The 110,147-nt window shown below is 42.0% G+C and overlaps 2 protein-coding genes and 1 pseudogene across 2 annotated transcripts; all 3 read left to right on the top strand.

The window, feature by feature from the left end:
- Positions 1-8,138: 8,138 nt before the first annotated feature.
- Positions 8,139-9,141, top strand: LOC117531065 (serine/threonine-protein kinase PLK1-like). Its single transcript, XM_034194090.1, has one exon. The coding sequence runs from the start codon at positions 8,276-8,278 to the stop codon at positions 9,128-9,130; it is 855 nt and encodes a 284-aa protein (XP_034049981.1). The 5' UTR covers positions 8,139-8,275; the 3' UTR covers positions 9,131-9,141.
- A 28,550-nt stretch (positions 9,142-37,691) lies between these two features.
- Positions 37,692-71,332, top strand: LOC117531359 (annotated as a pseudogene).
- Positions 71,141-109,367, top strand: LOC117530560 (cadherin-related family member 1-like). Its single transcript, XM_034193453.1, has 16 exons — positions 71,141-71,156; positions 78,075-78,220; positions 78,325-78,375; positions 78,996-79,085; positions 87,223-87,301; positions 89,192-89,316; positions 92,251-92,394; positions 92,493-92,571; positions 92,672-92,772; positions 92,880-93,083; positions 95,045-95,197; positions 95,281-95,445; positions 95,910-95,977; positions 101,881-102,109; positions 104,094-104,348; positions 107,752-109,367. The coding sequence occupies exons 1-16, from the start codon at positions 71,141-71,143 to the stop codon at positions 108,295-108,297; spliced, it is 2,451 nt and encodes an 816-aa protein (XP_034049344.1). The 3' UTR covers positions 108,298-109,367.
- Positions 109,368-110,147: the final 780 nt, after the last annotated feature.

Genomic DNA, 110,147 nt, shown 5'->3' with positions numbered 1-110,147 from the left:
TATCTTGCACATTTTTCTCTTGAGTTTTTATCTGAAAAGGGACAACAAACCCCACCAAAATTTGTAACACACAGCACCTAAGTATTTGGTAAAAATAGACAGAAATCACTAATTTATCTGAATTTACTTCTGATTTGATGAGCACAAAGTTAAATTAATTTCCCCCCATAGACCAGTGTCAATCACTTGGTGCGGCTGCAGAGAGCATGCCAAAAATGTGGTGTCGAAAGTAACCCATAGTGTCCTGGTCTTACATTTAAAACCCATGTTCCTAAACTGCTAATTTATTCAATAAATAAAACTCCAGTTGTGTTGTTTGAAAGCACCACTCTTTAGGGCATTAAACTCATGGGGAGATTGAATTTAGTTCAACAATAAAATAAGTCATCAATTATTTGCTTTGTTTGTTTCGCACTCGTGTCCTAATATAGCCACCAAAAATAGCACTCTGGGGCTTTCCTGCGAGCCCGCTCAAAAAAAAAAAGTATAACATGACTTATTTCAATAGTGGATTTTATATATTCCCCATTGCCCATATATTCATATCTCACAGTCTATAGCACCTTGCTAGGAAATTTAAAAATTGACACTCATGTCACATATTGGTGACCCCTTTTAATGAAATGACCCTAGTTCAAGTTTTTAATGTGTAAGATTATGTACAAATGAGCAATCTGAGATTTCTGACATCCACCAATCCGGATCTGATCACCTCCAAAATTTAATGGAGTCTTCCATGGCCTAAAATCTGTGGTGCAAAATTGGTGTGAACTGTTAAGTAGTTCTGAAATAATCCTTCAAGTCCTATATAAAGGGAACTCTGGATCCAGATCTGGATTACCTTCAAAATTCAGTGAAGTCCTCCGTGCCCTAATGTCTCTCTGTGGGGCAAATTTGGTGAGAATGTGTTAAGTAGTTTTGAAGTAATCATTCAAAGCCTATATAAAGTGAAATCGTGATCAGAATACGGATCTGAACACCTCTAAAATTCAGTGGAGTCTTCCATGCCCTAATAAGTATCTCTTGTGCAAATTAGGTGAGAATCCCTGAAGTAGTTTTGACGTAATCCTTCAAAGTTCATATGAAGTGAAAACTTGAACCAGAATCCGGATTCGGAAATGGATCACCTCCAAAATTTATTGGAGTCTTCCGTGGGCTAATATCTATCTGTGGGGAGAATCTGTGAAGTACTTTTGACGTAATCCTTCAAAGACTATATAAAGTGAATCTTGATCCAGAATCCAGATTTGGACCTGGATCAGCTCAAAATTGCAGTGGAGTCTTCCATGGCCTAATATGTATCTTTGGTGCAAATTTGGTGAGAATCCGTGAAGCAGTTTTGATGTAATCCTTTAATGGGAATCTTGATCCAGAATCCGGATTGGGATCCCGATCACCTCCAAAGTTTAGTGGAGTCTTACATGGCCTAATATCTGTCTGTGTTGAAAATTTTGTCAAAATCCATGCAGTAGTTTTGATGTAATTCTGCTAAAACTAACCTTTCAAAGCCTATATAAAGTGAAACTTGATCCAGATATGGATCACCACCAAAATTTAATGGGTTCTTCCATTGCCTAATATCCATCTGTGGCGAAAATTTTGTAATCCTGCTAACAGACAGACAAATAAATAAATGCCAATGATTTTATTACATCCTTGGCGAACGTAATTAGGAGAGTCATCGGTGCAGGCCCCTGTGAACATCAAAATACAGTAGTGTTCAGAATAATAGTAGTGCTATGTGACTAAAAAGATTAATCCAAGTTTTGAGTATATTTCTTATTGTTACATGGGAAACAAGGTACCAGTAGATTCAGTAGATTCTCACAAATCCAACAAGACCAAACATTCATGATATGCACACTCTTAAGGCTATGAAATTGGGCTATTAGTAAAAAAAAAACAAACAAAAAAAAAACAAAAGTAGAAAAGGGGGTGTTCACAATAATAGTAGTGTGGCATTCAGTCAGTGAGTTAGTCAGTTTTGTGGAACAAACAGGTGTGAATCGGGTGTCCCCTATGTAAGGATGAAGCCAGCACCTGTTGAACATGCTTTTCTCTTTGAATGCCTGAGGAAAATGGGACGTTCAAGACATTGTTCAGAAGAACAGCGTAGTTTGATTAAAAAGTTGATTGGAGAGGGGAAAACTTATACGCAGGTGCAAAAAATTATAGGCTGTTCATCTCCAATGCATTAAAATGGACAAAAAAAGCCAGAGAAGCGTGGAAGAAAACGGAAAACAACCATCAAAATGGATCAAAGAATAACCAGAATGGCGAAGGCTCACCCACTGATCAGCTCCAGGATGATCAAAGACATTCTGGAGTTACCTGTAAGTGCTGTGACAGAAGACGCCTGTGTGAAGCTAATTTATTTGCAAGAATCCCCCGCAAAGTCTCTCTGTTAAATAAAAGACGTGCAGAAGAGGTTACAGTTAGCCAAAGAACACATCAACTGGCCTAAAGAGAAATGGAGGAATATTTTGTGGACTGATGAGAGTAAAATTGCTCTTTTTGGGTCCAAGGGCCGCAGATAGGGTGTGTGAGATGACCCCCAAACTCTGAATTCAAGCCACAGTTCACAGTGAAAACAGTGAAGCATGGTGGTGCAAGCATCATGATATGGGCTTGTTTCTCCTACTATGGTGTTGGGCCTATATATTGCATACCAGGTATCATGGATCAGTTGGGATATGTCAAAATACTTGAAGAGGTCACGTTGCCTTATGCTGAAGAGGACATGCCCTTGAAATGGGTGTTTCAACAAGACAATGACCCCAAGCACACTAGTAAACCAGCAAAATCTTGGTTCCAAACCAACAAAATTAATGCCTCGCAGATGTGAAGAAATCATGAAAAACTGTGGTTATACAACTAAATACTAGTTTAATGATTTACAGGATTGCTAAAAAAGCAGTTTGAACATAATAGTTTTGAGTTTGTAGCGTCAACAGCAGATGCTACTATTATTGTGAACACCTCTTTTCTACTTTTTTTTTTTTTTTTTTTTTTTTACTAATAGCCCAATTTCATAGCCTTAAGAGTGTGCATATCATGAATGGTTGGTCTTGTTGGATTTGTGAGAATCTACTGAATCTACTGGTACCTTGTTTCCCATGTAACAATAAGAAATATACTCAAAACCTGGATTAATCTTTTTAGTCACATAGCACTATTATTCTGAACACTACTGTATAGTCAAGCCTGCATTATTTATGGATTCCTACATTTCTTAGACTTCAATTTCTAAAATAGTGTTATGGATATCTTCTGTTGTCAAAATGATTTGAGGGAACGAGAATGAAGCAGAAGAAATTTTAAGTCACAGGAAAAACATGTCGAGTTCAAAAGCCAGGGTCTGTCATGGTATGCATATGGAGTTAAGTCAATGCCTTTGGCAAAGCTAATTTGCACTTACGTGATGGCAGCATTAACGCACAAAATTACTGAGATGTGAGAGCAACAAAGACTGCCTTCAAGATTCCAGGGATGTCCATGCATCTTTCAACAGCACAACATAAAAACCACATTCTGCACACATAACAAAGGCAAAGCTGCAGATGCAGAGTGTACAGATACTGGACCAGCCTGCCCGCAGTCCTGACCGGTCCCCATTAAAGAGTGTGGAGAATTTTGTAAGTCAAAAATGCAGTGATGATATTCCCATACTGTTGCACACATTAAGATGTGGTTTCTGGATGAATTACACAAAATAACATAGGAACCACTTCATCACTTTGTATCTTCGATCCATGACAAAAAGTCTGATATGTTATAAAGGGTCGAGGGAGAGCTGGAGCCGATCCCAGCGGCCGTGTGCGAGGTGGAGTACACTCTGGACAGCACGCCATTATATCACAGGGCCAGAAATGAACTTCATCTGACAAAATGTGAACTATCTTTAGTTCATATATACTGTCTGCAAAGAAAAGCTGAAGTAAATGAGAGAATCACTGTTTATAACTATTAGTTTGCATTTTCCATACTGTCCCAACTTTTCTTATTTTGGCTTGTGTATATAATATATATGAAGGGTTCAGATGTAAAACCCGGTACCTCCAAACACATCTTTTATTGGAGGCGACCATGTATTTGGTTACTTGTATCGAATAAAGTAAAACAGCGATATCTAGTGGATGCCAGAAATTATAGCCATAAATTCCAGTCCGAGACGCACACAGTCATGATATATACAACCCCTGGCAAAAATTATGGAATCACCGGCCTCGGAGGATGTTCATTCAGTTGTTTAATTTTGTAGAAGAAAAGCAGATCACAGAAAACTAAAGTCATTTCAAATGGCAGCTTTCTGGCTTTAAGAAACACTATAAGAAATAAAAAAAAAAAAATTGTGGCAGTCAGTAACGGTTGCTTTTTTAGACCAAGCAGAGGGAAAAAAAAAAATATGAAATCATGAAAAACAAAAGAACGCTCCAACACATCACTAGTATTTTGTTGCACCACCTCTGGCTTTTATAACAGCTTGCAGTCTCTGAGGCATGGGCTTAATGAGTGACAAACAGTACTCTTCATCAATCTGGCTCCAACTTTCTCTGATTGCTGTTGCCAGATCAGCTTTGCAGGTTGGAGCCTTGTCATGGACCATTTTCTTCAAATTCCACCAAAGATTTTCAATTGGATTAAGATCCGGACTATTTGCAGGCCATGACATTGACCCTATGTGTCTTTTTGCAAGGAATGTTTTCACAGTTTTTGCTCTATGGCAAGATGCATTATCATCTTGAAAAATGATTTCATCATCCCCAAACATCCTTTCAATTGATGGGATAAGAAAAGTGTCCAAAATATCAACGTAAACTTGTGCATTTATTGATGATGTAATGACAGCCATCTCCCCAGTGCCTTTACCTGACATGCAGCCCCATATCGTCAATGACTGTGGAAATGTACATGTTTTCTTCAGGCAGTCATCTTTATAAATCTCATTGGAACGGCACCAAACAAAAGTTCCAGCATCATCACCTTGCACAATGCAGATTTGAGATTCATCACTGAATATGACTTTCATCCAGTCATCCACAGTCCACGGCTACTTTTCTTTAGTCCATTGTAACCTTGTTTTTTTCTGTTTAGGTGTTAATGATGGCTTTCGTTTAGCTTTTCTGTATGTAAATCCCATTTCCTTTAGGCGGTTTCTTACAGTTTGGTCACAGAGGTTGACTCCAGTTTCCTCCCATTTGTTCCTCATTTGTTTTGTTGTGCATTTTCGATTTTTGAGACATATTGCTTTAAGTTTTCTGTCTTGACGCTTAGATGTCTTCCTTGGTCTACCAGTATGTTTGCCTTTAACAACCTTCCCATGTTTGTATTTGGTCCAGAGTTTAGACACAGCTGACTGTGAACAACCAACACCTTTTGCAACATTGCGTGATGATTTACCCTCTTTTAAGAGTTTGATAATCCTCTCCTTTGTTTCAATTGACATCTCGTGTTGGAGCCATGATTCATGTCAGTCCACTTGGTGCAACAGCTCTCCAAGGTGTGATCACTCCTTTTTAGATGCAGACTAACGAGCAGATCTGATTTAATGCAGGTGTTAGTTTTGGGGATGAAAATTTACAGGGTGATTCCATAATTTATTCCTCAAAATTGAGTGAGTCCATATTTTTTTTCCCTCTGCTTGGTCTAAAAAAGTAACCGTTACTGACTGCCACAATTATTTTTCCTTGATTTCTTATAGTGTTTCTTAAAGCCAGAAAGTTGCCATTTGAAATGACTTTAGTTTTGTGTCATGTCTGTGATCTGCTTTTTTTTTTTCTACAAAATTAAACAACTGAATGAACATCCTCCGAGGCCGGTGAGTCCATACTTTTTGCTAGGGTGTGTGTGTGTGTGTGTGTGTGTGTGTATATATATATATATATATATATATATACACACACACTGAAGTAATGTTTTGTTCTGATCAGTTACTGATTCATGGTGTTGTGGCTTGTGTTCGAGTTTATGATTCTTTGGCTGCTCCTGTTTTTTTAAAATTTTATTTCTATATTAAAAGCGTGCATGCGTGCATGATTTTATTAAGTTCAATTTAAGTCAAAAATAATATAATTGTAAATAGTTTAAAAATATATGGACAACACAAGAAAGTGAAAACATTTATTTCCGTTGTGGTCCATTTAAAAATCAAATGACAAAATAGAAGTCGAAATAAAATAATTTCTGTGTGCCAAACATTTTTCTGGATCTCAGTTCCAGAATATGTTCTTGATCACCTCTAACAATTTAATCGTATTTCTTATTTCCAGAATCATTATCTAGCTGCCCACCAAAGTTCAATGAAATCTTTTCATTACTGTTTGAGTAACATGCAAACACTGGTGAAAACATGACTTTAGATAATTCACAAGTACAGACCTCACGACTTAAATTGTCAGCATAATGAATTATCATAATGAATTAAAATGGAGGCTTTCAACCTGAAAATACTGATTTCTTTCTTCAGTACAATCTCATCTCTTCTACGATCCTCTGATGGTTCTCTGGACTTGGAACCCCTTTGACGCCACCGTTGTATTTTCAGGTCTGGCTGATTTGCTTTATTTATTTAATTAACTCATAGATGAGGACAAACCCAGTCTCTCCAAACCCACAAATTTATAGTTGAGGCCAACATGGACTTGACTGCTTTGGTCGCTTGAAAAATAGTAAAGAATTTTTGCATATCCTTTTCATTTTATATTTTCCTTTAAATCCTCATTTTAAAGTGGATTGTTGTCGATTAAAAAAGGGACTTTTGGATTTTGCATCTTAACCTTTCATATATATTTTTCTGTTTTTGGCGGTGTGCTCATTCATGTACATGAGGTTACTCATGTTCCCAGACTTCGGGTCGAAATGTGCTGATGAAGACAAGAGTTTATTTGATGTCTGGAGTTTGGTAAAACAGCGACATCTAGTGTATATCAAAAATTTATAGCAGGCATATATTCCAGACCCACACGCACACAGCAACACACGCTTAAATATTACGTTTTCTTCTGCTCGATTAATGATTCAAATACATTAAAATACATGTATATATTTTCCTTTATGAAATAAAACGTGGCGTTTGCTGTGGCTGGTGTTCGAGTCCATAATTCTTTTGGCTGCTCCTGTTTTACCCTTTTTCATTTTAATTTTTTAAGCCTAAAATTCGGCGTCATCAGTACTCGTTACAAGCTTCAGGGAGTCGACGCCAAACCCGAAAATTAATAGTTTCAGGGCTGATTTATTTCTCGTCAGTCTTTTCCACCACAAACATTTATTTATTTATTTATGGTAGAGTAAAAAGGTTAATTAGCATACTGTTACTGTATCACGTAATCCACGTCACACTGAATTTCCCTAAGTTGACGTCACAACAAAGATCACTGTTTATTATAATTACTAGTTTGCATTTTCCATACTGTCCCAACTTTTTCTTATTTTTGGGTTGTGTATATATTATATTATACAATATTATACATATTATGGCATATATAAAGGGTTCAGATGCAAAACCCGGTACCTCCAAACACATTTTTTATTGAGCATCCTCCGAGGAATTTTTACCATGTATTTGGTTACTTGTCGTATCGAGTAAAGTAAAACAGCGACATCTAGTGGATGCCATAAATTATAGCCATAAATTCTAGTCCGACACGCACACAGTCATGATATATATATATATACACACACACACTGAAGTAACGTTTTGTTCTGATCAGTTACTGATTCAAATACATGAAAATAAATGTATATATTTTCCTTCATGAAAAAAACCCGCATAACTCATGGTGTTGTGGCTTGTGTTCGAGTTTATGATTCTTTGGCTGCTCCTGTTTATTAATCTATCTATTTATTTATTAAGTACTTGTTATAATCTTCGAGGACTCGACCACAAACGGACCATCAATAGTTTCAGGTCTGTTTGATTTGCTTTATTTTGATAACTCATAGATACTGATTATCGGCAGTCTTTTAACAAGAAACTTTTTTTTTTTTTGGTAGAGTTAAGACGGATAATTAGCATATTACTGTACCACGTGATCCACACGTGATGTCACAACAAAGATTGTAAACCCACGTCCAACAGAACTGCGCTTCGTGACGTCATATCAAATATTGGCGTCTGTCTTTTTTGTTGACGTTCCAGTCTGTCAGTGCACAAAGTTCCACAGCTCAAACGTCATTTTCTCTTTGTCTTCATCACTGAAATATTGACTTAAGAAGAGTTTAGAACAGAACAACTTGATCACAGAGGAGAAATTTTATTGAAGTGACAGCAGGCAAGATGAAGCCATCAAATGTTCATCCCAAACCATCCTCTCCTAAAGACGTCCCAGATCATCTTGTGGACCCACACACCATGAAGAAATACACCAGGGGCAGATCACTTGGACGAGGCAGCTTTGGAAAAGTCTATGAGATCACAGATGTGGACTCAAAGCAGGTTTTTGCGTGCAAGATGATTTCCAAGTCTCACATCCAGAAGAGGTACCAGAAGGAGAACCTGAAGACAGAAATTTCTATCTTGCAGAGCCTCAGCCATCATCACATCATCAGCTGCCACAGTGTCTTTGAAGATGAGGACTTTGTCTTTGTGGTCTTGGAGCTCTGCAGCAGTGGGTCCTTGTCAGAGGTCCTCAGGTTTCGTCAGACTGTGATGGAGCCTGAAGCTCATTATTTGATGATGCAGCTGTTAAAAGGTGTCGAGTTCCTGCACAAGAACAAAGTCGGCCACAGAGACCTCAAACCAGACAACATATTTTTCAATGATCGCATGGAGGTCAAGATAGGAGACTTTGGATTGTCCACCACCATCAAGTTTGAAGGTGAGCTGAAAAAGGCCAGGTGTGGAACTCTGAACTATGTGGCCCCTGAAGTGCTCAGCGGGAACGGCTACAGCTACCAAGTTGACGTCTGGTCACTTGGCTGTGTGTTGTACACGATGCTGGTGGGTCAGATGCCTTTCCACACGTCATCTTGGACGGAGACCGTGAACCACATCATGGACAACGAGTACACCATCCCTGACCACATCAGCCCAGCGGCGTCCTCCCTCATCAGACAGATGCTGTGTGCTGACCCTGCCAAGAGGCCCACAGTCACTGAACTACAGACACACAAGTTCTTCACAGGTGGATAAATGTCTGCCCTGCCCCCTCCCACCCCAACTGTCCACATGAATGAAGTTCATCCAGAGGCCCAGTGACTGTTCGTAACACACACACGACCTGACAACTGCTCAATAAGATTGTCTAAAAATAAAATATAAAATCAAACACAACACATTTTATGTTGTGTGTCTGTGCTGATATTATTTTCCTTATATATTTCCCCTCCCCCTTTATTTATATGTCAACACAAAATCAGATCCAACAACAACAAATATGTGAGCGACATTTTTATTTAATAATAATAATAATAACTTCTTTGGAAGTGTACTGGAGCAGGGGTGGTGGCCAAGTGGTTAGTGTGCTTGGTTTCAGTGCAGAAGGTTCCGGGTTCAAAACTCACTCCTGCCACATTTCTCCATGTAATGTGGAGTTGCGTCACGAAGGGAATCCGGTGTAAAACCTGTATCTGCTGTGTTGACCCCAACTGAAAACGAAAGTAGCTGAAGAGACTTGCTTACTTAATTTATCAGTGTCCTGGCCAGTAGAATACCACACAAACACAGTTGCAAATGATAATGCAATGTTAAAATGATTGGAAAAACACGGTTAGTTTAAGTCACATTTTTCTTTCTGTGATCTACACCCCAAAATCATATGTAAATACACTCAACAAAAATATAAACGCAACACTTTTGGTTTTGCTCCCATTTTGTATGAGATGAACTCAAAGATCTAAAACTTTTTCCACATACACAATATCACCATTTCCCTCAAATATTGTTCACAAACCAGTCTAAATCTGTGATAGTGAGCACTTCTCCTTTGCTGATATAATCCATCCCACCTCACAGGTGTGCCATATCAAGATGCTGATTAGACACCATGATTAGTGCACAGGTGTGCCTTAGACTGCCCACAATAAAAGGCCACTCTGAAAGGTGCAGTTTTATCACACAGCACAATGCCACAGATGTCGCAAGATTTGAGGGAGCGTGCAATTGGCATGCTGACAGCAGGAATGTCAACCAGAACTGTTGCTCGTGTATTGAATGTTCATTTCTCTACCATAAGCCGTCTCCAAAGGCGTTTCTGAGAATTTGGCAGTGCATCCAACCAGCCTCACAACCGCAGACCACGTGTAACCACACCAGCCCAGGACCTCCACATCCAGCATGTTCACCTCCAAGATCGTCTGAGACCAGCCACTCGGACAGCTGCTGAAACAATCGGTTTGCATAACCAAAGAATTTCTGCACAAACTGTCAGAAACCGTCTCAGGGAAGCTCATCTGCATGCTCGTCATCCTCATCGGGGTCTCGACCTGACTCCAGTTTGTTGTCGTAACCAACGTGAGTGGGCAAATGCTCACATTCACTGGCATTTGGCACGTTGGAGAGGTGTTCTCTTCACGGATGAATCCCGGTTCACACTGTGGAGTCGTGTGGGTGAGCGGTTTTCTGATGTCAATGTGGATCGAGTGGCCCATGGTGGCGGTGGGGTTATGGTATGGGCAGGCGTCTGTTATGGACGAAGAACACAGGTGCATTTTATTGATGGCATTTTGAATGCACAGAGATACCGTGACGAGATCCTGAGGCCCATTGTTGTGCCAACATCCAAGAACATCACCTCATGTTGCAGCAGGATAATGCACGGCCCCATGTTGCAAGGATCTGTACACAATTCTTGGAAGCTGAAAATGTCCCAGTTCTTGCATGGCCGGCATACTCACCGGACATGTCACCCATTGAGCATGTTTTGGATGCTCTGGACCGGCGTATACGACAGCGTGTACCAGTTCCTGCCAATATCCAGCAACTTCGCACAGCCATTGAAGAGGAGTGGACCAACATTCCACAGGCCACAATTGACAACCTGATCAACTCTATGCGAAGGAGATGTGTTGCACTGCATGAGGCAAATGGTGGTCACACCAGATACTGACTGGTATCCCCCCCCAATAAAACAAAACTGCACCTTTCAGAGTGGCCTTTTATTGTGGGCAGTCTAAGGCACACCTGTGCACTAATCATGGTGTCTAATCAGCATCTTGATATGGCACACCTGTGAGGTGGGATGGATTATCTCAGCAAAGGAGAAGTGCTCACTATCACAGATTTAGACTGGTTTGTGAACAATATTTGAGAGAAATGGTGATATTGTGTATGTGGAAAAAGTTTTAGATCTTTGAGTTCATCTCATACAAAATGGGAGCAAAACCAAAAGTGTTGCGTTTATATTTTTGTTGACTGTAGAACCCAATTGTCATATCATTTTTTTTTCATATCAGCTATAATTAAAGTTGAAATTCATCACAGATTAAATTTTGTTCTGAATATTTATCAGGTTTTCATAATTTTTAATGCTTTTATGATGCATTAAATGTGCCTAAAAATTTGCACAGTACTATATACATGTATGTATGTATATTATAATTGCCAAGTGGCCTCTGTGTGCGGGTATATGGCTTTGATCACAGAGAAACTGGGGAGAGGTGACATTTGTCGTTTGGTATCCTTATGTATTTTGAGTCACGGATGAATGCCACAAAAATGAATAGTTAATGGGACTAATATTTTTGGAGAAATTAGCGATATGAGCTAACTAGTGTAAATATATTGTCTTTGTCATATATTATGTAAAAGTGCGAGGAGAAATAAACACTTCTAAAACTGAAAATGCTGTTTTTAGAACCTACAAGTACTAATACCCCTGAAGTGATTTAAAAGACATTTAGCAGATGTTAGCATTGTTTAGTTTTTGAGTGGTGGGGGTGACAGCCAATCGGAGTCAAGCTGCACTGTGATGTCACAGCCTGGTTGCTAGCTGCAAACTCTGTTTTTGGAACCTAATAATTACTTAAACAACTGCAAATTATACACAACACAATGCTCTTATGGCCGAGGGTATTGTAGCATTGTGTTATTTTTAATTATACCTTTAGCTATGTTTATGTAGATTTTCCTCAAATTTCAGAGGGGGCAGCACCCCAGCACCCCCTATTGACAAATGGCCACTGGAATGTTGGATTATTATTAAGGCTATATATTTTTGAAATTTTCAGCAGCCAACCAAGTCAACCCCCCTCTCCACCTAGACCACATTTCACCTGAATCTAGATGCTCCCTCGCTCCCCTAAAAAAAAAAAAAAAAATCATGCGTAGCCCATAACATGACTGAGATGTTGAAGACAAAATTTGGAACAGCTCTTGCTTATTTGTGTGTTGTTAATTTCTGATATCTGCTCTCATAATTTTAGCCAATATCAGACGGATACAGATCCAATCAAAATGGGATCGGCACTCCCCTAGTTGTAACCCCCAAATTAATGCACTAACTTTGTTAAAGTCTCATCTGCTCCAGTCTCTCGGGGACTCTGGCCAAACAGTGAGTGACCAGCGTAGGTCTGCCTTGTATTTCCAAACACACTGTCAGCGCTTAGCAACAGATGACAAAGGCTTAGCATGGTAATCCTCTTGTCTGCCATCTGGCTGTTCCACTAAAATTAAACCTCCAAACCAGGGCACTTGCAACAGATGCCAACATCTGTAAATGTTCAGGTGATTTGTTAAAGCACATACACGTGGATTGCACAGCTGCCATGCAGTGTTTTAATCCGTGGCTTTGTGTTACACGTTGTGGGCACGTAACTCATGCAGTCTATACTGCCCAGTGAAATGTTCAGCAGATGGAGGGATGAAGAGGGAATAATGGATCATACCATCGGAGATAAATATTGCTTTATTTTCAAACTGGTCAGATGTTGGATCAGTCACTGTCATCTGCTGAAGTGGAATATGTAACCAACAGATGTCAATTGTCGACTGGACAATCTGAGGTGGGAGTCTGTAGGCTCTGAGGATCTTCATGAGCTTTCCCCTGTGCACTGAGTCAAAAGCCTTCTTCAAATCTGTAAATTTCTAACTGTTGGTCATCCTTTCTTATGTAGTAGAAGACCAGCCTCTAGACCCTGTGACCAAACTCGGGGAACAAAAGTTTGAAAGTGGCTTTGAGTTCCCTGATGGATTCTGAACATGTGTGACTTGGGCTGCCCTCTTCAAACGTATGGGCATTTTCGAGAGGGGGCGACAAAGATCAAACAAGGGTCAAAATTTAAAATTGTCTCAACTGTGTCAATACGCATATAATGATTCCAAAAATATGTAACTTGTTATGCATCCGACCTCAAATGAGGGGCTATGGCCCGAAATATCAAAAGGTCAACAAACTTTTGATCATATGAAAAAGTGGTAAAAACCTTTAACCATTCATCTAAGCACTTAAAAAAAAAAAAAATTGAAGTTTTGGGCTTGAAATTTCAAAATGAGTCCACTAATTAAGCAGAGTAGGTCCAAGCAAAAATAAAAGTTTTAGTCTCTAAATTTATTCATGGACTGGCACCTCCCTACCTAGTTCACCTAATTAAACCTTACGTACCGGCCCTGGCTTTGCGTTCTCAGGGTGCAGGACTACTTTGTGTCCCTAAGGTGAATAAGAAGTCTGCGGATCACAGAGCTTTCTCTTATTGTGCCCCTGTTCTGTGGAATGATCTCCCTGCATCAATAAAACAGTCAGATTCTGTGGAGACTTTCAAGTCCAGACTTAATACACTTATTTTCCCTTTCATATGGCATACTGGCATAGTATAGTTCTATACTTTTTACTCTTTTAATTCATTTTATTAGGAACCAGACCGTACCGCGGCCTCAACTTTACCTAAATTCTGGGTCTTTTAGTGAAGTTTAGGGCTAGTGGCTGTCAATCACCTTAGTATTTCCTGTTTTTCTTGTTGTTTAATGCTGACAAATTATACTGTATTTCTTGTCTTTCTGATGTCTGATTCTGTTTTTTCTCTAAGGTGCAGCTCCATCCAGAGATCGGTGTGGTATTTGTGCTGGAGACCCTCCTGTTCTGTGCACCAACAGCATTTCCTGTATATTTGTTTTGTGAATTGTTCTGTAATTTATGTCTGTAGCATGGCCCAAGCAGAGGATCACCACTTTGAGTCTGGTCTGCTTGAGGTTTCTTCCTCAGAGGGAGTTTTTCCTTACCACTGTTGCTCTGGGGGTTAGTAAGGTTAGACCTTACTTGTGTGAAGACCTTACTTGAGGCAACTCTGTTGTGATTTGGCGCTATATAAATGAAAATAAATTGAAAATTGAAATTGAAATTTGTGAAGATCACTGTACAGGTGAGGCATTATTAGTTTATTCAGTGTTTTTTATTTGTTCATTGTTATATAAGAACCATGTATAGTTCTAAAGACTGAGATCTGTTTTTCATTTTTTCTTATTTTTTCTTTGATTTGTCTGGAGCATGTTAAGATCTTCACAATGTCAGCAACAGGATCAACACCAGTTTTGAAACAAAAAGCAAAAAGAAAAAGGAAATTGGATGAAGCCTATAAAAGTAGTGGAATGTGTATTCTGTGTAATGTGATGAAGACAAAAGCAACCTTTCTCCAGAAGCATGACCATTTTGAAATGACCAGGTCAAGCTTATCATTTATGTTTTTCAGAAGTACTTAAATGAATTCGTCATGCAGGAAAACATATGATAACACACCAATACCATCAATATTGAGCAAGGTTAACTGTTTTTACCAGATTTTCATATTATCAAAAGTTCGCTGACCTTTTGATATTTCAGGCCATAGCGCCCTCATTTAAGGTCGGATGCATAACAAACTATATATTTTTGGAATTGTTATGAGTAGATGAGTAATTTGATATGCATATTAACACAACTGGGACAATTTTAAATTTTGACCCTTGTTGCTCCCTCCCAAAAATGCCCGGACGTTTAAAGAGGGCAGCCTAAGTAAAAACGTTCAAAATCCATCAGAGAACCCAAAACCACTTTGAAACCTTTGTTCCCAGAGTTTGGTCACAGGGTCTACAGGCTGGTCTTATACTAATGCCTTCTTTAATCCTTCCATAGGGCCAAGTATTTGCATGGTAGTTGTCTTTTTTGTCCATTTTGATTGACAACAGCTGGTTTCATCTTGTTCAGGATCATGCTGTTCTTCACCTTTGCATTTCCTGGACTGAGACTGATACCTCTGTTGTTGTCTGTGGACGTGAGCTCTCTGCTCTTTGGGATGGGCACAATGTTCATGACTGTCCACTGGTCTGGGATACTCAGTGTATATGTGCTCTGTTGAAAATATCTAAGATTACATCTTTGACGGGGACATACTTTAGCAGATTAGGCTTTGTGTCATCATCCCAGAACTCCTTCCAGGTTTAGGTGACTTGAATGCTACATAGAATTCCTCTTGTGCGAATAGCCTATTGTCGAAATGTAGGTTTTCAAAGACTGACTGGATGTTTTTAGATTTGATAGAACTTTATTGATCCCTTGGGAAGACTCCCTCAGGGAAATTGAGGCTCCAGCAGCATTGTCTAACAGCCCAGAGGGTAAGAAGCACACAGAGCATCAAAAGTGAAACTAAAAACAATTTTAAAATATAAATATAAATACACAAATATAAATACCAGAAATACTGCTCACTTCTGGTTTACTGACTACTACTGTTCTTCTCCTTCCCGTCCTCTGTCTTCCTGTTACTCCTCCCAAGTGAAGAGTTGTACTGTCTTCTTCAACGGCACTTGGTGGGTTTCCCAGAAGATCTTTGAAATGCCTGTATCACACATTAAGCAGATTCGCCCTTGATTTGGTTTGACTGTGATCCCTTCTTTTCTATAATTTCATTTCTGAAGTTCCAGATTTGTGTGTACTGCCGACCGGTGTGGCATCTTTCTATTTCAGAGATCTTCCTTTCTCAAGTGGTTCTCTTTTGGTTAAATTCTACGCTCCATGCAGTATTTTCATTAGTTCATTTATCTCCCATGGCCCTCACAATGTTGGGCTTTTTGTTTTTGTTGGTCCTCTTTTGGTACTTCCGCACCTGCCTTCCTTGTCGGTTTTTTGTTGGTCTGTTTTTTGTGGTCTCTGGCGTGAGTTGTGTTTTGTGTCCTTATATTCTGGTTGCTTCTGGTGCATATTCACAATATGATTTGTCAGTTTTACCTGGTCTCTGCTTCCTGGGTTTTTTGGGGTGTTTTGGTCTGTGACAGGCTCAGTCTGCTCACAGTCCCCTTCATTAATTTTCTCGTCCTACCGACAGCCACTGATCTTGTAAAACTGTCACCCGTCAGATCTCAGTTACCTGTTCTGAGCTTAGTCCCTCTCCTCCCCCTGACCCTACCATGATTCCTGACTGCTCTTATGGCAGACCCTCTGCTGCCTCCTCGCACTCTACTAGGCCTAGTAGCCGCCCTCTGGACTTCCTCGTGATCTGGCATAGGCCTCCGGATCGAACCCCTGGTGATTTTTCGTCCTTCGGACTGCCACACGGTTTTCTGCCTGGTATTCCTGTTTATTTAGGCAGGTCCCTTCCCATCTTCCTGGGTGCTAAGGCTCTCCAGCCATTCCCCCTCCCTCCGCCCGTGGTCATCTGGTGCTGCAGTCTCGTCCTTGTGGTGTTTGTGGGAGGGTTTCTGTGGTCTGTCGGTGTTGGCATGTGGGGAGGGGATGATGTCAAGATTTGGCCCATTCTGGGCCTTGGTCAGGGTCTGTTTATCTTGCTGGGTTTTTGTCTTGCTCATCCATTGTAGTTAATGCTTATTTTTTGCTTCTGAGTTTGATCATCTTGGTTATGCTCTGTTTATGATTAGTTTTGTTTCATTTATTTTTTGTGTATCACTTGGTTGCCATATATTTAGTTTTGTCTTAGTTCCTGTCCGGCCTGTAGTTTGTTTTTCTCTATTGCTCGTTGTGTTGCATTTATATTCTTTCACTCGTGGTCACTTTAGTTACTTCAGTCTTAGTTTAGTTTTTGTTTATCACATTTATTGTATTATGCTTTAGTCAATGGTTTTGGTTAGTATTTATCTTCAGTGTTTTCATCTGGTTATGCTCCTTTAGTTATTTATTGCTTTCTCTGTTTATCATTTATTCTGTGTTGTCCTTCGTTGTATTTTTTTTGTCACTGGTAGTTTTAATGTCATTTATACTCAACAAAAATATAAACGCAACACTTTTGGTTTTGCTCCCATTTTGTATGAGATGAACTCAAAGATCTAAAACTTTTTCCACATACACAATATCACCATTTCCCTCAAATATTGTTCACAAACCAGTCTAAATCTGTGATAGTGAGCACTTCTCCTTTGCTGAGATAATCCATCCCACCTCACAGGTGTGCCATATCAAGATGCTGATTAGACACCATGATTAGTGCACAGGTGTGCCTTAGACTGTCCACAATAAAAGGCCACTCTGAAAGGTGCAGTTTTGTTTTATTGGGGGGGGGATACCAGTCAGTATCTGGTGTGACCACCATTTGCCTCATGCAGTGCAACACATCTCCTTCGCATAGAGTTGATCAGGTTGTCAATTGTGGCCTGTGGAATGTTGGTCCACTCCTCTTCAATAGCTGTGCAAAGTTTCTGGATATTGGCAGGAACTGGTACACGCTGTCGTATACGCCGGTCCAGAGCATCCCAAACATGCTCAATGAGTGACATGTCCGGTGAGTATGCCGGCCATGCAAGAACTGGGACATTTTCAGCTTCCAAGAATTGTGTACAGATCCTTGCAACATGGGGCCGTGCATTATCCTGCTGCAACATGAGGTGATGTTCTTGGATGTGGCACAACAATGGGCCTCAGGATCTCGTCACGGTATCTCTGTGCATTCAAAATGCCATCAATAAAATGCACCTGTGTTCTTCATCCATAACAGAGGCCTGCCCATACCATAACCCCACCGCCACCATGGGCCACTCGATCCACAACATTGACATCAGAAACCCGCTCACCCACACGACGCCACACACACTGTCTGCCATCTGCCCTGAACAGTGTGAAACGGGATTCATCCGTGAAGAGAACACCTCTCCAACGTGCCAAACGCCAGCGAATGTGAGCATTTGCCCACTCAAGTTGGTTACGACAACGAACTGGAGTCAGGTCGAGACCCCAGTGAGGACGACGAGCATGCAGATGAACTTCCCTGAGACGGTTTCTGACAGTTTGTGCAGAAATTCTTTGGTTTTGCAAACCGACTGTTTCAGCAGCTGTCCGAGTGGCTGGTCTCAGACGATCTTGGAGGTGAACATGCTGGATGTGGAGGTGCTGGGCTGGTGTGGTTACACGTGGTCTGCGGTTGTGAGGCTGGTTGGATGTACTGCCAGATTCTCTGAAACGCCTTTGGAGACGGCTTCTGGTAGAGAAATTAACATTTAATACACGAGCAACAGCTCTGGTTGACATTCCTGCTGTCAGCATGCCAATTGCACACTCCCTCAAATCTTGCGACATCTGTGGCATTGTGCTGTGTGATAAAACTGCACCTTTCAGAGTGGCCTTTTATTGTGGGCAGTCTAAGGCACACCTGTGCACTAATCATGGTGTCTAATCAGCATCTTGATATGGCACACCTGTGAGGTGGGATGGATTATCTCAGCAAAGGAGAAGTGCTCACTATCACAGATTTAGACTGGTTTGTGAACAATATTTGAGGGAAATGGTGATATTGTGTATGTGGAAAAAGTTTTAGATCTTTGAGTTCATCTTATACAAAATTGGAGCAAAACCAAAAGTGTTGCGTTTATATTTTTGTTGAGTGTATTTTCTGGTCATCTTGTATCGGTTATGGCATTTACTTTTATACTTTAATCAGTATCAGTTCTGTTCTAGTTTAGTCTTTGCTTTTTGTTTTATCTTTGTGTTTGCACTCTGCCTTTCACTGTAGCCATTAGTAGTTTTTCCCTTTACACTTTAGCCACGTAGTGAGTTCTGTCTTAGTTACGTTCTGCCTTTTATTTTCTGTGGTATTGAGTTTTTTTTGTCTCTGTTGGTTGTGGAAGGGGTCACTTGCACTTAGTGGTTTTGTCTTTCACCCCCACCTGTCTTCCCTGTCTTGTCTGGCCACTCCCTTTCTAGAACCTTCCTCGCACCTGCTTCACATCACGCCCTGATTACTCCCCTGGTATTTAAGCCCTAACTTTCTCTCTGTCCTCTGCCAGTTTGTCAATCTTGTATCTCATCCTCATGCCCAGTTTCTGTCTTGTTTGACTTGTGATTTTGACCTTGCTTGTTTTTTCCGATCTCCGCCATGCCATGAGTACTGATCTACGAATCTGCCTCTTGTCTGCCTGTACCGCCACCCCGCTGACTGTCTTATTGTGTACCTTTGCCTGTCTTTGATAAAGCCTTTTATTACCTCTACATCTCAGCCTGTGAGTCTGCATCGTGTGTCCTACCCCTTTCTGTGCCTCGACACACCCAGTCATGACAGTTCTCTTTTCTTCTTTTTAGGTATTGGCCTGAAGACCTCTTGGGTGTTTTTTTTTTTTTTCTCTTGAGCATGAATAAATCTGTTGTAATATGCTGTTGCTGTCTCTTCTGAGTTTACCTCCAAAATGTCAAGCCTACTTCTGTCCTTGACAACACAGAAGTCCTACATCTCTGGGCTGCTCTCTAGTCCTTTCCAACTGTACTTTACGTGTCTGTCCAGTGACTCTTTAGGAGCTCTATGGCTTAACTCAGTCTTGACTGAGACAATCCAGTGGTTTGAACCAATGCTTGTGAAGGAGTTGTTAGCCAAACATCCATGAGGCTGGTTTGCCATTTCCTCCTGACCATAATATAGTTTAATTGGGTTCTGTGGGTATTTTGGTGATGGCCACGTTCATAGTTTGTTGGTTGGGTTTTGGAACTGTATGTTGATTGCAATCAGGGTGTGGTTTTCCTTAAGGTCTCTGAGGTGTTCACCATTCTTATTTGGGTTCTGGTGATATGGGTATAGGACTTCATCCTTTCCAAGCTGTGCATTGAAGTCCCCTGAGATGATCAATAAATTCTGTGCAGGTATGGACTCAACTGCTGCTGTAACTGCCTCAGTAACAGGTGCACCATCAGATATAACCTAATGTCACCAAGCTAATGATTATTGCTAACTGTGCTGAAAGTACTAACATGCAAATTAAATAATGCTAAAATTTCATTCTACGGAAATACTGGAGCACAGACTTTTTAGATGGGTTGTTAGTGCAATTAAACACACAATGAGCCATATTATCAAAGATATTTGAAATAAAATTCCCAGAAAGGACAGATACGGTCAAGGTCACAGCAACTACCAGCCGCTGCTATTGGGGGCCCGGAATCTGGATTTTGCTTGCTGGTGCACAGCTGTCACTAAAAGCAACCATGCTCCCAATTATTCATAACTTTATGCTTTAAAATATCTTAAACTGATGAGTTTTAAAACAATACACAGTTGTCATAAACAAGGAAGCTAACTACGTGCTTGATACCAGGATATAATGTGTGTTTCTGCTGTAAAGTTGGGAGTGACTTGCTTTTGGAGCCAGCCTCCAGTGGCCATTCATGGAACTGCAAGTTTTGACACTTCCACATTGGCTTAATTTTCTGCCACTTTGTGCCAACTGCTGGACATGTCTAGGAATTTTACAGGGAATAATCATCATCACAGTTATGATGGAATTAGGAGCAGGTATGGTTGATGTTAAATGTTGCTTGAAATGCGCTTGTTTGTTAGTTTCTTTCATTTCAAAAGCCTAGGTGTGGTGGCCACCAAGGCTGCAGCAATTTAACAAATAACAAAAAGATGGGGTGAAAACACTACCTTTATAAAAAAAAAAAAAAAAAGTCATGCGATTGACCTCCTCAGATTGAGAGTTGTGGTTTGGAGAACAGAGCAGATGAATCACTGCTCACCAGTGACATGTCTATCGCTGAACATCAGGAATTATTTTTGTACCTGTGAACACAGGAAGTTCGTGTTGACACCTCTGAGTAAGCCGGAGTAGTTGGCAATGTGAACTCCCACGATACCTGCTTCAGATACATGATGCTCTCTCATCACCAAAGTGAAAAAAGTGTTCAGAAATAAAGTGTGATATTTCCATTTCGCAGCCTTTATCAGACAAACAGTGATTTATATTTTTAATAAAGTTACTATTTTGGCCATGAGTGTCCCAAGTGTCATTTTAATCAGATCAGATGTTTCTTTTTAGGTTTTCACTTATGCCATTCAGGGCCGTATATAGGCATATGAAGGGGGGGTTCAAATCTTTGAGTTGGGGGTCCAGTGGGCCGCAGGGCCCCCCGGTGAGGTCGCGGGGCAATGCCCTTGTGGGGGCTCAGGGGGGCGAAGCTACATAAATTTCATTTGAAACCCAAAATGTATCATTTTAGGAAATACATTTTTATATACAAATAGTCCTTGCTTGGGATTGCATCAGTTGCCATAAGAACCACCCAGGAAGAACCAAGATAACATTAATGCACACTTTATACCTGCCTGTCGGTTGCGAATGACGCAACCAACAGGCGTGAAAAAACTCATGCATGCACACGAAGGTTCAAGCTTGGCTGATGCAAGCGCACGATTCAAATCCATATAGTTTTTGCAAAAAATAAAAAAAGGTCGGATAGTTTTCTAACAGACTTCGTATTTAGCGGTATTAATATTCGCGTTTACATTATGAATATGTACATATATGTACGTTATGTATTAAAATAGCGGTATTTAATTTGGCGACCTTGTTTAACTTGCGAAATTCGCATAATAAATCCCATGCGAATATTTGCACCTTTACAGTATTTGCAGTAGGAAGGAGAAGCTCCCTTTATTTCTCAGCTTATACATACAAACATGTTTTTACAAACCAGACAAGTGTAATTGTGTGTCTACATGGGTATTTACAAGCCTACTAATCTGTTTGATATCAGAGGAGGATAGGGACCAGGGAGCAAAAATTCTCAACCCCCATGGGAAACGTTTATCTAGCAGTTTCCCCTTTCATCACTTAAGGGATTACTCTGGCAGAGGAAATTGAAATGTGAGGGTGTGTGATAATAGCTGTGTAACAGTTAGTGCTTGTTGGTTATTATCAATGAAAAGAAAATACATAATGTTGATATCCAGATCATAAAAAAATCAGCAGAAAAAAATCAGCAGAAATCTCGGGGGGTGGTGGGGGGGGGGGTTCAGTTGAACCCCCTGAACCCTCTCTATATACGGGCATGCCATTTGTTGAATAAGAGCTTTTTCATTCAAGAAAATGCAGCAGTTGTGATATTCCTGTAAATTAAAGTTTCAGAACGGTGTGTCAGTTGTGTTTGAAGACCTATAAAGGCAGATCTGTCTCATTTCAATTACTCAGGAGATATTTTTATTTCAATCGTATCATCACATGCATGATGGAAGTTAGGAGGAGGTGTGGTTGAAAAGACATGCAACTTGTCTGCCACCTGCAGGACAAGTCTGGGCTTGCTGGTGGGAATAGTTTTATTGTAACATGCAAAGTGGAAATCACAAGTAGGTGCATGCAGCTTGAAATGAACTTTTTTCATTTTCTTTCATTTATAGACAGTAGGTCTGGTAGCCACCAAGACTGAAGTGCCCAGCAGGCCCTTGTTCAGCAGGTGGCACACAGGTACATCGTATTTTAAATTAGCAAAACAATGCTGGTTTAATAGTTTCTCTGATGTTGTCACAGATTTCATCATCATTAGCTGCTGTTTTAACATCAACATCAAAATCAGTAATCAATTAATCAATGTTCAAAGAAGAAGGAGCAAGGAACCTAGAAAAGGGCTTTACTTACTGTTTCATAGGAAATTCTTAAGTTCATATGAATACACATTCATGAACTATCCAGTAGGTGTCAGTGTTTACCACATCATCACGAATTGGCAGTTTGACAAAATGTTTTGTTATCATCCACAATCACACTACCTTTCCATTCTATAATTCTGGTTTTACTTTTCTGTTCTGTTGGAGATTTTATCCTGAATTTGACCAAGTAGTCAGCATTATGTTTCTCCACAGGGTTGCTATCTTAACTTGTTAAATAGCAGACTTATTGATGAGATTTATACTGCTTTCAGAACTAGTGGAAGCTCAGAAAGAAACGACAAAAAAATCCCTAATTCCAGAAAAAGAGCATTCAGAAGATTATGTCTAAGACAAATATGGATCAATTACTTAGCCTATCACAGAAGAGCTAAGCTTACATTATCTTTTGGGCTAAATGAAATGGTCAGACATTTTTGCCGCTGTCTGGTGCTGCTAACTTAACTAGTTGTACATACAAAGTGAATATATTACGTATAACATAAATGTCAGCCACATGGGGTGTGCAGTCAGTACATTTTGAGTGCCAATCCCAAGCCTGGAAAAATTGGGAGGGTAGAAGGAGGCAGGGCGTTAACCTTAAAATTTGTCAAATCTTAGCCACATGGGGTGTACAGCCACTGTGAATGTGTGAGTAAAGCCCCGGTCACAACCCACTGTGCGTTTTTTTTCGCCGTACGTTTTCTGCGGATGCCACGGCCACTACGTTTTTGTAAAAACGTACGGAGGCAGTAGCAAGAGGAGGGAGGGAGTACATTCAACGCACGTCTCTAGGAGCATAACAATAAAGAGAGATGACAATAAAGCAGTGTGTGTGTGTGTTTGGGGGGGTCGCTTTTCTTTTTTTATGAGCGGGACCGGAGCGGCAGGTGTTTTTCGGCGTCGATGCATGAGCATGTCCAGCCTGCAGCGGTCAGTTGTACAAGTGTTTACTTGCCTTGAAAAGTTAAAGCTAGTTATCAGACTGAAGCTGTGGAGTGTCTGTGTTGCTGACGTTTGGAAATAAAGTCCAAGTTCATGTGAGAAGCTGCGTTGTGCATGCAAGTCTGTCGGCCTCCCAGATTTGGTTAATTCAATAGTAATTGAATGAAAATGTGCAGCTTTGAATCCGTACTGAGGCAATACTCACAACGTGCGTCATCTGCACTGCTGGTGAATCCGCAGCCTGACCGCAGCGAACGTTCTGCATGCACTAAAACCTCTACGGCGTGTCTGCGTGTGTCTGCGTGCTCCTAAATTCGTACTGAGGCAGTATTTATGACGTACGGATCTCCAAATTTAGCCCACGTTTTTGCAAGTAGACTGCACGCACGTGCAAGTACGGCGGGTTGTGACCACGGCTTAAATGAATAATGCAACTTGTGAAGCACTTTGGGTGTCTTGAGAAGCACTCTCTAAATCCAAGTCATTATTATTATTATTATTATTATTATTACACTCTGATTGACGGTCCCAAGCCCAGAAAAATGTGAGGATAGGAAGAGAAATGGTGTTGGGGTCATTTTAAAGGAAGAGCATGATAAGAGTGTGTTGGAAGCAAATCCAGTGTCTGACAGGGTGATGAGTATGAAGTTGAAAATGAAAGAGGTGATGATGAATATAATCAGTGCATATGCCTTACAGGTAGGTTGTGAGATGATGGAGAAAGAAGATTTTTGGAGTGAATTAGATGAGGTGGTGGAGAGTGTGCCCAAGCATGAAAGAGTGGTGATAGGAGACTTCAACGAGAATGTTGGCAAAGGGAACTGAGGTGATGATGAAGTATTGGGTAGATATGGTATGAATGACAGGAAATAGGAGGACACAGAACAGGACATAGGAGAAGCAAGCTAAAAGAAATTGGAGACAGTAAGGTGGTGGCAGGAGAGAGTGTAGCTAGACAGCATAGAATGGTAGTTTGTAGGATGTTTTTAGAGATGAAGAAGAAGAGGAGAGTGAGAGCTCAACAAAGGATTAGATGGTGGAAGCTGAAGGAGGAAGACGTGTTAAAATTCAATGAGGGGGTGAAAGAGGCACTGGATGGAGGGGAAGCAATTTTGGACAACTAGAAAGGTACTGCAGATGTGGTGAGGGAGACAACTATGAAGGTAATGGGTGTGACACCTGGAGAGTGGAAGGAAGACAAGGAGACTTGGTTGTGTAAAAAAAAAAAAGGTCCACAAAAGCATAAGGAGAAAGAAGTTGGTGAAAACATTTTGGAATAGTCAGAGAGATGAAGAAAGTAAACAGGAGTACAAAGAGATGCAGTGTAAGGTGAAAGAGAAGTGGCAAAAGCTAAGGAAAAAGCATTTAGCACGCTGTACAAGAAGCTGAATAGTAAGGAAGGAGAAAAGGACTTGTACTGATTGGCCAGACAAAAGGACAGAGCTGGATAGGATGTGCAGCAGGTTAGGGTGGTAAAAGATGCACATGGTAATGTGCTGACAAGTGACGAGAGTGTGTTGAGATGAATGAAGAAAATGAGAGTGAGAAAAGGCTGGATGATGTGGTGAGAGTAAATCAGGAAGTACAAGAAATTAGTAAGGATGAATTGAGGGCAGCTATGAAGAGGATGAAGAGTGGAAAGACAGATGGTCCAGATGACATTCCAGTGGAGGCATGGAAATGTCTAGGAATAATGACAATAGAGTTTCTAACCAGATTACTTAATAAAATCTTAGAAAGTGAGAGAATGCCTGAGGAGTGGAGACGAAGTGTGCTGGTTCCTATTTTTTAAGAACAAGGGTGATGTGCAGAGCTGCAGTAACTCCATAGGCATAAAGTTGATCAACCACAGCATGAAATTAAGGGAAATAGTAGTAGAAGCTTGGCTTAGAAAACTGGTGAAGATCTATGAGCAGCAATATGGTTTCATGTTGAGAAAGCACGACTGATGCAATGTTTGTTCTGAGAATACTGATGAAGAAGTATAGAGAGAGCCAGAAGGAGTTACATTGTGTGTTTGTGGATTTAGAGAAAGCCTATGACATGGTGCCAAGAGAAGAGTTGTGGTATTGTATGAGAAAGTCTGGAGTGGCAGAGAGGCATGTGAGGGTGGTGCAGGACATGTACAAGGATAGTGTGACAGCAGTGAGATGCGCAGTAGGAATGACAGACTCATTCAAGCTGGAGGTGGGATTACACCAAGGATCAGCTCTGAGTCCTTTCTTGTTCACAACGGTAATGGACAGGTTGACAAATGAGATCAGACAGGAGTCTCTGTGGACTATGATGTATGCAGATGACATTGTGATCTGTAGAGAGCAGGTTAAGTCTAGCCTGGAGAGGTGGAGATATGCTGTGGGAGGAGAATGAAAGTTAGTAGGAGCACGACTGAGTACATGTGTGTGAATGAGAGGGGGCCCAGTGGAATAGTAGAAGTGGTGAAAGTAGATGAGTTTAAATACTTGGGGTCAACTAGCCGAAGTAATGGAGAGTGTGGTAGACAGTGTAAGACAGGAGGCAGAGCTGGAGGTGGCAGAGCTGAAGTGACATGAATGGACAGGATTAGGAATGAACTTGTCAGAGGGACAGCTCAGGTGGGACGGTTTGGAGACAAAGTCAGAGAGGTGAGATTGAGATGGTTTGGACATGTGCAGAGGAGGGACCCAGGGTGTCAGTATTAGGTTCACAGGTAGTCAGAGACAAACCCCAGAATGCAGGCAGTCGAAAAACAAGAATAAAGTGTAAATCCAAGGTGATTTATTTACAGGTGAATCCCAGGTGACTGATTTACATGTGAATCCAAGGTGATAAAAATCCACATCATGAGTAAGCAGGGTAATGTCAACAGAGTACAAAAATAAACAACAGAGTAATAAGGCCAGAAAAAAAGCAAAGACAAGAAAAATGCGGGAAGCGGGAAATGCAATCAAAGACGAAATACCTACAAGATTGCAAACTTGAAATCAACAGACCACAGAGAACCAACTGGCAACAGAGCGTAGACCAGTGAGGGTTTAAATATACAATGAACTGATCAGCAGCAAGCGCAACAACTCAGGATAAAGTGGAAGGAAGAATGCACGTGTAATTAACTGATTCAAAGTGACTGCAAAAAACCCCCAAACTCCAGAGTAAAAGAAAAATACAATAAAACAATCAACACTCCAATAGCAATATAACAATTAAGGAAGTAACAAAATAAACCTAAAAATTCAAATGCATAATTACAGAGACTAATGAGGAACTAAACCCGTGAATAAGTGGAACCGAACAAGAACTAATACCAGAAGAATACTTTCAGAAAAATAATACGATAAAATGATTGAAATATACTTACGGAAAGAAGTAAATAATCACATAAAACAAAAATGAACATCATGCAACTACACTTCTAACTACACTTAGAGTTTGGGAACTGAGGACACTAATTGTTGAATCTTTGTAGGTGGAATTCTTTCCCATTCTTGCTTGATGAACAACTTCAGTTGTTCAACAGTCCGGGGTCTCCGTTGTCATATTTTGCACTTCATAATGCGCCACACATTTTCAATGGGCGACAGGTCTGGACTGCAGGCAAGCCAGTCTAGTACCCGCAGTCTTTCACTACGAAGCCACGCTGTTGTAACACATACAGAATGTAGCTTGGCATTGTCTTGCTGAAATAAGCAGAGCCGTCCCTGAAAAAGTCGTTGCTTGGATGGCAGCACGTGTTTCTCCAAAACCTGGATGTACCTTTCAGCATCAATGGTGCCATCACAGATGTGTAAGTTGTCCATGCCATGGGCACTAACACACCCCCATACCATCACAGATGCTGGCTTTTGAACTTTGCGCTGATAACAATCTGGATGGTGTTTTTCCTCTTTTGTCCGGAGGACACAACGTCCATGATTTAAGATAGGATAAGATAAGATAAGACTTTATTGCTCTCACAGTGGAGAAATTCACGTTACGTCAGCTCTTAAAAAACACACAAGATGGGTACGAGTAGAGGAAAATGTGCATCAAACAGCATGTGCAAGGATAAGCGATAATAACAATACTTGTAACAATACAATAAAATAAGAAAATGAGGTAGAAATAGAATATATATACATATGCATATATAAACATGATTGGAATTGAAAAAAAAATAGGAGCATCTTATTTACAATATGTGAAGTGGAATTTAGATGTGACAAGGTGACATTAGTGCAGGGATTTGTAAATGAGTTGTTATTACACGTGATTTGTGGACATATTATTGCATGTGGTTATTTCACAGTGTTATTGTACAGTCTGACAGCAGCAGGGAGGAACGACCTACGGTATCGTTCCTTCTTGCACTGAGGGTGCCTCAATCTGTCACTGAAGGAGCTGCTCAGCTCCACTACAGTCCGGTGCAGAGGGTGAGAGGAGTTGTCCATGATGGATTTGAACTTGGCTAACACCCTCCTCTCAGCCACCTCCTCCAGGGACTCCAGAGGACAGCCCAGGACAGAGCTGGACTTCCTGACCAGCTTATTCAGTCTCTTTCTCTCCGGCTCTGTGCTGCCTGGGGCCCAACAGACGACAGCATAGAGGAGAGCAGAGGCTAAAACAGAGTCATAGAAGGTCTTAAACAGAGGCTTGCTCACTCCAAAGGATCTCAGTCTCCTCAGGAGGTGGAGGCGACTCTGGCCTTTCTTGTACATGGTGTCGGTGTTGTGAGTCCAGTCCAGTTTGTTATTGAGATGAACACACAGGTATTTGAAACTGTCCACAGTCTTTATGTCCTCCCCCTGGATGTTCACCGGTGGGTGAGGTGGTGGTTTCCTCCTGAAGTCGATCACCATCTCCTTCGTCTTACTGGTGTTGAGACACAAGTGGTTGCACTCACACCAGTCCACAAAGTCTGAGATGACAGACCGGTACTCCAGCTCGTTTCCCTCAGACACATGACCCACAATGGCGGAGTCATCAGAGAACGTCTGGAGGTGGCAGCTGTCCGTGTTGTAGGTGAAGTCCGAGGTGTAAAGGGTGAAGTGGAAAGGTGAGAGGACGGTGTCGTGGGGGGCCCTGGTGCTGCACCTTACCACCTCAGTCTGACAGCCACGCAGCCGCACGTACTGTGGGCGGTCAGTGAGGTAGTCGATGATCCAGGCGGCAAGATGTCCATCCACACCTGCGTCCTCCAGCTTCCCCCGCAGCACCACCGGTCTGATGGTGTTGAAAGCGCTGGAGAAATGAAAGAACATGACTCTCATAGCACTCCCACCGGTCTCCAGGTGGGTGAGCACTCGCTGACAGCGTCATCTACCCCGATGTTGGGCCTGTAGGTGAACTGCAGTGGGTCCAGGATGTCGGTCACCACGGTGCGGAGGTGAGACAGGACGAGCCGCTCCATGGTCTTCATGAGGTGGGAGGTCAGGGCAACTGGTCTGTAGTGGGCTGGTTCCTTGGCGTGCAGTGTTTTGGGAACCGGGACCACACAGAAGGTCTTCCACAGGGTGGGGACCACCCCCAGGCTGAGGCTCTTGTTGAAGATGTGGCTGAGGACCTCACAGAGCTCATCTGCACAAGTCCTCAGCAGGATTAATAAAGGGAGTAGTTTTGTCAGTGTTGAATGCTTGGTTTCCAAAGTAAAGGTCAAACAAGGTCAAACGAGGTCCATTGGATTCTGTGACATATGACATATGTTACCCCGTAACGTGATAACTAAGCATGATACATGGTCTAAACTATTCCTTTTTAAAACCCTGTTAAATCAACTAATAATTTGCATCACTTTTTTGCCAAAATTGGAGCAACTTTACCTTTTGAGCCCTGACACTGACCTTTGTCACCATTCTTGCTGTTTTTATCCCATAACTCCATAGAATTCAGTCACTGATAGTCCAAACTATACCTTTTTGGAATCTTTATGATCAGGTAAATAATCAATCAATCAATCAATTTTTTTATATAGCGCCAAATCACAACAAACAGTTGCCCCAAGGCGCTTTATATTGTAAGGCAAGGCCATACAATAATTATGTAAAACCCCAACGGTCAAAACGACCCCCTGTGAGCAAGCACTTGGCTACAGTGGGAAGGAAAAACTCCCTTTTAACAGGAAGAAACCTCCAGCAGAACCAGGCTCAGGGAGGGGCAGTCTTCTGCTGGGACTGGTTGGGGCTGAGGGAGAGAACCAGGAAAAAGACATGCTGTGGAGGGGAGCAGAGATCGATCACTAATGATTAAATGCAGAGTGGTGCATACAGAGCAAAAAGAGAAAGAAACAATGCATCATGGGAACCCCCCAGCAGTCTACGTCTATAGCAGCATAACTAAGGGATGGTTCAGGGTCACCTGATCCAGCCCTAACTATAAGCTTTAGCAAAAAGGAAAGTTTTAAGCCTAATCTTAAAAGTAGAGAGGGTGTCTGTCTCCCTGATCTGAATTGGGAGCTGGTTCCACAGGAGAGGAGCCTGAAAGCTGAAGGCTCTGCCTCCCATTCTACTCTTACAAACCCTAGGAACTACAAGTAAGCCTGCAGTCTGAGAGCGAAGCGCTCTATTGGGGTGATATGGTACTACGAGGTCCCTAAGATAAGATGGGACCTGATTATTCAAAACCTTATAAGTAAGAAGAAGAATTTTAAATTCTATTCTAGAATTAACAGGAAGCCAATGAAGAGAGGCCAATATGGGTGAGATATGCTCTCTCCTTCTAGTCCCCGTCAGTACTCTAGCTGCAGCATTTTGAATTAACTGAAGGCTTTTTAGGGAACTTTTAGGACAACCTGATAATAATGAATTACAATAGTCCAGCCTAGAGGAAATAAATGCATGAATTAGTTTTTCAGCATCACTCTGAGACAAGACGTTTCTGATTTTAGAGATATTGCGTAAATGCAAAAAAGCAGTCCTACATATTTGTTTAATATGCGCTTTGAATGACATATCCTGATCAAAAATGACTCCAAGATTTCTCACAGTATTACTAGAGGTCAGGGTAATGCCATCCACAGTAAGGATCTGGTTAGACACCATGTTTCTAAGATTTGTGGGGCCAAGTACAATAACTTCAGTTTTATCTGAGTTTAAAAGCAGGAAATTAGAGGTCATCCATGTCTTTATGTCTGTAAGACAATCCTGCAGTTTAGCTAATTGGTGTGTGTCCTCTGGCTTCATGGATAGATAAAGCTGGGTATCATCTGCGTAACAATGAAAATTTAAGCAATACCGTCTAATAATACTGCCTAAGGGAAGCATGTATAAAGTGAATAAAATTGGTCCTAGCACAGAACCTTGTGGAACTCCATAATTAACTTTAGTCTGTGAAGAAGATTCCCCATTTACATGAACAAATTGTAATCTATTAGACAAATATGATTCGAACCACCGCAGCGCAGTGCCTTTAATACCTATGGCATGCTCTAATCTCTGTAATAAAATTTTATGGTCAACAGTATCAAAAGCAGCACTGAGGTCTAACAGAACAAGCACAGAGATGAGTCCACTGTCCGAGGCCATAAGAAGATCATTTGTAACCTTCACTAATTGTTGTGTGGGCCGCCAGAAGAGGAGGTACTGCTGGCCCACCACCAGAGGGCGCCCTGTCTGGAGTGCGGGCTCCAGGCACCAGAGGGCGCAGCCGCCACACAGGAGCAGCCAGCGTGACAGCTGTCACGCATCACCTGCAACAGCTGTTACCAATCATCTGATCAGCAGGACAACGTCTCCACCTCTTTGCCGAGATATCGTTTCTACCGAGAAGGTAACGTACTCAGCTAACTGTTTGACAGTGATCTTTGTGACTTTGTGCATTACTCTGAGAGAACTTTCCAACGAGAGGTGGCGGTAGCTTACCTGCCGTTCGGATTCCTGGGTGCGAACACGCCCTCCTTTAATTGTTCTTTATTCCTCGCCAGCAGTACCAGGTCCGACACGCGGAGGCAGTGGCCACCTGGGAATTCGGGACTTGGCGGCTCCAGTATTCCCGGGGTCTGGTGGCGGAGGAAACCGTGTGGTTCCGGTTCTACTTTGGAGAGGCGTCTCCTATCTTCGAGCCTGCCCACACGACACCTGTGTGAATTTGACTTTGTCCATTATTGTAATCTGTTGTACTTGTTGTGCATATTCACAACAGTAAAGTGTGTTATTTGACCTATTCCATTGTCCGTTCATTTGCGCCCCCTGTTGTGGGTCCGTGTACTTACACTTTCCCAACACTAATGCTGTTTCTGTACTATGATGAATTCTAAAACCTGACTGAAACTCTTCAAATAGACCATTCCTCTGCAGATGATCAGTTAGCTGTTTTACAACTACCCTTTCAAGAATTTTTGAGAGAAAAGGAAGGTTGGAGATTGGCCTATAATTAGCTAAGATAGCTGGGTCAAGTGATGGCTTTTTAAGTAATGGTTTAATTACTGCCACCTTAAAAGCCTGTGGTAGGTACATAGCCAACTAACAAAGATAGATTGATCATATTTAAGATCGAAGCATTAAATAATGGTAGGGCTTCCTTGAGCAGCCTGGTAGGAATGGGGTCTAATAAACATGTTGATGGTTTGGATGAAGTAACTAATGAAAATAACTCAGACAGAACAATCGGAGAGAAAGAGTCTAACCAAATACCGGCATCACTGAAAGCAACCAAAGATAACGATATGTCTTTGGGATGGTTATGAGTAATTTTTTCTCTAATAGTTAAAATTATGTTAGCAAAGAAAGTCATGAAGTCATTACTAGTTAAAGTTAATGGAATACTCAGCTCAATAGAGCTCTGACTCTTTGTCAGCCTGGCTACAGTGCTGAAAAGAAACCTGGGGTTGTTCTTATTTTCTTCAATTAGTGATGAGTAGAAAGATGTCCTAGCTTTACGGAGGGCTTTTTTATAGAGCAACAGACTCTTTTTCCAGGCTAAGTGAAGATCTTCTAAATTAGTGAGACGCCATTTCCTCTCCAACTTACGGGTTATCTGCTTTAAGCTACGAGTTTGTGAGTTATACCACGGAGTCAGGCACTTCTGATTTAAAGCTCTCTTTTTTAGAGGAGCTACAGCATCCAAAGTTGTCTTCAATGAGGATGTAAAACTATTGACGAGATACTCTATCTCACTTACAGAGTTTAGGTAGCTACTCTGCTGTTATGTGTCGGACGCAGCTCGGAGAACCGACCAGCGTTTGAAGGACCCAGTATGAAATAAGCAGAGCACGGTACAAAGGCTAACTGAATTTAATACATAACAGTGATCATAATAATAATAAAAGGTGCGGTCTGGCGTGGTGCGCTCCCAGCAGCGCTAACGGTCCGGAGCCAGAAGCTGTTTCGGACCCAAGGACCCCGCCGACACCCCCCAGGTGGCCGCAACAACTGAGTCTGTGAAAGAAGGAACCATTATGTGAGTCCACACTCTACACACAGAACACTTAAAGGTGTACAAACAGCAAACACTTCCTGGCTTGATTACTGATCAGCTTCCAACCTGCAGGCATGGAACATCCCGTTCACAAATCACCACCGCAGTGGAAGCTGATACATGACTAACATACAGCTCAATACAATAAGGTGTGAGGGACACCACATTTACTGACTGTATAACTGTTAGTCACAAAATCCAACGTACCTCAGGAAGTGTGCTGACGAGCGTGAGACCTCACCCTCTCCTCTTTCACAGACCGTGCATCAAACCTGGACATTCTCAGCGTCCGCTGCTGATGAGATGGCTCCCAAGACGACGATCTCACCCGTCTGGTCACAAGGTCGAGTCTCTGGCAAATGCACACTGTGCACTTCAGTCTTAAATGCCAACATACTCCAATCCCTCCAGATGCACCTCAGCTGTGAGTCCTGACGAGTCGCAGGTGATCAGGGTGAAGTCCTCCTAACAGCCTCAGCAACACAGCCACTCAGTCCCAAATGCACGCCACCTGGGAGGAAACACAAAAGGCAAACAAACCAGCAGCCAGGCCCCCCCAGCCATACAACATCTGCACTGTGTTGGTATATGGCATTAGAGAACATAAAGAAGGAATCATATCCTTAAACCTAGTTACAGCGCTTTCTGAAAGACTTCTAGTGTAATGAAACTTATTCCCCACTGCTGGGTAGTCCATCAGAGTAAATGTAAATGTTATTAAGAAATGATCAGACAGAAGGGAGTTTTCAGGGAATACTGTTAAGTCTTCTATTTCCATACCATAAGTCAGAACAAGATCTAAGATATGATTAAAGTGGTGGGTGGACTCATTTACTTTTTGAGCAAAGCCAATAGAGTCTAATAATAGATTAAATGCAGTGTTGAGGCTGTCATTCTCAGCATCTGTGTGGATGTTAAAATCGCCCACTATAATTATCTTATCTGAGCTAAGCACTAAGTCAGACAAAAGGTCTGAAAATTCACAGAGAAACTCACAGTAACGACCAGGTGGACGATAGATAATAACAAATAAAACTGGTTTTTGGGACTTCCAATTTGGATGGACAAGACTAAGAGTCAAGCTTTCAAATGAATTAAAGCTCTGTCTGGGTTTTTGATTAATTAATAAGCTGGAATGGAAGATTGCTGCTAATCCTCCGCCTCGGCCCGTGCTACGAGCATTCTGACAGTTAGTGTGACTCGGGGGTGTTGACTCATTTAAACTAACATATTCATCCTGCTGTAACCAGGTTTCTGTAAGGCAGAATAAATCAATATGTTGATCAATTATTATATCATTTACCAACAGGGACTTAGAAGAGAGAGACCTAATGTTTAATAGACCACATTTAACTGTTTTAGTCTGTGGTGCAGTTGAAGGTGCTATATTATTTTTTCTTTTTGAATTTTTATGCTTAAATAGATTTTTGCTGGTTATTGGTAGTCTGGGAGCAGGCACCGTCTCTACGGGGATGGGGTAATGAGGGGATGGCATTTCAATATGATTGGCACATCTTTTAATTTTGACCCCTGTGTAATTCTTCAATTGACCTCTACCTGAACGCTGACAGAAAATTCAAGTGACCAATCATTTTTTTCAAAAGAGGAATGTCTAAGGAGTATTTCTGCTGAATTTGATACTTTTATCACCATTTGCAGGATTCTGCTCTAAATATTCTCTTATCTGCTGCACTACATGGTGGTTTTTAATGCAGTGCCGCCTGAGGGATCGAAGGTCATGGGCATTCAGTTTTGGTTTTCGTCCTTGCCGCTTACATGTAGAAAGTTCTCCAGATTCTCTGATTATATTGTGGACTGTAGATGATGGAATCCCTAAATTCTTTGCAATTGAACATTGAGAAACATTGTTCTTAAACTGTTGGACTGTTTTTTCATGCAGTTCACAAAGTGGTGATCTTCACCCCATCTTTGCTTGTGAATGGTGGAGCCTTTTGGGGATGCATCTTTTATGCCCAATCATGACACTCACCTGTTTTCAATTAGGTGTTCTTTGAACATTCATCAACTTTCCCACTCTTTTGTTGCCCACCCCAACTTTTTTGAAATGTGTTGCAGGTATCCATTTCAAAATGTGAAAATATTTGCACAAAAACAATAAATTTAATCTGTTTGAACATTAAATAGCTTGTCTTTGTGGTGTATTCAATTGAATATAGGTTGAAGAGGATTTGCAAATCATTGTATTCTGTTTTTATTTACATTTCACACAATGTCCCAACTTCATTGGAATTGGGGTTGTAAGTGTCTTTTCAATTGAAAAAAGTAAAGATTTGCATGTACACACTACCTGTAATGCAGAATATTGTTGTTAGATGACAGGGAGCTCAACTCGATGGGGACATGCGCATGTGCAGTTGCGCGGTAAAGAGAGGTAACTCAGTGTGATGGGTGAGGTGTGAAAGGCTGGGGTAGAGAGAGATGCGCGTGCATGCACATGCACAGTTAAGTTTTGAAGGTGCATTTTCAACATTCGTAACATTGTTGTCGCAAACACGGTTGCCATGGCTGTGACATCAACTTAGAATCCTCAGGTTGCTCCATTTTCTCATGAGTTTCCGAGTCAAAATTCCAGTCAGACTGAGTATTCATGGCATTTTCTCCCGAGCTTGAGTTGGAATCTCCGTCCTTTTTTTAATGCAGCATAGAGCTTTGAAGTGATGACATCACAGCCCCTTGAAAACTGATTGGCTGGCTCTACATGAATGGTTGCTAGGAGAAAAAAAAATTAATGCTTTCACAATAGCCTCATTAGCTTCCTACTTTTCTGAGGAAAATCACCATAAAGCTGATCATGGGGAAAGTTGTAAATACTTTTCAGGTGACTGTTAGTAATTCTGTGAGCCAGCATGAAAGAAAGAAGATATAGTTTTGTGGTGAGTGTTCTGTTCCTCCACTGTGGGTGCTGGAGGCCTCAGGCTATGCCTGTGCTGCTAAATGCTAAAAGCTAAATTATGCAGAGACAGACTAGACTAGAACTTCATGAATATCATTGGCCTGCTTCTGGTCGCAGCACTTCATCTCTTTTTCACAGTGTCATTAGTTCTTTATTTGTATTTTTGATCTATAATAAGCAAGTAGACTCATCAAAAGCAGCTGCTCTCTTATAGAAAACTGGCATCCATCCAATGCAGGAAGCTTTGTGAATAGTGGTGATATCCATAAGTAATCTAGACATGAAATAAGTTAATATTCTGTCACCAAACTGATGATTTATCCATTACCATATTTCCTCAATTAAAAGCTCAGGCATTTATTTATTTATTTTTTGTCAAACCGTGCTTAGACCTGGCGCCTAAATGAGGCAGCGATTATTAACAAAATGTTGTTTGCTGCCTGCAATGTAACATGGTGTTTCACACATATCCCCGGGTGTGGTGAATCAAACACTGTCGCATTAGATCAGATTGCTCTGCATGACTGCAAACCCTCTCTGTACCTTGACGTTCACTTGCTTTAATGACAGAGACTGCAAAGGCTGTGATTGGTCACTTTTCTGGTTTAATTCATTCATCTCCTGTCATATTTTAATAGTTTTTGTAGTGTGTCCTCCAATTCCATTTCGATCATGGATAAAATATGTTTGGCAGAAAAGTCCTCAAATATGACCACTTTACAACACGGAGTCAGAAGAAGACGCTCAAATGACCCACAATTCATGGAGGTTTGGCTTGGAGGTTGATGATTGTATCAAGAAGTGGAGCTTGTTGAGGGACAAATTGATCCAGAAAAAGCCACTGTTCTGGCAGAAAACTGCATTAAGCTGCGACGGAGAACTTTAAAAGCATCACGAGCACATCAACTTCATTGCATGGACACAGAGCTACGGAGCTGTGTAAGCATAAATCAGGCTTTAGGATTTTAAGGTACCACTCCACGGCAGACTTAGAAAAAAGACTGAAATGTAATCTTTTTAATGCACATAATGCCCGGTGCTTATTTGAAGTTTTGACCCACCCGGCCATTAATTGAGGCAGATCTCTATTCAAGATCAGGCTTTTAAGCAAGGAAATACGATATATATATATGTGTGGCCTTGCAACCTTGCAAAGCCAAAGTAATTTTGATTGCCTCTTTCAAGGAATTGGTTAAAGGTATAGCTGTGGGTACTTTGAAACTCTAATATTAGCTGGATCTATTTCAGAACACTTCAGGTTCGAACCTTGACATAAAAAAATCTGTTCTGCTTTTTATCAGAAACCTGTGACATCAAAGGTTTTTGCAGAGTGTTCTCAACTCTGACATGACACTCCAGCTGTGCCACTTAGTCGCCTATCATGTGGGGAACAGTCAGTGCGTTTTCCAGTTGCAGGCTGTTGAGACCTCAGGCCTTCATGGTTCTGTCTCCCCCTCATAAATCCAGTTGACTTCTTTTTCACTTTGGACACAGCTGAGCCATCATCTCCTCATGTGGCAGCCACATCTGCATAAATATTATTAGGAGTCTGCAGGAGTTTCTTGTGAAAGCAATGCCAATTTTGCTTTAAAAAAAATCCTCTTTCATTGCTCGTTTGCATTCGCTACCTGCTGAAACTGATGGAAAGGAAGGAAGTGCATCATGTCAGAAAAATCTCGAATTAACTAATTTTGGATCAATCGCCTCACATGCGGCGTTCATGCAGAGGTGTGATGGTGAAAACGTTCATTAAAAACACAGCGAGAGCAGTGTGGCGCGAACGATGCGTCACTAGATTAGTGGCTGAGAATCTGTTCCAGCCTCTTCCTCTGAGCTGCTGAGACTCCTCCAGAAGGACGCACTGCTCGCTTTCCCTCCGCCAAGCCTTCCACATGAGCCAGCCAAGCCTTCCCTCCTCACCAGGATGAAGAAAGAGAAGAAAACACGTGCTCTCCTCTTTCTTGTCTTGCTTCCTTTCAGCTTGGGTAGGTTCCACTTTCTTTGTTTGATCTTTTTTTCTGTGTGGTTGAGCGTCTTGCCAGTGTCCTGCCTTCCTATTATCTGGTTAATCCTCTCACACATACAGGACATGGTTGTCTTAGACTGCTCATCCTGCAGTTGCTTCACACTTACAAAGCTTAATTTTTTTTTTACAACTTGTTTTCCAATCTCTTTGACACCTGTTTTGGTCGCTGCCCTTTTCAGCAAGTGAGCGCAGCAGATTTCAGTTCATTGCAGGAACATTTCCCATTAAATTGGCTCAAATAATTTGCTGCATGTGTGTTTCTTTGTTTGTTTCCCTTCTAAAGTTCAATCAGACTATGCTCCATATTTTTATGACAATGGTCCCAGCAGCACTCACGGGAACATGGCTTTGTTCAGCATCTCTGAAGACACACCGGTTGGTGAGTTTAACAGAAAATGTCAGTGATGATTTTGTGTTGATGTGATGGAATGTGATGTTTACATGGGCATTGACACGTCCGCTAATTACCGCGATGCCCTTTTGGATTGTGACGTACACCTTGAGACTTACGGGAAACAAAATAATATGGATGATGGCTCATTATAAAATGTGGTGGTTCAAGTAAAAAAAAAAAAAAAAAAAAAAAGGTTACACAGCCAGGTCCATAAGTATTTGGACAACAACACAATTTTTCCCATGTAATATTGACTTTGTGAACAATGGAGTTGAAATGATCAATCAGCAGTGGAGACTTCTAACTAACTAATTAACTAACTAACTAACTAACTAACTAACTAACTAACTAACTAACTAACTAACTAACTAACTAACTAACTAACTATATATATATATATATATATGTGTGTGTGTGTGTGTGTGTGTGTATATTCATAATCTTTTGTGAATTGCAGCCATTTTTCTCCACATTCACTCCACTTTTGAAAGGGCATAAATAATTGCACAAAGTTTTTGAGAACTGCCTACGCCATACAGATTTACCATAGAGTGCCATACTGTTTGTATTTCTTCATAAATGATGTAAATAAAACTGGCAATAAAACTGATTATTACAGGTATTATACCCAAGGGGCTGATTACTTATGCAACCCATTACCTTGCCTTTATATTTTTAATTAATTTATATCAAGTTGTAGAGCTTTACTGTCAGTTTGAGTCTAAGGAAGATAATTTTAGAAATTTTTATACTGAGAAGCCAGATTTACTTTTTGTCTTTGAAATGCTATTTTGTCTTTGAAATGCTATAAAGAAATTAAAATGCATGAAATACCAAGGGGCTGAATACTTTTGCAAGCTACTGTATTCATTGACTTGGAAATCTAAGGGCCCTGTCCCACTGGGGAGAGGATTAATTGCGCATGAATTGAGTATGCAAATTGCGGGCGTTCGTTGTCGTCCGCAACAAAAATGGCCAAAAATGACAAATGTCCCAGTATGAATTATGGATATATTAATAATATATAGCGAATATATGATGAACAATCACGGTTATATAATGCATGTAGTGAGGAAACTGATCCGACACATTGAGATTATCACGGCAGTATTACGGGTGTATTATGAATGCATCACACACGTGTTGCGTGTGCACGGCATCTGTATTGCGGTCATAAAATAAGCGCACTCGGGCCGTCAGCATCACTATTCACACCAACAGTACAGGCTCTGGAGCAAGTACTGGACTTTGACAAGTTGATCACAGAGTTTGTTCATGTTGTCATGCGAGGGTTAACTGTTCATGAGTTTGGGGAGCGGGAGGGGGGACGCCACTTGGGTGAGATGGTGTTCTTTTGGTTTTTTTTTTGAGAATGTCACAGAAAACAGATTTCAGCGTGGCCTGTGGCTAAACAGCAACTCTTCCTTTTGTTGGTGTTAAATAAAAGTCCTGGAGGAGACCCGATTGCAGCAGCTATTACGTCTTTGTGGATCTACACAGCCGGACTGGCACTGACTGGCAGGTATGTCGCTTTCTGCCACATATAGTACTTTGGGTTTACGTGACGTGTTTGTTATGCATTCACAGATTGTCCCCAAATCAGCTGCAAAGCAGATGTAATAAAAACGCTTTACTCGTGGCCAGTTTGTATGCATTTGCTACAACATATTTTAGTTTGTGATGTGGACGTGTTAGGCACGATATATATCTGTTTTACACACTGTCCCGGTCCGCTGTCAAGCCGCAAATCCCCATGAGTTGCAGATATCAGTGGTTAACGGCAGATATACAGCGCATAGAGTGAGTATGTATTGTGTATGAATTGAGTATATATGGAGTATGTAAGGCGGATGTCATCCACATCCAGATTTTTGAGCTACTCAAAAATCCTGGCTGCGGACATGCGTGCCTCTGCGGATGATCACGGACGTGTTCAGATGACAGCCGACTCATACAGGCATGTTACACGGATATTGCGGATGTTTGGCGAATATGGGCCAATTCTGTGCGCAATCCATACGCAAATCCTCCTAAACACCAGTGGGACAGGGCCCTAAAGAAAGCTGTTTGCAAAAATTATGATTTTTTTTTTATTAAAACTGACCCTAATATTTTGTTTGTCCAATTACATGGGGTGTCTTAAATTGGCAAAATGGGGTATAAAAATGTCTTTTATTCATATTCAAAAATTACATTATAAGAACGTCTTGATTGCTTCATTTCAAATATTCAAATATTTCTGGACCTTACTGTATATACCTTCACCACCCCTGATTAGAATTGTTTCTCACTCTCGCAGGAACACAGATATATGTCCTTAATGGCACAGACCCAGAGAATGATCCCGTACGATATGGTCTGATATTTGAAAAGGGCTCCAAAGAATATTTTAAAGTGGATCCCAAGTCAGGGAACGTGACACTTGTGCTGGAGCTCGACAGAGAGGTGAGCCTGTTACACGGACTACTGTTTTGAAGAGTCTTGTCAAGCTGTTACCTCTGTTCCTCAAAGTGACAATATTTACAATACAGTATGTATATTTTTTGTAGAAACAAGATGAAATCACCGTGCTTGTTAGCATAACGGATGGTCGGAGTAAAGTGAGTTTAATTTATGTTTTTTTTTTTTTTTTATCATTTTATTGTCCTATCACATGAGTAATAGTAGAATGATTTGCAAAAGCAGTCATTAGAGCATGCATTTCTGCCCAATGTTATCATGTTCATTTTTTAGTTCCAGACTTATATATATATATATATATATATATATATATATATATATATATATATATATATATATATATATATATAGTGCTAAAAGCAGGAGGAGGTATGTTGGGTTGTTTGTTTGTTGTCCGGGGGTAGGGGGTGGTTATGGGAGTAGGTCTGTGGGTAATTTTTGATTGTTGGGTGGATACAATAAGTAATTTGTTAATGTCATCTTGGGATGTAACAAACTGTACTGGCCAAAAACTATAGTAACATTTTGCATGCTAAATCAATTAATCAAAAAGAGTATGAACAGAATAACTTATAATTGAAAATACTCATACTCAGTTGCATCTGTATAACAAACTAACCAACAAACAACACATAACCTCTATGGCAGAACTGAAATGACAGTTTCCACTGTGGGCCTTGGTATTCTGTTAATTCTGTTAATTCCTTGTGTTGGTGAAGTTAAATTGTTTTTTTTAATTATTTCTAATTTATTCCTTCTTTATTTCTTTCCAGGTTGTTGAGACAGTAAGAGTGTTCATCACCGACGTCAATGATGAGTCCCCTAAATTTCAAAATTTGCCTTTCACCATTGATGTCCCAGAGGTATATCAAAGGCATAGCTGTGGTCAGAAGTTTATATCCATCCTTTATTGACAAGAATGTCAGGGCAATATTGGGCAAGTTATTTGAACTTTTGTTATTCTGAGGCAGCATCACTGAACAATATTTAGCTTTAATAGTCTCTTTGGACATCTTGCTAGCATCCACGTTTTACAACCCCAGTTCCAATGAAGTTGGGACGTTGTGTGAAATGTAAATAAAAACAGAGTACAATGATTTGCAAATCCTCTTCAACCTATATTCAATTGAATACATCACAAAGACAAGATATTTAATGTTCAAACTGTTGGGAAAGTGTAAGTACACGGACCCACAACAGGGGGCGCAAATGAACGGACAATGGAATAGGTCAAATAACAACACTTTACTGTTGTGAATGTGCACAACAAATACAACAGATTACAGAAATGGACAAAAGTCAATTCACAAAGGTGTCGTGTGGGCAGGCTCGAAGATAGGAGACGCCTCTCCAAAGTAGAACCGGAACCACACGGTTTCCGCCGCCACAGGACCCCGGGAATACTGGAGCCGCCAAGTCCCGAACTCCCAGGTGGCCACTGCCTCCGCGTGTCGGACCTGGTACTGCTGGCGAGGAACAAAGAACAATTAAATGGGGGCGCGTTTGCACCCAGGAATCCAAACGGCAGGAAAGTTACCTCCACCTCTCGTTGGAAAAGTACTCCACAAAACCACGCACAGAATCCAAAAGGATACAATCCGTCAGCTGAGATACGTTACCTTTCAGGTAGAAATGATATCTCGGCAAAGAGGTGGAGACGTCGTCCTGCTGATATACTCCTGCCGATCAGATGATTGGTAACAGCTGTTGCAGGTGATGCGTGACAGCTGTCACCCTGGCTGCTCCTGTGAGGCGGCTGCGCCCTCTGGTGCCTGGAGCCCGCACTCCAGACAGGGCGCCCTCTGGTGGTGGGCGAGCAGTACCTCCTCTTCTGGCGGCCCACACAACAGGACCCCCCCCTCAACGCCCGACCAGGCTTGTCCGGGTGGCGGCGGTAGAAATCGGCCAGGAGGGCCGGGTCCAGGATGAAGCTCCTCTTCACCCAGGAGCGTTCTTCAGGCCCGTACCCCTCCCAGTCCACCAAATACTGGAAGCCCCGGCCCTTCCGACGGACATCCAAAAGGCGGCGTACAGTCCAAGCCGGCTCGCCATCGATGATCCGGGCAGGAGGCGGTGCCGGGCCCGGAGTACAGAGGGGTGAGGTGTGATGAGGTTTAATCCGGGACACGTGAAATACAGGATGGATCCGCAGTGAGGCCAGCAGCTGAAGCCTCACTGCGGCTGGACTGATGACCTTCAGGATCTTGAATGGGCCGATGTAACGGTCCTGTAACTTGGGGGAGTCCACTTTGAGGGGGATGTCTCTTGTGGATAACCACACCTCCTGCCCTGGCCGATACGCAGGGGCCGGGGTCCGCCGACGGTCTGCATGGGCCTTTGTCCTCATCCGGGCCCTCAGCAAGGCAGAACGGGCGGCAGGCCACACCTGACGGCACTTCCGTAGGTGGGCCTGGACCGAGGGCACACCGACCTCTCCCTCAACCACCGGAAACAAAGGAGGTTGGTACCCCAGACATACCTCGAAAGGGGAGAGGCCGGTGGCTGACGACACCTGGCTGTTATGGGCATACTCGATCCAGGCCAGATGGGTACTCCAGGCCGCCGGGTGCACGGCTGTCACGCAACGCAGGGCCTGCTCCATCTCCTGATTGGCCCGTTCTGCTTGCCCGTTGGTCTGGGGATGATACCCGGATGAGAGACTCACCGTGGCCCCCAGTTCCCGGCAGAAGCTCCTCCAGACGTGCGAGGAGAACTGGGGACCGCGATCGGAGACGATGTCTGTTGGGATCCCATGCAGCCGGACGACGTGGTGAACCAGGAGGTCCGCTGTCTCCTGGGCCGTCGGGAGCTTCGGGAGGGCCACGAAGTGGGCCGCCTTGGAGAATCGGTCCACTATCGTGAGGATGGTGGTGTTGCCCTGGGACGGCGGGAGACCCGTGACAAAATCCAGGCCGATGTGGGACCAGGGACGATGGGGCACGGGCAGCGGCTGGAGCAGACCCCAAGCCCTGCGATGGTCAGCCTTGCCCCTGGCGCAGGTGGTGCAGGCCTGGATATAATCCCGGATGTCGACCTCTAGGGACGCCCACCAGAAGCGCTGCCGGACAACTGCCACGGTTCTTCGCACCCCTGGATGACAGGAGAGCTTAGAGCCATGACAGAAGTCCAGGACTGCAGCCCTAGCTTCTGGTGGGACGTAAAGTCTGTTCTTTGGCCCAGTTCCGGGGTCCGGGCTTCGTGCCAGGGCCTCCCGGACGGTTCTCTCTACGTCCCAGGTGAGGGTGGCCACGATAGTGGACTCCGGGATGATGGGTTCCGGTGGATCCGACAACTCCGTTTTGACTTCATCTTCATGTACCCGGGACAAGGCATCCGATTTCTGGTTCTTGGTCCCGGGACGGTAGGTGATCCGGAAGTCAAAACGGCCGAAGAACAGTGACCAGCGGGCTTGCCTGGGGTTCAGCCGCTTGGCGGTCCTGATATACTCCAGGTTCCGGTGGTCAGTGAAAACCGTGAATGGCACGGACGTTCCCTCCAACAGATGTCTCCACTCTTCAAGAGCCTCTTTCACCGCAAGGAGTTCTCGATTGCCGACGTCATAATTCCGTTTGGCCGGGGTCAACCTGCGGGAAAAATAGGCACACGGGTGAAGGACCTTATCGGTCCTCCCGCTCTGGGAAAGCACAGCTCCTATCCCTGAGTCCGAGGCGTCCACTTCAACCACTAACTGGCGACTAGGATCGGGCTGCACCAGAACGGGTGCAGACGAGAAGCGCCATTTCAACTCCTTGAACGCGGCATCGCAACGATCCGACCAGGTGAAGGGGACTTTTGGTGAGGTCAGGGCTGTCAGGGGGCTAACTACCTGACTGTAGCCCTTAATGAACCTCCTGTAGAAATTTGCAAAGCCGAGGAACTGTTGCAGCTTCCTACGGCTAGTGGGTTGGGGCCAGTCTTTCACCGCCGCAACCTTGGCCGGATCAGGAGCGACGGAGTTGGGGGAGATGATAAACCCCAGGAAGGACAAAGATGTGCAGTGGAACTCACACTTCTCGCCCTTCACAAACAGCCGGTTCTCCAACAACCGCTGCAGGACCTGACGTACATGCCGGACATGAGTCTCAGGATCCGGAGAAAAGATGAGTATATCGTCTAGATATACGAAGACGAATCGGTGCAGGAAATCCCGCAAGACATCATTAACCAAAGCTTGGAACGTCGCGGGGGCGTTTGTGAGGCCGAACGGCATGACCAGGTACTCAAAGTGACCTAAGGGGGTGTTAAATGCCGTCTTCCATTCGTCTCCCTTCCGGATCGAACCAGGTGATACGCATTTCTAAGATCCAGCTTAGTAAAGATTTTGGCTCCATGCAGGGGGGTGAACACGGAATCTAATAATGGCAACGGGTATAGGTTGCGAACCGTAATCTCATTCAGCCCCCTGTAGTCAATACATGGACGAAGTCCGCCATCTTTCTTGCCCACAAAAAAGAAACCTGCCCCCATCGGGGAGGTGGAGTTCCGGATCAGCCCGGCAGCTAATGAGTCCCGGATGTAGGTCTCCATTGATTCGCGCTCAGGTCGTGAGAGGTTGTACAGCCTGCTGGACGGGAACTCAGCGCCTGGAACCAAATCAATGGCACAATCGTACGGACGGTGCGGGGGAAGGGTGAGTGCCAGATCCTTGCTGAAGACGTCAGCAAGATCGTGGTACTCAACCGGCACTGCCGTCAGATTGGGAGGGACTTTGACCTCCTCCTTAGCCTGGGAACCGGGAGGAACCGAGGATCCTAAACACACCCGATGGCAGGTTTCGCTCCACTGAACCACCACCACAGACGGCCAATCGATCCGGGGATTGTGCTTTAACATCCATGGGATGCCCAAAATCACGCGGGAGGTAGAAGGAGTTACAAAAAACTCAATCTCCTCCCGCTGGTTTCCAGACACCACCAGAGTTACTGGTTGTGTCTTGTGTGTGAGTAAAGGGAGGAGGGTGCCATCTAGTGCCCGCACCTGCAATGGCGAAGGAAGCGCCACCAGAGGGAGCCCTACCTCCTTTGCCCATCCGCTGTCTAGCAGATTCCCTTCTGACCCCGTGTCCACCAGTGCTCGGGCTTGAAGGGTTAAATCCCCGCTCAGGATTGTGACTGGGAGTCGTGTGGCAATTTGTGTGTGTCTCACTTGAATGTCTTGACCCCCCCTTAGCCCAGTCTCTAAGGGCGAGTGTTGACGTTTTGGCTGTTTGGGGCAGTCTCTCTGTGTGTGCTCTGTTGAGCTGCAGAGAAAACACTCTCCACGGATCAACCTCCCCATTTTGGCCCTGTGCGTCTCCCTAACAACGTCAACAGGGGGAGCTGTTGCCCCACAAAGCGCTGCGGCTGTGGAGCGTGGGGAGGGCGGCCCCTTTTCGAACCCGGAAGGGAGAGGGGCGGCTCGTATCCGGTCACGTCCTTCGCCTCGCTCCCGACGGCGTTCCTCTAACAGATTGTCTAATCGTATAACGAGATCAACAAGCCCGTCCAAATCCCGCGGTTCGTCCTTAGCCACCAGGTGCTCCTTCAGAACTAACGACAGTCCGTTTACGAAGGCGGCGCGGAGGGCAGCGTTATTCCAGCCGGACCTCGCAGCCGCGATGCGGAAGTCGACTGCATAAGCAGCTGCGCTCCGGCGCCCCTGTCTCATTGACAGCAGCACGGTTGAAGCGGTCTCTCCTCTATTTGGGTGATCGAACACTGTTCTGAACTCCCTCACAAACCCATCATATATCAGAAGGAGCCGCGAATTTTGCTCCCAGAGCGCTGTAGCCTAAGCGCGTGCCTTGCCGCGAAGCAGATTAATCACATAAGCTATCTTGCTGGCATCAGTCGCATACATAACGGGATGTTGTGCGAAGACGAGCGAACACTGCATAAGAAAGTCCGCGCATGTCTCCACACAACCCCCGTACGGCTCTGGAGGGCTTATGTATGCTTCAGGGGAAGGTGGGAGGGGTCGTTGAACGACCTGTGGAACGTCACTGTTGCGCACAGGATCGACAGGAGGGGGAGCCGTAGCAGCGCCCTGAGGGCGCGCCTCCACCTGCGCGGCGAGAGCCTCCACCCTGCGGTTAAGGAGGACGTTCTGCTCGGTCATCAGATCCATCCGAGCAGTAAAAGCGGTGAGGATTCGCTGCCACTCACCGACCATTCCTCCTGCAGACGCCTGTGCGCCCTGCTCTTCCATTGGCCGTTCAACAGCCGGTTGACGCCCCTCGGGATCCATGACGTTGGCCGAGATATCCTGTTGGGAAAGTGTAAGTACACGGACCACAACAGGGGGCGCAAATGAACGGACAATGGAATAGGTCAAATAACAACACTTTACTGTTGTGAATGTGCACAACAAATACAACAGATTACAGAAATGGACAAAAGTCAATTCACAAAGGTGTCGTGTGGGCAGGCTCGAAGATAGGAGACGCCTCTCCAAAGTAGAACCGGAACCACACGGTTTCCGCTGCCACAGGACCCCGGGAATACTGGAGCCGCCAAGTCCCGAACTCCCAGGTGGCCACTGCCTCCGCGTGTCGGACCTGGTACTGCTGGCGAGGAACAAAGAACAATTAAATGGGGGCGCGTTTGCACCCAGGAATCCGAACGGCAGGAAAGTTACCTCCACCTCTCGTTGGAAAAGTACTCCACAAAACCACGCACAGAATCCAAAAGGATACAATCCGTCAGCTGAGATACGTTACCTTTCAGGTAGAAATGATATCTCGGCAAAGAGGTGGAGACGTCGTCCTGCTGATATACTCCTGCCGATCAGATGATTGGTAACAGCTGTTGCAGGTGATGCGTGACAGCTGTCACCCTGGCTGCTCCTGTGAGGCGGCTGCGCCCTCTGGTGCCTGGAGCCCGCACTCCAGACAGGGCGCCCTCTGGTGGTGGGCCAGCAGTACCTCCTCTTCTGGCGGCCCACACAACACAAACTGATAAACTTTATTGTTTTTGTGCAAATATTTGCTCATTTTGAAATGGGTGCCTGCAACACGTTTCAAAAAAGTTGGGATGGGGCAACAAAAGACTGGGAAAGTTGATGAATGCTCAAAGAACACCTGTTTGAAACATTCCACAGGTGAACAGGTTAATTGGAAACAGGTGAGTGTCATGATTGAGTATAAAAGGAGCATCCCCAAAAGGCTCAGCCGTTCACAAGCAAAGATGGGGCGAGGATCACCACTTTGTGAACATCTGCGTAAAAAAAACAGTCTGACAGTTTAAGAATAATGTTTCTCAAATTCAATTGCAAGGAATTTAGAGATTCCATCATCTACAGTCCATAATATAATCAGAAGATTCAGAGAATTTGGAGAACTTTCTACACGTAAGCGGCAAAGCCAGAACCAACATTGAATGCCCGTGACCTTCGATCCCTCAGGCGGCACTGCATTAAAAACCGACATCATTGTGTAAAGGATCTTGCCACGTGGCCTCAGGAACACTTCAGAAAACCATTGTCAGTTAACACCAGAGGTGGGACAAAGTCACTGTCAAGTAATTCTCAAGTCATCAATCTGCAAGTCCCAAGTCAAGTCTCAAGTCAGCTTGCAAACAGTTGGTTTTAATTATGACTTGAGACTTGACTTGGGACTTGCTGATTCATGACTTGAGAGTGACTTGATGGTGACTTCGTCTCACCTCTGGTTAACACAGTTTGTTACTACATCTACAAGTGCAAGTTAAAACGCTACCATGCAAAGCGAAAGCCACACATCAACAACATCCAGAAATGCCGCCGCCTTCTCTGGGCCCGGGCTCATTTGAAATGGACAGACGCAAAGTGGAAAAGTGTGACGTGGTCTGATGAGTCCACATTTCAAATTGTTTTGGGAAATCATGGACATCGTGCCCTCTGGACAGCAGAGGAAAAAGACCATCCAGATTGTTACCAGTGCAAAGTTCAAAAGCCAGCATCTGTGATGGTATGGGGATGTGTTAGTGCCCATGGCATGGGTAACGTATATATCTGTGATGGCACCATCAATGCTGAAAGGTACATCCAGGTTTTGGAGCAACACATGCTGCCATCCAAGCAACGTCTTTTTCAGGGACGTCCGTGCTTATTTCAGCAAGACAATGCCAAGCCACATTCTGCACGTTACAACAGCGTGGCTTCATAGACAAAAGAGTGCTGGTACTAGACTGGCCTGCCTGCAGTCCAGACCTGTCGCCCAGTGAAAATGTGTGGCGCGTTATGAAGCACAAAATACAACAACCGAGACCCCAGACTGTTGAACAACTGAAGTTGTACATCAAGCAAGAATGGGAAAGAATTCCACCTACAAAGCTTCAACAATTAGTGTCCTCAGTTCCAAAACGCTTATTGAGTGTTATATTGGGAAAGGTGATGTAACACAATGGTAAACATACCACTGTCCCAGCTTTTTTGAAAGGTGCTGCAGGCATCCATTTCAAAATGAGCAAATATTTGCACAAAAACAATAAACTTGATCAGTTTGAACATTAAATATCTTGTCTTTGTGGTGTATTCAATTGAATATAGGTTGAAGAGGATTTGCAAATCATTGTATTCTGTTTTTATTTACATTTTACACAACGTCCCCACACCACAGGACAATTGCAAACCCAAACATTATGAGTCCTCACTCAGGCTCTCAAGTGCTGCAATCAGGATGTCAAATGATTCCAAATATTTTGGTGATTTTCACCAATGGGATGAATAAAGCCTCTATTTAGCTATTGGTCTAAAATTATACCTACAACACTACGCGTGCATTTAGTTGAATGCCCCTCAGTAAGTTTCCCCTTGACCCAAAGCTTGTAGTGGCCATGGACAAGGTTAATGCAGAATTCTAGATGGATGTTTGACCACTCTTCAAGAAGAGTGGTCAAATTTATGGAAATGGTAGAGGTTAATTCAATGTGTTTGTTTCCTGGCACAGCCCAAACTTTTCAGCACAGTCTATCTATTGTTGAGAAGGTTGGGGCCTGGACTCGTCTGGTTGGCGACTCACCGAAAAACATTCCTCTGATCTTATGGCTATTTATGTTTCATCTTCAGGACACTGCTCCTGGAAGTAGCATCTACAGAGTCCAAGCAGTGGACAAAGATATGGGCTCTGGAGGCAGTGTTTCCTATTTCTTACAGGTAATGCAAAATGCCTTCTTATGCAGATGTTCTACCTACCCTACTTATGAAATTGATTGATCTTCTACACCAAATTATAGTAATGGGGTGGTTCTCTATTCTTCACCAACTCCAACTGCAACTGAAACAGGAATATTTTCAAGCTGATGCTAAATCTGAAACCCGATGCTGCTTTATACTTAGGATCTGCTTTTAATGCTCAGATAAAGTGTTGTCCGTCTGTCTTTTTTTCAATTTGTAGAGCAGGTAGCTCAGTTGGATAAGAAACTGGACCGTCAATATATACACCTGGGTTTGATTCCCGGTCACACAACCTGTCTGTGTCCTTGAATAAGATCTGCATTGTCCCAGTCCACCCAGATGTAATAAGCACAGGCAGCAATGGGCCTCAGGGCTGACACTGGATTTAGTTCTTGTTAGTGTTTTTTAAACTCCCTCTGGAACACCGGTCTTGGCTGCACAGTAAATTTTGCTGAGTAAAATATACTCTGTGGGGATAACATTTTGGTCCCAGTATAAATAGAGTAAAATACACTCTATTATAGAGTAAATCAGCTCTACCGTCTTGTCAAATCAAGTGTTTCTACTCCAATAAGAGTTGATTTTACACTGTGATAGAGTTGTTTTAGCACTGTGATAGAGTATATTTAACTCTATTTGGACTGGGACCAAATGTTATCCCAGCAGAGTAAATTTTACTCTGCAAAATTTACCATGTGGGGAACTAACTTATGATTGATGGACTGGTATCCCATAAACAGGGAGTTGTACTCGTTCATCTGCTACATGCTACAGAATCTGTGGATATCCCCAGATACTATAATGTGAAGTATGCAAATCTGGGTGGGATGCCAAAAAAAAAACACAGTCAAAAAAACACCAAAGATATGTCCAGACGTTATCATGTGAAATGGATGAGAGTTTATGATTGCATCCCATCCAGAGGGAGTCTCATCCACTTCACAATATGGTATTGGTGACAAACACAGGAAGAACCTAGTAGTGATACATGGGGGGAAAAAATCAGTTATTGTGTAAGATTTCACAATTTGGCATCTAAAAATTGTGTAGTTCTGACACATGGAGCTCGGTTCAATGTTGTTTAACAGAGAAGTGAGTGCTGTGCAGTCACTCAGACACATTGGTGCTGAATCCTAATACCACTGTGATATCAATACTGTAGCAAAGCCTGCCAGAGTCTCTGACTCTCTCTGGATGGATCTGCCAATCCATAGCAGGTTAGTTTCCCAGCCAAGGCTGAGCTGAGTGGACTTGGACAATGCAGATTAAGTGTCTTGTCCAAGGGCAAAGACAGGTAGAGTTACCGGAATCAAACCTAGGTCTAGATATTGGTAGCCCAACTCCAAAAACAAACATTGACCTTGTTCCTGTATTTTCAGAGGGAACTGTGTTTTAGGCAGCACAGGTTTGGTTTGCTGGATGGTTTGTTAGAACTGGATGATGCAGCCACTTGTACACCATGTTAGCCTTCAGCATCCATCTTAGTTAACTGGCTTGAGCACTGAGGACAAGAGGGTGTGATGACATCATGAGAACCGTCATGTGGTTTTTAGGAAAAGAGCACTCAACTGGTAGAACGCTGTGTGGAGGGAAAGTTTAATCTCATACCAGAGCACAGTGTGGAAAGGCTATTACTTGAGTAGATTAAATTTCAATTACATTTGAGCAAACCACTGAAGGCTTAATAGGAGCTTAGTGTCACTCCAGGCCAACAGCTGACAGCACAATAGTTGTCACTATGTCAACTGTGAAAAATAACAATATGTGAAAGAATGCCTTTCTTTGAGCCTTTCTAAAGCACTGATGAAATAAGTAGAAATAATACTCTTATCTGAAACATGACTGACATTGTGCCTTTACATTCTCAGACCTCAACTTTCACCAAGTTCACCATTGATGGACACAGCGGGGTCCTCAGGGTCAAACTGGGCCAAATGTTAGACTACGAGACCACGCCCACACATTTTGTAACAGTGGTTGCTAAGGTGAGAAGGTGCTTCCATCCTTTCCATTTGGGTTAGTGCTCACTGCTCACGTAGGATTTTCCACCAATGCAGAGTAGGTTTAATTCTGGTTCATGAATGTAAAAATACTTTTAAATTCATTTACTTTTTAAAAATAATTTAAAATACTTTGAACAAAACATAAATTTGAGCCAAAGACAGCAATCGATTCATTTGGGGTAGATCAGAAGCAAGTCATATAGAGGCTTTGTGTCCACTGGCGCAGGAGCTTATTCCCGCATATTGTATCATGAAGGAGATGAGAGTCTACAAGTCTCTGTGGATGGCATACTGGTCCATTTTCGATTACTTTCCCAGCTTAGGCTGGTACTTATGTACAGCTGGATGGACTGGGCCAATGTAGAATAAGTGTGATGTCTAAGAACACAAACAGGTAGTTCTTTTGGCGTTTTATGTTATTCACCATTGGTTTTTGTGTCACTCATTTCTCTTGCTTTGGTCTGCTTTGCTTTTTGTCTCACTTCACTCTCTTGCACCTGCCTTTGTGTTTCTCAGTCATGCCCCCTTTGCAGAACCTCTTTTCACATTCATGCCCTGATTAACCTGCCCATTATTTAAGCCCTCACTGTCTCTTAGTCCCCTGCCACTTTGTTGAAGTCCTTTCACATCCTTACCTTTTCACAGTCTTGTTTACCTCGCTGTGTTTTGACCCTGCTTATTTTTCTGATCTCCACCACGACATAACACGATTGTCTATTACCTCCGCTCCGTTGACTGCCAAACTGTGTACTGAATCCTTGCCTGTGTTTTGATAAAGCCTTTTTTTTTATCTCAGTTCCTCTGCCTGCAAGTCTGTACTTTTTCTGTCCACCTCCAGTTTAGTGCCTCGCCACCTCGTGTAACTCTGTGTAGAGTTTACATGTTCTCCCTGCGTCTGTGTGGTTTCCTCCCACTGTCAAAAACATGCTCATTAGAGCTTGTTCCTTTCTTGGCCCTTGACCAAAACAGTGTCTCTACATCTGGAGTTGGTCCCTGAGTAACGGACTGTCCACTGCTCCGAGTGGTTGGATTGCATCTAACTGTAATTAGGGTTAAATGCAGAGGAGTGGCTGAAATGGGCTTCCTTAGGAGGGTGGCTGGTGTCTCCCTTAGAGATAGGGTGAGAAGATCGGTCATTCGTGGGGAGCTCGGAGTAGAGCCACTGCTCCTTCGCGTTGAAAGGAGCCAGCTGAGGTGGTTTGGGCATCTGGTAAGGATGTCCCCTGGGCGCCTCTCTAGGGAGGTGTTCCAGGCACATCCATCTGGGAGGAGACTCCAGGGAAGACCCAAGATTAGGTGGAGAAATTATATCTCCACACTAGCCTAGGAATGCCTCGGGATCCCCCGGTCAGAGATGGTCAACGTGGCCTGGAAAGGGAAGTCTGGGGTCCTCTGCTGGAGTTGTTTCCCCTGTGACCCGATACCGGATAGGCGGTTGAAGATGAGATGAGATAAATGCAGAGAACAAATTTTGTTGTATGCATCCATAACATATACGAGGTCTGTCAATAAAGTAACGGTCCTTTTTATTTTTTTCAAAAACTATATAGATTTCATTCATATGTTTTTACGTCAGACATGCTTGAACCCTCTAAGGGGTCCCTTTTAAGGGGTCCTTAAAGCTGTAGTAACAGACCTTATTCTCTGTGAAGCCCGTAAAATTTTCACCGAAAGCCAGATAAATTTTTCAAATTGCTTCCAGGTGCCAGTCTCTAACAGTTTCTGAAAAAATTCTGATGGAAAAAAAGTCCTTTTCATTCCGCCATTTCCAGACAATGAAAATCCGACGAGGGGGCGGGACCACTCCTTCCCAAGGCGTGCTCACAGGCGAATGATGTCACCGACAGGCGGTGGAGAAACTCACGCATGCGCACGAGGGTTCAAGCATGTCTGACGTAAAACTATATGAATTAAATTCATATAGTTTTTGAAAAAAAATAAAAAGGACCGTTACTTTTATTGACAGACCTCGTACAATGACAATAGAGACTCTTCATCTTCTTCATCTTGCACAAATACAAAATTTTAAACATTCATATGAGAAATCTTTTCATTGTATCACAATGTTTTGGTGAGTACATGCAGTCGTATCAATTTTTATGTACAAACCTTTATAAACATAAAAGTAAAACCCCCTAAATGGGATAAAAGCATTTTACAAGAATTTAAGTGGAAAATTTGTTGATCAGGGAATTAGTCAAGCTTTCTGTCATCTAGCATTTATCAGATACACAAACAAGTTTTGAATGCAACGTGACTGATGATCACCCAAAGTGTTCACAAATAGGCTTTCTGAATTTCAGCATTTCCACAGGTTCCAGATTGAGATAAAGTGTGCTCAATCTAAGTAGAATAATGAGAAAATTGGTCCTTTTTTTCAGCTTCAGCACTAAATGGCTGTGTAACAACAGACAGCACCCATGTAAAAATAACTGATGTGTAATATTAGGTTTATTAAAATGTTATGACATGGTAATAACAGGTTAATAGATTATTATGATATTTCAGGCTGAATAAAAAGGTTATCTTAGTGATAACAAGTTGGTGATTAACAGTTTATTATATGTTAATAAAAAGTTCATTAACTGTTATTACCATAGTAATAACAACATAAATGAGAGGTGATTATCAGCTTAATACCACTGTGATATCAGGTTTATTAATAAGCAATTAACAGGTAATGTCCTGGATAATAACAGGTTTATTGATAGGCTATTGCTTTGGTAACGGCATATTAATTGACAGTGTGTTATTATGGTGATAACCCATTGGTAATAACAGATCGTAGCTACGAATGATGTCATTATTTAATCTATTATTGGCTCTAAATAATAATAATAATAATAATAATAATCATAATAATCATAATAATAATAATAAAACGTTCACCCACCTCCCCGCTGCCTGTTTGTTTTCATAGGATGGTGGTGGAAAGTACAATGGGAGGCATCAGGTGTTGACTTCTACAGCCACCATAACCATTAATGTACTTGATGCTCAAGACATGCCTCCATCCTTTGTAGGAACCCCTTATTTTGGCTACATTTATGAGGTGTCACTTCCTGTGAGTTTTGTTCTTGATTCTGTTTCTCAACATCTTACTTCAAATGTAAACAGTTGACAAAGTTATTAACATGATTTTTTATTTTATTTTATTTCTAGGGTTCTGAAATATTCACTGTATATGCAAAAGATGGAGACCAAGGCAACCCTAACCCTATGCATTATTCAATTATCAATGGTAAGAATGAAATACATTTTTTTTGTTCCCATTATTGTATTTTCTGAAAGGTATAAAAGATGTGAAACATCTGTACTGTTTTTATTGACCAACTTTCAGGTAGTGATGGTGTCTTTGATATAAATGGTACAAGTGGATGCATCACGCTGACCGCTAATCCATCGCTACTAAAAAATGAAATATATGAGATTATAGTCAAGGTAAAAATTTTCTTTTGGCTCACTCTAAATTGTTTCTGTGAGATTTCACTTGCATTTCATTTGTTTGTCACCACTAATTCATGGGTCAATTTGATTTCTAAATCTAGGCATCCGAGGTGGGACAAAATGGTCAGTTACTGGACTACGATGTAACCACTGTGATCGTCCGGGTGGTGGATCTGAACAACCATCCCCCGACCTTTTACGGAGAGATTGGTCCTCAGAACAAGTTTGAGGTTACCATGTACGAGCATCCACCTGCAGGAGAGATTCTCCGAGGCTTTAAGATCACTGTAAATGACTCAGATCAGGTACGCTTTGCCCTGCAATGCTAAGGGCCCCTTCACACATAACACAATTGAAGCCGACTCGAGCACGAAGGAGGAATTGCATGCCAGTCGTGAAAAATCGGAGCTGTCTCTAGCGCCTCGTACACCTGTTGCTACACAGAGTGCCCTGTGAGTGCCCATTCGATCCCTCTCGCTGCAGATGTCGGGCAAATTCCAGGTGACACATACGAACATCCAACACTGCTTGCTGGACACTTAGAAAATGTGTGGCCATTCGCGCTGTCAGTATGAAAATAGTGAGCAGATGATCATTTTTGAGCTGGCTGTGGAATTTTTCTACATGCCCCCACAACTGTGGAGTTGTCAAGCAACACACATGGCGTGCCAGAGTGTCGGCTCCCCCTCAACACATGTGCCGTGTGTGTGTATTGCACGTGTTGCGCCCCCCACTTCCCCCCACAACATGTGGGTGTGTGTTTCACGCCCCTCCCCCCCATCCCCCATGATCTTCTGGACTCAAGCCCAACACCTTAACCACTAGACCATCACCTCCCCTAATCTAATTTCTCTTTGTCTTAAATACGTTTATCTCCTTGTTGACTTAAGGCATTTACACTCCTGTTATAGGACAGTGATGGTAGTGCAGTGGTAAAGTTTCTGTCTGTTAATCAGAGCTTTTGTAAATTGCAGGTTCGAATCGCACGGGTGGCATGTATTTTTATTTTTTCATTTCTCCATAGCAGCGCGTGATGTGGTTTCACATGTTCCAGCTGTTTTTTTCTTTTTCTCTACATCAGCGGCGCGATGTGGTTCCACACGTTCCAGCTCATTTTTATTATTTATTTTTTCACAGCAGCTACACGATGTGGTTTCACATGCTCCAGCTGCTCCGACTGTGTTCGTGCATGCTCATGCGCATGCATGAAACCCTCGCCGGTGTGCCGTGCACGCCTGTGCGACCATGCATCCCTCACGGCAACAGGTGGAATGTTTCGTGGTTCCCCATTTTGTGTTTGGTTTGCGGATTTTCTTCCAGTTTCTGTGTCTTTCATGTTATATGTGAAGGGGCCCTAAAGAATGCACCAAAATGTTGATTTGGGCACTAGAGTTTGTGCTATTGTGTTTTTTTATTCTGTCTGCTATTGGCCTTTTTCACTTATATCAACACCTCTTTGGATTTCATGTTGAGAGTTCCATTGAACAGCTACTAAATGCAAATTAAACACTTGAAATTTATTCCAGACTTTAATTTGCCATAGCATAATGAGGGAATAGGTCACATCTGGCCATGATACCACTTGTCAGTCAATTGGTCTATTACTGGTGACCTCTGAAAATGGAGAGACTATGTATAAAAATGCTTATAATCCTGGCAAGTTAGTATTTCACCAGTTATCAAAGTGTGCTGCCAAGGCTCCCTGAGGTGAAGCAGTAAAGTGACATTTTGCATTTTACATTAGTGTTTACTTTTATTTCATTTAGTGGTTGTTTTCAATTGAACTCACTGAAAATTGATGCCTGATTAATAACAGGAAAAACTCTAAATTTAGACTATGCTTTTGGTGACTTACGCCACATGTACTTTCTGACACCACACAACAAGAACACACTGGCACTGTGCACACCTCATTTTTAGATCACAATGCCTATGGGTGCACAGATGATCACAACATGAGCACCAGGTGTGAAAACAGCAACTCTGTCTTTGAAAACTGGCATTAGCACTTGTGTTGTATGCTGCTTTGTGTTTGGTTGGAAGTCAGGTCCCAAAGAGTTTCATATGTATTTGGTACTGTTCTTGTGAATCTTGTTCATTTTTTAGATAAATGTCCTGTTAGTGTCTGTGGCAATCTTGCCTTTGGCATTTTGCCCCTGAAAACCCATTAACTCCATTTTTCTTATGTGCTAGAATTTGTGATTCATCGTAGCTGTCAGCTTTGTTCTTTGTCTGTACTTTTGAATATGATTCTTTGCAGGGAGCAAATGCTAAGTTCAAATTGAGACTAGTTGGGCCTAGTCGGGTGCTACGAGTGGTTCCCCAGACAGTCCTCAATGAAGCCCAGGTGACCATCATCGTGGAAGACACATCTGGCATTGACTACGAAAAGGGACCAACACTTTCTTTCAAGGTAGGAGTTTGCATATTACACCTGGTTCCCATCTGTCATTATGACACTAATGTGTCATTCCATTGTCATGTATTTGTCTCCAGTTTGCTGGCAGTGGAGATTGACACACCTGAAAAGTTCAGTGCCACAGCTGATATCGTGATCAACCTTCTGGACACTAATGACAATGTTCCCATGTTTACATCTGAGTATTACATTGCCCGGATCCCTGAGAACTCACCTGGAGGCTCCAGCGTTGCATTTGTTACAGTAAGTGAATAAATTAAATAAAATAAAATTTTGCTTTAACTGCAACAAACCTATTGTATAAGCCATCAACATTCCAATACATGCATGTTACTCAGTGAGGTCATTAGATGAACGCAGATTACTGCCTGACTGGGTGTTTTGTTGTTCCGTGATGAGGAATTCAGGCATTCTGCTGTACATTTGCCTCTTTCATTTTATTACGTGTCCTGTGGCCAGGCAGTTTGTCAAAGGCAAGTGTCGAGTGGTTCAAATCTTAAAATCTAGAATGGTTATTCATGCTGACCTGTACCTCCATCCTTACCCAATATAGTGGGAGAGTTAGTATCTATGTTAAGCCCTTCACCCAGACCAATAACAGGCTGATGATGAAACTAAAAGAAGCAATTCAGTCAAATAGAAACAATGGCCTTTTACAGTTTGAGATGTGGTGTAAGGATTAGCCTCTTTCAATTTCTTTCTCCAGGCAAATGATCCGATTCGGGGCCTTGGGGTGAAGTCAATATACGATTTATGGATCAGGATCAGATTTGTAAGTATAAGCCTTACCCGCCTGCCAGATGAGGTTCAGACACATCAGATAACACTTGGTCAACCAGAACAGATCAAAACACATCCTAAAATTACAAGTCAAGTGGATATAAGCCAGGAGACTTGGTGGTGTCAGGATAAACTCACCAAGTTCTTTTAACGCACTCAACTCAGACTGCTGCACTCTTTAAAAAAATTGATTCATGGGGTTACCTAGTACAACATGAATTGAAGAGTATTTCAGTATGAAAAAAATATGGTTTTTGCTTGTTTACAAGTTGATAAATTACAAGATGTTGGGACAAATCATTTGCATACCTATTAAGACAAAACCTTTTAATTAAGTTGGTTCCACTAATTAATCTTGCAGATGACCATTGCAAAACTTGAATGAGTCTGAATATAAACGTCCCATCATGGTGTACTGTGTACTAGTAGAGGCTGACTTGGAATTGCTTTTAAAAAATCCATGCAAATTGTTACCTTATTTATGTTTTTAAGTTGATCAATGCTATATCTTTTTTTTTAGAGTGATGGGATTTAAGACCTTTAAAATACAATCTACTGCTCAATGTATGCATAACGTAAGAATATACGTATGCATACATATATAGAAGAAAGAAGTCCTACAAGGTCTGTCAATAAAGTAACGGTCCTTTTTATTTTTTTCCAAAACTATATGGATTTCATTCATGTTTTTACGTCAGACATGCTTGAACCCTCGTGCGCATGCGTGAGTTTTTCCACGCCTGTCGGTGAGGTCATTCGCCTGTGAGCACGCCTTGGGAAGGAGTGGTCCCGCCCCCCTCGTCGGATTTTCATTGTCTGGAAATGGCGGAATGAAAAGGACTTTTTTTCCATCAGAATTTTTTCAGAAGCTGTTAGAGACTGGCACCTGGAAACCATTCGAAAAATTTCTTTGGCTTTCGGTGAAAATTTACAGGCTTCACAGAGAATAAGGTTTGTTACTACAGCTTTAAGGACCCCTTTAAGGACGCTTGGCGCACCGCGCTCCGAGCTGCGACGACGCGGCACAAGCCACCGACCATTTCTAAACGGATGGCTCTGTGGATACGAGACCGGTCGTGTGCTCTTTCTCTGGTTATCACAAGAGCTGGACATCAGCCATTTTGCGGCAGATTTCACTTTTAACAAGAGATTTTGTCATGGAAAGCCGCGCGGAGGCTTCATGCGTAAAGACCGATTCGCTTTGGAAGTGAGACAAAGGAACACCTCCATTTCGGCGTGTCAGAGGACAAGTTTGGACGTGTCTATCTCGGCTTTCAATGCTTACCAGTCTAGTAAGTAGCAGTGAAATTGTGGAGAGCTGGGCATGTCCCAACTTGTCCTTTATCACTCCGAAATGGAGGTGTTCCTTTGTCTTGCTTCATCAGCGAATCGGTCTTTACGCGCGAAGCCTTCGCGTGGCTTTCCATGACAAAATTAATATGAATAATGAATGATTAGGATGTATATTATACTTACTCCTCCTCCTCCTACTACTACTACTATTTACACTACTACTACTACTACTAAACTTAAAAATAGCCAAAATTGAATTAAAAATATCTTGAATAAAAAAAATCTTACTCATCACTTTCTTTTACGTTATCTGCAACAAAATTATGGATATCAGGAAATCACTTTTTACTAACCATAATTTACTGTGGTGAAATATTTTATTGTCATTTTATCAACCAAACTGTACTTGCAGATATCTTGAGTTATTCTGATTTGTCAAAATAGTTTGTTACATCTAAAATATAAGCTTTATCATGCTAACTCTTTGGGTGCTAATTGATCTAAGCCTGCTGAGTCATCATTGTAAGAAGAGAAAATTAATGTGTAAAGATTTCTTCACCACATTTATCTGTGGAAGAAATCTCACATTTATAACTAATCCATTGATTATGAACACTTTTATTTTCATGGTATTTTCTCATTGTTTTGTCAGTAACTTCAACAACAAGCTAACATTTACCACTGTTGCTAGCCCAAACGGAAACAGAACGCAACTCATGATTCAGGAAATGTGCAAGTCATTGGTGGTATTACTAGAAGTATTTAAAAACAAAAACAAAATTAGTTAGTCCAAAATGTATTTAATGACAGCTTAAAAAATTCGGTCAAGTTACATTACCCTAATCAAATCAAATCAATTTTATTTATATAGCGCCAAATCACAACAAACAGTTGCCCCAAGGCGCTCTATATTGTAAGGCAAAAGCCATACAATAATTACAGAAAAAACCCCAACGGTCAAAACGACCCCCTGTGAGCAAGCGCTTGGCGACAGTGGGAAGGAAAACTCCCTTTTAACAGGAAGAAACCTCCAGCAGAACCAGGCTCAGGGGGGGCAGTCTTCTGCTGGGACTGGTTGGGGCTAAGGGGAGAGAATCAGGAAAAGACATGCTGTGGAAGAGAGCAGAGATCAATCACTAATGATTAAATGCAGAGTGGTGCATACAGAGCAAAAAGAGAAAGAAACACTCAGTGCATCATGGGAACCCCCCAGCAGTCTAAGTCTATAGCAGCATAACTAAGGGATGGTTCAGGGTCACCTGATCCAGCCCTAACTATAAGCTTTAGCAAAAAGGAAAGTTTTAAGCCTAATCTTAAAAGTAGAGAGGGTGTCTGTCTCCCTGATCTGAATTGGGAGCTGGTTCCACAGGATAGGAGCCTGAAAGCTGAAGGCTCTGCCTCCCATTCTACTCTTAAAAACCCTAGGAACTACAAGTAAGCCTGCAGTCTGAGAGCGAAGCGCTCTATGGGGTGATATGTACTATGAGGTCTCTAAGATAAGATGGGACCTGATTATTCAAAACCTTATAAGTAAGAAGAATATTTTAAAATTCTATTCTAGAATTAATAGGAAGCCAATGAAGAAGAGGCCAATATGGGTGGAAATATGCTCTCTCCTTCTAGTCCCCGTCAGTACTCTAGCTGCAGCATTTTGAACTAACTGAAGGCTTTTCAGGGAACGTTTAGGACAACCTGATAATAATGATTACAATAGTCCAGCCTAGAGGAAATAAATGCATGAAGTAGTTTTCAGCATCACTCTGAGACAAGACCTTTCTAATTTTAGAGATATTGCACAATGCAAAAAAGCAGTCCTACATATTTGCTTAATATGCGCATTGAAGGACATATCCTGATCAAAAATGACTCCAGATTTCTCACAGTATTACTATAGGTCAGGGTAATGAATCCAGAGTAAGGATCTGGTTAGACACCATGTTTCTAAGATTTGTGGGGCCAAGTACAATAACTTCAGTTTTATCTGAATTTAAAAGCAGGAAATTAGAGGTCATCCATGTCTTTATGTCTGTAAGACATTCCTGCAGTTTAACTAATTGGTGTGCGTCCTCTGGCTTCATGGATAGATAAAGCTGGGTATCATCTGCGTAACAATGAAAATTTAAGCAATGCTTTCTACTAATACTGCCTAAGGGAAGCATGTATAAAGTGAATAATGACAGTATTTTCTATTTAAAATGTAATTATGGTTAGTCAGGTGTAATGATTTGCATTATTCAATTACTGATTGATCTATCTCTTTGATCAGGGTATGATTGGCCCCTCTGATGGATAAATAACTGACTCTAAAATGGCTGCAAGATGCTGGCTAATCTCCTAATTGGATTGGAGAGTTAAAAATAGACAACGTGGCTCATCTTACACAGGGAGAGCCAATTAACAAGCAATGTGACAGCTGGAGCCCCAGAAACGGCAGCTTTAATGAGCAAGGCATGTGTAGCTCTGAAAAAGTGCAAATTTATGTACCAACCTGAGTTAATTCTGTGAAAACTATCAAGTTGAAGGCAACTTGTGAATTTTCACAGTAGAAAACAAAGCTGAAAACAGCTAAATTAAAAGCAGTACGTTCAATGAGCTACTGTACAGTTAAAGTGTATATATCACTCAGTCAGTGATAACTTTTTTAAAAAAATACTGTATATACCAGATTATAAATCATTTCTTCCACGTCTTTAACTTGCGCAGGCACGATAAAGCTGATAAAAATAAACTTAACCAGAGTGCGTCAGAAAAAAGATGGATTAGTAGCCATTTTGTCCATTGTCATTACGTACCCTTGGGGACTGACTTCTAGCTAGCTCAAGGTCACTCTGCTGCGTCAATGGCCACTTAGTTTCATGCTCGGACTTAAGACAGCACATCAACTAATAAAAACCACAACTAGTTATGATGGACCCTCCCGAAACACCCCAGTGATACCGGCATCACTGGGAAGTGGTTAGATTATCCTAGCATTACCCTGGCAAGTGGTTAGATTAGAGTAACGTGTTACTTAGTAAGGCGTTACTCTAATCTAACCACTTTTTTTTAGTAACGAGTAATCTAACGCGTTAATCTTTCCAAATCAGTAATCAGATTAAAGTTACTTCTCCAAGTCACTGCGCGTTACTACTATTTTTGCATTGTGGGTCGATAGCAGCATTAAACTTGGTCCGTGGGCAGGAGGTCGGGGTTTGACTGAACTGCCCACTTTAAGCGAGCTGTGAGCTTTTCATCTACGGTTTTCTGCAGCAGCTACGACTCGTCCTCACCTCTTAAAGCGCTGACAACAGCACACCTGCACTGAGCTTTACAAAGACATTTTTATGCTTTTTTCTCCTTTATTTAGAATTCTGAGCTGAGCCACTCCGTATCTGCTCGCTAAAAACAGCTGATCCTCCATGACGCGTCAACAACTAATAATACTATAACACTATTTTCCACTCAAATGCACCTAAACTCTCTTTTTGAGGACCACATGATGTGAAAACGCAATAAAACTTTCTTACCTGTAAATCTGGTAATGTTTTCTGCATAAATAAATTTAAGTTTTCCATTCTTTGTGCTTTGTGCTCAAATGCCAAAGCAGGGGCGAATCCAGATGGAATGGGGGCGTGGGGCAAGGATGTACCCCCTCACAACACCCCTAGATTAAAGGTCCAGTTTTGAAGCAGTTTTTTACTACAACTACTAATACTACATATAATAATAATAATTTCGACAAGTAAAATGTTTAGAGAGAATTTAAATGTTAGAAAAATGTTAGAAAGAATTTAATAGTTACATTTATAAACAATGTAGGTTAGAAATTGCAAGTTTTACTGTTACAGTGCTGTCAACAGTTAAATATGAGGTCATGAAAGAGGTCTTTATTTTACTTTTTATAAAAAAAAATTTTTTCATTGAAGTCAAGAAAGGGTGACTATAAGTGAGTTTTGGCAAAACAAGTATTGTCATGTTGAGGTGGCAGAGGGTTGTTGTGACAGCTGGGGAAAGTAATTAAAAAAGTAACTAGTAATCTAACTTAGTTACTTTTACAATTGAGTAATCAATAAAGTAACTAAGTTACTTTTTCAAGGAGTAATCAGTAATCAGTAATTGGATTACTGAGTAATCAATAAAGTAATGAAGTTACTTTTTCAAGGAGTAATCAGTAATCAGTAATTGGATTACTGTTTCAAAGTAACTGTGGCAACACTGAACACACCTAGTCACCATTTTCAAGTATTCACTGTCAATACCCACAGAAAATGTTAATTTTGAGCTGCAAAAAAATTCCAGTTTTCCCGTTCGTTTCAGTAATGTCTCTGAGGAGGCGTCTGAAACATGATGTCACCAAAATCAATTTTTCCTGAGCATTTATCAACTGCAGAATAAATTATGCTAATTTCCCAATGTTTATGACACAATACATCAATTTGTCACAATTCCTTATTTATTTCGAATAGTCGGCTCATTTGACATTTCATTTACCAGAGATATGCACTTTAAAAGAAAACTCTAATGAATTGTCTCATGAAATTGTTTTCATTTTACAGTTATATTTGAAATGAACTTGTACACTGTGTCACTCAATCTGCAGGTTTACCATCCAGCCATCCTCTGGCCTCATCTGCACACAACCTGGACCAGCCTGGATGCAGAGGTCAGATGCAAATACAACTTCTACATCAAGGCTGAGGATTCAGAGGGAAAATACAGCCTGGCTGAAGTCTTCGTCACCGTGGTTGATATGAACGACCATTCACCAGAATTTGGTGACAAGCTTCTAGAAAAGACGATGATTATTGGCACACCTGTAAAAGTAGAGGTATTGTGTTTCTATGATACACAAATTCTAATTTACAGTATACTTGTATGGAGGAACAGGACATAAATGTTGTGGTTTAAAAAAATTAGGATTAAAAGTACACATAATTTTGTTATGATGGTAATGTCGCATACTCACAAAAATAGCTGGAGAATGAAAACTCAGACGTGAATTTGAATAGAGCTCTTGGCAAAATTCTATTGTACTTCCACTAATGGTAAATTTACACAAGGTGGAGATATTGATCCATTTCAGGATCGTTGAGTACAGGCTGCTATGGGACACAACAATTGTTGCTTATATTTGTAGAAGCTATAACCAAACCAAAATCAAAAGCAGGCAAGCACCTGGTAGCTGGGTCTGCATCCGTGGGACTCGGTTAGGCTCAGCCATCATCTCCATATGAGCTCAACAACCGCTGGGAGTGTGTAGAGTAGAGGTCTTCAACTTATTCCAGAAAGGGCCGAGAGGGTGCAGGTTTTCTTTGCAACCATACACTCCTGCAGGTGATTTCACTGATTAACATCACTTTGAGCAGATGGAATCAGTTAATCAGTGAAATCACCTGGTGGAGTGGGTGGTTGCAAAGAAAACTTGAACCTTCTCAGCCCTTTCTGGAATGAGTTGAAGACCTCTGCTGAAGAGGACCTGGTGCACTGCTTTTCTGGCATTGAACAAGTTGAAATACCCACACACTGACACTCGGTTATGGAACTTAACTCTTGGAACACAGAATGTCACCTCTCTGGAGGGGAAGGAGCCTGAGCTTGAGGTTGAGCTCACCTACACGCACAGCACAGGCTCTGGAGCCATACTCCTGGAGTGGGGCTGGACTGTCTTTTTCCAGAATTGTCCAAGGTGAGAGGCACTGGGTGGCTGTAGGGATACTCCCAAGTCCCTGGCTGAGTGCGGTTGTTTTAGAGTTTTCCCTGGTGAACGAGATGGCTGCCTCAAGGCAACTTAGTTTCGCGGAGAGGATTTTGACTCTTATTTGTGCATATGCACCAAACAGCAGGTCATCATATCCAGCCTTCTTGGAGACTCTGAGTGGGATGCTGACAAAGGTACTGCTGGAGACTCCTTAGTTCTACTGGTGGACTTCAATGGTCACATGGGCAACAATGGAGAAACTTGAGGGGAGTGACTGGGGAGAATGCCCCCCGATCTGAATCCGAGTGGTGTCTTGTTGTTGGACTTCTGCACTGGTCATGGATTGTCCATAAAGCACACCTTATTGGAGCACAAGGATGTTCATAAGTTCATAAGTACACGTGGTACCAGAACACCCTAAGTCAAAGGTCAATGATCGATTTTGCAATGGTGATATCAGTTGTGCAACCGTGTGTCTTTGCATTCAGGTGAAGAGAGGATGAGCTGTGAACGGATCACCAACTGGTGATGAGTAGGGTCAGATGGCGGGGTTTGATTTGGCACAGGTTTTAGCCTGTGCCAAATCAGTGTGCAGATTCAGGAGGAGAAAGGAAGAAACTGAGAAACTTTTACCACACACAAAACTGCTTAATCAAGCATACAAATTTAATTTAGAAATGGTGTACTTTTTTCCCCATGATGCCTTTTGTTCCTGGCAGGTTGCCTTTGCCCTTTGATTTTGGGGAAGGTGATGGTGTAGTGGTTAAGCGTTGGGTTTGAAACCAGAGGATCCTCGGTTCAAATTCCAACCTGACCGGAAAATCACTAAGGGCCCTTGGGCAAGGTCCTTAATCCCCTAGTTGCTCCCGGTGTGTAGCAGGCGCCTTGCATGGCAGCACCCTGACATCAGGGTGAATGTGAGGCATTGATGTGTAAAGCGCTGTGAGCGTCTGATGCAGATGGAAAAGCGCAATATAAATGCAGTCCATTTGCCATTATTTGATTTTAAGGGTTTGAGTGTATTGGATTTTAATGCCAACATCATATGACTTGGCCATTAAAATCACTGAATATAAAGGTAATCAGTTCTGCATATGTTACTTTTTTAGGCAGTGGATGATGATGCAGAGTCCCCGAACAACATCATAGAATATTCCATCATGCAAGCCGATCCTGATAATGCATTTGACATTAATGCAGAGACTGGAGAGATCATATTAAAGCCTTTCATCAAGTCCATGGCAATTGTGAACAACATCACCAAGCAGAAGGACTGCAAATGGTCTCTTGTGGTCGAGGCCCGGGACAGAGGTTCTCCATCCTTTAGCACAACAGCTGTGGTCAATATCGATATCACTGAGGCGGTAAGACCTGCTCTGACTTGCACTACGCTTGCAATGCTTACCATTCCAGGCCTATAGGCTGCTTTATACAGCATGGCATCAAGCCATCCGAATGTTCTGTTGCCACGCAGATGCCAGTTTAACTTCCTCACATCATTAGCCTCACCTTCTTTAAAATTAAAGATTAGCCAAAGGGCAAGACCAAAACCAATAGTAAATACATTCATTTTTGCAACACATTCATTTTTGTCTTCATCAGCAAATCTGTTACTAGAATGGGCACTCAGAGAATGTGACACCTGTGCTTTACATGTTTGACACATATTCATACAAATTAGTATTTTGTGATCCATAACATAAAATAATTTATTCATTGTAAATCACTTTAAGCATAGGCATCAGATTTCAAAGGCTATACATAGAAATATGGTCCATTCCCCATTTTGTGGCTGATCGTGCAGAGAGGCTGTAGGGATCAGGATGAATTTCTTCAGGCAAGTGGATGCTGTTCTCTGGGCATTACAAGCAATCTTTGCTTCCATATCACAAAGGACTAGAATACCTTGTAAAAGGATGTGATGCTCCTTTCTGGAAAGGAAAGAGTGGTCCTTGAGATTTTAAGAGCTGCAAGGTCCAAATAGGTTGAGTTAGGTCAACTGGACTTGTTGAAGTCCTTGAGGATTTTCGCTCTTTATCCAGAAAAGCTTCATTAGTCAACAAAGCTTAATCTTTTCTGGATGAACAGTGAAATGTCTTCAAGGAACTCAATAAGTCCAGTTGACCTGGGTCAACCTACTTGGATACTATGACCCTGATGCCTGAAAATCTCTACAGGTAGCTGTAGGAGTATTACACAGCTGTTTGGCCTTGGCAAGCTAGTTATAAGGGTCATTCTAGGGAGATTTTAGTGCACGATGTTTGCTGGATATTGACAAGAACAGCCTCATGTCATCTACAAGAAGTCAACCATGAACTGTACTATAGCTCTACAAGTTCTCATTGAATTCAAGCATGATCTCAGCAGGACATTTTGATAGTTTGCGGGATCCCCATTAAGTTGCTGGACACAATATCCATTGTATACCCAGGCATTGTGAAAGCTGTACTTTGTGGAGGCAGAGTCTTTGACTTGTTCCCACTGAAGGGCTTTTAAGAGTTGTATTGTGGTTCTCACTCATGTTGCGTGCTTGCATGTACTGGGCCTTGGGTAGCTGGTGGAGACCAACTATTTGGTTGTCTTTCTTGGTGAAGAAATTACTGATCTTGACTTAGTGGATGATGTTATGATCTTTGTGGAAGCCCCAGATGCCCTGATTATAGCACGAGTCTCTGGGTTTGCGATTGTCTGTCACAGTTTAAAAGTTCTTCAATGTATTTTCTGATTGAAAATCAGAAGCATAAGCTAGCTATACAAATACTTTCTGAAAAAAACTGGCAGCAACAACTCACTGGGTTTTTTCTTTTTAAATATTTGTTAAAAAATCATTCATGAATATTCAATTCATTTGCAGCCACTTTCATTTATCTTCATTTGCTTCTTAACATATTACATTTACATTTTTCATACTCTGTTTTCTGTGTGTCTTGATTTAATTGTTGAACATGATGGAATGATTCGGTTTATTTTTATGGTTTTGTTTCTGTGTTGTGCATTGTGCCTACAGATCAAAGGCCGAATTATTGCATACTTCATGGGCCTCAGCAAGCGTCCCCTGACTGTTTTTGGAATTTGTTTCAGCATTGTCGTTTCCCTCATTTTGTTAACGACCTGCATATCCACCATTCTGTATTGTAACGCTGTGAAAAGTCTCGAATCAACCCAGAGAGGATAACTATATTAAAGTGATCCGCAGAGTCAAGTGAGGAGTATTGGATTCTTGCATGCTATGTATGTCTGTAAAAGAGTACTAGAGCACATCTGAAGGACTAATATTACAAATGAGGTTTACAGTATTTTTGTTCAATATTTTCAATATATTTGTTTTCATATTTTTCTAAAGTTCCTAATATTCTTAATAATTGTTGTATGAAATAAATGTTGTTAGTCATCACCAACTTTCATACATCTTCAAGAGCAGGACTAGGTGTTGACTATTGGGTTGTTGGGTCAAAATGGAGCCTTCTACTTGCGATTTGTACATGAACTTTATGAGTTAATCTCCATTTTTCTCACATAACATCACATACAGGGTGACCCCCCCCCAAAAAAAACCCCAAAACAAAACAAAACAAAATAAAACCCAGAACCCATAAAAATGTAATAATTTCAAGACATGTTGGGGAAGACTAGTGTTCCAGTCGTCTTCCCCAATAGTGCAGCAGATAACTGACACTATACCAGTTTTGGTAAAACATGATGCACATTATTGGTTGAGCTAATAGGATGAATAAATTGTATATTTTTGACAGTGCTGAATACTGGGTCTGCAAAGTAAAGGTCAAACAAGCTCAACATCCATTAGATTATATGACATGTCACATATGTCAACCCATAACATAATAACTAAGCATACAACATGGTCTAAATTGTTCGTTTTTAAAACTCTGTTAATTCAATTAATAATTTGCATTACTTTTACCAAAATTGTGATCAAGTGAATAACGTGATATAGTTTTCAATATGATTAGAGCATCTTTTAATTTTGACCCCTGTGTAATTCTTCAATTGACCTCTACCTGGCTGCCTATTGAAAATTCAGGTTGGCTAATCGGTTATTTCAAAAGAATAATGTCTAAGGAGTATTTGTGCCAAATTTGATGCTTGTATCACGATTTTCAGGATTCCGCTCTGCATATTCTCTTATCTGCTGCACTACAATATGTCTTGATCAAACAAGGAAAATACATTTGTCTGAAGGCCTGTTTCACCAACAAATCATACAATTTGGAGCATAATTTGGAAAGAACATGACTTTTATGCAAAATGACCAAGATAACTGAAACTTTGGGGAATGATTGAAGACAAACTGAAGTTTAAGTTCATAAAAAAAGTAATAAATCCTACAAAGGTCCAACAAATTTCAAGAAATTTTCTGGACCTTTGTAGGATTTCTTACCATTTTTATGGGTTCTGTTTTATTTTAGGTCACCCTGTAACTGCCATGAGTCTTTATCAACCTTCATCAGCAGCATGCCAAAGAGAAATCCTAATGCACTGCACTGCCAGACGCATTCCCAACAACTAGTGTTGTGCATAGTTCTTAGCTTTGAATCAGCACTCCCATAGTGTAGAAAACTCAATGAATGTGAGCGTGAAAGTGTTAAGTTCTTCATAGACATGTTGTTTGGGGCTCCTCTGTCAGTGCCTTGCTCATCCAGCTTTTATATTTGAATGCTTTGAACCAATGCTGAGTTAACACTTAGAGTCAGACCTTTGGTCTTGTTTAAAACTATTTTATTTATGCTCTTTTACAGACTCCTCTCAAGGGGCCTATGGGGGCCTTTTTATTGAAAAGTAGAGACAGTCCTATGAAAGCTCTAGGCATGGTCACTGGTATTATTAGCTTATTGGTAGGAGTAACGGTCTTAATTTCAACGGCTATATACTTGCGCAACACAAAGTCAAACAGGATCATGCCAGCACGCCGCATCATTAAGAGGAGGACCAGGGACCACCAGCCCTGGACTTGGAAGATACCTCGCTTCAACTTCAACAACCCCGCAGACAAATTCCTCATTGGAGATCCAGAGAACAGCCACCGACGGGATTCCAGAAGCTCTCATTCCAAAGCCTTCCCCGCCCATTGCTCCTTGCCTGCCCCCATCACCACCATCTGTCACAACGAACCACTGACTGGCCCCGACCAGTCCAACCATATCTGGTGCACTGGTCAAAAAAGGCTCCAAAAAATCAAAATCTAACCGCCGCAAAGAAGGAAATATTAGCTCTGCTTTAGTCTCAGAGCTTAAAATGAAGCTAGAGCAGAAAATCCATGAGAGCAACCAAGGATATTATTGTTAAAATATTTTGTTGTGGTTGATGGTCATTTGAACAATTCTGTGATGGTTCTTACATTTTTTTAATCATCTGAGAGGTCTTACCTGAATGTCACATAATGCATTGGTTGATTGATTCCAAACCAAATAATTCATGACTAAATGGGGAGGTGTATATACTGTATACTTTAAGAGACAATAAACAAGTCTGCTGCCATACATCCCTCCTTCAAATGTCTTAGGTTAGTGGATGGAGCTTGAAAATGGTACGTAATATAGTAAACCACACTGACACCTTCATGATTCCTTCCATAACATCAGTTTTAGTACCACTACAATTTGCACAAGAAAACAATTATCATGGCTTACAGTTTATGCAAATGTTATATCACCTTCTGGACAGCATAGCATTTGAAACCCTGCAGCATTTTACAAACAGTTCCTGCATTTACTTAAAAGTCTAAAAAAAAAAAATCTTGGTGAATGTAGCACACAGTTCTGACATCATCATTAAAAAAACAATGCTGGTTAATATGAAGTGCTCTACATTATTATATTTTTTAATGTCAAATCAGCTGCTTGAAAGCTGAGAATTTGCTTTTTTGTATGATTACAATGTGCCACTGTAGGTTATTGCTGTAGAATTTCAATAGGTATATAAATTAAGCATTCCTAATATTTATTTCTAAATTTGTGTGTTACTCAGAAATGCTTTTATATAAATAACATTGATGAATAAGTGGACACATTTTTGTGCATTATTTTTGAGCATCCATTTATTATAAACATAGAAGGACATTTCCAGTTTCATTGTTCAACACTACATAGCATATTACAAATGAAATTATATAACTCTGTAAATCTGAATTATTTTAAAATTAGTTGAAAACAACTAGCGGATATTATTAGCAAAAAAATAAAAAATCAACTATGCTTGAAACAGTCAAGCTAAAAACACTATGTATTTAGCCTGCTTGAAGATTATCTATAGATAGAAATATGATGTATAATACTGGTCATTAACTGCACAATGTCTTCCTATGTTACACTTCAATGCCTTCAAATGTAGGCAAATTAAATTAGTACAGTGGCTGATAGAGGCCACAACACAAAAGCGACACTGCACAAAACAGAAAGCACTTATATATATATATATGTGTGTGTGTGTGTGTGTGTGTGTGTGTGTGTATATATATGTATATGTGCATGCTTCAGTTAAACAACAGGAATGTGCTTCAAATAATGTCTTGCACATATAACCTGCAGAATTTCAATTATTTTATCTGATGACATGTCTGCTCCAAAATCACAGAGCACATACAAAAACACAGACATGTTGCAGATAGTCATAACAGAGCAGAACAACTAACAACACAAAAAGAGGTTTCTGCCCAGAGGACGTGTAGTGATGCACCGTTCATTGCATCATGGTGCACTATTGTCTGAATCTCTACATTGTCAGTATAACTGACAAAATGTAGTTTTTAAAAATTATTTTTCTCTAAAGCTTCCTGTATTTTGTTTGTTGATTGTTTTTTATTTCCCAATGCATTGAACACGAGAACACAGTGAATTCTTCTGGGCAGAAACCTCTTTTTGTGTTGTTAGTAGTTTTGGTGGAGCTTTGCACTGTGTCTTTGCTTTTGTTTGCATTGTGTGAATTTGCAGAAGACATATCATATGAAACTGTGCTGCAGGTTATGTTTGTGTTTTCTGTGTTTGGAAGCATTTTTTCAATTTACAAGACATTGTTACTTCCTGTTGTAGAATTGATGTAGGTGTTTTGTGTATTTGTCAGTGCTTTCTGTATTTGTTAGTGAAGTCCACTGTACATTAGAGTCAGTTCATGGCTGTCTTTAACCTAATAAAGTTAAAATAAACTGTATATTTTATAAATGACAATTGCCTGGTTGTTTCAAGTAACACCTTTGTACTGTCTTTGTATTGTCTTGATTTGAATAAATATTTGCAAACAATCTTGTCTTGACTTAATTTTCCAATTACTTTAGTGGTCAACGGAAAAGTTTAAAATAAAGGAAGTGCAACATTTTCTGCAGTGGTGGGTACAGTTAACCAAAAAGTTAGTTTCGATAACCGCTAATCCACTAACTGAAAAATTAACTTTTTAAATGCTAAACTGCTAAAAAAAAAGAATTTAGTGGAAGTTACAGCTAGCTGCTAACTTTTAGTACTGACTCTGTGCACTGTCGCCCATAAAAAAGTGTCATTTACTTTTAACATGCTATAACACAGACAGTGGGCAGGAGACATGAAATGCAAAGCACTTTTTACCCATGGTTTCACTTATAAGCAACTAACCAACAAACCAGACAGTTTATCGACATTAACGGTAACTTTGTCATTTTTGCAAAGTGAAAATATCGTACATATCTTTAAAGTAATGCGCTAGTTCTGAAGGTTTGAGCATTAACAGACATGTACCAAAAGGCATTATGAGAAAAATGAGTCTCCTTCCTGATTGGTTGGTTTATTTATTTGTAACAACCAACAGACAAGTTACTGTAATGTGTGTATTGGTTTTTCAAATTGTGACAGTGGCCATCTCAAATTTATAGGTCACAGGAGACACCTACACCACCATGGTGTGACAAAAGTAATTTAAGTTGAAGTTTTTAAGAAATTGGAAAATCTTTGGAGACATCCCTCATTAATCAATCCTTTATGTCCCATCCTGTTTGTGGGGTTGCACCTCTGCCTCTTGAAGCACATAAGTCCTATATCCTGGGGCTTGTTGTGCTGGTGCTTATTCTGTATTTAGTAGAGTGAAATGGATGAGAGCTTACAACTTAGTGGGGCTGAAGTGGGGCTGAGGAGGGGGCAGTTCAATGCAAGTTACTTCCCCAGCCAATGTCTGTACCCATTTGCAGCTGGGTGGAGTGAGACAATGCAGATAAGTGTCTTTTCCAAGGACACAGTCAGGTAGCATGAGCAGGATTCAAACCCAGGTCTACTGATTGACAGGCCAGCAACTTATCCACTGAGCTTTTGACACAAATTCTCTCCAGTGGTACCCAAGAATATCCTGAAGAGCCTTGGTAATGAAGACAAATAGTTATCACCCAAGTTCACCAAGTTTGAAATCATACCATAAGACAGGAAGCACCAGGTCCCTAAGGACTTGGAGCTTTGTTTTCCTGCAAAGGGATCCCCACATACCTCTGACTTTGTGACTCCATCATCACTTCCCAGGGGTCTCCTGATCTCAAAGGCAGAGGACTCAGGGACATTTCTTTTTTCCACAAATATCCACAAAACCTGATCCATGCGAGCATTCTCCAGTATTTGCTGCAAATCCAAATCAAATCAATTTTATTTATATAGCGCCAAATCACAACAAACAGTTGCCCCAAGGTGATTTATATTGTAAGGCAAAGCCATACAATAATTATGGAAAAACCCCAACGGTCAAAACGACCCCCGTGAGCAAGCACTTGGCGACAGTGGGAAGGAAAAGCTCCCTTTTAACAGGAAGAAACCTCCAGCAGAACCAGGCTCAGGGAGGGGCAGTCTCCTGCTGGGACTGGTTGGGGCTGAGGGAGAGAACCAGGAAAAAGACATGCTGTAGAGGGGAGCAGAGATCAATCACTAATGATTAAATGCAGAGTGGTGCATACAGAGCAAAAGAGAAAGAAACACTCAGTGCAACATGGGAACCCCCCAGCAGTCTAAGTCTATAGCAGCATAACTAAGGGATGGTTCAGGGTCACCTGATCCAGCCCTAACTATAAGCTTTAGCAAAAAGGAAAGTTTTAAGCCTAATCTTAAAAGTAGAGAGGGTGTCTGTCTCCCTGATCCGAATTGGGCTGGTTCCAGAGGAGAGGAGCCTGAAAGCTGAAGGCTCTGCCTTCCATTCTACTCTTACAAACCCTAGGAACTACAAGTAAGCCTGCAGTCTGAGAGCGAAGCGCTCTATTGGGGTGATATGGTACTATGAGGTCCCTAAGATAAGATGGGACCTGATTATTCAAAACCTTATAAGTAAGAAGAAGAATTTTAAATTCTATTCTAGAATTAACAGGAGGCCAATGAAGAGAGGCCAATATGGGTGAGATATGCTCTCTCCTTCTAGTCCCTGTCAGTACTCTAGCTACAGCATTTTGAATTAACTGAAGGCTTTTCAGGGAACTTTTAGGACAACCTGATAATAATGAATTACAATAGTCCAGCCTAGAGGAAATAAATGCATGAATTAGTTTTTCAGCATCACTCTGAGACAAGACCTTTCTAATTTTAGAGATATTGTGCAACTGCAAAAAAGCAGTCCTACATAGTGGTTTAATATGCGCATTGAATGACATATCCTGATCAAAAATGACTCCAAGATTTCTCACAGTATTACTAGAGGTCAGGGTAATGCCATCCAGAGTAAGGATCAGGTTAGACACCATGTTTCTAAGATTTGTGGGGCCAACTACAATAACTTCAGTTTTATCTGAGTTTAAAAGCAGGAAATTAGAGGTCATCCATGTCTTTATGTCTGTAAGACAATCCTGCAGTTTAGCTAAAATAAATGCTGTATAAAAGGCAGGCAGCCAAAGATATTTGTTACACCAAATTTAACATTTGGTCATTTTGGATGTGATCTTTGGTGGCCTCTGCCCGGATCACAGAGGTAAATTGGAAAAAAAAAAAAATCAGAAAAAAGCAGTGTTTATCGCTGATATGAACGAGCGATGCTCCTCACCATCTGACCATGTCATTTAGATCCTTCACATTTTTTTCAGCATGGCTAAAACCCTCTGTGGGGGGTGTTGCTTCCCAGACTACCTGACATTTTAAACGTTTTTCTTTATTTGCTTCTCACATGCCTGGAAGCTCCTCACAATCTATCCATGTCATTCAGTTCCTTCAGACTTCACGGCAGTATTACGGGTGTATTATGATGCATCGCGCACGTGTTTGCGTGTGCACGTCATCTGCATTGCGGTCATAAAAGAAGTGCACTCGCTCCTTTCGGCATCACTATTCACACCAACAATACAGCCTCTGGAGCATTTGCTGGACTCGGACAAGTTGATTGGAGTAAACAATCAGTGAACAGGGCGAGTGGTGATGTCAGTGGATCGCATTAGAGCGCAGCTCGTTTGAACGATTATAACAAGAAGTTAAATCTGTTATAAACATAGGAATAAATACTGTAACAGCTGCAGACAAGAAGGAAAAAACATGCAGCTGTTTTATCAAGCCTGGACAATGTAAACAAGTCAAATAATTACCTTTTCAGACGGCTCAAAATACTTTCTGCAGCTTGTTAGCCGTTCGCGTGCGCGCATGCATGCTGCAGCTTCCTCTGTGATTCAGGAGGCGATTAGAGCCGTTTTTAACAGCCAATTTGCAGAATAAAATGATTAATCCGCCACAAAATAATTATTTTATACACAGGGTTCAGCGCAGAGTGCGTGGCAGCCGGAAGAACAAAGAACGGCGTCCAGCTGTGAACACAACGCATCTGAATTGTATCCGCCACAAATCACATGCAAAGCAGACGTAATAAAATGTTTTATTCGTAGCCAGCCTATATGCAGTCGCTACAACTATTTTAGTCCGTGATGTGGACATGATGGGCACGCAAAATATCCGTTTTACAAACTGCCCCAGTCCGCTGCCAAACCGCAAATATCCCTGTCAGTTCCGAATATCAGCAGATGACGGCGAATATACAGCGCATAGATTATGTATAGAGTATGTAAGGTGGATGTTGGGTATTTTCGCCTCCAAACATTCTTAAAACCTTTAACAAGACAAACAGAGTCAAGAACCACCAGTGAGACAGAAAGTCAAATTTAGCTCGCGAGGAGTGCAAGTCAGGCTGTACACCAAAGCTACACTAAAGTCTGGCCTGCGCTCCTGCTCTTTTATTTAGGACTTCCCTACATACATGGGCGGTACAGCTCCTAAGGGGAGGAGTGATAGCGCGTGAGCTGTTGCCGCAGAACCGCTGATTGCACAATACATTCAGGACTTTCAGAACCTTTTTAATCTTGGGCTCGATTAAGATGTGTTTAAGACATCTAACGATTAATCACACTTCTTCTGACACAAGGACTAATGTATCATAATCACACTGTGGTTGGAACATTCAATTCTCTATTCTTTATCTCACTGCTCCGCTTATGGCTGCATTCTGCCTGGGTCATCTTCACATGTCCTGAAAAAGAGCTTAGCGTGCACACAGAGATACCACAACTTGCAGAAGCACGTCATGTCACATATCTTAAGTAACCTTCACCCATCACATCAGTACAGTACACTTTATCAGAGCAGAGAGAACTACATTCTACCAGAGCAGAGAACACAAAACATGCATGATAAAATAAAACAGTGTATCTACAGAATAACTCCAACATTCCCCTCTGTTTATCATGCATTCCAACGGTATTACATCTTCACCTAAAAGTAAACAATTGTTACTAAGCAACCACTTCTTATTCAGATTTTCAGCTGCAATTTTCAGGCACCACAGACTTTAGGTGCGTCAACAAGTCCTTGGCTAAAATGGGAATGCTTTACTGGGAGGAGTAGGGACACTAAAGCCAGTAGCCTGACAACATTCCTAGGCAATCTGTCAAAAATTCTATTATCTCCCACACACCACCACCACACCTCTTCGGCTGACTGGTATAAATGAACCGTTTATTGTCTATTATTCGACTACACCACTTGTCTTTTATAACATTTTCAGCTAAAGCTTCATAGGCTAAGTGTGTTAAACTCATCACAGTCACAGTTCAAGCTTGACTGGAGTTGTGACTTTTCAATATCATCATAATTCTCAGTTACAGTCATTATAGTTTTCTCCACTAAGGTCTGACTGTTTCAATGCTTGATATTTTTGGCATAGTTTGTTGGAAAGCCAGATTACACTGTACAAATGTATTTGACACCATTTTTGCCAACCATTGTTTTGATATAAGGGATCACACAACACATGCAAAGTCCAATCAGAATAGGACTATAATAACTGGTGTCACCATTTTCAATAGTAACTGCCACCATGGTCCTGAAGTCAACCAGAAAATGGGGTATAAAAATGTCTTTATTCATATTCAAAAATTACATTATAAGAACGTCTTGATTGCTTCATTTCAAATATTCAAATATTTCTGGACCTTACTGTATATACCTTCACCACCCCTGATTAGAATTGTTTCTCACTCTCGCAGGAACACAGATATATGTCCTTAATGGCACAGACCCAGAGAATGATCCCGTACGATATGGTCTGATATTTGAAAAGGGCTCCAAAGAATATTTTAAAGTGGATCCCAAGTCAGGGAACGTGACACTTGTGCTGGAGCTCGACAGAGAGGTGAGCCTGTTACACGGACTACTGTTTTGAAGAGTCTTGTCAAGCTGTTACCTCTGTTCCTCAAAGTGACAATATTTACAATACAGTATGTATATTTTTTGTAGAAACAAGATGAAATCACCGTGCTTGTTAGCATAACGGATGGTCGGAGTAAAGTGAGTTTAATTTATGTTTTTTTTTTTTTTTATCATTTTATTGTCCTACATGAGTAATAGTAGAATGATTTGCAAAAGCAGTCATTAGAGCATGCATTTCTGCCCAATGTTATCATGTTCATTTTTAGTTCCAGACTTATATATATATATATATATATATATTATATATAATATATAATATAGATATATATATATATATAGTGCTAAAAGCAGGAGGAGGTATGTTGGGTTGTTTGTTTTTGTCCGGGGGTAGGGGGTGGTTATGGGAGTAGGTCTGTGGGTAATTTTTGATTGTTGGGTGGATACAATAAGTAATTTGTTAATGTCATCTTGGGATGTAACAAACTGTACTGGCCAAAAACTATAGTAACATTTTGCATGCTAAATCAATTAATCAAAAGAGTATGAACAGAATAACTTATAATTGAAAATACTCATACTCAGTTGCATCTGTATAACAAACTAACCAACAACAACACATAACCTCTATGGCAGAACTGAAATGACAGTTTCCACTGTGGGCCTTGGTATTCTGTTAATTCTGTTAATTCCTTGTGTTGGTGAAGTTAAATTGTTTTTTTTAATTATTTCTAATTTATTCCTTCTTTATTTCTTTCCAGGTTGTTGAGACAGTAAGAGTGTTCATCACCGACGTCAATGATGAGTCCCCTAAATTTCAAAATTTGCCTTTCACCATTGATGTCCCAGAGGTATATCAAAGGCATAGCTGTGGTCAGAAGTTTATATCCATCCTTTATTGACAAGAATGTCAGGGCAATATTGGGCAAGTTATTTGAACTTTTGTTATTCTGAGGCAGCATCACTGAACAATATTTAGCTTTAATAGTCTCTTTGGACATCTTGCTAGCATCCACGTTTTACAACCCCAGTTCCAATGAAGTTGGGACGTTGTGTGAAATGTAAATAAAAACAGAGTACAATGATTTGCAAATCCTCTTCAACCTATATTCAATTGAATACATCACAAAGACAAGATATTTAATGTTCAAACTGTTGGGAAAGTGTAAGTACACGGACCCACAACAGGGGGCGCAAATGAACGGACAATGGAATAGGTCAAATAACAACACTTTACTGTTGTGAATGTGCACAACAAATACAACAGATTACAGAAATGGACAAAAGTCAATTCACAAAGGTGTCGTGTGGGCAGGCTCGAAGATAGGAGACGCCTCTCCAAAGTAGAACCGGAACCACACGGTTTCCGCCGCCACAGGACCCCGGGAATACTGGAGCCGCCAAGTCCCGAACTCCCAGGTGGCCACTGCCTCCGCGTGTCGGACCTGGTACTGCTGGCGAGGAACAAAGAACAATTAAATGGGGGCGCGTTTGCACCCAGGAATCCAAACGGCAGGAAAGTTACCTCCACCTCTCGTTGGAAAAGTACTCCACAAAACCACGCACAGAATCCAAAAGGATACAATCCGTCAGCTGAGATACGTTACCTTTCAGGTAGAAATGATATCTCGGCAAAGAGGTGGAGACGTCGTCCTGCTGATATACTCCTGCCGATCAGATGATTGGTAACAGCTGTTGCAGGTGATGCGTGACAGCTGTCACCCTGGCTGCTCCTGTGAGGCGGCTGCGCCCTCTGGTGCCTGGAGCCCGCACTCCAGACAGGGCGCCCTCTGGTGGTGGGCGAGCAGTACCTCCTCTTCTGGCGGCCCACACAACAGGACCCCCCCCTCAACGCCCGACCAGGCTTGTCCGGGTGGCGGCGGTAGAAATCGGCCAGGAGGGCCGGGTCCAGGATGAAGCTCCTCTTCACCCAGGAGCGTTCTTCAGGCCCGTACCCCTCCCAGTCCACCAAATACTGGAAGCCCCGGCCCTTCCGACGGACATCCAAAAGGCGGCGTACAGTCCAAGCCGGCTCGCCATCGATGATCCGGGCAGGAGGCGGTGCCGGGCCCGGAGTACAGAGGGGTGAGGTGTGATGAGGTTTAATCCGGGACACGTGAAATACAGGATGGATCCGCAGTGAGGCCAGCAGCTGAAGCCTCACTGCGGCTGGACTGATGACCTTCAGGATCTTGAATGGGCCGATGTAACGGTCCTGTAACTTGGGGGAGTCCACTTTGAGGGGGATGTCTCTTGTGGATAACCACACCTCCTGCCCTGGCCGATACGCAGGGGCCGGGGTCCGCCGACGGTCTGCATGGGCCTTTGTCCTCATCCGGGCCCTCAGCAAGGCAGAACGGGCGGCAGGCCACACCTGACGGCACTTCCGTAGGTGGGCCTGGACCGAGGGCACACCGACCTCTCCCTCAACCACCGGAAACAAAGGAGGTTGGTACCCCAGACATACCTCGAAAGGGGAGAGGCCGGTGGCTGACGACACCTGGCTGTTATGGGCATACTCGATCCAGGCCAGATGGGTACTCCAGGCCGCCGGGTGCACGGCTGTCACGCAACGCAGGGCCTGCTCCATCTCCTGATTGGCCCGTTCTGCTTGCCCGTTGGTCTGGGGATGATACCCGGATGAGAGACTCACCGTGGCCCCCAGTTCCCGGCAGAAGCTCCTCCAGACGTGCGAGGAGAACTGGGGACCGCGATCGGAGACGATGTCTGTTGGGATCCCATGCAGCCGGACGACGTGGTGAACCAGGAGGTCCTGTCTCCTGGGCCGTCGGGAGCTTCGGGAGGGCCACGAAGTGGGCCGCCTTGGAGAATCGGTCCACTATCGTGAGGATGGTGGTGTTGCCCTGGGACGGCGGGAGACCCGTGACAAAATCCAGGCCGATGTGGGACCAGGGACGATGGGGCACGGGCAGCGGCTGGAGCAGACCCCAAGCCCTGCGATGGTCAGCCTTGCCCCTGGCGCAGGTGGTGCAGGCCTGGATAATCCCGGATGTCGACCTCTAGGGACGCCCACCAGAAGCGCTGCCGGACAACTGCCACGGTTCTTCGCACCCCTGGATGACAGGAGAGCTTAGAGCCATGACAGAAGTCCAGGACTGCAGCCCTAGCTTCTGGTGGGACGTAAAGTCTGTTCTTTGGCCCAGTTCCGGGGTCCGGGCTTCGTGCCAGGGCCTCCCGGACGGTTCTCTCTACGTCCAGGTGAGGGTGGCCACGATAGTGGACTCCGGGATGATGGGTTCCGGTGGATCCGACAACTCCGTTTTGACTTCATCTTCATGTACCCGGGACAAGGCATCCGATTTCTGGTTCTTGGTCCCGGGACGGTAGGTGATCCGGAAGTCAAAACGGCCGAAGAACAGTGACCAGCGGGCTTGCCTGGGGTTCAGCCGCTTGGCGGTCCTGATATACTCCAGGTTCCGGTGGTCAGTGAAAACCGTGAATGGCACGGACGTTCCCTCCAACAGATGTCTCCACTCTTCAAGAGCCTCTTTCACCGCAAGGAGTTCTCGATTGCCGACGTCATAATTCCGTTTGGCCGGGGTCAACCTGCGGGAAAAATAGGCACACGGGTGAAGGACCTTATCGGTCCTCCCGCTCTGGGAAAGCACAGCTCCTATCCCTGAGTCCGAGGCGTCCACTTCAACCACTAACTGGCGACTAGGATCGGGCTGCACCAGAACGGGTGCAGACGAGAAGCGCCATTTCAACTCCTTGAACGCGGCATCGCAACGATCCGACCAGGTGAAGGGGACTTTTGGTGAGGTCAGGGCTGTCAGGGGGCTAACTACCTGACTGTAGCCCTTAATGAACCTCCTGTAGAAATTTGCAAAGCCGAGGAACTGTTGCAGCTTCCTACGGCTAGTGGGTTGGGGCCAGTCTTTCACCGCCGCAACCTTGGCCGGATCAGGAGCGACGGAGTTGGGGGAGATGATAAACCCCAGGAAGGACAAAGATGCAGTGGAACTCACACTTCTCGCCCTTCACAAACAGCCGGTTCTCCAACAACCGCTGCAGGACCTGACGTACATGCCGGACATGAGTCTCAGGATCCGGAGAAAAGATGAGTATATCGTCTAGATATACGAAGACGAATCGGTGCAGGAAATCCCGCAAGACATCATTAACCAAAGCTTGGAACGTCGCGGGGTTTGTGAGGCCGAACGGCATGACCAGGTACTCAAAGTGACCTAAGGGGTGTTAAATGCCGTCTTCCATTCGTCTCCCTTCCGGATCGAACCAGGTGATACGCATTTCTAAGATCCAGCTTAGTAAAGATTTTGGCTCCATGCAGGGGGTGAACACGGAATCTAATAATGGCAACGGGTATAGGTTGCGAACCGTAATCTCATTCAGCCCCCTGTAGTCAATACATGGACGAAGTCCGCCATCTTTCTTGCCCACAAAAAAGAAACCTGCCCCCATCGGGGAGGTGGAGTTCCGGATCAGCCCGGCAGCTAATGAGTCCCGGATGTAGGTCTCCATTGATTCGCGCTCAGGTCGTGAGAGGTTGTACAGCCTGCTGGACGGGAACTCAGCGCCTGGAACCAAATCAATGGCACAATCGTACGGACGGTGCGGGGGAAGGGTGAGTGCCAGATCCTTGCTGAAGACGTCAGCAAGATCGTGGTACTCAACCGGCACTGCCGTCAGATTGGGAGGGACTTTGACCTCCTCCTTAGCCTGGGAACCGGGAGGAACCGAGGATCCTAAACACACCCGATGGCAGGTTTCGCTCCACTGAACCACCACCACAGACGGCCAATCGATCCGGGGATTGTGCTTTAACATCCATGGGATGCCCAAAATCACGCGGGAGGTAGAAGGAGTTACAAAAAACTCAATCTCCTCCCGCTGGTTTCCAGACACCACCAGAGTTACTGGTTGTGTCTTGTGTGTGAGTAAAGGGAGGAGGGTGCCATCTAGTGCCCGCACCTGCAATGGCGAAGGAAGCGCCACCAGAGGGAGCCCTACCTCCTTTGCCCATCCGCTGTCTAGCAGATTCCCTTCTGACCCCGTGTCCACCAGTGCTCGGGCTTGAAGGGTTAAATCCCCGCTCAGGATTGTGACTGGGAGTCGTGTGGCAATTTGTGTGTGTCTCACTTGAATGTCTTGACCCCCCTTAGCCCAGTCTCTAAGGGCGAGTGTTGACGTTTTGGCTGTTTGGGGCAGTCTCTCTGTGTGTGCTCTGTTGAGCTGCAGAGAAAACACTCTCCACGGATCAACCTCCCCATTTTGGCCCTGTGCGTCTCCCTAACAACGTCAACAGGGGAGCTGTTGCCCCACAAAGCGCTGCGGCTGTGGAGCGTGGGGAGGGCGGCCCCTTTTCGAACCCGGAAGGGAGAGGGGCGGCTCGTATCCGGTCACGTCCTTCGCCTCGCTCCCGACGGCGTTCCTCTAACAGATTGTCTAATCGTATAACGAGATCAACAAGCCCGTCCAAATCCCGCGGTTCGTCCTTAGCCACCAGGTGCTCCTTCAGAACTAACGACAGTCCGTTTACGAAGGCGGCGCGGAGGGCAGCGTTATTCCAGCCGGACCTCGCAGCCGCGATGCGGAAGTCGACTGCATAAGCAGCTGCGCTCGGCGCCCCTGTCTCATTGACAGCAGCACGGTTGAAGCGGTCTCTCCTCTATTTGGGTGATCGAACACTGTTCTGAACTCCCTCACAAACCCATCATATATCAGAAGGAGCCGCGAATTTTGCTCCCAGAGCGCTGTAGCCTAAGCGCGTGCCTTGCCGCGAAGCAGATTAATCACATAAGCTATCTTGCTGGCATCAGTCGCATACATAACGGGATGTTGTGCGAAGACGAGCGAACACTGCATAAGAAAGTCCGCGCATGTCTCCACACAACCCCCGTACGGCTCTGGAGGGCTTATGTATGCTTCAGGGGAAGGTGGGAGGGGTCGTTGAACGACCTGTGGAACGTCACTGTTGCGCACAGGATCGACAGGAGGGGGAGCCGTAGCAGCGCCCTGAGGGCGCGCCTCCACCTGCGCGGCGAGAGCCTCCACCCTGCGGTTAAGGAGGACGTTCTGCTCGGTCATCAGATCCATCCGAGCAGTAAAAGCGGTGAGGATTCGCTGCCACTCACCGACCATTCCTCCTGCAGACGCCTGTGCGCCCTGCTCTTCCATTGGCCGTTCAACAGCCGGTTGACGCCCCTCGGGATCCATGACGTTGGCCGAGATATCCTGTTGGGAAAGTGTAAGTACACGGACCACAACAGGGGGCGCAAATGAACGGACAATGGAATAGGTCAAATAACAACACTTTACTGTTGTGAATGTGCACAACAAATACAACAGATTACAGAAATGGACAAAAGTCAATTCACAAAGGTGTCGTGTGGGCAGGCTCGAAGATAGGAGACGCCTCTCCAAAGTAGAACCGGAACCACACGGTTTCCGCTGCCACAGGACCCCGGAATACTGGAGCCGCCAAGTCCCGAACTCCCAGGTGGCCACTGCCTCCGCGTGTCGGACCTGGTACTGCTGGCGAGGACAAAGAACAATTAAATGGGGGCGCGTTTGCACCCAGGAATCCGAACGGCAGGAAAGTTACCTCCACCTCTCGTTGGAAAAGTACTCCACAAAACCACGCACAGAATCCAAAAGGATACAATCCGTCAGCTGAGATACGTTACCTTTCAGGTAGAAATGATATCTCGGCAAAGAGGTGGAGACGTCGTCCTGCTGATATACTCCTGCCGATCAGATGATTGGTAACAGCTGTTGCAGGTGATGCGTGACAGCTGTCACCCTGGCTGCTCCTGTGAGGCGGCTGCGCCCTCTGGTGCCTGGAGCCCGCACTCCAGACAGGGCGCCCTCTGGTGGTGGGCCAGCAGTACCTCCTCTTCTGGCGGCCCAACACAACACAAACTGATAACATTATTGTTTTTGTGCAAATATTTGCTCATTTTGAAATGGGTGCCTGCAACACGTTTCAAAAAAGTTGGGATGGGGCAACAAAAGACTGGGAAGTTGATGATGCTCAAAGAACACCTGTTTGAAACATTCCACAGGTGAACAGGTTAATTGGAAACAGGTGAGGTGTCAGATTGAGTATAAAAGGAGCATCCCCAAAAGGCTCAGCCGTTCACAAGCAAAGATGGGGCGAGGATCACCACTTTGTGAACAATCTGCGTAAAAAAAACAGTCTGACAGTTTAAGAATAATGTTTCTCAAATTCAATTGCAAGGAATTTAGAGATTCCATCATCTACAGTCCATAATATAATCAGAAGATTCAGAGAATTTGGAGAACTTTCTACACGTAAGCGGCCAAAGCCAGAACCAACATTGAATGCCCGTGACCTTCGATCCTCAGGCGGCACTGCATTAAAAACCGACATCATTGTGTAAAGGATCTTGCCACGTGGCCTCAGGAACACTTCAGAAAACCATTGTCAGTTAACACCAGAGGTGGGACAAAGTCACTGTCAAGTAATTCTCAAGTCATCAATCTGCAAGTCCCAAGTCAAGTCTCAAGTCAGCTTGCAAACAGTTGTTTTAATTATGACTTGAGACTTGACTTGGGACTTGCTGATTCATGACTTGAGAGTGACTTGATGGTGACTTCGTCTCACCTCTGGTTAACACAGTTTGTTACTACATCTACAAGTGCAAGTTAAAACGCTACCATGCAAAGCGAAAGCCACACATCACAACATCCAGAAATGCCGCCGCCTTCTCTGGGCCCGGGCTCATTTGAAATGGACAGACGCAAAGTGGAAAAGTGTGACGTGGTCTGATGAGTCCACATTTCAAATTGTTTTGGGAAATCATGGACATCGTGCCCTCTGGACAGCAGAGGAAAAGACCATCCAGATTGTTACCAGTGCAAAGTTCAAAAGCCAGCATCTGTGATGGTATGGGGATGTGTTAGTGCCCATGGCATGGGTAACGTATATATCTGTGATGGCACCATCAATGCTGAAAGGTACATCCAGGTTTTGGAGCAACACATGCTGCCATCCAAGCAACGTCTTTTTCAGGGACGTCCGTGCTTATTTCAGCAAGACAATGCCAAGCCACATTCTGCACGTTACAACAGCGTGGCTTCATAGACAAAAGAGTGCTGGTACTAGACTGGCCTGCCTGCAGTCCAGACCTGTCGCCCAGTGAAAATGTTGTGGCGCGTTATGAAGCACAAAATACAACAACCGAGACCCCAGACTGTTGAACAACTGAAGTTGTACATCAAGCAAGAATGGAAAGAATTCCACCTACAAAGCTTCAACAATTAGTGTCCTCAGTTCCAAAACGCTTATTGAGTGTTATATTGGGAAAGGTGATGTAACACAATGGTAAACATACCACTGTCCCAGCTTTTTTGAAAGGTGCTGCAGGCATCCATTTCAAAATGAGCAAATATTTGCACAAAAACAATAAACTTGATCAGTTGAACATTAATATCTTGTCTTTGTGGTGTATTCAATTGAATATAGGTTGAAGAGGATTTGCAAATCATTGTATTCTGTTTTTATTACATTTTACACAACGTCCCCACACCACAGGACAATTGCAAACCCAAACATTATGAGTCCTCACTCAGGCTCTCAAGTGCTGCAATCAGGATGTCAAATGATTCCAAATATTTTGGTGATTTTCACCAATGGGATGAATAAAGCCTCTATTTAGCTATTGGTCTAAAATTATACCTACAACACTACGCGTGCATTTAGTTGAATGCCCTCAGTAAGTTTCCCCTTGACCCAAAGCTTGTAGTGGCCATGGACAAGGTTAATGCAGAATTCTAGATGGGATGTTTGACCACTCTTCAAGAAGAGTGGTCAAATTTATGGAAATGGTAGAGGTTAATTCAATGTGTTTGTTTCCTGGCACAGCCCAAACTTTTCAGCACAGTCTATCTATTGTTGAGAAGGTTGGGGCCTGGACTCGTCTGGTTGGCGACTCACCGAAAAACATTCCTCTGATCTTATGGCTATTTATGTTTCATCTTCAGGACACTGCTCCTGGAAGTAGCATCTACAGAGTCCAAGCAGTGGACAAAGATATGGGCTCTGGAGGCAGTGTTTCCTTTTCTTACAGGTAATGCAAAATGCCTTCTTATGCAGATGTTCTACCTACCCTACTTATGAACTTGATTGATCTTCTACACCAAATTATAGTAATGGGGTGGTTCTCTATTCTTCACCAACTCCAACTGCAACTGAAACAGGAATATTTTCAAGCTGATGCTAAATCTGAAACCCGATGCTGCTTTATACTTAGGATCTGCTTTTAATGCTCAGATAAAGTGTTGTCCGTCTGTCTTTTTTTCAATTTGTAGAGCAGGTAGCTCAGTTGGATAAGAAACTGGACCGTCAATATATACACCTGGGTTTGATTCCCGGTCACACAACCTGTCTGTGTCCTTGAATAAGATCTGCATTGTCCCAGTCCACCCAGATGTAATAAGCACAGGCAGCAATGGGCCTCAGGGCTGACACTGGATTAGTTCTTGTTAGTGTTTTTTTAAACTCCCTCTGGAACACCGGTCTTGGCTGCACAGTAAATTTTGCTGAGTAAAATATACTCTGTGGGGATAACATTTTGGTCCCAGTATAAATAGAGTAAAATACACTCTATTATAGAGTAAATCAGCTCTACCGTCTTGTCAAATCAAGTGTTTCTACTCCAATAAGAGTTGATTTTACACTGTGATAGAGTTGTTTTAGCACTGTGATAGAGTATATTTACTCTATTGGACTGGGACCAAATGTTATCCCAGCAGAGTAAATTTTACTCTGCAAAATTTACCATGTGGGGAACTAACTTATGATTGATGGACTGGTATCCCATAAACAGGGAGTTGTACTCGTTCATCTGCTACATGCTACAGAATCTGTGGATATCCCCAGATACTATAATGTGAAGTATGCAAATCTGGGTGGGATGCCAAAAAAAAAAACACAGTCAAAAAAACACCAAAGATATGTCCAGACGTTATCATGTGAAATGGATGAGAGTTTATGATTGCATCCCATCCAGAGGGAGTCTCATCCACTTCACAATATGGTATTGGTGACAAACACAGGAAGAACCTAGTAGTGATACATGGGGGGAAAAAATCAGTTATTGTGTAAGATTTCACAATTTGGCATCTAAAAATTGTGTAGTTTCTGACACATGGAGCTCGGTTCAATGTTGTTTAACAGAGAAGTGAGTGCTGTGCAGTCACTCAGACACATTGGTGCTGAATCCTAATACCACTGTGATATCAATACTGTAGCAAAGCCTGCCAGAGTCTCTGACTCTCTCTGGATGGATCTGCCAATCCATAGCAGGTTAGTTTCCCAGCCAAGGCTGAGCTGAGTGGACTTGGACAATGCAGATTAAGTGTCTTGTCCAAGGGCAAAGACAGGTAGAGTTACCGGAATCAAACCTAGGTCTAGATATTGGTAGCCCAACTCCAAAAACAAATTGATTGACCTTGTTCCTGTATTTTCAGAGGGAACTGTGTTTTAGGCAGCACAGGTTTGGTTTGCTGGATGGTTTGTTAGAACTGGATGATGCAGCCACTTGTACACCATGTTAGCCTTCAGCATCCATCTTAGTTAACTGGCTTGAGCACTGAGGACAAGAGGGTGTGATGACATCATGAGAACCGTCATGTGGTTTTTAGGAAAAGAGCACTCAACTGGTAGAACGCTGTGTGGAGGGAAAGTTTAATCTCATACCAGAGCACAGTGTGGAAAGGCTATTACTTGAGTAGATTAAATTTCAATTACATTTGAGCAAACCACTGAAGGCTTAATAGGAGCTTAGTGTCACTCCAGGCCAACAGCTGACAGCACAATAGTTGTCACTATGTCAACTGTGAAAAATAACAATATGTGAAAGAATGCCTTTCTTTGAGCCTTTCTAAAGCACTGATGAAATAAGTAGAAATAATACTCTTATCTGAAACATGACTGACATTGTGCCTTTACATTCTCAGACCTCAACTTTCACCAAGTTCACCATTGATGGACACAGCGGGGTCCTCAGGGTCAAACTGGGCCAAATGTTAGACTACGAGACCACGCCCACACATTTTGTAACAGTGGTTGCTAAGGTGAGAAGGTGCTTCCATCCTTTCCATTTGGGTTAGTGCTCACTGCTCACGTAGGATTTTCCACCAATGCAGAGTAGGTTTAATTCTGGTTCATGAATGTAAAAATACTTTTAAATTCATTTACTTTTTAAAAATAATTTAAAATACTTTGAACAAAACATAAATTTGAGCCAAAGACAGCAATCGATTCATTTGGGGTAGATCAGAAGCAAGTCATATAGAGGCTTTGTGTCCACTGGCGCAGGAGCTTATTCCCGCATATTGTATCATGAAGGAGATGAGAGTCTACAAGTCTCTGTGGATGGCATACTGGTCCATTTTCGATTACTTTCCCAGCTTAGGCTGGTACTTATGTACAGCTGGATGGACTGGGCCAATGTAGAATAAGTGTGATGTCTAAGAACACAAACAGGTAGTTCTTTTGGCGTTTTATGTTATTCACCATTGGTTTTTGTGTCACTCATTTCTCTTGCTTTGGTCTGCTTTGCTTTTTGTCTCACTTCACTCTCTTGCACCTGCCTTTGTGTTTCTCAGTCATGCCCCCTTTGCAGAACCTCTTTTCACATTCATGCCCTGATTAACCTGCCCATTATTTAAGCCCTCACTGTCTCTTAGTCCCCTGCCACTTTGTTGAAGTCCTTTCACATCCTTACCTTTTTCACAGTCTTGTTTACCTCGCTGTGTTTTGACCCTGCTTATTTTTCTGATCTCCACCACGACATAACACGATTGTCTATTACCTCCGCTCCGTTGACTGCCAAACTGTGTACTGAATCCTTGCCTGTGTTTTGATAAAGCCTTTTTTTTTATCTCAGTTCCTCTGCCTGCAAGTCTGTACTTTTTCTGTCCACCTCCAGTTTAGTGCCTCGCCACCTCGTGTAACTCTGTGTAGAGTTTACATGTTCTCCCTGCGTCTGTGTGGTTTCCTCCCACTGTCAAAACATGCTCATTAGAGCTTGTTCCTTTCTTGCCCTTGACCAAACAGTGTCTCTACATCTGGAGTTGTCCCTGAGTAACGGACTGTCCACTGCTCCGAGTGGTTGGATTGCATCTAACTGTAATTAGGGTTAAATGCAGAGGAGTGGCTGAAATGGGCTTCCTTAGGAGGGTGGCTGGTGTCTCCCTTAGAGATAGGGTGAGAAGATCGGTCATTCGTGGGGAGCTCGGAGTAGAGCCACTGCTCCTTCGCGTTGAAAGGAGCCAGCTGAGGTGGTTTGGGCATCTGGTAAGGATGTCCCCTGGGCGCCTCTCTAGGGAGGTGTTCCAGGCACATCCATCTGGGAGGAGACTCCAGGGAAGACCCAAGATTAGGTGGAGAAATTATATCTCCACACTAGCCTAGGAATGCCTCGGGATCCCCCGGTCAGAGATGGTCAACGTGGCCTGGAAAGGGAAGTCTGGGGTCCTCTGCTGGAGTTGTTTCCCCTGTGACCCGATACCGGATAGGCGGTTGAAGATGAGATGAGATAAATGCAGAGAACAAATTTTGTTGTATGCATCCATAACATATACGAGGTCTGTCAATAAAGTAACGGTCCTTTTTATTTTTTTCAAAAACTATATAGATTTCATTCATATGTTTTACGTCAGACATGCTTGAACCCTCTAAGGGGTCCCTTTTAAGGGGTCCTTAAAGCTGTAGTAACAGACCTTATTCTCTGTGAAGCCCGTAAAATTTTCACCGAAAGCCAGATAAATTTTTCAAATTGCTTCCAGGTGCCAGTCTCTAACAGTTTCTGAAAAAATTCTGATGGAAAAAAAGTCCTTTTCATTCCGCCATTTCCAGACAATGAAAATCCGACGAGGGGGCGGGACCACTCCTTCCCAAGGCGTGCTCACAGGCGAATGATGTCACCGACAGGCGTGGAGAAACTCACGCATGCGCACGAGGGTTCAAGCATGTCTGACGTAAAACTATATGAATTAAATTCATATAGTTTTTGAAAAAAATAAAAAGGACCGTTACTTTTATTGACAGACCTCGTACAATGACAATAGAGACTCTTCATCTTCTTCATCTTGCACAAATACAAAATTTTAAACATTCATATGAGAAATCTTTTCATTGTATCACAATGTTTTGGTGAGTACATGCAGTCGTATCAATTTTTATGTACAAAACCTTTATAAACATAAAAGTAAAACCCCCTAAATGGGATAAAAGCATTTTACAAGAATTTAAGTGGAAAATTTGTTGATCAGGGAATTAGTCAAGCTTTCTGTCATCTAGCATTTATCAGATACACAAAACAAGTTTTGAATGCAACGTGACTGATGATCACCCAAAGTGTTCACAAATAGGCTTTCTGAATTTCAGCATTTCCACAGGTTCCAGATTGAGATAAAGTGTGCTCAATCTAAGTAGAATAATGAGAAAATTGGTCCTTTTTTTCAGCTTCAGCACTAAATGGCTGTGTAACAACAGACAGCACCCATGTAAAAATAACTGATGTGTAATATTAGGTTTATTAAAATGTTATGACATGGTAATAACAGGTTAATAGATTATTATGATATTTCAGGCTGAATAAAAAGGTTATCTTAGTGATAACAAGTTGGTGATTAACAGTTTATTATATGTTAATAAAAAGTTCATTAACTGTTATTACCATAGTAATAACAACATAAATGAGAGGTGATTATCAGCTTAATACCACTGTGATATCAGGTTTATTAATAAGCAATTAACAGGTAATGTCCTGGATAATAACAGGTTTATTGATAGGCTATTGCTTTGGTAACGGCATATTAATTGACAGTGTGTTATTATGGTGATAACCCATTGGTAATAACAGATCGTAGCTACGAATGATGTCATTATTTTAATCTATTATTGGCTCTAAATAATAATAATAATAATAATAATAATCATAATAATCATAATAATAATAATAAAACGTTCACCACCTCCCCGCTGCCTGTTTGTTTTCATAGGATGGTGGTGGAAAGTACAATGGGAGGCATCAGGTGTTGACTTCTACAGCCACCATAACCATTAATGTACTTGATGCTCAAGACATGCCTCCATCCTTTGTAGGAACCCCTTATTTTGGCTACATTTATGAGGTGTCACTTCCTGTGAGTTTTGTTCTTGATTCTGTTTCTCAACATCTTACTTCAAATGTAAACAGTTGACAAAGTTATTAACATGATTTTTTATTTTATTTTATTTCTAGGGTTCTGAAATATTCACTGTATATGCAAAAGATGGAGACCAAGGCAACCCTAACCCTATGCATTATTCAATTATCAATGGTAAGAATGAAATACATTTTTTTTTGTTCCCATTATTGTATTTTCTGAAAGGTATAAAAGATGTGAAACATCTGTACTGTTTTTATTGACCAACTTTCAGGTAGTGATGGTGTCTTTGATATAAATGGTACAAGTGGATGCATCACGCTGACCGCTAATCCATCGCTACTAAAAAATGAAATATATGAGATTATAGTCAAGGTAAAAATTTTCTTTTGGCTCACTCTAAATTGTTTCTGTGAGATTTCACTTGCATTTCATTTGTTTGTCACCACTAATTCATGGGTCAATTTGATTTCTAAATCTAGGCATCCGAGGTGGGACAAAATGGTCAGTTACTGGACTACGATGTAACCACTGTGATCGTCCGGGTGGTGGATCTGAACAACCATCCCCCGACCTTTTACGGAGAGATTGGTCCTCAGAACAAGTTTGAGGTTACCATGTACGAGCATCCACCTGCAGGAGAGATTCTCCGAGGCTTTAAGATCACTGTAAATGACTCAGATCAGGTACGCTTTGCCCTGCAATGCTAAGGGCCCCTTCACACATAACACAATTGAAGCCGACTCGAGCACGAAGGAGGAATTGCATGCCAGTCGTGAAAAATCGGAGCTGTCTCTAGCGCCTCGTACACCTGTTGCTACACAGAGTGCCCTGTGAGTGCCCATTCGATCCCTCTCGCTGCAGATGTCGGGCAAATTCCAGGTGACACATACGAACATCCAACACTGCTTGCTGGACACTTAGAAAATGTGTGGCCATTCGCGCTGTCAGTATGAAAATAGTGAGCAGATGATCATTTTTGAGCTGGCTGTGGAATTTTTCTACATGCCCCCACAACTGTGGAGTTGTCAAGCAACACACATGGCGTGCCAGAGTGTCGGCTCCCCCCTCAACACATGTGCCGTGTGTGTGTATTGCACGTGTTGCGCCCCCCACTTCCCCCCACAACATGTGGGTGTGTGTTTCACGCCCCTCCCCCCCATCCCCCATGATCTTCTGGACTCAAGCCCAACACCTTAACCACTAGACCATCACCTCCCCTAATCTAATTTCTCTTTGTCTTTAAATACGTTTATCTCCTTGTTGACTTAAGGCATTTTACACTCCTGTTATAGGACAGTGATGGTAGTGCAGTGGTAAAGTTTCTGTCTGTTAATCAGAGCTTTTGTAAATTGCAGGTTCGAATCGCACGGGTGGCATGTATTTTTTATTTTTTCATTTCTCCATAGCAGCGCGTGATGTGGTTTCACATGTTCCAGCTGTTTTTTCTTTTTCTCTACATCAGCGGCGCGATGTGGTTCCACACGTTCCAGCTCATTTTTATTATTTATTTTTTTCACAGCAGCTACACGATGTGGTTTCACATGCTCCAGCTGCTCCGACTGTGTTCGTGCATGCTCATGCGCATGCATGAAACCCTCGCCGGTGTGCCGTGCACGCCTGTGCGACCATGCATCCCTCACGGCAACAGGTGGAATGTTTCGTGGTTCCCCATTTTGTGTTTGGTTTGCGGATTTTCTTCCAGTTTCTGTGTCTTTCATGTTATATGTGAAGGGGCCCTAAAGAATGCACCAAAATGTTGATTTGGGCACTAGAGTTTGTGCTATTGTGTTTTTTTATTCTGTCTGCTATTGGCCTTTTTCACTTATATCAACACCTCTTTGGATTTCATGTTGAGAGTTCCATTGAACAGCTACTAAATGCAAATTAAACACTTGAAATTTATTCCAGACTTTAATTTGCCATAGCATAATGAGGGAATAGGTCACATCTGGCCATGATACCACTTGTCAGTCAATTGGTCTATTACTGGTGACCTCTGAAAATGGAGAGACTATGTATAAAAATGCTTATAATCCTGGCAAGTTAGTATTTCACCAGTTATCAAAGTGTGCTGCCAAGGCTCCCTGAGGTGAAGCAGTAAAGTGACATTTTGCATTTTACATTAGTGTTTACTTTTATTTCATTTAGTGGTTGTTTTCAATTGAACTCACTGAAAATTGATGCCTGATTAATAACAGGAAAAACTCTAAATTTAGACTATGCTTTTGGTGACTTACGCCACATGTACTTTCTGACACCACACAACAAGAACACACTGGCACTGTGCACACCTCATTTTTAGATCACAATGCCTATGGGTGCACAGATGATCACAACATGAGCACCAGGTGTGAAAACAGCAACTCTGTCTTTTGAAAACTGGCATTAGCACTTGTGTTGTATGCTGCTTTGTGTTTGGTTGGAAGTCAGGTCCCAAAGAGTTTCATATGTATTTGGTACTGTTCTTGTGAATCTTGTTCATTTTTTAGATAAATGTCCTGTTAGTGTCTGTGGCAATCTTGCCTTTGGCATTTTGCCCCTGAAAACCCATTAACTCCATTTTTCTTTATGTGCTAGAATTTGTGATTCATCGTAGCTGTCAGCTTTGTTCTTTGTCTGTACTTTTGAATATGATTCTTTGCAGGGAGCAAATGCTAAGTTCAAATTGAGACTAGTTGGGCCTAGTCGGGTGCTACGAGTGGTTCCCCAGACAGTCCTCAATGAAGCCCAGGTGACCATCATCGTGGAAGACACATCTGGCATTGACTACGAAAAGGGACCAACACTTTCTTTCAAGGTAGGAGTTTGCATATTACACCTGGTTCCCATCTGTCATTATGACACTAATGTGTCATTCCATTGTCATGTATTTGTCTCCAGTTGCTGGCAGTGGAGATTGACACACCTGAAAAGTTCAGTGCCACAGCTGATATCGTGATCAACCTTCTGGACACTAATGACAATGTTCCCATGTTTACATCTGAGTATTACATTGCCCGGATCCCTGAGAACTCACCTGGAGGCTCCAGCGTTGCATTTGTTACAGTAAGTGAATAAATTAAATAAAATAAAATTTTGCTTTAACTGCAACAAACCTATTGTATAAGCCATCAACATTCCAATACATGCATGTTACTCAGTGAGGTCATTAGATGAACGCAGATTACTGCCTGACTGGGTGTTTTGTTGTTCCGTGATGAGGAATTCAGGCATTCTGCTGTACATTTGCCTCTTTCATTTTATTACGTGTCCTGTGGCCAGGCAGTTTGTCAAAGGCAAGTGTCGAGTGGTTCAAATCTTAAAATCTAGAATGGTTATTCATGCTGACCTGTACCTCCATCCTTACCCAATATAGTGGGAGAGTTAGTATCTATGTTAAGCCCTTCACCCAGACCAATAACAGGCTGATGATGAAACTAAAAGAAGCAAATTCAGTGAAATAGAAACAATGGCCTTTTACAGTTTGAGATGTGGTGTAAGGATTAGCCTCTTTCAATTTCTTTCTCCAGGCAAATGATCCAGATTCGGGGCCTTGGGGTGAAGTCAAATATACGATTTATGGATCAGGATCAGATTTGTAAGTATAAGCCTTACCCGCCTGCCAGATGAGGTTCAGACACATCAGATAACACTTGGTCAACCAGAACAGATCAAAACACATCCTAAAATTACAAGTCAAGTGGATATAAGCCAGGAGACTTGGTGGTGTCAGGATAAACTCACCAAGTTCTTTTAACGCACTCAACTCAGACTGCTGCACTCTTTAAAAAAATTGATTCATGGGGTTACCTAGTACAACATGAATTGAAGAGTATTTTCAGTATGAAAAAAATATGGTTTTTGCTTGTTTACAAGTTGATAAATTACAAGATGTTGGGACAAATCATTTGCATACCTATTAAGACCAAAACCTTTTAATTAAGTTGGTTCCACTTAATTAATCTTGCAGATGACCATTGCAAAACTTGAATGAGTCTGAATATAAACGTCCCATCATGGTGTACTGTGTACTAGTAGAGGCTGACTTGGAATTGCTTTTAAAAAATCCATGCAAATTGTTACCTTATTTATGTTTTTAAGTTGATCAATGCTATATCTTTTTTTTTAGAGTGATGGGATTTAAGACCTTTAAAATACAATCTACTGCTCAATGTATGCATAACGTAAGAATATACGTATGCATACATATATAGAAGAAAGAAGTCCTACAAGGTCTGTCAATAAAGTAACGGTCCTTTTTATTTTTTTTCAAAAACTATATGGATTTCATTCATGTTTTTACGTCAGACATGCTTGAACCCTCGTGCGCATGCGTGAGTTTTTCCACGCCTGTCGGTGATGTCATTCGCCTGTGAGCACGCCTTGGGAAGGAGTGGTCCCGCCCCCTCGTCGGATTTTCATTGTCTGGAAATGGCGGAATGAAAAGGACTTTTTTTCCATCAGAATTTTTTCAGAAGCTGTTAGAGACTGGCACCTGGAAACCATTCGAAAAATTTCTTTGGCTTTCGGTGAAAATTTTACAGGCTTCACAGAGAATAAGGTTTGTTACTACAGCTTTAAGGACCCCTTTAAGGACGCTTGGCGCACCGCGCTCCGAGCTGCGACGACGCGGCACAAGCCACCGGACCATTTCTAAACGGATGGCTCTGTGGATACGAGACCGTCGTGTGCTCTTTCTCTGGTTATCACAAGAGCTGGACATCAGCCATTTTGCGGCAGATTTCACTTTTAACAAGAGATTTTGTCATGGAAAGCCGCGCGGAGGCTTCATGCGTAAAGACCGATTCGCTTTGGAAGTGAGACAAAGGAACACCTCCATTTCGGCGTGTCAGAGGACAAGTTTGGACGTGTCTATCTCGGCTTTCAATGCTTACCAGTCTAGTAAGTATCAGTGAAATTGTGGAGAGCTGGGCATGTCCCAACTTGTCCTTTATCACTCCGAAATGGAGGTGTTCCTTTGTCTTGCTTCATCAGCGAATCGGTCTTTACGCGCGAAGCCTTCGCGTGGCTTTCCATGACAAAATTAATATGAATAATGAATGATTAGGATGTATATTATACTTACTCCTCCTCCTCCTACTACTACTACTATTTACACTACTACTACTACTACTAAACTTAAAAATAGCCAAAATTGAATTAAAAATATCTTGAATAAAAAAATCTTACTCATCACTTTTCTTTTACGTTATCTGCAACAAAATTATGGATATCAGGAAATCACTTTTTACTAACCATAATTTACTGTGGTGAAATATTTTATTGTCATTTTATCAACCAAAATGTACTTGCAGATATCTTGAGTTATTCTGATTTGTCAAAATAGTTTGTTACATCTAAAATATAAGCTTTATCATGCTAACTCTTTGGGTGCTAATTGATCTAAGCCTGCTGATTCATCAATTGTAAGAAGAGAAAATTAATGTGTAAAGATTTCTTCACCACATTTATCTGTGGAAGAAATCTCACATTTATAACTAATCCATTGATTATGAACACTTTTATTTTCATGGTATTTTCTCATTGTTTTGTCAGTAACTTCAACAACAAGCTAACATTTACCACTGTTGCTAGCCCAAACGGAACAGAACGCAACTCATGATTCAGGAAATGTGACAAGTCATTGGTGGTATTACTAGAAGTATTTAAAAACAAAAACAAAATTAGTTAGTCAAAATGTATTTAATGACAGCTTAAAAAATTCTGTCAAGTTACATTACCCTAATCAAATCAAATCAATTTTATTTATATAGCGCCAAATCACAACAAACAGTTGCCCCAAGGCGCTCTATATTGTAAGGCAAAAGCCATACAATAATTACAGAAAAACCCCAACGGTCAAAACGACCCCCTGTGAGCAAGCGCTTGGCGACAGTGGGAAGGAAAAACTCCCTTTTAACAGGAAGAAACCTCCAGCAGAACCAGGCTCAGGGGGGGGCAGTCTTCTGCTGGGACTGGTTGGGGCTAAGGGGAGAGAATCAGGAAAAAGACATGCTGTGGAAGAGAGCAGAGATCAATCACTAATGATTAAATGCAGAGTGGTGCATACAGAGCAAAAAGAGAAAGAAACACTCAGTGCATCATGGGAACCCCCCCAGCAGTCTAAGTCTATAGCAGCATAACTAAGGGATGGTTCAGGGTCACCTGATCCAGCCCTAACTATAAGCTTTAGCAAAAAGGAAAGTTTTAAGCCTAATCTTAAAAGTAGAGAGGGTGTCTGTCTCCCTGATCTGAATTGGGAGCTGGTTCCACAGGATAGGAGCCTGAAAGCTGAAGGCTCTGCCTCCCATTCTACTCTTAAAAACCCTAGGAACTACAAGTAAGCCTGCAGTCTGAGAGCGAAGCGCTCTATTGGGGTGATATGGTACTATGAGGTCTCTAAGATAAGATGGGACCTGATTATTCAAAACCTTATAAGTAAGAAGAAGTATTTTAAATTCTATTCTAGAATTAATAGGAAGCCAATGAAGAGAGGCCAATATGGGTGAAATATGCTCTCTCCTTCTAGTCCCCGTCAGTACTCTAGCTGCAGCATTTTGAACTAACTGAAGGCTTTTCAGGGAACGTTTAGGACAACCTGATAATAATGAATTACAATAGTCCAGCCTAGAGGAAATAAATGCATGAATTAGTTTTTCAGCATCACTCTGAGACAAGACCTTTCTAATTTTAGAGATATTGCACAAATGCAAAAAAGCAGTCCTACATATTTGCTTAATATGCGCATTGAAGGACATATCCTGATCAAAAATGACTCCAAGATTTCTCACAGTATTACTAGAGGTCAGGGTAATGCCATCCAGAGTAAGGATCTGGTTAGACACCATGTTTCTAAGATTTGTGGGGCCAAGTACAATAACTTCAGTTTTATCTGAATTTAAAAGCAGGAAATTAGAGGTCATCCATGTCTTTATGTCTGTAAGACATTCCTGCAGTTTAACTAATTGGTGTGCGTCCTCTGGCTTCATGGATAGATAAAGCTGGGTATCATCTGCGTAACAATGAAAATTTAAGCAATGCTTTCTACTAATACTGCCTAAGGGAAGCATGTATAAAGTGAATAATGACAGTATATTTCTATTTAAAATGTAATTATGGTTAGTCAGGTGTAATGATTTGCATTATTCAATTACTGATTGATCTATCTCTTTGATCAGGGTATGATTGGCCCCTCTGATGGATAAATAACTGACTCTAAAATGGCTGCAAGATGCTGGCTAATCTCCTAATTGGATTGGAGAGTTAAAAATAGACAACGTGGCTCATCTTACACAGGGAGAGCCAATTAACAAGCAATGTGACAGCTGGAGCCCCAGAAACGGCAGCTTTAATGAGCAAGGCAGTGTGTAGCTCTGAAAAAGTGCAAATTTATGTACCAACCTGAGTTAATTCTGTGAAAACTATCAAGTTGAAGGCAACTTGTGAATTTTCACAGTAGAAAACAAAGCTGAAAACAGCTAAATTAAAAGCAGTACGTTCAATGAGCTACTGTACAGTTAAAGTGTATATATCACTCAGTCAGTGATAACTTTTTTAAAAAAATACTGTATATACCAGATTATAAATCATTTCTTCCACGTCTTTAACTTGCGCAGGCACGATAAAGCTGATAAAAATAAACTTAACCAGAGTGCGTCAGAAAAAAGATGGATTAGTAGCCATTTTGTCCATTGTCATTACGTACCCTTGGGGACTGACTTCTAGCTAGCTCAAGGTCACTCTGCTGCGTCAATGGCCACTTAGTTTCATGCTCGGACTTAAGACAGCACATCAACTAATAAAAACCACAACTAGTTATGATGGACCCTCCCGAAACACACCCAGTGATGCCGGTATCACTGGCAAGTGGTTAGATTATCCTAGCATTACCCTGGCAAGTGGTTAGATTAGAGTAACGTGTTACTTAGTAAGGCGTTACTCTAATCTAACCACTTTTTTTTAGTAACGAGTAATCTAACGCGTTAATCTTTCCAAATCAGTAATCAGATTAAAGTTACTTCTCCAAGTCACTGCGCGTTACTACTATTTTTGCATTGTGGGTCGATAGCAGCATTAAACTTGGTCCGTGGGCAGGAGGTCGGGGTTTGACTGAACTGCCCACTTTAAGCGAGCTGTGAGCTTTTCATCTACGGTTTTCTGCAGCAGCTACGACTCGTCCTCACCTCTTAAAGCGCGGTGACAACAGCACACCTGCACTGAGCTTTACAAAGACATTTTTATGCTTTTTTCTCCTTTATTTAGAATTCTGAGCTGAGCCACTCCGTATCTGCTCGCTAAAAACAGCTGATCCTCCATGACGCGTCAACAACTAATAATACTATAACACTATTTTCCACTCAAATGCACCTAAACTCTCTTTTTGAGGACCACATGATGTGAAAACGCAATAAAACTTTCTTACCTGTAAATCTGGTAATGTTTTCTGCATAAATAAATTTAAGTTTTCCATTCTTTGTGCTTTGTGCTCAAATGCCAAAGCAGGGGCGAATCCAGATGGAATGGGGGCGTGGGGCAAGGATGTACCCCCTCACAACACCCCTAGATTAAAGGTCCAGTTTTGAAGCAGTTTTTTACTACAACTACTAATACTACATATAATAATAATAATTTCGACAAGTAAAATGTTTAGAGAGAATTTAAATGTTAGAAAAATGTTAGAAAGAATTTAATAGTTACATTTATAAACAATGTAGGTTAGAAATTGCAAGTTTTACTGTTACAGTGCTGTCAACAGTTAAATATGAGGTCATGAAAGAGGTCTTTATTTTACTTTTTATAAAAAAAAAGTTTATTTTCATTGAAGTCAAGAAAGGGTGACTATAAAGTGAGTTTTGGCAAAACAAGTATTGTCATGTTGAGGTGGCAGAGGGTTGTTGTTGACAGCTGGGGAAAGTAATTAAAAAAGTAACTAGTAATCTAACTTAGTTACTTTTACAATTGAGTAATCAATAAAGTAACTAAGTTACTTTTTCAAGGAGTAATCAGTAATCAGTAATTGGATTACTGAGTAATCAATAAAGTAATGAAGTTACTTTTTCAAGGAGTAATCAGTAATCAGTAATTGGATTACTGTTTCAAAGTAACTGTGGCAACACTGAACACACCTAGTCACCATTTTCAAGTATTCACTGTCAATACCCACAGAAAATGTTAATTTTGAGCTGCAAAAAAATTCCAGTTTTCCCGTTCGTTTCAGTAATGTCTCTGAGGAGGCGTCTGAAACATGATGTCACCAAAATCAATTTTTCCTGAGCATTTATCAACTGCAGAATAAATTATGCTAATTTCCCAATGTTTATGACACAATACATCAATATTGTCACAATTCCTTATTTATTTCGAATAGTCGGCTCATTTGACATTTCATTTACCAGAGATATGCACTTTAAAAGAAAACTCTAATGAATTGTCTCATGAAATTGTTTTCATTTTACAGTTATATTTGAAATGAACTTGTACACTGTGTCACTCAATCTGCAGGTTTACCATCCAGCCATCCTCTGGCCTCATCTGCACACAACCGTGGACCAGCCTGGATGCAGAGGTCAGATGCAAATACAACTTCTACATCAAGGCTGAGGATTCAGAGGGAAAATACAGCCTGGCTGAAGTCTTCGTCACCGTGGTTGATATGAACGACCATTCACCAGAATTTGGTGACAAGCTTCTAGAAAAGACGATGATTATTGGCACACCTGTAAAAGTAGAGGTATTGTGTTTCTATGATACACAAATTCTAATTTACAGTATACTTGTATGGAGGAACAGGACATAAATGTTGTGGTTTAAAAAAATTAGGATTAAAAGTACACATAATTTTGTTATGATGGTAATGTCGCATACTCACAAAAATAGCTGGAGAATGAAAACTCAGACGTGAATTTGAATAGAGCTCTTGGCAAAATTCTATTGTACTTCCACTAATGGTAAATTTACACAAGGTGGAGATATTGATCCATTTCAGGATCGTTGAGTACAGGCTGCTATGGGACACAACAATTGTTGCTTATATTTGTAGAAGCTATAACCAAACCAAAATCAAAAGCAGGCAAGCACCTGGTAGCTGGGTCTGCATCCGTGGGACTCGGTTAGGCTCAGCCATCATCTCCATATGAGCTCAACAACCGCTGGGAGTGTGTAGAGTAGAGGTCTTCAACTTATTCCAGAAAGGGCCGAGAGGGTGCAGGTTTTCTTTGCAACCATACACTCCTGCAGGTGATTTCACTGATTAACATCACTTTGAGCAGATGGAATCAGTTAATCAGTGAAATCACCTGGTGGAGTGGGTGGTTGCAAAGAAAACTTGAACCTTCTCAGCCCTTTCTGGAATGAGTTGAAGACCTCTGCTGAAGAGGACCTGGTGCACTGCTTTTCTGGCATTGAACAAGTTGAAATACCCACACTGACTGACACTCGGTTATGGAACTTAACTCTTGGAACACAGAATGTCACCTCTCTGGAGGGGAAGGAGCCTGAGCTTGAGGTTGAGCTCACCTACACGCACAGCACAGGCTCTGGAGCCATACTCCTGGAGTGGGGCTGGACTGTCTTTTTCCAGAATTGTCCAAGGTGAGAGGCACTGGGTGGCTGTAGGGATACTCCCAAGTCCCTGGCTGAGTGCGGTTGTTTTAGAGTTTTCCCTGGTGAACGAGATGGCTGCCTCAAGGCAACTTAGTTTCGCGGAGAGGATTTTGACTCTTATTTGTGCATATGCACCAAACAGCAGGTCATCATATCCAGCCTTCTTGGAGACTCTGAGTGGGATGCTGACAAAGGTACTGCTGGAGACTCCTTAGTTCTACTGGTGGACTTCAATGGTCACATGGGCAACAATGGAGAAACTTGAGGGGAGTGACTGGGGAGAATGCCCCCCGATCTGAATCCGAGTGGTGTCTTGTTGTTGGACTTCTGCACTGGTCATGGATTGTCCATAAAGCACACCTTATTGGAGCACAAGGATGTTCATAAGTTCATAAGTACACGTGGTACCAGAACACCCTAAGTCAAAGGTCAATGATCGATTTTGCAATGGTGATATCAGTTGTGCAACCGTGTGTCTTTGCATTCAGGTGAAGAGAGGAGTGAGCTGTGAACGGATCACCAACTGGTGATGAGTAGGGTCAGATGGCGGGGTTTGATTTGGCACAGGTTTTAGCCTGTGCCAAATCAGTGTGCAGATTCAGGAGGAGAAAGGAAGAAACTGAGAAACTTTTACCCACACACAAAACTGCTTAATCAAGCATACAAATTTAATTTAGAAATGGTGTACTTTTTTCCCCATGATGCCTTTTGTTCCTGGCAGGTTGCCTTTGCCCTTTGATTTTGGGGAAGGTGATGGTGTAGTGGTTAAGCGTTGGGTTTGAAACCAGAGGATCCTCGGTTCAAATTCCAACCTGACCGGAAAATCACTAAGGGCCCTTGGGCAAGGTCCTTAATCCCCTAGTTGCTCCCGGTGTGTAGCAGGCGCCTTGCATGGCAGCACCCTGACATCAGGGTGAATGTGAGGCATTGATGTGTAAAGCGCTGTGAGCGTCTGATGCAGATGGAAAAGCGCAATATAAATGCAGTCCATTTGCCATTATTTGATTTTAAGGGTTTGAGTGTATTGGATTTTAATGCCAACATCATATTGACTTGGCCATTAAAATCACTGAATATAAAGGTAATCAGTTCTGCATATGTTACTTTTTTAGGCAGTGGATGATGATGCAGAGTCCCCGAACAACATCATAGAATATTCCATCATGCAAGCCGATCCTGATAATGCATTTGACATTAATGCAGAGACTGGAGAGATCATATTAAAGCCTTTCATCAAGTCCATGGCAATTGTGAACAACATCACCAAGCAGAAGGACTGCAAATGGTCTCTTGTGGTCGAGGCCCGGGACAGAGGTTCTCCATCCTTTAGCACAACAGCTGTGGTCAATATCGATATCACTGAGGCGGTAAGACCTGCTCTGACTTGCACTACGCTTGCAATGCTTACCATTCCAGGCCTATAGGCTGCTTTATACAGCATGGCATCAAGCCATCCGAATGTTCTGTTGCCACGCAGATGCCAGTTTAACTTCCTCACATCATTAGCCTCACCTTCTTTAAAATTAAAGATTAGCCAAAGGGCAAGACCAAAACCAATAGTAAATACATTCATTTTTGCAACACATTCATTTTTGTCTTCATCAGCAAATCTGTTACTAGAATGGGCACTCAGAGAATGTGACACCTGTGCTTTACATGTTTGACACATATTCATACAAATTAGTATTTTGTGATCCATAACATAAAATAATTTATTCATTGTAAATCACTTTAAGCATAGGCATCAGATTTCAAAGGCTATACATAGAAATATGGTCCATTCCCCATTTTTGTGGCTGATCGTGCAGAGAGGCTGTAGGGATCAGGATGAATTTCTTCAGGCAAGTGGATGCTGTTCTCTGGGCATTACAAGCAATCTTTGCTTCCATATCACAAAGGACTAGAATACCTTGTAAAAGGATGTGATGCTCCTTTCTGGAAAGGAAAGAGTGGTCCTTGAGATTTTAAGAGCTGCAAGGTCCAAATAGGTTGAGTTAGGTCAACTGGACTTGTTGAAGTCCTTGAGGATTTTCGCTCTTTATCCAGAAAAGCTTCATTAGTCAACAAAGCTTAATCTTTTCTGGATGAACAGTGAAATGTCTTCAAGGAACTCAATAAGTCCAGTTGACCTGGGTCAACCTACTTGGATACTATGACCCTGATGCCTGAAAATCTCTACAGGTAGCTGTAGGAGTATTACACAGCTGTTTGGCCTTGGCAAGCTAGTTATAAGGGTCATTCTAGGGAGATTTTAGTGCACGATGTTTGCTGGATATTGACAAGAACAGCCTCATGTCATCTACAAGAAGTCAACCATGAACTGTACTATAGCTCTACAAGTTCTCATTGAATTCAAGCATGATCTCAGCAGGACATTTTGATAGTTTGCGGGATCCCCATTAAGTTGCTGGACACAATATCCATTGTATACCCAGGCATTGTGAAAGCTGTACTTTGTGGAGGCAGAGTCTTTGACTTGTTCCCACTGAAGGGCTTTTAAGAGTTGTATTGTGGTTCTCACTCATGTTGCGTGCTTGCATGTACTGGGCCTTGGGTAGCTGGTGGAGACCAACTATTTGGTTGTCTTTCTTGGTGAAGAAAGATTACTGATCTTGACTTAGTGGATGATGTTATGATCTTTGTGGAAGCCCCAGATGCCCTGATTATAGCACGAGTCTCTGGGTTTGCGATTGTCTGTCACAGTTTAAAAGTTCTTCAATGTATTTTCTGATTGAAAATCAGAAGCATAAGCTAGCTATACAAATACTTTCTGAAAAAAACTGGCAGCAACAACTCACTGGGTTTTTTCTTTTTAAAATATTTGTTGATTAAGAAAATCATTCATGAATATTCAATTCATTTGCAGCCACTTTCATTTATCTTCATTTGCTTCTTAACATATTACATTTACATTTTTCATACTCTGTTTTCTGTGTGTCTTGATTTAATTGTTGAACATGATGGAATGATTCGGTTTATTTTTATTGGTTTTGTTTCTGTGTTGTGCATTGTGCCTACAGATCAAAGGCCGAATTATTGCATACTTCATGGGCCTCAGCAAGCGTCCCCTGACTGTTTTTGGAATTTGTTTCAGCATTGTCGTTTCCCTCATTTTGTTAACGACCTGCATATCCACCATTCTGTATTGTAACGCTGTGAAAAAGTCTCGAATCAACCCAGAGAGTAACTATATTAAAGTGATCCGCAGAGTCAAGTGAGGAGTATTGGATTCTTGCATGCTATGTATGTCTGTAAAAGAGTACTAGAGCACATCTGAAGGACTAATATTACAAATGAGGTTTACAGTATTTTTGTTCAATATTTTCAATATATTTGTTTTCATATTTTTCTAAAGTTCCTAATATTCTTAATAATTGTTGTATGAAATAAATGTTGTTAGTCATCACCAACTTTCATACATCTTCAAGAGCAGGACTAGGTGTTGACTATTGGGTTGTTGGGTCAAAATGGAGCCTTCTACTTGCGATTTGTACATGAACTTTATGAGTTAATCTCCATTTTTCTCACATAACATCACATACAGGGTGACCCCCCCCCAAAAAAAACCCCAAAACAAAACAAAACAAAATAAAACCCAGAACCCATAAAAATTGTAATAATTTCAAGACATGTTGGGGAAGACTAGTGTTCCAGTCGTCTTCCCCAATAGTGCAGCAGATAACTGACACTATACCAGTTTTGGTAAAACATGATGCACATTATTGGTTGAGCTAATAGGATGAATAAATTGTATATTTTTGACAGTGCTGAATACTGGGTCTGCAAAGTAAAGGTCAAACAAGCTCAACATCCATTAGATTATATGACATGTCACATATGTCAACCCATAACATAATAACTAAGCATACAACATGGTCTAAATTGTTCGTTTTTAAAACTCTGTTAATTCAATTAATAATTTGCATTACTTTTACCAAAATTGTGATCAAGTGAATAACGTGATATAGTTTTCAATATGATTAGAGCATCTTTTAATTTTGACCCCTGTGTAATTCTTCAATTGACCTCTACCTGGCTGCCTATTGAAAATTCAGGTTGGCTAATCGGTTATTTCAAAAGAATAATGTCTAAGGAGTATTTGTGCCAAATTTGATGCTTGTATCACGATTTTCAGGATTCCGCTCTGCATATTCTCTTATCTGCTGCACTACAATATGTCTTGATCAAACAAGGAAAATACATTTTGTCTGAAGGCCTGTTTCACCAACAAATCATACAATTTGGAGCATAATTTGGAAAGAACATGACTTTTATGCAAAATGACCAAGATAACTGAAACTTTGGGGAATGATTGAAGACAAACTGAAGTTTAAGTTCATAAAAAAGTAATAAATCCTACAAAGGTCCAACAAATTTCAAGAAATTTTCTGGACCTTTGTAGGATTTCTTACCATTTTTATGGGTTCTGTTTTATTTTAGGTCACCCTGTAACTGCCATGAGTCTTTATCAACCTTCATCAGCAGCATGCCAAAGAGAAATCCTAATGCACTGCACTGCCAGACGCATTCCCAACAACTAGTGTTGTGCATAGTTCTTAGCTTTGAATCAGCACTCCCATAGTGTAGAAAACTCAATGAATGTGAGCGTGAAAGTGTTAAGTTCTTCATAGACATGTTGTTTGGGGCTCCTCTGTCAGTGCCTTGCTCATCCAGCTTTTATATTTGAATGCTTTGAACCAATGCTGAGTTAACACTTAGAGTCAGACCTTTGGTCTTGTTTAAAACTATTTTATTTATGCTCTTTTACAGACTCCTCTCAAGGGGCCTATGGGGGCCTTTTTATTGAAAAGTAGAGACAGTCCTATGAAAGCTCTAGGCATGGTCACTGGTATTATTAGCTTATTGGTAGGAGTAACGGTCTTAATTTCAACGGCTATATACTTGCGCAACACAAAGTCAAACAGGATCATGCCAGCACGCCGCATCATTAAGAGGAGGACCAGGGACCACCAGCCCTGGACTTGGAAGATACCTCGCTTCAACTTCAACAACCCCGCAGACAAATTCCTCATTGGAGATCCAGAGAACAGCCACCGACGGGATTCCAGAAGCTCTCATCCAAAGCCTTCCCCGCCCATTGCTCCTTGCCTGCCCCCATCACCACCATCTGTCACACGAACCACTGACTGGCCCCGACCAGTCCCAACCATATCTGGTGCACTGGTCAAAAAAGGCTCCAAAAAATCAAAATCTAACCGCCGCAAAGAAGGAAATATTAGCTCTGCTTTAGTCTCAGAGCTTAAAATGAAGCTAGAGCAGAAAATCCATGAGAGCAACCAAGGATATTATTGTTAAAATGTTTTGTTTGTGGTTGATGGTCATTTGAACAATTCTGTGATGGTTCTTACATTTTTTTAATCATCTGAGAGGTCTTACCTGAATGTCACATAATGCATTGGTTGATTGATTCCAAACCAAATAATTCATGACTAAATGGGGAGGTGTATATACTGTATACTTTAAGAGACAATAAACAAGTCTGCTGCCATACATCCCTCCTTCAAATGTCTTAGGTTAGTGGATGGAGCTTGAAAATGGTACGTAATATAGTAAACCACACTGACACCTTCATGATTCCTTCCATAACATCAGTTTTAGTACCACTACAATTTGCACAAGAAAACAATTATCATGGCTTACAGTTTATGCAAATGTTATATCACCTTCTGGACAGCATAGCATTTGAAACCCTGCAGCATTTTACAAACAGTTCCTGCATTTACTTAAAAGTCTAAAAAAAAAAAATCTTGGTGAATGTAGCACACAGTTCTGACATCATCATTAAAAAAACAATGCTGGTTAATATGAAGTGCTCTACATTATTATATTTTTTAATGTCAAATCAGCTGCTTGAAAGCTGAGAATTTGCTTTTTTGTATGATTACAATGTGCCACTGTAGGTTATTGCTGTAGAATTTCAATAGGTATATAAATTAAGCATTCCTAATATTTATTTCTAAATTTGTGTGTTACTCAGAAATGCTTTTATATAAATAACATTGATGAATAAGTGGACACATTTTTGTGCATTATTTTTGAGCATCCATTTATTATAAAACATAGAAGGACATTTCCAGTTTCATTGTTCAACACTACATAGCATATTACAAATGAAATTATATAACTCTGTAAATCTGAATTATTTTAAAATTAGTTGAAAACAACTAGCGGATATTATTAGCAAAAAAATAAAAAATCAACTATGCTTGAAACAGTCAAGCTAAAAACACTATGTATTTAGCCTGCTTGAAGATTATCTATAGATAGAAATATGAATGTATAATACTGGTCATTAACTGCACAATGTCTTCCTATGTTACACTTCAATGCCTTCAAATGTAGGCAAATTAAATTAGTACAGTGGCTGATAGAGGCCACAACACAAAAGCGACACTGCACAAAACAGAAAGCACTTATATATATATATATGTGTGTGTGTGTGTGTGTGTGTGTGTGTGTGTGTGTGTATATATATGTATATGTGCATGCTTCAGTTAAACAACAGGAATGTGCTTCAAATAATGTCTTGCACATATAACCTGCAGAATTTCAATTATTTTATCTGATGACATGTCTGCTCCAAAAATCACAGAGCACATACAAAAACACAGACATGTTGCAAATAGTCATAACAGAGCAGAACAACTAACAACACAAAAAGAGGTTTCTGCCCAGAGGACGTGTAGTGATGCACCGTTCATTGCATCATGGTGCACTATTGTCTGAATCTCTACATTGTCAGTATAACTGACAAAATGTAGTTTTTAAAAATTATTTTTCTCTAAAGCTTCCTGTATTTTTGTTTGTTGATTGTTTTTTTATTTCCCAATGCATTGAACACGAGAACACAGTGAATTCTTCTGGGCAGAAACCTCTTTTTGTGTTGTTAGTAGTTTTGGTGGAGCTTTGCACTGTGTCTTTGCTTTTGTTTGCATTGTGTGAATTTGCAGAAGACATATCATATGAAACTGTGCTGCAGGTTATGTTTGTGTTTTCTGTGTTTGGAAGCATTTTTTCAATTTACAAGACATTGTTACTTCCTGTTGTAGAATTGATGTAGGTGTTTTGTGTATTTGTCAGTGCTTTCTGTATTTGTTAGTGAAGTCCACTGTACATTAGAGTCAGTTCATGGCTGTCTTTAACCT

The sequence above is a fragment of the Thalassophryne amazonica genome, chromosome 18 (genome assembly GCF_902500255.1).
Source record: "Thalassophryne amazonica chromosome 18, fThaAma1.1, whole genome shotgun sequence".
Taxonomy (NCBI): Eukaryota; Metazoa; Chordata; class Actinopteri; order Batrachoidiformes; family Batrachoididae; genus Thalassophryne; species Thalassophryne amazonica.
The sequence above is the reverse complement of the archived record's forward strand: the minus strand, read 5'-3'. Positions and strand labels throughout refer to the sequence as shown.

What these genes read in the sequence shown, in the direction of transcription:
- LOC117531065 (XM_034194090.1), top strand. Translation starts at nt 8,276, where the DNA reads ATGAAGCCATCAAATGTTCATCCCAAACCATCCTCTCCTAAAGACGTC.
- LOC117530560 (XM_034193453.1), top strand. An exon ending in TCACCATTGATGTCCCAGAG is followed by an intron (nt 79,086 to 87,222) that starts GTATATCAAAGG and finishes TTTCATCTTCAG; the next exon opens with GACACTGCTCCTGGAAGTAG. An exon ending in TGGAGGCAGTGTTTCCTTTT is followed by an intron (nt 87,302 to 89,191) that starts CTTACAGGTAAT and finishes TTGTGCCTTTAC; the next exon opens with ATTCTCAGACCTCAACTTTC.